This window comes from Callorhinchus milii, unplaced genomic scaffold, assembly GCF_018977255.1.
Source record: "Callorhinchus milii isolate IMCB2004 unplaced genomic scaffold, IMCB_Cmil_1.0 Scaffold1, whole genome shotgun sequence".
Taxonomy (NCBI): Eukaryota; Metazoa; Chordata; class Chondrichthyes; order Chimaeriformes; family Callorhinchidae; genus Callorhinchus; species Callorhinchus milii.
This window is the reverse complement of record NW_024704742.1, coordinates 12,818,424-12,962,602: the sequence shown is the minus strand read 5'-3', so window position 1 is coordinate 12,962,602 and position 144,179 is coordinate 12,818,424. Positions and strand designations below refer to the sequence as shown.

Here is a 144,179-nt window from a genome sequence, read left to right as displayed (position 1 = left end):
ATGCTTAAGTTTTGTTTGGATACTCTTTAGCACTTGGCATCACTTCAGATGGCAAGTGCAAAAAGGTCCTAGACTTCTTCATTTTCAAAATAGACAACATCCATCTGGATGCCTCCTCCACCGCCATCCCCCCATGCCTCCTTCACCACCATGTCAACGTCTTTCTCCTGCGGTATGAACTCCTCAACCTCCCCTGGCTCTCCTTCAGACTCACTGAACCCATGTGCAACTTAGGCATTAGGTTAGATCCCCAGCTTTCCTTTCTACCCCACATGCATTCTCTGACAAGAACCGCTTTTTTCCACCTTCGTCACATTGTTCACTTCCGCCCGTACCTACTAACAAAAGCAGCCAAAACCCTCATCCACGCTTTCACAATTTTTCGGCTGGACTATTCCAATGCCCTCCTCACTGGTCTCCCCAACTCTACCGTACACAAAATACAACAAATTCAGAACTCTGCAGCCCAGATTCTCACACAAAACTATGTACGCACATCACACCAGTCCTTGCCAGGCTCCACTGGCTTCCAATTACTGAACGGATTGATTTCAAGATCTTCTCACTCGTTTCTAAATCCCTTCATGCTCTCGCATCTCCCTACCTATCCGATTTGCTTACCACCCGCTCCCCCACCCGCTGCCTCCAGCCTCCTAATCGTCCCTCATCCCCTCCACCATCAGTGACCTCACTTTCAGCCACTATGCCCTGAGACTCTGGAACTTTTCCCCTCAATCCCTCCGCCTTGCCCCTCCCTCCCCACTTTCAAATCCTGCTGAAAGATTTTCTTTTTGAGTGTGCTTACGGCCACTGTTCCACTCCCTCTCCCCCTAGCTCATTGTCAGACTCCGCCCCTGTCAAGTGCTTTGGGACTCCACCCCACTTGAAGGGCGCTATAAAAACGTAAGTTGTTGTTAGGTTTCAACATGTGTCAGACATCTGGTTGACAAAAAAAAGTGTACATCTTACCATCTAGTTACCCAAAATAACTTCTACAATGTGCATATTGGCTCCATCAGTACTTCAAAACCACAGTCGGTGCGCAGAAAGACAAAATAAACACATAGAAATCTACAAGGCAGGGGGCAGCTATTTGGCCTATTGAGTCTGCACTGGTTCACAGAGCAAGGGGATTGCAAAGCACCCGATTCAAGAAATGGGTCCCCTAGACAACGGGAAAGACGTGTGTGGAATCCACACAATGGTATGAATCACCCTCGTTTATTTATTGATTGATTAGTGATCAGTTAAAAGCCTGCTTACCGATTTGATGGCTGAACACATACACCCACATCCTCTGTTCTGGCAAAATGAAGGCAATTAGCTATAAAACTGATTAGGATTTATGGACCCCAAGTACCATGTTTATAAAGGGGCATCATTGCACTTAAGTGTCTGATGCTAAAATTGAGAGGCAAAAGACATCCCACACATCTGATGCAAAATACATGTGCTGGAAAGGAAATTCACTGCAAAGAATAATTCCAGTAACAATTCATAAAAACACTTTTGATTTTGATAAACCTGAAGAATTATTATACTTCAAATTGAATTGCCCTAAGGATAGCCTTATCCACTACTTCCCTTTTAAGAAATCAGTTTACAATTCAGTTTGGGCTATTTATTACTCCAGAAACATCTTGTGAGATCAGTACTATGTATAACATTTTTGTAAAAAAAATCATCCTGATGGCTTTGACTTCAGTTAATAACACATTGAAGGAAGGTTATCAGAGGATAAAACCCAAGTATACCTTTGATTTTAATGGTGATGGACGGTGTCTCTTTTTGACCTCGATCCAAGAATCAGAGTCTAGATCAGGCAAACTTGTCGACAACCCTTTAGACATCGTCTGAAGGTTACTGATTTCAGCATTGTTCTTTGCATCACCAGGACTTCCCATTCTGGGGGAACTAGGTGCAGATTCTGAAAGTTACAAGCGACAATAATGTAAGACACATGCTCATACACATGTAGAGCCACCTCAATGCAATTTGTTTCCTCTTCTTGAAAAGCAATTTTTTTCAGAATTATAATGCATGTGCTAGGTACAGCCAAGTCTAACTGTGAAACTTGTGTTTTTTAACCCTTGCTTATTTGGCACAGGGGAATTCAATCCACAATCAGATCACAACCATTTGGAATGACACATTCTGCATTAAGATACATACATTACTCCACAAGGGCACCTCCCATTAATCTACTGCAGATAAGAGAGCTCTCTCCACAATGGTGTTTTCTTCCTTTTCCTCCCCTACACACCTTCGAACCCGTTTCCCCACCCTCTGTCACCAAACTCATCCTGTCCCTGAAACCCACCACCTGCTCCCTTGACACCATCCCACTCCACTCCTCATCTCTCAGCTCCACCTCCTTGCCCCACTTCTCACAGACACCATTAACCTGTCCCTCTCCTCTGGCTCTGTTCCCATTCCCCTAAAAACTGCCATCATCACTCCCACTTTGAAAAAACCCTCCCTTGATGCGTCGCAGCTATCAAGCTACCTGCCCATCTCCAACCTCCCCTTCCTGTCCAAAGTCCTTGAAAGAGTTGTCGCCTCCCAGCTGCGCTCTTTCCTCTCCACCCATGCATTATTCAAACTCCATCAGTCGGGTTTCATTGCTGCCCATAGCACAGAAACCGCCCTGGTCAAGGTCACCAATGACATCCTGACCATCTGCGACCAGGGCTCCCTCTGCCTCCTCGACCTCTTGGCAGCATTCGATATGGTCGACCACGCTATCCTCCTCCACCGCTTGTCCTCCCACCTCAACCCTCAAGGCCCTGTCCTTGAGTGGTTTAGGTCGTACCTCTCCCACCATCTTCATTTTGTTTCCACAAACGGCTTTTCCTCCAGCCCCCGCACTGTCTCGTGCGGTGTTCTCAGGGCTCTGTCCTCAGTCCCCTCCTCTTCACCCTCTATATGCTCCCCCTTGGTGTCATTATCCACAGACATGGGGTTAACTTCCACATGCAGATGACACCCAACTCTACCTTTCCTCCTCTACCCTCAACTCCACGACTACCGATGTCCTGACAGCCTGCCTGTCCGACGTCGAGTCCTGGACGAGAGACAACTTTCTTCAGCTCAACGTGCGTAAAATTGAGGTCCTCCTGATTGGCTCACGTCAGCGCCTCCGCACCTCAGGCGCTGACACCATCAGCATCCAAGGCTGCACTCTCCACCTCTCAAAGCCAGTCAGGAACCTCGGTGTTCTGTTCGACCCTGAGCTGTCCTTTCTCTCTCATATCCGCACCACAACTGGCACTGCCTTCCATCACCTCCGAAATGTCGCTAGACTACGGCACTACCTCACCCCTCACGCTGCTGAAACTCTGGTCCACGCCTTTATCACCTCAAGGCTGGACTATGGGAACTCTCTCATCACCGGCCTTCCCGGCACCTCCCTCCACAAGCTGCAGGTCATTCAGAACTCTACAGCTCGTGTACTGTTCCGCACCAGGCTTCGCGACCACATCACTCCCACCCTCGCTCGCCTCCACTGGCTCCCCATCCCCCAGAGGATCGAATTCAAGATCCTCGTCCTCACCTACACCTTCACGCCCTGGCTCCCTCCTATCTCTCCGACCTACTATCCCCCTACCTCCCTGTCCGTACCCTCTGGCTCTGGTCTGCTCCACATCCCCCGCCCCAACCGCCCTACCATCGGTGGTCGGGCCTTCAGCCTCTCAGCCCTTAGGCTCTGGAACTCTATCCCCCAGTGCCTTCGCCGCCTCCTCCCTTTCCTCTTTCAAGGCCGGTCTCAAGACCTTTCTCTTTGACCGAGCCTTCAGCTCCCCTCTCGACTCTCTACCCCCTCCTCGCTCCCTCCCTTCCCTCCCCTCACCCTGACCATTTCCCCCTTGCTCGGGTTCGGACCCAACTGTACAGCGTCTTGGGACGTCCTCCCGACGTGAAAGGCGCTCTATAAATAGAATCTTGTTGTTGTAAAAAGTTACATACATACCCAATTGGACTTCCCAATATCAAGCATTTTTTAAAATGTATCAAATATTACTACAAATATTACTAAAATAGGCTGCTCAGTATCACTGGTGTTGATTAACTTTTACCCATTAACCTTTAAATTGATGCCAATATGGTAATTTCACAGATGCTCAAGGCGCACTAATTCTTCAGTTTATAACAATCTGGTTAATGGTCCACATCTGTGTGTAGATGAGAAGAAAATGGTGACAACCAAAATTAGGTATCTCATTTACATATAAAAGTACTTTCTCATTTGCTTCTAAACATATTTTTTTTTAAAAAAGAGGGCAGCCTATTCTAAATTCAACATGGATTTGTTAATTTGTGCATTTGATATGCATGGACTGAACAAATATGAGCAAATATTGTATGAACTGTTTTATCTATAAGGCACTTTAACAACTGCCATTCAGTGGTTAAAGCTAAAACTATTTATGTATCATTAGGCCTGGTATCAGACATAAATCAGTAAATGATTTCACAACACAGGCTGTTCATCTAAAGCAGCTTGAGTTTCAAGAAATTAATCCTTAAAAGGAAAACATATCACTGGAAATGCAGGTAAAACATTGGAGACGAACTAAGAAAACACTGGTATTACTGTAAACATTTGTTTTCTAATCTAATGATACCTGTTTTACTGGCAAGACAAATTTCTTAATAAATGACATATTACTGCTGGCTAGTGTTACAAAGGATGTCAGTTAAGAAAAAGTGGTCTTAGTTCTCCAAACCACTGGAGTTGATGTCACAGCAAAAATGCACAGTGCAGTCTGAAACCACAATGTACCAGCCTACTATAGAATATAAAAAAGGAATCAAATTGAAATATAAAATACAAAAAAAGTTAAATAAGGTGTCATATGACAAAAAAAGTGACTTCTCGTTATAGGTGTTTAAAGCTGACGCACCCTTTAAACACCCTACAGATCTTAGCAGCACAATAAACGTTTAACTACATTCAAAACGCATGCATAAAGCATAAGTAGCAAAAACAAATGATCAGGTGGCACTTTCAAATACATCTGAAGTAGTATTAATCCTAAAACAAGGGAGTAATAAGTTTAAACATTTATAAAATATTAGAAACAAAGTAACATACTACATATAGGTAAGATATTTTAGTCTTATTCAGTAAAAGCTGAAAAGAGAACAGCGAGAAATATTTTCATCACTGGAATGAGCTGTAAAACAAATGACAATCCTATTGTACTTTCAATGAGGTATTTTCACCAGTACCAGCCCTTTGTGTGCAGTGACGAGTCTCACTTTTGGCCACTATGTCAACTGAGAAGTTTGGTGTTCAGACCATTGTATTCTCCCAGCTGAATAAAGCACAAACCAGTGGAGGTAAAGTTTAGTGGGGAGGATATAGTTTAGAAAATATGAACCTGTCAAGCTTGACACTGATCTTTTGTAAGGATTGTGATGTTGAATACAAAGATCAAAGTACTAGAATATCTGTTAACCAAACTTAACAGAACCGAAAGAATGTTCAAATTTTAACTTTATTTTCTTTATTTGCCTTTGTCACCATGGTCACTTGTCTCCATGTGTTCCCTTTCAGATGTTAGGGTAGGCAATTTCCAAGGCCACTGCCTCTCCTTGCTTAGACTATAGCAAGCGTACATCAGTTTACCCTAAGGTGAACCACATCATATTGTCTGAGCATCAGCAATCTTGCGGTGTAATGAGGAATTATGGCTGCAAATTGAAGCTGCATTCCAATGTAGGAGCTCGAACTTGGGACTATTGAAAGCACCTTTATCTGTTTGTACTGAGGCTGAATGTTTCCCTTTGTAATACTCATATCCCATGTAATTTATCATACAATATTTTTCTACAAAAATTAAATTGTATTTACCAGTTTGTGATCCATAAACCTGTCCAGGTACAAATTCTGGGCAGTTGATTAAACGAGCAAAATCAGTTCTTGGAGCATCAGAAACAGGTGGGCCTGGAATTGGCCATTTTTCAGGACTTTCTTTTTTCCTCATTTTCTGGTCGACAATCTGTACCTCAGTACTACCTTTCAAAGCCTTGATGTTAGTTAAAAAAAATCATTATTATATAACAAGTTACATTTATATAATGCCTTTCAAGTCAGGAGAACATCCTAAGGCAGTCAGAGATTTTGAACCCAGCAGGGGTTTGGGGTCTGGGGTAGGAGGGTGGCCGAATGCGCAGTTGAAGAGGAAGGTCTTGAGATGTGTTTTAAAGGAAGCAAGGGAGGGAACAAAACAAAGGGACTGTGGGATGGATATCCAAAGGGTGGGGAAAGAGAAGCTGAAGGCCCGACCGCCGATGGTGGGCCGAGCCCAGACAGGGAATGTGGACCAGGGCGGAGCATGCTGAGCGGAGGACAGCATATAGAGAATTATAAAGAAATTTGCTCCTCAGCTGAATGTCAGTCTGTGGAAACCAACAATCAGCGATAGACAAAAAACCCTGTTCATCCATCTTTCATCTTGGAAAAAAGTCCCTTTCAAGATTTTCTGTTTTGAAGTAATATTCTCTTATTTTAAAAAAATTCTGGTGTTAAAGTTCTATTGATAGGGGAGTACGTAACTAGGGGACATAGTTTTAAGAACAAGAAGAGCGAAATGAGAACTTTGGAACAAAGTTTTCACCCAGAGAGTGTCAAGTGGTACAGCTTTTAAGAGGGAAGCAGACAGATAGGCTTATGAAAGAGAAGGGCTTAAAAGGATATGGGGATAGGGTGGGGTGGTGAGATTGAAGTGATATCCTTGACTTGTGAGCCGGTCGCTGTAGGCTTGATGGGCTCCTTCTGCACTGTAGATTTCTAGGTTTCTATGTTTCTCAAATGAAATTTGACTTTCATATTATATTTTTAAACTAAAGCCATATAATTCAATACAGAGAATCCTCAATTATGGCAAGAACATAAAATTTTACTCAGAATAATTCTAAAGATTAAAGCTACACACATGTATTCACTAGATAAAACAAAAATATAACCATTAAATTATTTATTTATAGATGCAATGAAATTTAGCTTAAGTTTTTCTACATCTCAAATGAAAATAAATGTAAAAATATAATTACCTCAAATATTAGATTTACATCTGTGGTTAGAGCCTGCACTCTGTGAAAACTGGCAATCAGGGATATAGGCAGAAAACCCTGATCATCCATCTTTCGTCTCAGAAAAAAATCTCTTTCTAGGTTTTCTGTGCTGAAGTAATATTCTCTAAATTAAAAAAANCAGTTGGCGTTAAACACTTCCCAGCAATTCCTATGCGCAAGATAATTTGTTATAATATATAGGGGCACAAAAAAGCTCACTTACATTTGTCGCTTTATGTACTCCTTCAGCAGGGTTTCATCCACTGTGTACATCTGCGCTCCACTTCCATCATCATAATAGTACATCATGTTACTGTTGTACTCGGCTATGTACGGATCAGAGGAATCGTATGAATGCTTGTATCCGTATGAATAATCATAATTCACTAAAATAAAATAGTCAAATATAATATAATTTGTTTATAAAATTTATTGTTGGAAGCCATATTGTAATAGTTTATCCAAAACTATTGATCAGAAATGCAAGTTAACTAAACTAACTGGGTCTGGGTTGCCTGGTTGTAATTTCTGTGCTGAAATGGGTAGCTGTTACATTTGAGCACAACTTGAACACCTTGCATTTACACAACTAACTAATTAGTTTATTAATTATTTGAATTAGTTTAGTTATTTGAGTTATTCATTTTCCAAACATAAAACAAAAGTGGTTCCCTAAACAAGGTCCTTTTCCTAGCTACTCAGATACCAACACTGGCTGGACATTCATCCATTGCCAGAATTGCAGCAACCATATAATAACAATGTAACTTGATTGCTCAGAAAGTTTTCTTTAAAAAAATAGGAGCCCAATATATTTACTGGAACCACATTTTGCACTGAATGCACTGAAGTGGGCCATTTTGGCCAATTGTACCACTGTTACATTTTTTTCTAAATTGGCCCTTATTAATATTTTTACAGTATTTCTATTTTCTCGCTTTCCATTTATTTCCATTAAGGTCTTAATCCTCCAGTATTTATATAGTTAAATGTTTGAGTGATTCCATAATCCTGCCTCAATAACCTCATTTGTGGTATTGAAATGCAAATTGTAACAACCTTCTGAACAAAGAGAATCCTAACCTCTCCCTTAACATTTCCACTAGTCACCAATTACCCAACCAAAGGAAATTCCCAGCTACCGTCTGTCATGCCTCCTTCAATATTTTAAGATTATTCTCATATCTCCACTCAATCTTCTGTATTTCAATGGGTAAAAGGCCCAAAACCAAGAAACTGATTAAGAGTGAGAAAATGGAATATGAGGGTAAAATAGCTAGGAACATAAAAACAGATTGTAAGAGTTTTTATAAGTACATAAAGAGGAAGAGACTATCAAAATGTGGGTCCATTGCAGGCAGAGACAGGAGAAATTATAATGGGAATAAAGAAATGGCAGTCATTAAACAAATATTTTGCTTGTCGTCATGTTAAGAGGATACTGAAAACTTATCGAAAATAGAGGGGAACCTGGAGGCTAACGTTAGTGATGAACTTAAAGAAATGAACATCAGTAAAGCAACAGTACGAGAGAAATTGATAGGATTAAAAACCGATAAATCCCCTGGACCTGATGCTCTGCATCCTAGGGTTTTAAGAGTTGGCTGCAGAGTTAGTGGATGCTTTGTTTTTGATCTTCCCAAATTCCCTGGATTCTGGAATGGTTCCATTGATTGGAAGATCGCAAACGTAACGCTGATAATTAAGAAGGGTGGAGTATAAAATGTTTACACTTATACTCCATTTTAATTAATCCTAAAACAAGGGAGTAATAACTGGGGAAGTGTGAAGTTATTCACCTAGGTAGTAAAAATAGAAAAGCGGATTATTTTTTAGAGGGGGAGAGACTAGGTAGTGTTAGTGTTCAGAGGGATTTGGGTGTCCTTGTACACCAGTCACAAAAAGTTAGTATGCAGGTACAGCAAGCAACTAGGAAGGCTAATGGCATGTTGGGCTCATTGCAAAAGGGTTAGAGTACAAGAGTAGGGAAGTCTTCCTGGAGTTGTATAAGGCCTTGGTGAGACTGCACCTAGAATAGTGTGTGCAGTTTTGGTCTCCTTCTTTAAGAAAGGACGTACTCGCCTTAGAAGGGGTGCAGAGTAGATTCACGAGGTTGGTTCCTGGGATGAGGGGGTTGACCTATGAGGAAAGGTTGAGTAAACTAGGCCGATATTCTGGAGAATATAGAAGAATTAGAGGTGATCTTATAGAAACCTATAAGATTCTTATGGGTCTTGACAGGGTAGATGCCATGAGACTGTTTCCACTGGTTGGAGAATCTAAAACTAGGGGTGATATTCTCAGGATTAAGGGTCAGCTTTTTTGAACTGAGTTGAGGAAACATCTCTTCACTCAGAGCATAGTGAATTTGTGGAATTCTCTACCCCAGAAGGCTGTGGATGCTCAGTCCTTGAACACATTCAAGACTGAGGTTGACTGGAGTCCTGTAGCTCAGTGGTTAGAGCACTCACTTTGTAAGCGAGAGACCTGAGTTCAATTCCAGGCAGAGGGCGAAACCTTGGGCAAGTTTCCTTACTCTACACAGAGCCTAATAATAATCCCTCCAAAAAAAANCGATAATAAATTGGTCATTTTCAATCTACGACTGTTTGTGGGACATTGCTGTGTGCAATTGGCTGCCGCGTTCGCCCACAAATATACAGTCAATTCACTTTACAGTGTGTTCTGTGAAGCGCTTTGGGACGTCCTCCCGACGTGAAAAGCGCTATATCAAATGCAAGGATTATTATTATTATTATAGATTTCTAAAGATTAAGAGGGATTAAGGGATACAGGGCGGGTAAATGGAATTAGGTTAAGAGGATCAGCTATGATCTTATTAAATGGCGGGGCAGGCTCAAGGGGCCGAATGGCCTACTCCTGCTCCTATGTCTTATGGTCTTAAATGTAACTATCCTCTCTTCATAGTGTCTTATACCAGTTATCACCTAAGAAAATCTGCATTACAAGCAGAGCAAAGAGTACTTTCAACCCCTTACCCTGTTCTACACTCTTTCAAGAGTTTAACCAGCTAAAACTGCCAAGCTTGCCACTGAAGCATTGTATGGCAAGCATCCTACTGCTTATCCAGCTAGGATCATCCTACCCATTAGGGGTTTGGCTTGCAGGATTAACAGGACCCAAGTTAAAGAATCCCTACTAACAGTGACTCTTCTGTTCCTTCAAGTCCTGCCAAGGAACCAGGCTGGCTGGCCTCACAGCACCAATGTCTTGAAGTGCTGCGGACCCACAACTGGATAACAAAACTGCCTAAGTGTGTGGACTTGATACTGAAATTCCATTGCCAAGCATGCCACCTTGGAACCAGGTCAGCTCCAAATGTAAGGATTATTATTATTAGGAATAAATACATTGAATAAGGTTATAGTGGACACTCCTTGCTGGGTGGCCCTTGTTCACTGTGAGCCTTGGAAGCGATTGCTGGTAGGACACTTGACTGTAGAGAGCACTACAACCAAGCTTGACCTCTTCCTACTCAGCTGCTGTACAGCCATATGACCAGCAGAGAGTGATGTTGAGGAACCAGAAGCAGGAATCCTGGCTGGTTTTCCCTTTCCTTGCTCTGGGAAAACCACTGGTGAATTTAGACTCCCTATCCAGCCCTGACTGAGACCAGCAAAATACCAGTTCATAAGATGCAATTATAGCCATACCAACAAGGTTGCCACACTATGGTTTTCAATCTAACCTGTAGCACTAATTTTTAAATACAGACAAGCTTTAGTTTTTAAATACTGTATTTTTAAGAGCGATTTAATTTACTTATTAACTCAAGTTCAAAAGTGAGTTGAAATAAGAGACAATCCTAGTGACACCTCCTTTTAAGTGGCAAGGTCTACTAGCATAAAAAAAGTCTTAAATATCAGTGTCAAATCATGTACTCTCACTGGTTACCGTTGCACTTATTTTAACTCTCAAATGACCACCATCGCTGAGATTGATTGCACAAAACAAAATTGAATACAGGACAGAAAGACAAAAAATATATTAAATTCTTACTGCGGGGGTTTCCTCTGCCACGTCCTCTTCCTCGACCCCTGCCTCTTCCTCTGCCTCTAAACCCTCCTCGTACACCACCACCTTCACTCCTAACACTTCCAACTTCATCAGCATCATCTCTTCTATCTCGGTCACGTTTGTCATCTCTGCGCCAACCTTTTTAAAAAAATAGCATTTTTACAGCATGATCTACATGCACACTTAAAGGGAACATGTTTTTTTTTAAATCATGCTGTGATGGACAATAGTTTAAGTCAAGACATAAGAACTTGCTCGGAGAAGGAAGACCAAGGTCCAACTAGCTCGCCTTCCATCCTGGCAGTAGCTTGACATGTTGTGTCCCAAACTATATATGGTATCTCAAGATATTATAAGAACATCACTGATTTTTTTTTGTTTCATTTTGGTAAAGTCCAATGAGTTCAGAAATTGGTTAAAGAAAATAACACCAGTTTGCTTATCACCAGTATTTTACACCGTTTCTAACGCACAATAAAATAGCTTTGGGAAGCCAAGAGATAAAGCTCAACTATCAAATGAATCTCCCCAGCAAGAAAATTCATCTGAGAATATAAGTTTGCACTGGGATCTAAAAATCAACAACAGCTGGACTGGTACATCAGGCGATTCAACTGAGCCAGAGCAAGGCATGACAGCCCTATGGTCATTGGAAAATTGTTCACATCAGTAGTGAATACAGAACAACCTTCACATATGAGTAATATTTGCTACCATACACAATTTGGGAGGGATGGGGGAGACAGTAGAACAAAGGGAAGGGTGCATCTGAAATGTATAGTAATTGAATAAGGAGCAACTAGCCCTTGCTGCTGCAAGCTTTGTTTGAAAAATCTACACACGCACATACAATGGCCTGAATGCTTTTCGATTTTAAAATAGTCGTGCTTAGTTTAGGGACAATGAAACCAAATGATGCAGCTGACTCAGCTAAGACCAGAGACGGTTAAGTGACTGCTGATTTTGCTAAAGTCTCAAAAATGCAAAGTGAGCTTCATTTCCTTGTTTGCCTCCAATCATTACACAGTACTATAGCATGAAAATACAACATGACTCACTACTAAACAAAACAGAACTAATTCCTAGTGATCAATTCCAGTGATGTTTTGGGCCAGCTAGAAAATCTACCCTGCTTGTTACATGTGAGCAATGACTCTATAAAAATGCACGCTCTCTTTAAAGTAATGTAATTGGTAATATAATTATGTACAGTTAAACTCACATAAGTCATGACAGCAAGCTTCACTGCGACTTGCCCCTCTATTAGTCTGTTCTCATGTTAATAGATGGCCAACTTCCATCAGGTTGTAATCAACATCACTTTGCAGGAAGGGTCGTTGGTGGCGAATATAATTATAACTTTTTTTAAAATACTGCCAAATTCATTTATAGAATATAAAACAAGATAGCATTTTTAAAACAAATTGCTGTGTGATTCATTAGGCAGTACCTATTCTTCAAATAGATTCTCTACACATATATATGAATAGGAATAAAACTAAATATGCATAGCTTTAATCTTAATAATAATAAAAAAAAGCTGTTGAAAAATAGGCAAATATCAAACTACAACACAAGTACCTTTTTGCCTGTCCTGGCAGTTCCACTGTATTCATGTTTAAAATCAAATATTCAGACTACTTACTTCTTGAATAATCATTCCTTTTATTATTTTGCAATGACCGTGTTACATCTGACTGTAATCGTGAATTGTTACGTGAACTGGGCCTTTCCTGTCCATCTTGTTTCACTTCCTCCAGATGTAATGGAACCCATTTATGTTTGGTACCTAAATGCAACAATAAAAATTAAAATCAATGTGCATTTTTATTTAAATTTGACTAGACTTGAAGACAATTCAATTAAGCACAACTTAAAACACTATTTACTCTCATTATGAAAGTGCGCAATGTCCAAACAGTCTGCTTTATATTTAGTATTACAGCTCCCGGTGAGAACATGGTTATATTAAAGACCCAGGTCCTGTGAACATTATCAAAATGAACTATTCAAATAAAATGGTGGATGAACAGGCAGAAAGCAGACCAACTTATACTAGAGAACCATCATGCGTATCTAGGAAATTAAAAAAAGATTAGAGATAGAATACGTCAATTTACAGAAAGCTTTTCTTCACAAGATTAGGAAAATTCACAATGAGCTGGAAATATATTTTCGTTACTTTTCATGTAGTTATTGAAATTTAAGCTTTAACTCACATAATAGCAATAGTTCTAGGTCAGATCAACAGTTAAGACAACAGGAGAAATTGGCAGCCTTTGTAATAATACATTAGTTATTTTCTGGCTGTACAATGTGAACTTATAAACTTTAAATTAACATTTGGTCTGAAATGGATTACGTGGAAAAGAATCAAACAGATTAATATATACAGTAGATCCACACTAATAGTTGACCAATAAAATAGGTGATGCATAATAAATAAAGCAATAAACTCCATCATATGTAAATGATCTTCGGCAGAAGTATATAACAAGGCTGCTTTCAATTGTGAAAACACATCTGAATTAAATTTCATTTTTATTACCGAAATGGATTACAGTAAAATAGGTTTTTGTTTTGTTGCATGAATTAGATAAATTGCAAAGATCTCTACTACACTGACACAAAACAGACCATATTGTTCATGCTACCCTGTGTGAAGGGTGTTATACAAAAGAAAATCGTTGTTTAATAAACCCTCATCCCTCTCTAGTTGCCACCAGACAGAAATAATTTAATTCACCCACTATGGCTATAATAAGCAATAGTTTAAAGTGTGTATGACAAACAATATTAATTGACTAAAAACATTTAGTCCATTTGGGAGGAAATCCTCAATTCACCCATATCTGTGGATGAATTCTATAACAGCAACAACAAAAGTACATTTGTAAATGTCTTTCAAGTCGAGACGACGCCTCAAGGCGCTGGACGGACAGAGTTACGGGCCCGAGTTGGGGGTCAGGGAGGGTGGAGGGCAAGAGGGGAAGCAGGGAGATTGAAAGCACGGTCGAAGAGGGTCTTGAGATGGGTCTTGAAGGTAGCAAGGGAGGGGTGAGGTGGAGGGACTGCGGGATGGAGTTCCAGTGGTTGGGGACGGAGTGGCAGAAGGCCCGCCCACCAATAGTGGGGCGAGCGAGTCGGGGGAGGTGAAGCAGGTGGGAGCCTGCTTAGCAGATGGAGCGACTAGGATGGTAGGGGGTTAAGAAGTCTTAAAGGTAGGGGGGAGAAAGAACGTGGAGGGCTTTGAAGGTGAGAAACAGGATCGTGAACGGTATCCGCTGTGTGATGGGAAGCCAGTAGAGTTGGGCAAAGATGAGGGTGACAGGGCTGTGGAGCCTAGTGTGGGAGAGGACACGGGTTGCAGAGTCTGGATGATCTGCAGCCTATGGAGAGAATTTGGGGAGGCCGACAAGCAATGAGTTTGCATAGTCGAGCCTCGATGTGATGAAAGCATGTATGAGGGTTTCGGGGGCCTGCGGTGTGAGGCCGCCGAAACCCTCATACATAGTGATTCTACAATCACTATTGACCAGTATTTTATCATGCCTCATTGGATGCCAGACCCAATTTATTAAAATTACAATTTGATCATTAACATTGGGGTTGTTATTGCGTCAGATTAATATTTGGAAAAATAAATGATTCATGGTAAAATTACCCCCACATTTGGGGGTAATTCGCACATTAAATCGCAGTAAAATAAACATTTTATATTCCTACATTTTTATTCCAAAACAACTGTAGTCTATGAATCGTCACCAAAAGAAACTATAGTATTGCTTTGACAAGATTCTCAAACTCAAAAGCATATAAAAACAAGAAAGACATTTCCAACCAGCACACACTTTATTTATTGCTCCATTCGTTGCAGAATACCTTTAGTTTTTGAAAATATTCCACATGGCAGACATTAGCGATGTTTAGTATGCATCTGGCAGTCAGTCAGTCAATGAGGATAAAACAAACCAACCAATTAAAAGACAAAAATACTAAAAAGTGGTAAACCATGAAACTGAATAGCAATAAAATACTGTATGTAACTGAATAATTGGGTGATCACTGAATAAGATTAACCACTGAATAAAACTATCAAATAGATGAGAGAACTCCCATCCATTTTCAAAGCACCATTGTTTGAACCTAATGGGTTCAGAATATGTTGCTTTTGGCAAACAAGTCCTTATACCTGGGATTTTGTTTCTCTTTTCCCCTTTCTTCTCTCCCCCAACCCTTCCCCAATTCCTTTTTGTAGATATTCTTTTCCTCCCTCCCCACAAATATCTGCTTGCTTAGCTTTTCCTTCCTGCCTGACTTGTTTGATTCCACTTACACAGCATATCCTTTGACTGGAAGAGGAGCCTACACACCTAGACACATAATTAAAGAGGATACAATCCAGGAGTCTCTCCAAATGTGTATGGCTTATCAAGCATACTTGCTGATGTTTGTGCAAAGTAGATCCAAATTGACTTGATTGCTTCACAACATCCTGCTGTGTCCAGGAGTCTGGTATGGCTAGGCACTCCAAGAATGAAGACCCTACTAGGCTGATGGCAGCAATCTTGAGGATTATTGACCAGGACACTAAGAGAAACTACCTTCTCTTTTTTGAAATGGTCTCACTGCTTTTACCTCCAGCTGGTGAATAACCTTTGGCAACCAGCAGAATGTGGCTCTGGAAACTTTACAAATACTTTGTTGATGCTACTTGGGCAGAGTGTCCAAATGATCTCCCTGTTGGAATGAAGGAGGATTGTATTGAATTGAGAAGGGATAGCAGAATGTCAGAAAGGAAAAGGCCTCAGCCTTGCCTCTTCTTCTGCCACGAATTGCAGTGGATACTTTGCTCAGACGAGCAAAATTCATTAGTTTACTCTCATAACTTCAACCCATTTGGTTCAAACAATAGTGCTTTGACAATGGATGGGAGTACTCCATAGACTTGGCTTAGAGATGCCCAAAAAGGAGAAGTGCAACATGGCCTTGTGCCTAGCAAAAGTGAACATGCAAAATGCATTCTAATCATCTACTAATTGACTGTTTGTTTCCATGGATGCTATCCCGAGTGAAGGGTGCCATAAATGTAAGTAGTTGTTGTTGTAACATGGCAGCACTTTAGACAGTAAGTCACAAATAATTCTGTTATATTTGAAAGTTTTAGTGGATTAAACGTAATTCAACAAAACTACAATGAAATGGCAGTATCTGTGCAACTGACTGTAAAAGGACATAATGAAAACAGGACTGTACTTTTGGAGAAACTTGAGATGGGTCAAGACAGATCCCGATGACTGCATGCACACCATAAAAGGTAACACTGTTCAACGCTCAAAATGTCCAGACTCAACAAGCTGTACCCAATGCCAACAGCTAAGTAGTTAAAATGGGCTGGCTTTTGAAAAAATATCTGTTCCAGAATCTGAGATTTGAGGTACTTCCTACGACAGTTAATATCTGACCAACAAAAACTCCAAGATCTCAGAGATGTATTTGTTTGTAAGCCAATGTGAGATAACCAGAATCAGTTTTCTGTTTCTCATTGGCCCCGAGAAATATAGAAACAAAGGGGAAATCCTGAGAAACAACAGTTTCCATACAAAAAAAATCTGTCTAGCCTGAAGGATGAGAAGTTTGGCGATTGTGTAATGAAGAAAATAAATAAAATAAAAATGTTATCCATGTCTTGAAATATGGAGAGTGGATCTTCCACTTTTGACAAACAATAGTTGCATCTGTGTTGCTCACCCTGCCAAAAAGTTGAGCAGGGTGCCACCCTGTAGTTCAGATACCAAATTCTGACCAGAACTACAACTTGGCACAGAGATCAGGAGTGATCTCTGTGAGACCCCCCACTTTTTGTATGTCAGTCAACTTTGGTACCAACATTTCCCAGGAATGTGCAAAAGAGACCAAAATATGCATAAGTCCCATTAAGATTTCTGGTGAAAAGAATAAAATCACATTTTGGAACACAAAGGACAAACAGAAATGTAGCTGGAACATCTATTCAACGCAAAGGTCTTCTGAGCCCAATCAGCTAATTACAGACAGAAGCACTCACCGCTGTCCAAAATCAGTAGTAGCTATGAACATCTGGGGAAGGAGCCAAGATAGGTCAAAGGGATCCACATCAATCTACCATGTATTAAGATTTAAAAATGGCAAAAATCAAATCATGCTGCTCAAAAGGTTTGAGAATCTAAAATGGACTTTGCTTTTGTCCAATTGTGTCCAAGTTTTGTCTAAGTTTCTTACCATAATATGGGATTCCCAGCTAGGAAGCATTTATGACAGGGTAAATGAGGAGAATACATTGGATCTAGGATTAGGCCTCATCAATTTCCATTAACTGTTTTAATCTATATGGAGACCACGGATTGGTTAAACTGGAAATACTAGCAACTTTCATTTACATAGCACCTTTCATGTTGGATGTCTCAGAGCAATTTACAATGACTAGGTTGAAGGTTGAGTAAAAGAAAAAGGAGGCAACAATAGGCAGGGTTGAAGAGGCGGGTTTTAAGGCAGGATTTAAAGACAAAGGGTGCGAGGTAGAATGAGGGTTTACTCTGGTTCCAGAGTTTAGATGTGTAGTAGCTCAGGGCTTTGCCACCGACAGTGATATGGAAGGGGCAAAGCCAAACAATGTTGGCTAAGTGGAGGATGTGAACTGAGAAGTTGGGAAGGAAAACAGTTGGTACTGTTCTTGCCCTTAGTTAGAAAGTTGTGGGTCAAGGCCCACGCCAGGAAGTGAACTCACATAGTTTAGGCTGACACTCCAGTGCAGTGCTAGGGGTGTGTATCATCGTTGGAAGTGCCAAGCTTCATTTAAAATGTTAAACTAATGTCCTGGCTGCTTTTCAGGTGGATGCAAAATATCCCTGGCTCTACTCAAAAAAGTAAATGGAGTTTCTCCCAAAGTCCTGGCTAACAATCAATTTATGGCTGTTTGTGGGACATCGATGTGTGCAATTAGGCCTGTGCGTTTCCCCACAAATATACAAACACTCCACTTCACAGCAAATTCTGTGAAGTGCTTCAAGACATCCTCATATCATGAAAGATGCTACATCAAATTCCAGGAATATATAAACTACTGTAATATGTCACAACAATTTCTGGATTAAGTAACTTTAAACAAGAATCAGTTAACAAAATCTTGTTTATGTTGTTTTTCAAGTTCCTACTTTGTCTCAAGTGAAAGACAGTAACAACAAATTACATTTGTATGGCTCCTTTCACGTTGAGAGGACGTCCCACGGTGATGGACAGTCAGGGATTTGGACCCGAGCTGCGGATTCAGACCACAAGGGGTGGAGGGCAGGGATTCACCCTAATTGAATAAATAAAACTAATGGATGAGAACAACACAAGAGTTTGTATGCTTTATTGCAAATCTGTCTCTTGGATAAATATTTGATCCAACGCATTATAACAGCATTTTTTCTTGTGGAGTTTAATCTAATTTAAGCGTTCTGAGATGCTGCCCCATGTGAAGGGCACTATATAAATGCAAGTTGTTGTTGTACATGTTATAATCTAAAGTCAAATAAAAATACAAATACTAGACCAAAATGTTTTTCAGAAGCTAAAAGACAAAATTAGATCAATGGTTCTTCAATAAGAAATACTTCCAAGTCTCTACCTTTACCCTAGTTTCAAAAAAAAGTGCAAATTTCCCTCATTTTTTTTCAGGGACAATGAATACATTAATTGCTTAGGATCAGAATATTTAAAGGCTTTCATAAGCAAGATCTCTTCAGGGCTGAAGAGCCCTATCTTATCCAGTTTTTCTCATAGAGAGGAGTCCTGCAGCTCAGTGGTTAAGAGTATTCGCCTTGCAAGCAAGACACCTGGGTTCAATTCCAGACAGGGCAAAACCTTGGACAAGTTTCCTTACTCCACACGCCTAATAATAATCCCTCCAAAACAAAATAAATTGGTCATTTTCAATCTACGACTGTTTGTGGGACACTGCTGTGCGCAATTGACTGCCGCGTTTCACCCACAAATATACAGTCAATTCAGTTTACAGTCTATTCTATGTAGCGCTTTGAGACGTCGAGAAGACGTGATAATATCAAATATTAAATGCAAGGATTATTATATTACTCATCCCTCAAGGTGGTTCATTTTGTTAAGAGTCTAACACAAGGAATCATCCTCACTGTTCTCCTTTGAACTGCCTTGGTAACTCCCCAACATTGTGGCAAATTCAGAAATACAGTAAAGAAAACAGTAATGGGATAGCTCATTAAACCTAAGTTTAGGCTGACCAGAGCACCCTGCAGCTTGAACATGACTTCCTGTTATCTAAATTCAACTGATATGGCAATCTAGCCCAGTATCCTGTGTCACTTGATTATTACAGCCCCACACTGTTTTAACATGGTGTAATAAATCAACCTTATGCTTCTTTCAACTTCCCCCATGGCAGGTTCTATTCTCTCATGTAGAGACCAAGATCATTGACATGCAAGATAATATCATTGGTGGTAAGAAAGCACCAGTATAAAAATGATGGGACAAATGGCCTCCTTGTGGCAAACAATGTATGACTGAATTTCTTATGTCTGAAGGAAAAAACGCTTTACATGGCAGAAAAAAAATCTATAAGCTGAAAACAAGTAAACAGGTTTTTGACAATGGCCTTTCTTGCGAGAATGAATTTAAGAGAAACCACTAACTTTGATGAAGAATAAACACTTCTCGCTTAAGACTTTCCTGCATTTTATCCCATTTTATTCTGCATTTAACGAATGCCTAAATTGTTAAGCGATTCAAAATGAGGAGCCTGTTTTTCATAGAGTAAATATGGTTAACCTTAAAAAACATTTAATTTTATTCGCCAAATATTGCATAGATTCGCAATATTAATAATGCATTATGCACTTGACAAAGGGAAATCTTATGATAAGACGGCTGGCTAGGTCCAATATCCCAGGACCTGTGTGCTTCCTGTCCACAGTAAACCTACACTACAGGGTACTGTGTCAGAGATTCCCTGTATTAAGATATAAAATGTTCTTTTGAAAGTCCATAGCAGTGTCTGAAAGATACAAAATCAGGGACCAAGAGTTCAAACTACAATGTTCTCTTAAAGCAGGGAAAGTGCGCTGAAGATTTAGATTAGCAAGTTTATTCATAACCTAGACATGCTAAAACTTACCCTTTTTTCCTTTCTGCGAAGATCCCTGGGAATCATCATCGATCCCTGACTTTTCATCATCCTCTTCATCGTCCTGCGTTTCACGGTTCTCTTTACTTTCACTGTTATCTCTCTTTTCGGGTCGGTCTTTTTTCTTATTTTTATTTAGAGGCTTTTTGTTTTGTTGATTCATAATGTTGTTATGCTAAGAGTCATTAATAGAGATGAAACAGTCAGAAGTACATGTTTTAAAACAGTAGAATTTCTTAAATCAGTCAAATTAACAGGTGCACCTATCTCGAACAGTTTACAGTGTTTGCATCATTGTCAATTTAGTAGCTGACAAAGCTATACATAAAATGCATTATAAAATTGATTATATATTATTAATAAATTTACATTTATTATAAATTTATTATAAAATCATTTTGCATAATTTGAGGAAAGCTTTATTTAAAATAAAAGCTTGGGCTAAACTGGATATTAATCTCTGATAATGGTTAAAATAATATTCAAAACAAGTAAACTGATGAGTTCAAAGTGTGTCATAGCTTTGCAGATTCGAAATTCAGTTCCACTCTCAACCGCACCATATTTCCATTAGTTCTCCTGTTTATAAAATGCATGGTCCTAAAACATCGATTATTTTTTGGACTGTTTTATTAAAAATACTTAAGTGTTTAAATAAAAAAGGGTGTAGTACACGTAAAAGTATTCAAACAGTACTCAAAATCGCAGAATAGGGTACATGAAACAGTAAGTTGATGGTTGAGAAGGATTAATGGCTGTAGTTTTCAAACTGGAAAATAGCAGTGAGCATCATTCAAGATCAGTGTGATGAAAAGTTGTGTGATGAAAAGTTGCTGAAAAAGGAGGGCAGGAGATTTGGTGGGGGAGGAGGGGACAGAAGAAAATGAGGCCAAGATGATAAGCAAAGACTTGAAAGCTAAAGTATTCAAATTAATCCTGAATCGAAGCTCAGAAGACCTTTAAATTCAGGGGGAAGATTTTTAAACTTTTACTAAAGACAACTGGAACTAAAAAGTAAACTAAAATTTCTGGAGCAAATTACCTCATTTCATCACAGCAATGTCCTATTTGTTAGAACAAATAGCACCTGGAAGAAAAATAGGTTAACCAACCCCAGGTGGCAGAATGGGTAAAAGCACTGCCTTCACTGCAGCACTGGGCCAGGTTGTAAATTTAGATTTTATTCTATGTAACAGTTGGGGGAAGGGGAATATCCTTCAGGGTTCTGATCGCTGTCAAGAGATCATGATGTGTGAATTTCAAATCTGCAGAGGTACAAAATTAGGCTTTGCTGTAATGGCCACTATGGTTAAACAATTCATTCGCACAAGTATTGAATACTCTCATGTTTCAGCTCAAACTGAAAAAATGTAGCCTCTAAATGTCACAGTGAACATTAACATACCTCTTTATAAGCGATTTCCCCTGGTGTGGGCCAATTTGTAATGTCACTGAAGTCACTTGCCTGCAATGGGGGAGGGAGGATGAAAAATTAGACTGTTCAAAATAAGATTCAGTACATGTAACATTAGAATATTTAATCAGATTAACAAAGTTTACTAACTAGAAAAGTAATAATCCTTGCATTTGATACGGTGACTTTCATAACAAGACAATGTCTCAAAAGTATTTCACAGAATTCACTGTAAAGTGTAATGACTATTTTTGAATAGCAGATAATGGGCTACCCAGCTTGTTGGCGTGAAATACAAATGGGAACCAGCATACTGCTTTTCCTTGTATTATGCTCTGAGGGCACTTGACCTGCACAGGAGGCAAGATCTCCCAAAAGACAAGGATCAAGGACGTTTGATCAAGCTCAAATTATTTGGTATTGGGAGGAGCATTGTCAACAATTATCAGTTATCGTGGAATCTTCAGGCTCCTGTGAAATGTCTGTAATCTCATGTTCAGGACCACAGCCATACTGTCTAAAGTATTAACGACAGCACTGTACAACTACCCAGAGATGGCTTTAATGTACAGTTGTCTAAATCAATGTGTCCAACAGACAGCACGTGGGCCGCCAGCGGCCAAGTGAGAATTTTATGTGGCCTGCGACCATTTCCACCATTACAACTTCCACTCTATCCCTCCCTCCCCGGTGAACATCCTCCCATGGCAACGGAAGGAGCCAGCGATAGTGAGTTCGAGTGGGGGGAGGGGGGGCAGAGGACGGGTGGGGGGGCGGGAGAGGACGGGTGGGGGGGGGGGGGGGGGGGGGGGGGGGGGGGGGGGGGCGGGAGAGGACGGGTGGGGGGGCGGGAGAGGACGGGTGGGGGGCGGGAGAGGACGGGTGGGGGGCGGGAGAGGACGGGTGGGGGGCGGGAGAGGACGGGTGGGGGGCGGGAGAGGACGGGTGGGGGCGGGAGAGGACGGGTGGGGGGCGGGAGAGGACGGGTGGGGGGCGGGAGAGGACGGGTGGGGGGCGGGAGAGGACGGGTGGGGGGGGCGGGAGAGGAGGGTGGGGGGGGGGCGGGAGAGGATGGGTGGGGGGGGGGCGGGAGAGGATGGAGTGGGGGGTGGGGGTGGGAGAGGATGGAGTGGGGGGTGGGGGCGGGAGTGGAAAGGGGTAGGGGAGAAGAGTGATTGAGAGTGGGAAGGTGGAGCGTGAGAGGGAAGAGAGAGCGAGGGGGAGTGAGAAAGAGTAATTGAGAGTGTGCGTGAGAGGAGAGTGCCTGAGAGGGAGGAGAGAAAATGTCTTTCCCCCTCCCCAGGTTTGTCTTTCCAAAATGGTGCAGAGAACTATAAGCTTTACAATAGGCAAGATCTAGGGTCAACAGTAAGAAATTAACGGTGCTAAATTTGTTTTCGTTGTCATTCTCTGGTCTAACAGCTGAATCTACTCCTAGTGACATCAAGTATATTGGAACAATATTATAATGTGTTGGCTACATTATAATAATGTGTAGGACCTAAACACTGGAATACTTTTGTAATTAGCATTTATCTTCCATATAAAAAGTTTCCAATAAGAAGGGGTTGATAAGACTGCATAAAACCAATTATCCAAGACAATTTCAGTATGCATATTTAATCCTTTAAAAGACATACCTTTCCAGGTTTCTTTATCTTCGGCTTGCTTGCCTTGATTACTTTGGTTGAACTTTGTTGGTCTGAAAAGAAAAAAATTAAAAGGGTCAAAATGCAATAATACTGGGCCAGGCAGAAGAGGGAGGTGAACATAAGTGTGGTCACAGAGGCAGGTCTTAAAGTGGGATTTAAAGATAACGAAGGGTGCAGCAGAGAGTGAGATAGGGAGTTCCAGAGATGAAGGCGGTAGTGGTGCAGAGGCTTTGGGGGGCATGCAAATGTAGTATGAGTAGGTCAGAGAGATACGGAGTTGATGTGGCATGAAGGAGATGTACGTGAGCATGAGGATCTTGAAGTCTATCCTTTCGGCAGGCGAGGTCTCGGTGATGGGTGTGCGGAGTTTGGTACAGGTTACGGGTGGCGGAGGTTTGGATAAGATGGATGGCGAACTAGGGAAAGTTCAAGAAGGATAACATACACATTAAGAAACAGTCAGCAGCATTAAATATTGGATACTATTCTAACCCGTTCAAAGAATAAAAATTCACCCGAAATAATGAATAGATTCAAACATAACGTGCACTATCCAGTATTTGGACTGCACCGTCAATGTATCGTTTTCTACAATTAAACTATTTTTCCTCGCATTCATAGTCCTTTCTCTCATCTTATGCACTGCAGTCGAGGCTTGCTCCAATGTCTCTGCATTTCTATAATCTACACTGAAAGATTCACAAGACCTGTCCAGTCACTGACCCTTTACCGTCAGCAACTACCTGGACCCTCCTGACAGACAGGAAAGAAGGATCCTGGGAGTCATACTATATGGTTCAATAACAAATTACACTACCACATTCACACTACTTTTCTATCTACACATTCAGATTTGGTAAAACAATTCTCAAATAACATTTATGCATACACAATAAATGGTTATTTCACTTTTCAGGTAGTGAAAAGCACTTTGCAGAATATAATTCAAAGTGATTTGCCTGTATTTTGTTAGTTTTTTAAAAAATGTTTAAAAAGGGATGGCTACCCTTTGCGCATAGCAATGTTTTACAAACAAACATGAAGTGAATGGCGTATCTTATTTGGGGGATTGTTGTGCACCTATTAGATGCTTCCTTCTATTTTTGAATAGTGACACAAAATCTTTAACATCCATATGAACAGGCTTTGATTTAACTTTTCATCTGAAGGACGTCACCTCCAATAATGTGACAAACGTTGAAGTGTCAGTGTTCCCAAGTCCCGACATGGGGCTGAATCCTTCTGACTCCCAAGGCGAGAGAGATACCAACTGAGCCAGGCTGACACCAATTCAGTCCTGGCCTTCACTGAGATCTGTTGGGAGCCTTTATTGCAGCCCACATTCCCAGATTAGAATCAGACACATGAACATCAGGCTGAGCTCAGGGAAAACCTTTTTATTTAAAGTTTTCAAACATAGTTCAGAATCGCGATTCGAAAGGAGAAAGAATCAACAGATAAGTGGAAGATATTAGAGACGCAGAGCATAAGTGCACGAGGCAGAGCCACCTATTGAAAGTGACACACCAACACACACACACACACACAGATCCATTACCCACATTGTTATATCTGCCCTCTTGTTAGCCTGCAGGTGAAATGCTAGATACAGTTCTTGCCGATGCAACATTTTCATGGATGAGCTATGAAGTACAATTAAATAAGCTAGGCCACTTCATAATTGAAAATATCCATTTCAGTGGGCACTCAGATATACAAGATACAAAGTGAGATTGAGAAAATAAAGCTGATCATTGGGATAACAAGGCATCAGGACAAGATACAAGTGGTGAAGAGCAATTTCAGGATTGACACAATGTAGTATTTCTGTACATAGAGCACAATTAATGCCTGGAAAAAGTTAATAGGAGGGATTGTTGAGACCATGTTTCTGGACTCATTCAAGAACCAGCTGGATCCTGCAAACATATTCCAGAAGGATGAGATCAAATGAGCTAAAGGGTCTTTATCCAAACCTCTGGTGATCAAAATGTATGCGAACATTAGAGATGATTGGACCAAATAGGTGAACTTAATTTTTTTATGGCAAATATTCCCAATCATTTATGACCTGCAACACTATTGTGAGGTCACAGCTACAAAATAATAGTCCCACAATTAAGAAAAAAACACCTAAGAGGCAAATGAAGTTTTAAATATTCATAGTTACTTTACTGTTAACTCACCACCATTGAAGTCTACAATTTAAAATATCCCCTTTGCAATAATAATTATTAACAACAAGGACCTACTCTCATCTTAGAGGGGTCATCAATGATAACGATAAATAATTTATATAGTGCCTTTCATATCAAGAGTGCATCTCAAAACACTTAACACTGTAAAGTATAGATACTGTATATTTTGTATGGAGAAACACCAGCTAATTTGTACCCAGCAATGTTCCACAAAGAGCCATGAAGTGAGTAACTAATCTTAGTTGGGGATTCTTGGCCAGGGTGCTGGGAGAAGCTATTCCAAAAAGTACTTCCAAAGAAACTCCCAGAATTGTCATGAGCAGCCAAGAGCAGGAAATATCAGTAACAAGAAATACATAGTGATTCCACCCAGGATTCGTATCAGGATTTGACACTACGTACTTGCGATATATGCTCCATTGTCAGAAATGCCACCTTTCAATCAAGGAATTAATTCAGTCTCATTACTCTGATTCCATGCCACAATTCAAAAAGAAAAAGGAGCTTCTCACACTGTTAAAGCTAACAATTCTTCAGATTAATTGTTTATTTACCTCATGTCTCTTTGTGGGGTCCTACAGGTGCAAATAGCTGCCGTGTTTGCCAACAAAAATAGTAATTCCACAGTAATTACTTGAAGCACTTAAGACATTCTGATCTAAAAAAGCATGATAAAAATGCAAGTTCGAGTACATTATCTTTACCACATCTTTGCTTTGTTTTCTAAAAGTTCATCCAGAAATGCATACAAGTACTCACTGATCACCTAACCAACATCTTGCAGAAATATACTGGTCTATATTACGAGAAATCTGATGCAACTTTTTACCTTTGAAAATCCTTAACGAGATTGCTCTGTCCCTTAGGGAATACCCTCTCAAAACATTGTACTTCTATTTCACATTAAACCGTATCGGCCATTTATCTAACTATTTTCACTCCTTGATGTTTCCTACATTCTCCACATAGTTGCCATTCATCTTAATTTATTATAAGCAGTAAACTCACAAAAATATGCAGCCTGCTACAGAAAAGATTATATGGAGCCTGTGGTATTACTGCAAAATGCACCAACTTGCATCAAAAAAATGCAAAATAGCTGTTATAAAAACATTCAGAAACTATTGGTACATTCAAGTACAAGTGACAACAAACAAGTCCTTTTTTTAAAAAAAACATTTTGAAGCTCATGGATTAATTTATGTGTGTCTTTCATGCTAGAGCCAAGTGCAAAACATTTCTATCCTAGTACAAACACAAAGTTCCCACTGGTTTAATTTTTAATCTGATACAATTTTCAAGTAACACAGAAAAGTGATTCCAGTTAACCAAAAATCTAATTATGATCACTTGAAGAGTTTGCAGTGTGCATAAATATAAGAGCGTAACTTAACATGTTACAGGGATAAACAGGGGAAGCATCAGTATTAAAAACATGCACTGTTTACATATAGTGTATACATATGGAGTCCTGCAGCTCAGTGGTTAGAGCACTCGCCTCGCAAGTGAGAGACCTAGATTTGATTCCCAGCAGGGAGAAACCTTGGGCAAGTTTGCTTACTCCATACGCCTAATAATAATCCCTCAAGAAAAAAAAGTATAATAAATTGGTCACTTCAATCCACTACTGTTGTGGGACACTGCTGCGCGCAATTGGCTGCCGCCTTGCGCCCACAAAATATATAGTCAATTCATTTTACAGTATATTCTGTGAAGCGTTTTGAGACATCTAGAAGTTATGAAAAGTGCTATATCAAATGCAAGGATTATTATTTTTATAAAACTGTGAGCCTTTCACCTGAGTAGAGCCAGTCACAAAATAAAACATTCTACATTACTGTTTTAACAAGAGTAAAATATATACAAAAATATTTTAGTACATTTAATATCTTCACACACACATAGTATGATGGGCATGATGTTGGCAGTCATAGCATTGCTGACATTAAACATCTTATATCTGTAGTAGCAGTCACTGGATTCCTGTGTGCATCAACTCCAAGTACTCTGCATAACACTATTATTCTGTGACAATATTACAGTATCTCACTATCTAACAGTGGATAACCTTTACAACCCAATAAGACAGTAAGATCAATTATTTATTAATTACATAACTGTACAATTTGTGTCTTCTAATTTATCTATAGTACTTACAATCATCACAGTATTTGTAATACTGACTTTTGAAGCTGGAGTTTTAATTAGTATCTCAACTGTGAATTACACTGGGCTAGTTCCAATAAAGACACAAAGCAACCACCCTGAAGATTACAATAGGATAAACTACATTTATGTATTTCCATGCCATATTCAATTACATCTCTCGTAAATAAGAAAGAAAGTCAGATCAACTAAAAAGTATCAATTCAACTCCAGTACAGGCAGTACAGGCAGTGCAGGGCAGGGCAGGGCAGGCCAGGCCAGGGCAGGCCAGGCCAGGGCATCTTGATGATGTTATAATGGGGGCTGTGAGGTCATATTCAATTCAGCCACAGGTAGACAACTGGAGGAAATATGATTGTATAAGCATCACAGTGATGAAGTTTGCAACAGCTGGTCCCAAGACATATGAAGGCAAGACCTTATTTCATGGGAAGCATGGTAACAGCAAACAAGGTTCTAATTCGCTAAACACATTCAAATCCCACGTAGGACTAATTTAAGTAACAAAGAAGCATACTTGGCTGGCTCGATAAACCACCGTAGAACACTAAATATTGAAGAAAATATTTGTTAGGATAGCTATAACTGATCCTGCACCTATTTTCTGCTACTCAACTGCCAGAAATAAACAGTCACTAAAATGATCCATTAAGATTACATAATCTGGGACTCTCTAGTTGATTCAGTAAGTATGCAACCAGGCCAAAGAGACCAGGAAGATATGAAATTAATTCTTAGTCTGCAAAGTTATAATTTGGCTTGACATCAAATTACAGGAGAGTGGATCAAAAAGAAAAATTGTTACTCTTGATCATTCTCCAGAAGACCTCTCTCTGCTGGAAAGAACCTCCTATGTGAAAACAAAATTGAATGCAATTTATATCTGTGAGCTTCATGACACATGGATCTTTTATCATTGTAAAATATCTGTTGCATCTCATGCTGCCCAATACCGTACAACACATAAAACAAGGTAGGCAACAAGGAATCTTTACAAGCACTTAAGTAAAAATAATGCAAAACATGTTTACAGTACTGGAAAACATCTTAAGGACATGCATTGACCTCTCTCAATTGCATTAAAATGAGGGGCAATTATACCATAAAACTAAGGAGCAATTATAGTTCAAAATAATTTTAAAAGATTGGACACAAACAGGTTATTTGAGGTTGCACTATATTTACTTGGCCAATGGGAGTGCTTTAACAGTGAGATGTTTTGACAATATAGGCACAATAGCAAATTCACGAATATTTGCCATTACAAGATCACTCATTATCATAATATCCTTAGGATCCGTCATGTGATTAACTCTAGAATTCTAGGACTAACAAGTTATTTTTCTGCTCAATTTAGTATAACTACAAATCAAAGTCTGCAATAAAAGTCGCTCACACCAAAACAATGCACCCATGAAAAATTATCACATTCCAGAAAAGAAAATAGGGCTTGACTATGGAATCAAACCATTTAAATTAAAACTGAGGCTTTAAAATGGCTTCCATGACTCAGCATGCATAAAGTACAAGCATCAAGTAGACATCATCAAATTAACTTGTGCACAACTGGAATTGAAACTGGTAGTTTCTGAAAATATTTGGCTGCTAAAATTAACTATCGTTCCAGTAACTGAGCTCTTTCCATTAATCTCCACCCAATCACACCATCACAAATGCAATTCACACCATCAAAAAATCCAATTCCACACAGTTAAAGTTAACTCCAACTCACAGAATCATAGAATTATACAGCACTGAAGGAGGCCATTCGGTCCATTATGTCTTTGCCGGTTCTTTGAAAAGAGCTACCCAATTCAATTCCACCCCCCCCCCCCCCCCCTCCCCATAGCCTTGCAAACTTGTCCTCCCAAATAATTATCTACTTCTCTCTCAAAAGTCTCAAAATCGGTTCCCTTGGGTTACCGACCCACCCACCAGTGGAAATAGTTTTTCTTGTTCACCCTACCGAATCCCCTCATAATCTTGAAAACTTCTATTAAGTCTCCTCTTAACCTTCTCTGCTCCAAGGAGAATAATCCTCGCTTCTCAAGCCTCTCCTGATAACTGAAGTCCCTCATTCCTGGTACCATCCTGGTAAATCTCCTTTGCATCCTCTGCAATGTCTTGACATCCTTCCTAAAGTGTGGAACACAGTACTCTTAAAAATTCTTCCATTAGGTTTTATTTTGTTGGCCCTTCTACACCTCTCTCCTCAAGCATTTCTCCCTTTGAATATCTAATTATATGTCTCTATGACTTTCTCTCTCGAATTCTACTGTGCAAAAGTTAGAATTAAGATAAACCAGTAAAAAAAATCCAAATATACACTTGGTTTTCTGCACGTGCACACATTTCTATTTACCATGTATTTAGTGTCTATACATTTGTAGATACTGAAAAGGCTTTTTTTTAAAACAAATTGACTACCACCAATAGGTATTTCAGTGAAAAGCAACTTGCATGGTCCTTACCAATTTCTTTGTTAATACCCCCATATTATCTGATTGTACCAACCAATCAAATAATTTGCACATATTCATCATCCTCTTCTCCCTTCCATACTAAAACACATATTCATCCACCCAAGGGGCGGTAGCTGGAGAGGAGGGACGGATCCAGGGAAGGTTTTTTCAAGATGGGAGTGATGACGGCTGCTTTTAGGGGGGTGGGAACTGAACCGATGGACAAGGAGAGGTTGATGACGCCAGACAGGAGAGGGGCCAGAAGGTGGACCTGGGAGTTGAGGAGAGAGGTGGGGATGGGATCGAGGGAGCAGGTGGTGGGTTTGAGTTTGTGGACAGTCGTGGTGAGGGAGGAGGGAGAGATAGGGTCGAAGGAGTATGGGGTGGGGGGGGGGGGTGGGGTGGGTGATGAGGGAAAGGTGATGTGGGGGTGGCTGAACGTATCCCCGCGATTTTAGATTTGAGGAAGTCCAGCTTCTCCTCACAGGTAGAGTTTGAGGAGAGGTATGGGAAGGTGGACGGAGGAGACGGTTTGTGGTGGAAACGAGAAGCCTCCAAGATAACCTTGGAGTAGATATACTTGAATATATTATAAAAATATTAGTGATGCAGATAGACTTCTCCCAATAACACAGTGTCATGCAGCGTCCTGGATAGACATTGCATTAGTAGACGATTTATACAAATAGCCTCTTGAAATTCCCTCCAGAGTCCAAAAAGCACCCAACCATTTATCTGAAGAAATACTTGGGACCCTAAAAAGATAAAACCCAAACTAGATGCCCCAAGTAACTTTGGCAAGCACAAATTCAAAAAGATGCAATTCTAAACCAGTAACCACCATTAAATGGGTCACTTCAACGTTTCAATCGCCAAACAGTGTGCTTAAAATAGATGGAAAACCATCTAAGTTGGCATCCTTAAACAGATGCACTGAATCAAGTTACATGTGTACAATTTCCTGGCATTCAAGACATTGCTAATGTCTCATTTCCAAACCAGACCAAACAATAATTTCCTTATTCTGCACATGAACTATTCAAGTAACACATAGTAACTGGAATAGATCTTTTTACTGTGAATTATCGATGAATCAAGCAGCACTGTTGTTTTTAAAAATGTTTCCAACGTTTCTGCGCTTTCCTCTTCCTCTCCTGAAACAATCACTGGCTGGGTACTGGGTACAAGTTCAGGAAACAAGTCCTTCAATATCTCACCCATGTAGCCACTTTCAAGTGCACAACTAGTCAATTTGTGTCAATACACAATTTGTAAAGGAGAGAAAGATAGGACAGAAATTATTTCCATAGATCAGTGCACAATGATCAGAAGAGAGCCTTGTCTGAATGTTCTCCTCTCCAGCCAAGGATATAATACTCCTCTCAACTTGAGATAGTCTCAAAACACCTCACAGGATTTACAACAACAAACAATAAATTATATTTATATAGAGCATTGTGAGGACGTCCCAAGGTGATGGACAGCCAAGGGTTATCATCCAAGTTGGGGGTTGTAATCAAGAGGGGAGGAGTGCAAGTGGGGTAGGGGTGGAAGTTTGAAAGAAGGCACAGTCAAAGAAGGTCTTGAGACAAGCCTTGAAGGAGGTGGATGAGGAGAAAGTTTTCTGGGATGGAGTGGCAGAAGAGAAAAGAGTGAAACTGGGAAGCAATGACTCATTCCAGGACCATGGAAAAGAAGGTTGGAGATGGGATGGTAGTTAGAGAACGTAGATGGGTCACAGACAGATTTTTTGAGGTTCGGGGTGATAACCGCTGTTTTTAGGGGGTGGGAATGGTGTCAGTGGACAGAGAGAGGTTCACAATGTCTGTTAGTAGGGGTAGCAACAGACCAGGAGAGGGGTCAAGGGAGCAAGTGGTGGGCCGCTTTTGAGAAATGACGGAATTGAGAGAAGAGGGGGAGACAGGGTCAAAAGTATGAAGGATAGGTGGAAGCCGAAGTGGAAGATGGGGGTGAGTGGCAATAGGAAGAGCAGAGGCAACAGAGTGGATCCCCTCAATTTGGGACAAGGAAGGATCATCACTTCACATTTGAACTTTGGAGGAGAGGATGGGCGAGGCTTGGAGTAGTTGGTTTGCAGAGGAGAAGAGGAGTCTGGGGTTGTCCTTGGCCTCGAGGATGATCTTGGAGTAGGACGATTTAGCTGAGGGCAGAGCAGAAGATGTTGACGTGGTCCAGCCAAATCTGGCGATAGACTATTAGACTGGATCTGTGCTAGTTGGTTCAGCTTTACACACCTGTGACTTGAGAGATTGGTGGTCTACTAGTGGACGCTGGAGTAGATGTCGAAGATAACAGAGGGTTGTGGAGGAGAGCGACTGAGGAGCTAAGCTCATTTCAGGAGGAAGCCCAGTGGGGCAGGAGTTCAGAGCTCGGGCAACCAAGATCGAGTGAAGGGTGATTTTTTTTCCCCAGGGGCGGTAGGAGATAGAATTGGGTTGGGTTTTAGGGAGTGGGATGGAGGAATTAAGGGAGATGAAATATGGTCCAAGAAGGTAAGGTAATCACCAGGTCAAGGGGGCGACCATAGATGTGAGTGGCAGAGTTAATGTGGAGGGAGAGGTTGTGAGAGGAGTGGGGAGAAGTCAGCAGAGATAAAGCAAGAAGGGGTGAAGTGGAGATAAGGTGTTCAGAACCAATGCAGAGGAAAAATAGAAGGGTGGATATCAGAGCATTACAAAGTGCAATGATTGCATTTTGTGGGTGAACACGGCAGCCAATTTGTACACAGCAACATCTCATAAACAGCCTTGAAGCGAACAACTAATTTTATTTGGGATTGCTTGGCCAACATTGCTTACTCCACACGCCTGATAATAATCCCTCAAGAAAAAAACAATAATAATTTGGTCACTCAATCCACGACTGTTTGTGGGTCACTGCTGTGCGCAATTGGCTGCCGCGTTTCGTCCACAAATAAACAGTCAATTCACTTTACAGTATATTCTCTGAAGCTCTTTGAGACGTCCCAAAGACATGAAAAGTGCTATATCAAATACAAGGATTATTATTTACATAGAAGAAATGGACATATACAGAAATTTATCTTCAGAAAAGCCCAAGAATCCCAACAATATGTAGGAGTTCTGGTGGACACCTAAAGTATCAACTTTTGCTCGATATTATCGCTCAGGAATGCACTAAGGATTGTAAAGGGCACTATTGTATTTATCGCCTCTCTTCAATGACAGCCAAGCTACAATGCAGATTAAGACAGTGGTGTACGTGTCCAAACAATACCTTGTGCTTCCTGGGCATGCAGCGGAGGGATTTCCTTTGGCCCATTTGGAAAGTCCAGGTCCAAGCAGCGAGTTAGATTTATAGTTAAAAAACACAAAACAGATGCTGGACCAGAGAGAGCCCTCTGCCCTACTCAGACCTGACAGTCATCACCCTGTAGCAGAGTTGGCTTCATAGCAAGCACATCTATTTGCCAAAGCCACTCATACAAGGGTCTGGATTAAACAGTAGGCATTGAGTAAACCTGGTGTTTGGAACACTGGACTTGGACCTCTAGGACATCAAGCTTGCTGGCATGTCACAAGTTATCCTATATAGTTCCTTCCACACATGCTAGAAGTTGCCTCCAGTTTTGTGGACACATATCTAGGGCTTGGAGGAAGGGTGGTGACAATGTTCACGCATTTTATGCTAAAGTTGTGTTGCTAACACAACAGCTACTAACACAACAGCTGCTAACACTGTAAGCAGCTCTTCGAGAGTCGCTGGCGGTACTTGTTATCCAGCCAGTGAGGGTACTTGTCTGGAGTGGCCACTTTCAAGGCCATCCATGGCCTTGCCCCCTCCTACCGCTCTGACCTGCCGACTCTCTACCAACCTGCCCACTCCCTCTGTTCAGCGGGTTCCGGTCTGTTCCAGGTCTCCCGCCCTACCATCGGTGGCAAGGCTTTCAGCCTCTCTGCCCCCAGACTCTGGAACTCCATCTCACAGTCCCTTTGCCTAACTTCCTCCCTAGCCTCCTTCAAGGCTAGTTCTCAAGACCCTTCTTTTTGACCGTGCCTTCGGTCGCCCTCCCACCTCTCTGCCTTCCCTCACCCCTACCCCACCCTTCCCCCATACTCAGGTCCCAACCCCTGACTGTCCAGCACTTTGGGACGTCCTCCCAACGTGACAGGCGCTCTATAAACGTAATTTTGTTGTTGTTATTGGAGTGCCCAAACCTTGGCTCTTGCTAACTTACACCTAATACTTTCTGAAACTGGGGAAGCAAGGTATGTCCCTTCAGGGAGAGTGCACACTCCATTCCAGATGCAGGAAAAATTCTATGTGTAGGTGGCATGCATGGGGAAATCATGACTGATTTGGAACACTCCTAAAAATGGGTTTCCATATGTCATTCAGCTAACCAATTTTTTTTAAATTGCTACTGAATAATAAACCATTATACAATGAACAGTGATAGTTTCATGAAGAATTATCTGGGAATCAAATGTTCAACCTTCAGACTAAATTTTTCTGCCAAATGTGAGAATGAAACTAAAAAGTTTAAAAAGTTATATTTGAAACTGACTTTTTAAAACCAATATATTCCAGCATATTAGGTCTACATTCTTGACAATGAAACAAAGTGGACTATTGATATTCTTTTAAATTATTTTTTTTGAAATCCTGCCATCTAATGACTAGTTGTGTACTATTACACAATGGTTCATTAATCATCATTTATTGGTACATGATTAAAAGCTTTAGCAAACAGTGGTCAATAAAGCAACATTTATTGAAATAAGATTAAAAGCTTTATCAAATTGCCACAGTGAGAGAATATTTCACAGTCATAGGGCTTCAGCCAAAAATACTCTCAAACAACAGAATGAATAAAATATAAGATTATTTATTTTCTAGGGACATCTACATTCTCTCAAACTGCCGCCCCATCTCCAACTTCCCTTTCCTCTCCAAGGTCCTGGAATGAGTTGTTGCTTCTCAGCTTCACTCCTTTCTCTCCCATTCCCTTCTCGAACCCCTCCAATCGGGTTTCCGTGCTGCCCACAGCACAGAAACAGCCCTGGTCAAAGTGACAAATGACATTCTGTCCATCTACAACCATGGTTCCCTCTGCCTCCTCGTCTTCCTTGACCTCTCTGCTGTCTTCGACACCGTCGATCACTCTATCCTCATCCATCGCCTCTCATCTAACCTCAACCTTACGGCTCTGTCGCTTTACCTTCATGCTTCAGATCGTACCTCACACCGCTGCCACGTCATCTCCACAAACGGCTTCTCCTGTAGCCCCCAGACCGTCTCGTGCAGCGTTCCTCAGGACTGTCCTTGGTCCCTTCCTTTTCAATATCTATTTGCTCCCTCTTGGTGACATCATCCGCAGACACGGGGTCAACTTCCACATGTATGCAGATGACACCCAACTCTACCTCTCTGCCTCCACCCTTGATTCTACAACCACTGCTGTGCTGACAGAATGTCTGTCAGACATCAAGTCCTGGATGAGAGCTAACTTTCTTCAGTTGAACGTCAACAAGACCGAGGCTCTCCTGTTTAGCTCCCGTCAGCACCTCCTCACCTCAGGCGCTGACAGCATCACCATCCATGGTTGCACACTGCACCTTGCTAAGCCAGTCCAGAACCTTGGGGTTTTGTTTGTCCCTCAACTATCCTTTCTACCCCAAATCTGCACCATGACCCGCTCTGCCTTCCCCCACCTTTGCAACATCACCCGGCTCCAACACTGTCTCACACCACAGGCCGCCGAAACCCTCATACACACTTTCATTACACTGAGGCTCGACTATGCAAACTCACTGCTTGTTGGCCTCCCCAACTTCTCCCTCCATAGGCTGAAGATCATCTAGTACTTTGCAGCCCACATCCTCTCCCGCACCAGCCTCCATGACCCCATCACCCTCATTCTCACCCAACTCCACTGGCTTCCCATCACACAGAGGATACAGTTCAAGATCCTGGTCTTCATCTTCAAAGCCCTCCATGGTCTTGCTCCCCACTCCCTCTGAGACTTCCTAACCCCCTACCATCCTACTTGCTCCTTCCACTCAGCGGGCTCTTGCCTGCTTCACGTCCCTCGCCTTGCATGCTCCACTATTGGCGGGTGGGCCTCCTGTCCCCTCCCTCTGGAACTCCATCCCGCAATCCCTCCTCCCCCCCCCACCCTTACCTCCTTCAAGACCCATTTCAAGACCCCCACTCTTTGACCTGCTCTCGATCACGCTGCTTCCCCCCCACCCTCCGTCCTCCACCCTCCTGACAAAGCCGACATCTAATAGCACCAACCCTGCTCAGCGATATTGCCTAAGAATAGGTTCAAGTTCATTTCAGCGACTTTGAGCACTCAATTTAGGCTGACACTCCAGTGCAGTGCTACATTGTCAGTTGCCGTCCTTCAGATGAAACGTAAAACCAAGGTGGATGTACAAGGTTCCGAGCCACTATTGATTTTTATCAAAAAAAAGCAAACTTCTCCTGTCCTGGCCAACAATCAAGCTAAAATTGGTCATTCACTTCATGGTTGCTTGAAGATCGTTACTGTGCACATAAATGGCTGCAGTATTCACCTATAAATATAGTTGCTACACTTTGCAGTAAATCCTGTTAAGCATTTTGAGATATCCACCCAACGTGAAAGATGCTATATCAGATGTAAGGATTACTATCATTTTGTACCATAAAGTCAAAAAATTTTGGACTTCAAAACATTCCATTTTTCAGATCTCATTACCTACCATTTTGATAAATCTCCATTACTATAATCAGAGGAATCTACCATTAATGCTTCCATACTATTAAGGTTTCTTTATTAAAAAACAAACCTCCATTTTGCACTCCAGATATTCCAATGGGCAATAATTGCATTACTGCAATGGGCCCAAAGTTGTGAGCCTACCTGCTAAATATAGAATAGCTGGCTGGGATTGGTTAACCTCATTAAGAGGCAAGAGGGAGCTTGAGCAGTTTATTCAGCAACATCCAATCAAAAAAGTTTGAAGAATACAAGAGGTCAAAGGTAAAGAAATGTCATGAATAAAGGAATTAATTTGAAGCCAGCTAGCGATGCTGAGTTAGTCCAAGCCCAAAACTGTTATTTGTAACATACCAAACTGATTGAAGAAGCACTTTTTCTTTGAGCTGTACATTTTCAGTACACTTAAAAGAATTTAAGTGGAGCTACCAAAAATCAGTCTAAACATGTATTAAAACTTCTCCCCTTAAATTAACCTTGAAAGTCAAGCAGATTTTCAAACCTGTCCTCAAAGTCCAAACACACCATTTTCCATGATTGAATAGATTGCAATCAGGAGCCTTGGTAGTTTCTCACCCCTCCTCCCCCCCCCACCAAAAATAATAAGTTGTTGAGACCAATTATAGTACTTCTGGTCACCATTCCAGCTAAGGTCTGATAACTACAGGTGAAATACACCCAAAAATCTTCAGCTACATTGTTCATTTATACTGAGCTACTACAGCAGCTTTTTAAAAAAAAAATCAAATATGAACACATTATTTTGTTGGCCAATCTTTTATAATTAAAAAACCTAGGTGAAAAGAGCCAAGGTGTAAAAATGCAGGAAGCTAATAAATAAGAAATATGTACAAATCAAGGCTTGTCAAGTAGTGGTTATCAAATACTAGCTGTAGCCATTGCAGCTTTGTCTTTATCTATACTCAGCTGGGAGGACTCCTTTAATATATTTTTTTCTCCCAGACTCCCTCTTTCAGTCTCACTCTCTCTCCCACAAAACACAGTCACTACAATTTATAATATATTCTCTCTCTCTGCCTCTGTCAGTCTGTCCCATATGGGAGGACCCTAGCTCCCACGACAACCAAAAAACCGTGCCTTACATTTGTTTCAGAATATAGATGTATCTCTCTGAATGGTGTGTGCTTTCCTCTGTCATAGTTGCAGAATACAATGCGCACCTCATATTTTGGGGCTTAATTAAAGCATTCTTTTTAATACAACTCATAAACGATACGAAATTCCCCAAAAGACATGTGCACGACACTGCCAGATGCAAGACCTTTCCGATGAGATATAAGTTATGCTTCTACATCAATAGGTTAGTGCGCGAGTGTCAGATACAGACAGACAGTCACTTTATCTTTATATAAAAAAGAGTATTCACTTTTATAGTTTGTAGATATTTAGGATTGGAAAACACAGGGGAGGAAAATCTACAATCATGGAAAAGAATACGAGCAGCCTGATCTTTAACTAGTTTTTATTTTATATGAACAGAATATGTTTTCAGTGTAGCACATCCTCAAATTTGGGCCATGCTATCCATGATTACACTTGCAGCCTGCGGGCTGTGTAAATTAGTCACATGGGCATGCGTAAAATAGTTGGCCATCTCTGATCTAAGGCAACTGGGGGAGTAAAAGAAAATGCAACTTCTGCTCCCAGAACTGACCTGCTTCCAAAATATCAAACCTAATGACAAGCAATACTTAACTTATTAAAAAAAAATTTAAAAATCATCTTTATTGGAAGGGTTGGTCGTTTCCAAATGAGGTGTAGAACAGATTGGCTCAGCTATCTCCACCTCCCTCCACTTACCCCAAATCTCCTCTCCTCTCATGAAACTCACTCCTTCTCCCTTGATCCCCTTCCCAATGCTGCTCCTGGTTAGCCAGCTTTGCCTCTTCACTCCCCTGCTAACCAACATCTCAAATTCTCCCTCCCACTAGCATAGTGCACCCCTTTTCAAAACCACCATCATTCCCCACTCTTTGTTGTCTGACAGGCAAAAAGATAGAACATCACTGGACCTGGAATCAAGAGTAGAATTGGAAAAGTAGATTTTGAGCGTCATCTGCATGTGGAAGTTAAGCCCGTGTATGTGGATGATGTCACCGAGAGAGATCATGTGGACAAAGAAGAGGAAGGGGTTGTTGATGGAGTCCTTGGTACACTCAGGTGACCACAGGGACAAGAGGAGAAACCATTAGTGAAGAGGAAATAGATGTGGTGGGAACTGAACCAGGAGAGAGATGTCGTCGAGGGAGGAGAGACAATCGAGGAGGACAGTGGTGAACAGTATTAAAATCAGAAAGAATAAGGCAAAGGGATCCCCAGTCGCAGAAAGATTATGTCATTGATGATTTTGACAGACTGTCTCGGTGCTGTGGGCAGGATGGAAGCTGGACTGGAGGGACTCAAGTAGGGAGTATACAGAAAGGTGGGAGCGGAGAAGAACGTCAACAACCGGTACAGGACTAGATAGGAAAGGTAGGCTGGAGAAATAATAGCAATGTCACAATTTGAGTTAAATAAAAAAGCAACGTCTGGCTCAGTTGGTAGCACCCGCATCCGAGGCAAAAGTTAGTGGGTACAAGTCTCACATCGGGCTTTGAGTTCATAGTCTAGGCTGCCACTTCAATACCATGCTGGAGGAGCATAATTGGTTTTGCTGACAGAAAAGAAGTTAAATCAAGGTCCTGCCTGCTTGTTTAGTTGGACGTTAAAGATCCCATGCACTAGTAGAAAAGAGTTTATCCTGGTGTCCTGAAAACAATCCTCTCAATTAAAATTGGGCATTCATTCCATTGCTATGAACAAATTGGCTGTTGTGTGTATGTCCATAAATAGTTAGTCACTACACTTCACAGTAAATATCCTGTGAAAACACTGACAATTCAATGACATAAGGTACAACGTGAAATGTAAGGATTATTAAAAACTGAAAAATGTCTGAATACAACTTTTGTTTGAAATTCAACTTCTTGAAATGTCTCATTTCCCTCTTAAGTAAATATTTGAGAGAAGCAAGACAAATTTCTAACCGTATTATGGCATTAATTCACAGATATACTTAAACGCATATGAAATGCTTACATGTATGTAAAGAATCACAAAGATGATTCTACTTACAACAAAGTATTCTACCTGGAGCAAAGAACATGTTTAAATAACTAATGCTTTAACTAATGACAATGAACACCTTCCACCACAAGCGAGAACATTATAACAGCTGTAGAATAGTTATGCCAATCTGAGTTTTTTTCAACACAAATTGCATTGCGTGGAGCACAAAAGTGTAAAACACACAGAGGAATGAAGGAAATAGAAAAACAGAAGGAAATCATTCTCAGGTCACTGTCACAAACCTCCATGTACTCAATTCAGAACATCAAGCAAAAGGATGGGAACAACTCAAAATACGGAAAAGGGTTGATTTTCTGACTTGCAATTCGCATGAAACTGAGGACGAAAAATTGGATAAAATAAGAGACAAAAGTTGCTCTTCTGTCCTCCAAAAAGGGCAAACTAATACCTCATCATCCATTAGAATAAAGCTTCAATTGTGCTTTATTTGCAAATTCATTCTACTTTGCTGAGGGAAAGAATACAACAGTTGGAGTCAGGAAAAATGTTTTGTTTTAATGGAGAATTGTTTTGTTATTCCCTTCCTTTTCATTCATCTGCATTTGAAGGTTTTTTTTGGAATAATCATTCTCTCTTCAACTCAAACGAAAATATTGATTAACTTTTTTTGAAAATTCATGGCTGTGCATGTGTTTAGGGGGTGCGCTGCTGCACCTGCACTGATTTGTTTTGGTCCTTTTATCATTCTGAGACTTTGCTCCCACTCACCCTCAAGTAAAAGTAAACAACTGTCTTATCTACTAGAGAAGCCCCCACTCCTTCCCCTTGTTCTCAGGCGCTGACAGCATCACCATCCAAGGATGAGCACTCCACCTCACTGATCCATTCCAAAACCATAGCATCTTGTTTGACCCTCAACTAGCCTTTATACCCCACATCCATGACCCGCTCTGCCTTCTCCCATCTCTGCAACATCGCCCGGCTCCGCCATTGTCTCAGACCGCAGGCCGCCAAAACCCTCACACACGCAATCATGACACCCAGGCTTGACTATATAAACTCCCTTCTTGTCAGCCTCCCCAACTCCTCCCTTCATAGGCTGAAGATCATCCAGAACTCTGCAGCCCATGTCCTCTCCCGCACCAGGCTCAGTGACCCTATCACCCCCATCCTCACCCGATTCCACTGGCTTCCCATCACATAGAGGATACAGTTCAAGATCCTGGTCCTCACACCTTCTTCGCCCTCCATGGCCTTGCTCCCCCCTACCTCTAAGACCTCTTCACGTTCCCCGACTCACTCGCCCCACTATTGGCGGGCGGGCCTTCTGTCACTCTGCCCCCAACCTCTGGAACTCCACCCCGCAGTCCTTCCATCTTGCCCTTTTCCTTGCCTCCTCCAAGACCCTCCTCTTCGGCCATGCCTTCGATCACCCTCCTTTGCCCCATGCCCTCCACCCTCCCCGATCCCAACCTCAGATCTGAAACATTTTAATTATCCAGCGCCTGCCTTAGGACGTCCTCCCTACGTGAAAGGCGCTATACAAATGTAATTTTGTTGTTGTTGTTTTTCTGTCCCTGCTGCCAGAACCAGTCTCTTGTTAAAGCAGCTTTATATATCTGAGATGGGTTCAACCCATTGGAATAGCTTGAAATGGGATGAGCCTATCCCATGGGTTCATGTAGCTCCTAGTTGATCAATGATCACAGAAAACCACAATGCACTGGTGTTGTGATACTCAAATCCATCAAAATTTATGCTTCTTTTAAAAAAAAGCTTTCAATGTCTTTTCTGAAAAAAAATTATCGTTTCTCAACTGCCGATGGGAAAATTCATGCACCAATGATACAAGACAGTGGGAATTGTACCCAATTTTATTGGTCTACAATATAATAATAAATATAACAGATTAAATGTAAATGATGAGGAAATTGTCGCCAAACGTAGACAACCAGCTCCAAAGACAAAATCTTGTTACACCCAATGACAAATCAAATTCCAGTCCAGAGAGATTAATTCAAATAGGTTGGTTTGTAGTGGAGCAAGCTCTAAAGGAACACTCAAAAGGAAATAGGAAGTATAAAAAGATAAACTGCACCCTAAAAATACCCATCTGTCACACAAAGAAACCTGTCAGAGAAGCATACAGTGACCAACAGTGGGAAGTTTCAATTGTTTTACTCCCAGAATATGCTTTAATTATTTATGCTCCTAGAATATGTTCCCTAATTATTCCCTTACCCTTCATTTACCAAAATCAGAAACTCATACTGGGGTACAGTTCCACAGGTACTGGAATCTTTCTTTCTCTCTCCCCTTTACATATTCCAAAAGCCTAATATCCATGGAGGCCATTATAGATGAACTTTATTCTGTTCCGCTTGACCCCCACCCTGACCCCCAGCTCGGGTCCGAAACACTGTCCAGAACCTTGGAACGTCCTCCCAACATGAAAGGCACTATACAAATATAGTTTTGTTGTTGCTCTCATCCAGCATATTAGGGTCAAATGACTAATCGGGAATTCTGTACTATTCCCCCCAAACCACGGGTTGAAAAGAATTGTAGCACAATATCAGATGAGACCAATTTAAAAGATACCAGGTATCAAAACTGTAACAATGTGGTCTACAATGACTCACATTTAACACATTTGCATTTAATTCATGACATTATCAGGGGACATCAAAGATTAATTCAATTTTTAGAACAGACTAAAATGTAAACCACTCAACATATGATCTGAATGTATTGAATGATATTGAATCTTCCTGATTAAATATATTCCCACAATGCAAAGTTTTGAGTGGGCCATACAACTGAACTGAATGTCAGGCTACAAAGGAATTAAATAGAAAGTTTACTACTTTAATGGTAACATGCTTTGTCATATTTTTTAATTAAAAGCTATTTCAAACATTCTCTTCTATCCAAAACCAAACAATAATAAATTGGTCATTTTCAATCCACGACTGTTTAAGGGACACTGCTGTGCACAATTGGCTGCCGCGTTTCGCCCACAAATATACGGTCAATTCGCTTTACAGCATATTCTGTGAAGCACTTTGAGACGTGAAAAGTGTTATATCAAATGCAAGGATTATTATTATTATGAACAACTACAAACTGTATAATAACTTGGCAACATTCACAAATAATTCAATACACAGTGACCCATCTTTTATTACTAACAATTTCCTTTGTGACATCCAAGTGAAAGACACTTAATGATGTCAAAGTTACTGTGATGTAGTTAGTTTAAAATAATCCAGTTAACTAACATTTACTTTTGTCATATTTATTCAATTTACCAGTTCCTGGAAGCTGATTCAGATCATAAGGAATTCTGTCAATACAAGAACATTTAAAAGAACGATACTGTAATTTTATGTGCAAGCTTTCACTCCTGCAATGAATGCGCAAATGCTTGAATTTGTGACTCTGGCTATATATCGCAAAATTACCTAAATCCAGTTTTACTATCCATCAGATGCAACTGCAAGACAATATATCATTGGGTCCAAAACCTTAGGTTATCTTACAAGCAAAAAAGAAAAATTAGCAAACTTCTGGATTATTAAGATTATTGCAATTTCCTGTGTGTTGCGCACATGCAGAGGAAGCACCACAAAATACCATTACCTACACCTAAATCAGTGACACTTCTTGAGCATAGCACACAGAAAGTAACATTAGAGGTGACCAACAATCCTGATAGCAGCAATTTTTTAAGGCAGCTACTCAGCACCAGAACAGTCTAACATCTGGTTAGCATAACCGTAATTCCCGAGCACTGTAAGCATAGCCATTGCTATGTGGAATCATCTTAATGGGATGTCCTAACCTAGATTGCTTTGTCAATCACCTTATTTATATATTAATCTAGCAACTTCAACCTGAGTAGATTCAGTGTTCTTTCCCCAGTTAGTTTCCCCAATAATGTAAAGTATTCAAACAGCACCAAAATTCATGAAGTCAATTAACTGTGAAAACTTTCACATTGTGAAATGTACCCATTTTACTCCAAAAAATGTGTGTAGCCACTGGTGTAAACCTGGCTCAGCTGGTAGCACTAACTGGGTAAGAAGGTTGTGGGTTCAAGCCCACGTTGGCACTTTGAGCTCATCGTGGAGTCCTGTAGCTCAGTGGTTAGAGCACTCGCTTTGCAAGCGAGAGACCTGAGTTCAATTTCAGGACGAAACCTTGGGCAAGTTTCCTTACTCCACACGCCTAATAATAATAATCCCTCCAAAAAAAAACAATAATAAATTGATCATTTTCAATCCACGACTGTTTGTGGGACATTGCTGTGCGCAATTGGTTGCCGCGTTTGCCCACAAATATACAGTCAATTCCACTTTACAGTGTGTTCTGTGAAGTGCTTTGGGATGTCCTCCCGACGTGAAAAGCGCTATATCAAATGCAAGGATTATTATTATAAAACTGAAAATCCAAATGCAGTGCAGGGAGAAGACTGCAGTCTCTTTCAGGTGAGATGGTAAACCAAGGCCCAGTCTGCCTATTCAACAACAAGATTACATTTGTATAGCGTCTTTCACGTTGGGAGGATGTCCCAAGGGCTGGACACAGCATTTCAGATGGATGTTAAAGATCCCATGGTGAATTGTTGTATGAAAATTGGCTGCAGTGTTTGCCTACAAATACCAAAACATTACTTATTCATTACAGAAATCTTGTGCTTGACATTATAGGCTCATATTAAATTCAAGAATTATTAATTTTAGGTCTATTAACACGTAAATAAATGTTGCTGAAGGTTCAAACATGAAAAATACTTATGCAATGCAAGTTTCTAAAGTACTGTCAGTCTGTCTCCAATTAAAAAAACATCTTTCTGCTATACTACAGACATATTCAAACTGATTGCAGTGATCGACCTTACACGTGCTACCATGAAATTCGATCAGAGATTGGGGGATGGTAAGCACTGAAACTCGCCAAGTCCTGCAGTGTTTCCTGGATGTGCACCGATCAGCAAGCTGCCCTAAAATAAGTCATTCAGCAGCCTGGCGTTGCTCGAATTGAGATCTTCTGTGCACTGTAAGAGTTAACGCTCACTAACTTGCACACACTCGCTAACAGGACCACGTTTTCTGCCGGCGGGATTGTGGGTAAACCCAGTTGGATGTGTGCGGCCTCGATTAAAAGAACCGAGTCACCCCCCAAATCACTTGACGCTGCCTCAACGGAACAAAAAGCACAAAACTGTGGACGTTTGAATCTAAAACCAGGAGCGATTTTCTCCGAGACATAAACGTGCAATGATCTGGATTAGATCGAGATCTGGGCCGATGACAAAATACACAGTTACTGTCGAGCTAAAAATAATTTTGTTTTAATCCCCACAAATACATTTGCAGCTTCCCAAATCAGCTTCCTTCTCTTACCAGCTTTTCTATAGGAACAACACTAAAGCAATCATAATGCAGCGTTTCTGTCGTCTACCTCCATTAATTTAATTACGGCTAGATTAAGCTCTGGTCTGGGAGTGTAAACAGACCACACCTCTTACTGATTTGCTTTTTCTGATGCCCATTTATGTAAATAAAATGGATGAATGACATGGACCAATATGGCAACACATTTGGTCGAAGACAAATTGACTGATCGTAATATTTTCTGAACAGCATAAATTTAGAAGTGTTCGAACTATAAATTGATCAAAGCAGCTATTATGACCAGGCCCCACCCCCAACCCCTTTCCAAGGAGAATCGCAACTAATTTGAGACGATCTTAAATTGACATCGATACACAGCTTCTCCCTAAAACCATTGTTTTAAATACGATTGCGTAAAATGCTCCATCGTGCAAGTTCTTTAAATACAATACTCGCTCATTTTTAAAGATATTGTTCAATATTTCCATGGGACATTCATGAAACAGGAAAAAAANCTAGACACACAAAAACTTAATGTTGAAGAGTCTGAACATCTTAAAGCCATTTATGCTTTCGTCTATTTGCAGCTCCAAAATAACACCTCACACACAGAAGTGACTGACACACGAGATTTGCTTCACAAACCTGGCTCTGGACTGCTGACCCTCACGCTGTTCACGGTGACCATGTTCTTCTTGGTCCAGGGGTTGATTTTAGGAGGAGGCGCTTCAGTGAATTTGTTCTGTTGCTTCTCCTCCGATTCCCCCGGGCTCTGGTCGTTTTCTTTATCCTCTTTCCTCGGATCGGTTGACATGTCCAACTCCACTTGGCTCGGGAGTGGCGGTGACTCGGATTCCTCTTGGCCTACAAGCCCCACGTCTCTCCTCTCCGACAGGCCTCCTCCCTGCGAGTCCTCGTCTCCTCCCGAAGCGGACGAGGACGATGAGCGGTCGCGGGTGACGACGGGCTCGTCCTGCGAGCAACCGGGCGGCTGACCAGAGGCTTCGTGATCCGAGGGCTGGACCATGCGAGACTCGACCTCGGTGGCCATTCCCTTTCTATGCTAAGTGTGTCTGGGCCGAGTGGGCTCACACTCGCTTTAATTCAGCTTTTTTTAAAAAAAAAGTCCCACTTCACTCACTATCGAATTAAAATATTATATTTCAAAAAAGGCGAACCAGTGAGTATTTCTTTTCAAAAAAGATTTAAAAATTTTAAAAAGCCTCCTTTTGCGGTCTTTTTTTGTCCTCTTTCGGTCACCGGGGTGATGAGTATATTTTAAGAAATTGGATTTGTAGAAACAGATCCACACCAAACCTCGGCTTGAGATTTTCTCTTATCTATGATAAATAAATATTAAAAAAATGAAAAGGATCTGGTCAGACAGAAGGTCGTCAGGCTGAAAAAAGCAAACAGCTGCTCCAATCTCACTTTAAAAACACAGCGCCCTGCGGATGCGGGTCAGTGGTGGTGGGTAAAAAAAGGTTAAATATATAACTGATGTACAAAAATACGCGTCTCTCTCGTCCTTCTCCACTCTCTCAAAGTCGGGCTTGGAGAAGCAAAAAAACAACCACGCGTCCTCCTGCTGCTGCCGCCGCTCGCAGCACACCACCACCACCACCACCCACCTCCTTTTTTTCTTAATAGAAGAGGAGAAGGTGGGTGGAGAAAGAGAGGAAGTTGAGTGTTCGATTAGCCAAAGGAGAGCGCTGTTGCCCGGCTCTCCGGGACCATGTGCTGCTCCTACTGCTGTGCGTGTGGTGCTGTGCGCGCTGCCCATTGACGTGTCCCCATGGCGCAGCCGCCGCTCTGCGCAGCCCGTCATACTCTCTCCCCCCCCCCCCACCAACGTGAGGAGGGGTGACGCGCTTGTCACTCACACTCTCTCCCCCCCACCCCACGCCGCCGCTTCACGCCATTGTTACAACACACAGTGGTTGCTCTGGAAACGGGATCTGTTTATGCGCCTCGGCCTCGAGAGCGCACCAGCCAGGCAGCCCGCGCGGCGAGGTGTGCGCGTGACACGCGGCGCTCTCCCCCCCCTCCGGGGGCGGTGTGGATTTAAACGTTGAACGTTCTCTCTCCTCGTGTTCCATTAACGTCCATATCTCGAGCCCAGCCCAGAGCGCACGCGGGAGCAGCCCATCTCTCTCCTCGCGCACACTCTATTCAGGGTGCAGCGCCTTTAAAAGCAGAGTCATCCCAGACACTTTTTTTGCCCTGCAAACGAAATAATTTCCTCGAACTGCTTGACTGCCCCACTCCTCCCATCAACTCACCACCTTTACCGTCGCCATGAGCATACTCCAGATGCAAACCACCCCCTCGCCTCTTCTTTCAGTGTGTGTTTACAGGGGACGAATCTCTCGCCGTGGACAAGGGAGAGGGGAATAAAGCAAAGCTGGGAAAACGCATGGCAGCTTCCCGCACCATATGGAAAGATCGACCGAAACCGAGAACCCTCATCTCCTCCCCAGAACCGAGCCAAGCACACAACTGCAACAAATTGTTTCCACACCAGTCTCACCCCACTCCAACACCGGCAGGTGTATGTCCGATCGTCCGTCTCTTTTTCTCCTCTCCAGGAGTAACACTCCTAACCGACCTGTCTGGATTTTTTTTAACCCTTCTCTTGGTTTTTTTTGGGTAGTGGTGAGGGGGGACAGGTGTGAGTTTTCACTCACTGACTTCCTGGCTTTCTGCCCTGCACATTTCCATTCGCTCAAATCGACACATGCTTCCACCCTGCTGCCGCCATGTTAAATCGAGAACTCGACAGACGACATCGCGCCTACGCAATGGCTGACGTGGCCCCTCCTCTCAGATCCCCGACCTTGTTCGGAGGCTCCGCGCCTGCGCACTGACTGACATGGCCACTCAGCTTCCCGACCTTGTGAGGAGCGGCTCCGCGCCTGCGTACCAATTGACGTGACCCCTCCTCTTAGCTACTCGACCTTGTCCGGGGGCGGGGGGGGGAAGCTCTACGCCTGCGCACTCAACGCACCTTTCAGGGCTCTCGCCGCCTTTCAAAACACGCCGCCGGAAGTACACGTCTCTCTCGCGCGGTGATTGACGTCACGCACTGGATGAGTTGTCAATCAGTTCCCGGGGCGGTGTCCACTGAGCTGCACAGCAGCCAGAGAGGGCCAGTGAGAGAGAGAGAGAGAAAAAGGTGGTGAAGTGCTGACGCCACATTAAAAGTGCCTTTTCCCCACCACATACCCACTTACCCCTGAGCGCCCATTTAGCAACAGTAATAATAATAATCCTTGCATTTGATACAGCTCCTTATCATGTCGTTAAAGAATTCTTTTATTTGTCTTTTTATTAAGTCCTGCAAAGCTCTGTATACATTTATTTGTTGTTGTCGTTGTTTATGTTGCTTTAGTTCCCATGTATTACCCATTGTTTGACACAGATATTAAATACTAAAAATGCAGGGGTTAAATACTAAACATGCAATAAATTATTAAATTGTACATTAATAATTAAAGTATGTTAATTCATTACTACCTTATTGTGCAAACAGGTAACAAATGAGCACAACTGGATCAACCACTCGACCAAATACACCAGTTTGCCTTTAAAATTACTGTATCTGCAGATCATATGATACATATGTAAGTGTTTGGGAATCAACACAATACGCTGAAATGCCAACTGCCCCTTCCATTTCTCATAAAAAAATTCACCATGAAAGTAATTTATCATTAACACTTTTGCATAATGATTATCACTAAATGGTACATTGGCTATTTTCCCTATTTTTGGTTAATGCTTTTAAGTTTCGCTCACAAAATATAATCAATTCACATTACAGTGAAGCGCTTTGAGATGTCTCAAAGACATGATAAAGCACTATATCAAATGCAAGGATTATTATTAGCATTATAATTAGAATTCCTTACTAAAAGTACCCAAAGATATTTTATGCAGGTAAATTGAATTCATTTTTGATCATTTTTAGTTTTTAATGAGAGAACCTGTTTTACTCTTCTCTGTATAGATTTCAATTGTACTTCTAGGATATATATTGAACATCGGGAACTTAGATATTTTGGAGTTACCTTAAGGATGGTACATTTTGAAAATCTGTACACACAGTATAATGTCATTAGAGTATTGCAAAGTTGAAATTTCATTGCAAGTTTATGGACCACAAAGGAACTGTTTATTGATAATGGTGAGTCTTTATCTGTTGCTCTGGCCATGAACCAGGTGGAATGTCAACTCATAACATGTTTCGCCCACAAATATACAGTCAATTCACTTTACAGTATATTCTGTGAAGCTCTTTGAGATGTCTAGAAGACGTGAAAAGCACTATATCAAATGCAAGGATTATTATTATACTTGTACAGCTCATCTTGCCTGGTACAACAATAGCATTGCCTCAATAATAGACCCATTGCTGTGAGTTGATTTGGTGTATGTGTGTGTGTGTGTGAGTTTGGGAAAGGGGAGGGGGGTTTGGGGGGAGGAGAATGAATAGTTGTGGATCTGAGGAGCACAAATATAGATTACAAAATAAAAGTGAACTGCTTTCTTTGTGTTACTTGAGTATTAAGATAACTGAATACTGTTGGTTGCAGGTGGAGGAACAAGCAGACTGTAAGATCATGAATGGACACTTCATATCACCAATGGATCATTACTTGCCAGGCATCATGCCATCTGAAACTGTCACAGCTAGGTAAGAAATTACCAGCATAACAGGATTGTGGCATAATTTTCACGATATTAAGAATGTAAAAGTAAAGGATTCAAGAAGAAGTAACTTCCTGTTGGATCTTTCTGGATGGAAGTCTGATAGATATGCCAGTTGTGCAAAGTTTTGGAAAGTTCGTAAATAGATTTTAGTAATATAGTTTGCCATCTCACATTATATAACTGAGTTTCCATTCACAAGGTACCATGATTGCGAGAATATAAATGTGTACAAACTGAATCAAATCCTTTTACAGCACTCGAATTCTGCTTAATTTTTTTCCTTGCTTTTTTTCCCTTACACTCCTTACAATTGAGCTATCCAATTAGTCCCACTTCCCCACTCTTACCCCATACCCTTGACATTTTTTTTAATGTGGAATTCTTCTGTGAACGTTCTACTTTTTTGCTTAATTTCACTCTTTTGCTTTTATTATCTTTGTAAAATGTATTTTGACATTTTAATGTAAGCACAATTGTGTGCTGCACAGTGTGTGAACTGTAATTTCATACAAGAAACGTATGTTAATTTTGTTGCAGTAGACTTCAAAGCGGGCTCTGTAACATAAGCTGGCATATGGATCTTATTATTTAAAGACGTCACGGTAAAGAGAAACTTGGCAAAAGTGGGAGAACTGCTTTATGATAGGAAAATTACATGAATTAAAGCTTCTGTAGTGTGGTTAGAGCACTCACCTCACAAGGAGAGGACCCGGGTTTGAGTCCCGATAGTGCAAAATCTTAGGCAAATTTCCTAACTCCATATGCCTCTGTGGCGTGTAAGGATGTGTAGTCTAATGAATGGCCACATAATGCTTTAACCTTTATGCGTGGCATCAAGACATTGGGACATTTATTGATTACATCTCAGTCAGTTTTGGATAAGGAGCACAAATAGATCAGCAAGCATATTCTGCCGCGATTCTGTTCTTTGATCCTCTCCTCTTAACCATCTATACACTCTCACTTGGTGACATCATCCACAGACTTCCACATTTACGCAGATGATACCCAACTTTATCTCTCTGCCACTATACAATACACAATTTACATTTATATGGCGCCTTTCACATTGGGAGGACGCCTCTAAGCTGAGTAAGCACCCAAGTTGGAGGTGGGATCCAAGGGAGTGGCACCACAGTCATAAAGTGGTATGTCTTGAGATGACAACAATAATAAATTACATTTGTATAGGCCTTTCACGCCGTTGAACAAGGTGACAGACCTTGAACTAGGTGTAGGAGAGAGCCAATTGGGAGAATTCTGAAATGGAGTTCCAGAGAGCAGGGGTAGAATAGCAGAAAGTCTAGTTGCTGATTGTGGCGTAGGAGACATGAAGCCGTTTGGTGCCAGTTTAGTGATGGGAGCAGCAGGTCGGCAGGGTTGAAAGAGGTCACAGAGGTAGGATGGAGCGAGACCGTGTTGGAATTTGAAGGTGAGAATAAGGATCTTGAAATCGATTTCCTGGGGGATGAGGAGCCAATGGAGCTGAGCAAAGATGGGATGATAGGCTCATCGTGCAGGGAGGACACAAGGTGCAGGGTGCTGGATGGTCTGTAGCTTGTATAGTGAAGAGCTGGGAATTCAGTGAGCAGCGTGAAGCTTGGATGTATAAAAGCGTAATTGCGGTCTTTGTGACCTAAAAAGATAGTGGCAGAGTTGAGCAATGTGACGAAAAGCTGAGTGGGTAGGGATTTAAAAGGTATTCTCAATTTCAAACCCTTCACTGATTGCCCTCCGTACCTGTGCATCCTCCTTCGACTCTGCCAATCCTTCACTCAGAAAATACTGACCTACTTCATCCGTTCCGTCATCAGCAGACATCAGTCATCAGTCATTCTGACTCTGCTGCCTGGAACTTTATACTGGAATCCCCGACTTGCTCCCTGCCTGCCTCCGATTGTTCAAGGCTTGACTCAATATGTACCTCTTTGACTAAGCTGTCGGTCATCTTTCCTCTCCCCGCCTCCTTCGGCTTTCATTCCCAGCTCGGGTGTCCAGCTCGCAGTGTCGAAAGCTTAGAAACACTGTTCCGGTTAAAAACACTGCATAAATGTAAATGTTATAATTTGACATTAATTCAATTACTGTATTTTTTGTAAAAAAGTGGACCAAAAAAGGATTTACTAATATAGTTTCCGAAGCAATGTTATTATGCTGTTCCTGTCTGTAATGAATGACCTTTGTAATGAAATATAGGTGGGATGCATGTTGGTTCGGATACTCTTAAACATAATGATTAAACAATTGGCTGCTGCATTTCGTCCACAAATATACGGTCAATTCACTTTACAGTCTATTCTGTGAAGCACTTTGAGACGTCGAGAAGACGTGAAAAGCGCTATATCAAATTCAAGGATTATTATTATTATGATGGGTTTCCACATGTCAGACATCCGCTGACCCAAAATAAGTTTCTATTCCCGCCCCGGCGTACCAGACTCCATAGACGGACCACACACGTTGACTCCATCAGCCCACTCTCCTGGTGCGGACCTCAGCCTCACCCTGTCTTCAATGGCCAGAGGATAGTAAGCTGTTTAGATCACTGGTAAGAGGTCTTTCCATATTTATTCCCAATTGGTGGTCAGGATAAGTATTCTCTTAACTTTGACATTTAAAAGACATAAGTGGGAATACATGTTGATTATGTACAGTGTAAGCCCAGATGGTGGACTAATGGAGAAGCGAAATTCTGGTGAGCCAGAATTTCCTGCAAAGTGTAATTATAATGCTGGTATATGCATTTACTGGCGTTTTTCACACCAAAAAAGCCAGTGCCGAAAATGTTCCCTGCATACTCCACCAAACATATCTAAATATTCAGGCAATGGAATGTCAGAATCGAACCAGTGGCGGTCTCTATAGTCCATTTCCTAAACCAGTTATTCCAAGGTAATCGTGATGATAAAGCAGCCAACCTGACTCACTGACAAGACTTGGAGGAGCAAACAAGTCATTGAGAGCAGTGTTCATCCTACTCAGCTCCTGTTAACACTGCAAGCCAAAGCTCCAATGAGTAGGGTGATCCTAGTTGGACAAGCAGAGTGATGCTTGCCAGACAGTGCTCTCAATCTCTTAAACTCCAGCAGTACCCCCAACGGACACACCAGGCTCATCAACTCATGGCTCTTTCCAACTTTCCTAAGACTCTTTGAAGTTAGGTAAGCAGAGTGCGGCTCTCCAAGTAGAGAGTGCACACTCCCGTTTTAGATACAAGAAAATCTCCATGGCATTTATATGTGCAACTTTAAGCTGGATACTCTTAAGCATGGTGATGGGATTCTGTGTATATCAGACACCCATATGTCAAAAAAATCACATTTTAGAATAACCTATTTCAACTCAAAGGCCATCTGTTGAAACTTGTGCCTAATCATCTTGTATATTAGTCTCATATTTGCCTGGTCAGAAAGCTTGGTATCAGCAGTGCACATTATAGGCCAAAAGTTGATCTTCTATCATTTTTATTATTGAAAAAAAGTACATGTTTAAATTAATTATAAAATGATCAGTTATTTCTTCATCAAACTGCATTAAAAATAAAAAATCAAGGCATTCATGCATGCACTGCATCCAAAAATTAGTAGTTCAAAATGTAAAACAACAATAAAAACAACAAATTGCATTTAAAAAAGCACCTTTCATGTCAGAAGGATTGATTTACTCTAAATTCCGTGAAACAAGAAAACTGAGCAGAATACCAAATTATTATCTTGCTGGATTGGGACCTTGGTTTATAAATTTTGTTGGCATGATGTAGTATCAAGTAGTACCAGATTTCTCCTTTTTGTAGAGGATTGTGGGGGTTTTTAATACAATAGTACAAATATTCAATTTTCCAAATAGTATTTACGGTTGTAAAAGAAATTTAGATTTCCATCCATTTTTCTTGACCATTGGTACCCAAGTTCACAAAACAAAATGAAGGCACACACTTAACAAATCTGATTTAGGTTAATTAATCCACCCTATTGGTTTCTAATTGGTGTTTTTTAGCTCAATTCTGGGACACAGGAACATTTCATATTCCAAACTTTGGAGCAAGAAAGACTGCATTGGCACATGCACACAATTCACTCTGCATTAGTCACAAAGACAAGTTAGAGAAGGGAAAGGGAAGAAATGTTACAAGATGGGACAATCAAGATGTTATAATAAATTTGGTAAAAAAGGTACAATAAAATTCACATTTTGCATCACCCTGATATGCCGAGCAAGGAAATATATGCAGAGCAGAGAAATTAAACATGAGAAAAGAACAAGTAATGATGGAGAGTAGAGAGAGAGTAATGAGTGACAGGAGAGAGAATAACTACAAACTAATTCCAGATCAAATCAGTCAGAAAGAATCAGAAACAGTATGCTAATTAATGGGAATGTGAACTGGTTTATAGTATAGTTTGTTAGGAAGAAGACAAATTAAATATGGTGATGAGCTGATGGATTTTGAAATGGCGGATAATGGTTCCACTCAGGACACAAATCATTTTAATCGAATCGCGCATCTTAGTTGTTTTGGATGAAGTCCGTCATGATGATGGGAAAAAGTAATGAACTTTGTTTAAATGTAATTAGGAATGTTTGATCGATGTGCAACTGTCAATATAGTTGTGAATATTATTAAATAAGCCTTGATATGGAAAACATAACAGCAATTGCCAGTGTCAACACATACTGAAATCTCAGGGCAAGAAGATTTTGTCTTGAGATATGGTACACAAAGCATGTTTCAGTGTTACAATAATACTGAGGCTCCAAACCAACACTTAATGATTGACAATCACCCCTTGAATATAAGATTGTCCGCACAATTAATTTTCTTGTAGTAGTAATTTGGAGTCGTTGCAGTGCAGTAAATGAAACCTGTAACGTCCTGAAGATGTGAGACTGGCAACAGCTTGGCATCCATGGCTCAATATTAGATGGTATACTTCTGAAGAAAGCGGTCAAATGCATCATAAATAGCTTGCCTGCAAACAGAAATTACACAATGCTTAATTAGTTGGCAAATTGAAAAGAAAACTGGAGTGGGTATACTACCAACACCAAATAAAATGTATCAAGGACATTTCAGACCTATTATACAAAATGATCCAAAAGATAAAGAAAAGAGAGAGTAAGCTGGTTGGCAAGAAGGCAAGATAAAGTAGGGAAATTATCCCACTGTCAAGATAGCATTTGTAGTAGATTACTCAACACAACCAACTGAAATTTAAGGGGTGTCCTTTGATAACATAGGAATCAAAGTGAAATGATTTTGAGCCCGTTTCCAAAATATCTTGCACATTCTGACTGCAGGAGCTAAACCCCATCTTCTCTCAATTTCTCCTCAGCTGCCCGGGTTCTAATGTACCCTTTTGATGCAGCATCATCAAGTAATAGACATACACGACAGCCTCAGAAACCAGCCCTACATGAAGTGCACAGCATCTCCAAAATGGGGATAATAGATAGGATCAAACTGCTGTAGAAACTTAAAACTGCCTTGAACCCTCAAACATAAGTCTTACATAAGTCTTATAAGCAAGACAATTGTCTTACGACTTTGAGTCATAATGTAGAATGTTGATTAAAGAATACAGAAATAATATAAATTTTCTAGTTTAGAAACCAAATTACTGCCGGGGTTCGTTACCCGGCAGGGCGAAATGTTGGGCAACTTTCCTTACTCCACTCGCCTCTGTTTACCTAGCAGTAATAGGAACCTGGATGTTAGTCGATTGCCCGATCACTTTTCCGGGGATAATAATTCTTTAAAAAAAAAAATAATTTGGTCACTCAATCCACGACTGTGGGACACTGCTGTGCACAATTGGTTGCCGTGTTTCGCCCACAACTATACAGTTAATTCACTTTACAGTATATTCTGTGAAGCGCTTTGAGACATCTAGAAAACGTTAAAAGTGCTATATCAAATGCAAGGATTATTATTATATTACTGATTTTAAATGTTGTACACAATCGCAGTTTTGTACAGTATAGCTAACAATTATTCCTCCTCGCTTTTTGAATATAGTTTGAATATCTAGTGGCTTTTCTTTCTTCTGTAACCTTAAATCTACTGGTATATCTCTCATAATTTTTAATTTGCATATCTTTTCTTTAATAAATATAATAATAATCCTTGCATTCGATATAGTGCCTTATCACATCTTCAAGACGTCTCAAAGCGCTTCACAGATTATATGTAAAGTGAATTGACTATATATTTTGTGAGCAAAACAGATCATAATTGCAGAAGAAGGTTTCCTTCTTTTAATGGTAACATTGTGCAATAATGTAAAAATGGAACCAGGAGATATTCTGGAACCCATTCATTAGTACATGTGAACAGTCATGAAACAGTTTACCGACAGTAAATTATGCTCACTTAATAGTTAGTCGTTTGTAGGAGAATTTAGCAATTCATCTCCCCCCATCCCTCCAACACCAAAATAGAACCCCCCACCCCCTCACCCCCACCGCAACACCAAAATAGAAACCCTCAAAGACAACCTTCTGTCAATCTGAAAGTCAGGAATTCACACATTCACACGTATATATATATATACACATTTAATATAGCGCTTATAATGTTAATGTCTCAAAGCTTAGCTGTTAGGTGAAGTGACCGTGCATTTGTAATAATAATAATCCTTGCATTTGATATAGCGCTTTTTACGTCTTCTCGACGTCTCAAAGTGTTTTACAGAATAGACTGTAGGTAAATGCAGATAGGTAAATGCAGCAGCCAATTTGTGCACAATATTATGTCTGATAAATATTAATGAAATGAAGGATCAATTTTTGTCTGAAACATTGCTGGCCAAGATATTGAAAGAATCCCCCTACTTGATTTGAATAGTTTCATGAATCTGAAGCGCCAGATAGGATGTTAGTTTCTCATCTCATCCAAAGGACAGCAATGCAGCACTCTTTCAGGCTGCACTGGAGTGTCAGCCTAGACCAGGGTGGTCCAACTGATGGCCCACGGGCCGCATACAGCCTGTGGGCCAATTTCACCAGGCTCCCCATCTCCCTCCATTTCATCTGGTGTACCTGCTCTCTCCATAACCCGTGAATGTCATGTTATGTTTCCAGATGGGAAACACAAAAATATAGCTTACGGGGTCCTCAGACGTTTCTCAAATAGGGCATCCAGCCCTCAGTAGCCAAAAGGTAGACTATGAGTTCAATGTCCTGATATATGACTTGAACTCACAACCTGAGCCAGGGGCAAAAGTTCTTTCGAACGGGCGAAGCTGACACAGTAAATAGATGAGCCAGAATTCTATGCTACTGTGAACTCTATGCTTGTCAGGAATATTGAAAGCGACAATTATACAAACACATACATATTGGCTATCTTAGGCAGGAGTTGTTCACCTGTAGAGATTAAACTCAATACCATAGTTTGTGTTTAAAACGGCCATTTCCATGCCAGCGCTGCATACCAAATGCCTCTCACTCCATTGATGTTTGTGGGACAAATGTTATGCACAAATTGACTGCAGCATTTGCCCACAAAATACACACAGTAATACTTTACAGTATATCCCATGAGGTGCTTTGAGATGTCTTGATTCCGTAATAAGGCATCAAATGAAAGGATTATTATTTCCTTGTGGGTCTGTTCTAATCCACACCAATTTGTTAAGTACACAGGGTTGAACAATTATCATGCAGCTCTTCACATAGAGAAATGCCAAACAAAAGAAAATTTACTTGTGCATACTACTAAGCAGCCAGTTAATGAATGTCACTGACATAGCAAATCCAGAGAAGGCATCATTCTGCCTCTAAGTCCGGATTGGGCATCATAGGGAGAAAAATTCAACAAACCCTCAGCCATTCTCTTAAAAAGTCACTAGAGTATTTCAGCTATTTTTCATTGCTTTACCTGAATAGTCCTTGTTTGAAAAGGTAGGCACTAATGTGACCCCCTTCCAAGTATCGAATTTCGCAGCCAGGCCAGATTTCGTTCAGGCTGCGGACTCCTACTCTGGGGATGTAGGCGTCTTCTTTAGCTTGCACCACTATAATTAGGCTTGGGTCTACTGGCACTGTAATTGAAGTCAAAGAAAATGAAAGAAAACATCAAATCATATATTTCAACAGCAGTTGGACAACACAATTTTCTTAGTAGTGAAAGGACTAATTGTATACTATGTATAATGTAAATATGGCTTCACAAGTATTCCACTGGAAACATTTATGTATTGTTTTTACATTGTGGTTTTAGAAGCTCAAAAAGTAGCATTACAACCCTCCGTTATGTAAATCGCCTCTACAACCTATGAAGTAAACTAGCAACAAAAATGCCATTTTTCTCAGATACCACCTCATTGCAGGAGCTGCACCTGAATTTCAGGCCACTTTGTTCTTGTCCTTTTTCATGGTTCTGCTACTGTAATTTGGGAAGTGAAAAAAAACTAGTGGTATTGCGCATGCACAAGGGTGTAAATATTATTGCACTACTGTCTGTTTTACATTATGAGTTGCCTCCAAAAGAGGGCTGGCCTCTGAAGGCAAACCTGTCAAGTTAAAAACAACATTCTTCAACAGGATGAAGATAGTTTCATTTAGTGCTCTGGAGTATTCTGTATTCATTTGGTATAAAAAGAGAACCACTATCTTGTTCAATTTATACTTAAATGGTTCACAGAAATAACCAGTTCCCAGGAAGGCTTAAAGTTACCAGAATGTGGAACAGAAAGGACTAAATGCTGATTTAATTATCAGTGCAAACAGAGTAGATGGCTTTCCATTTCTGTGTTGCAGTTACTGCTGGAGTTGGCTTTGTATGTACATACATGTGATATTTAAATAAGTACAATAGATTATGATACAAGCGACACCACAGCAAAGAGGTGGGATTTAGTTCCAGGCTCCCCAAATACAATGCAGAACGTAAAATGCTCCAGTGTCTGATTAAAAAACTAGGCTTCCACATAGCAAACTCTAATTCAAGCAGCGGTGTGAGTGTTCAAGAAGAACAATAACTGTTTTATTTCAAAATTATTGAAAATTATAGAGATCAATATCAAATGGATAATCAATGTTAGGTCCTCTACTGTTCAGCATATACATAAATGATTTGGATTCAGTTATAGGAGGTGTGGTGTCAAAACTTGCAGATGAAACCAAACTGGGGGTCGAGCTACAATGAAGGAGATTACAGGAGAATGCAGGAAGACATAAACCGACTATAGCAGAATGGGCAGACAGATGGCAAATTAAGTTTAATGTAGGATAATGCAAAATAATTAACTTCAGCAGGAAAAATAAAGAAATGTAGATGGTAGAAACCTGAGAGGAGTTAGATCCACAAATCTCTAAATGTAGCTACATAAGGCTATAAGGCCAATAGGGTCTTGGGCTTTAAATCCAGAGGAATATAAAAGTGAGGAAGTGATGTTGAATTGATATAAAACCTTGTTTAGACTACATTTGAGTATTATGTCCAATTCTGGTCTCCACATTACAGGGAAGGTATAGCAGCGATAGAAAAGAGTACAGGATAGGTTTATGGAGATGATACCAGGGCTGGCCGATTACTGCCATCAGGATAGATTGGATAGGTTAAGCCTGTTTTTCGCTAGACAAGACACATTCTGTGTAAAATTTGTACAATTTTATTTTTTATGGTTTTATGTTTCCAATCCTAATATTGAAATTTACGTTGTAAATATGAATTTACCACCTCCCCCCAAAAAGTAACCAGAAGGGTTCATTTATATGCTGTAACATACGTTACCAAGAGAAACATCAATGGGGACATTTTTACAGAAAGCAGCTGTCCTCAATAGTACTTTACCCATGGATTTCAGCACAAATGATGCAATACTGCAAACCTGACCTGAGTGACACGTTATTCCAAGCACCAAACAAACAGCCTAAAATGTCTTGCTAACATAATCAGGAAATGAGATTTGCTTTCCATATTTCTTTTTAAAAAAATCTTTTTCCCATCTTTTTTGGGGGTGAGAACTGGTGGCCAACAATCCTATACATAATTTCCTCCAAGTACTATCTACAATCAGACATCAAAAGGCTGATAACAAAACACTTGTCAACACCTTGTACCAAGCAGTAAATCGGCAACCAGTAAAGTGAATACACTAGTTTTCTGATTAAGAAAAAAAACTGTGCTATGATTTAGAATGGTAAAGCCAAACTAAATTCAGATCAAACATTAAATGGCACACACTCCACCAGGCTATGATGACAGCTGGGAGAACTGGTCATCTATGTAGGCTGATTGTGAATGTAAAATTAGAGTGATCATCTTCAATTCACGGTTCAAAAAAAATAGAAAAAATAGGGGATACTAATAATAATCCTTGCATTTGATATAGCCCTTATCACGTTTTTGATACATCACAAAGCCTTCACAGAATATACTGTAGAGTGAATTGACTGTATATTTTGTGGGCAAAACGCAGCAGCCAATGTGTCCCACAAACAGTCGTGGATTGAGTGACCAATTTATTATTATTATTTTTGTGAAGGTTTTTATCATCCCCGGAAAAGCGATCCGCCAATCAACTGACAACCAGGTCCCTACTTACTACTAGGTAAACAGAGGCACGGAGTAAGGAAACTTGCCCAACATTTCACTCTGCCAGGATCGAACCCAGGTCTCTACAAGGTGAGTGCTATAACCACTGAACTACAGGACAAATCAGGCCAGACTGTGGGATTTCTTCTATCCTCCCTCTCCCCACTTCCTCATCTGACACAAATGTCGCAATTTCCTCTCCCTAAATCATTTCCCACATATAATTCCCCCTTCCCTTCACAAGCAAACCCTGATTTTGTTCATCAATCAATATCAGTACATGTGGTATACATCACTCCCACCCTCGCTCGCCTCCACTGGCTCCCCATCCCCCAGAGGATTGATTTCAAGATCCTCATCCTCACCTACAAGGCCATTCACGGCCTTGCTCCCTCCTACCTCTCCAACCTACTATCCCCCTACCTACCTGCCCGTACCCTCCGTTCCTCTGGCTCCGGTCTGCTCCACGTCCCCCGCCCCAACCGCCCTACCATCGGTGGTCGGGCCTTCAGCCTCTCAGCCCCGAGGCTCTGGAACTCTATCCCCCAGTGCCTTCGCCGCCTCCTCCCTTTCCTCCTTCAAGGCCGGTCTCAAAACCTTTCTCTTTGACCGTGCCTTCAGCTCCCCTCTCGACTCTCTTCCCCCTCCTCGCTCCCTCCCTTCACTCCCCTCACCCTGACCATTTCCCCCCTCCTTGCTCCCTCCCTTCCCTCCCCTCACCCTGACCATTTCCCCCCTGCTCGGGTCATGACCCAACTGTGCAGCGCCTTGGGACGTCCTCCTGACGTGAAAGGCGCTTTATAAATGTAATCTTGTTGTTGTTGTTGTTGTTGTTGTGGGGGGGTCAAAGACACTGATCTCCTCAAAAGACATTGGGTGTCCTGTAGTTTAGTTCGGAGTACTGTAGTTTAGTTTGGAGTACTGTAGTTTAGTGCAGAGTCCTGTGGTTTAGTGCAGAGTCCTGTAGTTTAGTGTGGAGTCCTGTAGTTTAGTGTTGAGTCCTGCGGTTTAGTGTGGAGTCCTGTAGTTTAGTGTGGAGTCCTGTAGTTGTCTCCTCATGTTTTCTTTCATGCCCTAACACCACACCCACCACCTCCATCTCACTGATCTCCTACCCCTCTCCTCTGCTCATTTCCTCTGCTTGGCTAACTCAGAGTTTCCACTCACTCCACACCATATTTGGTGGCCCAGCCTTCAGATTTCATGCCAATGGCTGCTGTGTTTCACCGACAAAATGCATCTATTTTACAGTATATCCTTTGAGAGGTCATGATGACATCAAATGCAAGGATTAAAATTATTATTATCACATTGCCAAAATGTCCCAAAGCTTCAAAGATATACTTTGTCAGATTTCCTGTCTTGAAGACAAAAGCAGTATTTGAAGTATGTTTCCTGTTTTGCTTTTGATAGCATTGTTTAGAATGGTGTAAAAAGGCCTGATGATTGTTCCGCCTCAGTTTAGAGGATATTTCAAAAGAAAGTGTTACGACGCCTGATTTGGGAGCTTTCCAAAGAGAGGCAAGAAAAGAACTAAAGAAGAGTCATATCTTGTGCTGTCTGGCACATTTTTTCAGCGAGCGATTTCAGAGTGGTTATCATCAAACAGACTTGCCCACTCTCTTAGCAATGGTTCGCAGCCAAAGAAAACAAACTAAAAGAGCTATTCACCTCCTGATGCTTCGATTAGTAAAGCCACTAACAATTGTGAAAGTCACAGTGACCAGAAAGGTACAAGCTTCACTCCGGATCTGTCCTGAGGAAGCTGATCCCATCTCATAATACATTGTGAGATTGCAACCTTACAATCGCTCCTAGAGATTTTTTTTATCTACCATACCAATGCTTGCCAATACACTGGCAAACATCAGCCAGTGTATTGTGCAGAGGTTAATGCTGAAGGATTAACTGTGAGAATCAGTAAACATTTATAGAGTGATAAACAATATTTGATTACTGTGAAAGATTGTGGTCCATATAGATTTAGGATTTTTGATTGCCTGACTTAAGTGGTGTCCTTCTCTCTCCTTCATTCCATGCACCATTTTGTGACTAAGAAGATAGACAGCACCTACTTACTCCCAGATCTCTGGCTATATACATTTCAAGCTAGGTGCTTCACATGAACATGCTGAGACAATTCACCTGTGATTTCTTTTTCTTCTCTGCACCCACACACCTAACCGAGGAAAACAGTTGGTCTCTGTTCAGCACTTGACTCTGGCTACACATCAAACTTACTGTTGTACCAAGAAAAGATAATTTATGTGCTAGTACAATACAATGAGCACTTACAGTACCAACAAACATTATTCAGAATCTTGGTGAGTTTGGTTACACATTTCCCAATGTTTCCAAACTCAACTCTCAAATATTCTGCCTCTACTCATACTAGGCTATTGAATCCAACTGACATAGGAACATTGGAACATAAGAATATACAACAACAACAACAACAAGATTCCATTTATTGAGCGCCTTTCACGTCGGGAGGACATAGGAACAGGAGTAGGCCATTCAGCCCCTCAAGCCTGTACCACCATTCTATTAGATCATGCCTGATCTGTATTTCAACTTCAATTATCCTGAAAATTCTTACTAATGAGTCCAAACGTATTGACAGATTATTTCACCACAATGACCATTACAGTCAATTTCGGTCACAACTGATATCAAAGCCAATCCCCCATTTCGCCCCTTCCCCAGTGATGGGAATTTATGCAAATTACCCAACCTCATTGAGATTTCTAATCCAGCACACAGGAGGGACTAAACCTCAGCTCAGACCATCCTGGTTTGCAAGGCCTATTTTTTTTGGTACGCATGTATGTATATTCATGAGGAAAAGGGAGAAGGGAACAGAAGGGTATAGGAGGAAGTAAGGAGTGGGTGAGTGGAGACTCTTTTGAAGTATGAACACCAGCATGGACACGTTGGGCTGAGTGGCCTGTTTCCATACTTTAAATTATATGTAAATCTATGTAAATTAGCACAGCAGGTGTTTTCATCCATCCAGGCCAATCAAGAGAAAAGCATATGAATTCAGAATTTTAAAATATTGGACACAACAGTTCAGAAACAATTCCCATGCTGCATCTCCTTCAACGTTAATTCCAAGTCAAATTTGAATTTCATAGAAAGATCTTGAGGTACCTGAGAAATTTCCCACATGGGTACATTCATCCATGACCCCTTTCATGAAAAGCATAGATTCTCGTTCTAGAGAGGTCCTCCTCTTCCCCCTCTTTAGTAGCTCATTGTTCTCGTAGAGTAAATACTTGTTGGTGATCACTGAATTAATTCCGTAACTGGAGCAGTTGGTCTTTGAAGCATCTTGAAACAGTACTTCTGCTGCAGAGGCACCAATGGTGGCCTTCTCCCTGTGAAGCTGAGTAACTGCTCCAGTCCTTATGCCTGGCCTTTTGACATTTAAATCCTGTATGTCAGCATCAAGGTCAATGTGTTGCAGGTTGTCCAAACTGGATGGGGAATTCTTCACAAATTCTTGCCCCATGTTAAAGGAATCAGTCTAAACATTAAAATACAAGATGTGTTGACAGTCAATTACACAGGATTTAGGCCGAACATGCAAGAGAGCCACAAACCACCTAAGAATGGTCTTATTTTTCCAACCAGTGTTTTTTAGAGGGCGCACTATACACTCAATCACTGGGGAGAATGGGAAAAGATTTGTTTTGGTTGTCCAGGTGATTGAGACATGGAAAACCATCACCATGCTTAAGAGTATCCAAACCAAACATCCCACTTACACATGGAATATTCCAGAGATGGTTATTGGAATTAAATGTGCACTCTCTCCCTGGAGGGACACCATTATATGTATTATTATTAGCCTATAAAAACTCTCTTTGGAGATGGACAGAATTCGCCCCGCCCATTCTCTTTTCCTGAAACAACAAGCAACATTGAGGCCAATCTCCACAGGAAGGACTCCTTGACTAACTGGTCATTTTTTGTATTCAGGGATAGACAAAATATCTGAGTAATCTATATCACACAATCAGAAAAGGAGAAAGCTATAGAAGTAGGAATAAATTTTCTGACAAATTAAATGGTTTAAAGTTGCACCTGAATAAAACAACAACAACTTGCATTTATATAGTACCCGTCACAGCGGGCAGCGTCTCGGAATGCTTAGCAGTGGCACAGCCTGAAACTGAGCCGGGGGGAAGGGACAAGGTGACCATAAGCACGGTTGAAGAGGAAGGTCTTCAGGCGTGATCTGAAAAATGGGAAGGAGGGGGCAAGGCGGAGAGATTGAGGGAGAGAATTCCAAAGTTTCAGAAATGGTTTCACATGTGTATTGATCAAATTAGTACAGGAAGAAACTCCTGAAAGTGCCTCCACTATCCTGCAAAATAGAACACCAGCAAAGCAGTACGTTTCCAGCTTTGTTTCATGACAAAGTGCTCCTAAACTACTCCTAATAGGTAAAAGAGTAAATCCATGTAACAAATGATACAGTGAAAGTGCACGTTTTGCGTATGTATTGGCGGTGGGATCAGTGTTCCCGCAGCTGACCTACATGTCTTTTATGAAAGTGCTAACTGTAGCAGTAGGAGAAATACTTGGTTAATATGTCACTTCTTGTGTTATGTAACTTAATTTCAGTGGCGTTTTTAAAAATTATAGCAATTAAAGATAGAGAGTGGGGAAGGATAATGATAAAACACACTTGTTCGCTATCACACTTTAGATTCATCATTAAACTAAAACTCTGCCATGAGGCTGCAAATGCATATTTACTTTTAAAAACACCTCATACACTAAACAAATAAAGTGGTTACATAACATTAACTAGAGCTGGTCCAGAAGACACGTGGACTGGACTCTGGGAAACAGCCTGTGAGAACTAAAGATGCAGTGGTCTTCAGGTCAGAACAGATATATTTCTGCACTGGATTCAATCTCAAATGTCTAGAAGTTACAGAGAGCATCACACACTAAGATCTAAGTACTCAACTCATATTCCATTCACAGAAAATCTCAAGTCAAATTATGAACAATTTGGAATTGGGTTACGGTACAAAGGCAATGTTTACTCTAGCAGTGACATGCCATGCGCTTTGTAAACTAAACCAGACTTACCCCACAATATTCCAGCATTCTGACGATTTCTTCTTCATAAACCGCTTCTGTGGCATACTGTTTTTCCAGTTCCCTCCAGTTCACAGCTCTGCTTAAAACACCCTGCAAAACAACAATAAAACACACATGTACATGATATACTCGCAACATGAACGCTCAGTTAATATTTTAGAGGGCTGCAGCTGCATTTCATCAGTACATCCAAAGCACACCTCAGAATTTTCCACCAGTTTCAGACCATAATAAGGAGAGAGCTTTCACATGCTTCAACACCATGGTGATATTTACTTGACAAAGAAGGCACTCATTCCTCAAGTAGGAGAAAATATATACATTAGAATATACAGCACGGAAACAGGCCATTTGGTCCAACTGGTTTATTCTCCACATGAGCCTTTAATATAAGGATTAAAATCAAAATATTTAAAAAGAAAATATAAATTGCTGTGTTGTATTTTGTCCATTTGTTTTCACTCAACCTGTATCTGTCCTTCACCAAAAGAGCTGGCAAAAACATTTGTTTCTTTTTTTTAGTCAGCCAAGCATCTGACATATGCGGAAACCCGTCACCATGCTTAAGAAGATCCAAACTAAGCTGAGAATTCTAGGCATCCCATCTACACATGGAAATTATAGAGATAAATTGTTGAAATGCGCACTCTTTCCTTGGAGGGACGCATCCAGTTTACCTAATTCCTGAAAGTATTAGGCACAGGTTAGCAAGAGCCAAGGCTTGGGGACCCCATAGTATGCGTTGGGAGTACTGCTACAACAACAACAACAAAATTACGTTTGTAAAGCGACTTTCAGGTCGGAAGGACATCCCAAGGCCTGAAAGAGTCTAACCAGCTAAAACTGTATAGCTTGTCATTGATATCGCTGTCTGGAAAGCATTCCTGCTGCTTGACCAGCTAGGACCACCCTATCCCTTTGGGCTTTGGCTTACAGGTTTAACAGAGCTGAATGGGATGATTCCCTTTCCCCAATTGGCAAATAACATACTCCCATGTTTCTACCAATGCAATTCTCAGAGATGTGCAAGACTATCACTTGTCTATAAAGCCTTTTGATTTTCTTCTTCCCTCAATGTGGAAACCAGGGAATGTGTGAAGGAAATTACACTTTTGGGTACAAGATTTGTGACAGTATTTCTGAAGGCAATTAACATATTTACTGTGCAATAGTACACTTTTAATTAGAAATCCCTGGTATGAAAATTGATGTTTAAATAACACAAATTATTTCTGTTGTCCCAATTATCCAGATACTCAATCAGACTCAAATGTAATTTTGTTTAAAAAACTGTTTAATGGTTTACCAATTTGACTGTTACATAAACTGGGTGTTTCTCATCAACTGATCTGCGATAACCTCATGGTTGGTCTATAGCAGTGACCATTTTTGTTCAGTGATCAGACAGAAAATGGTCTGCCATGTTTAATAAGAAACTGAGTTGCTCTCGTGTATCAAAAAGATTGAGAAACATTGTTGGAGGCCAGTACTGCCAGTACTGATCCAGCAGATTAAAACTAAGGCTCAATAGATTGTTTTAATTACTAAATTAAATAAGTTGTTCAATTATAATGGTTATTATTGTTATTACTTCACACAATGAGGCCTTATTCTTTTGATGAACTTTTGATAAGGTTGATGAACTGCAATATATTTCACTGCCATAAAACTAAACCAGATTCCACATAAGATCTTGTAGTTCATAATCAAGTCTGACATTCCAGTGCAGTTTTGGGGAGAGCTGAATGTTTAAAGTGCTAACCTTTAGATGAGCCTTTAAACTAACGTTCCATCTAAACTAAGATTTTCTCTCCATTCGGGTGGATGGCAACAATGCACAACACCATTTTCAAGAAGAAAGCTGGGTTTTCAAGGTATTTTGGCCTATATTCCCCTTTCATCCAATGTTGACCGAAACACAGTGATGGGCTACTCACCTCGTTACTGATTGTGGGATAGTTGTTGGCACATCTTAACTTTTGCCCAGATGACAGTCACTACACTTCAAAGCAAATCAATACTTTGAGACATTTCAACATAAGCCGTGTTATTAAATGTAGGTTTTTGTATACAAGCTAAGTCTAAGTAACATTTTTAGCAAACAGTGTAGTTTAAGTATTTACGGCCGCAGTTATCCAGTCATCCATCCATGTCAGTAGTATCAATGGTTCTCAATCATATACTCAGTGGGAAGGGGGAAGGAGTGATTGCAGGTATTATAAAAAGGCTAAAATATTTTAGAGCACATTCAAAATATTCTTTCCAAGATTGTAAACTAGACTAACCCAAACCTTTCAATTTATCCCATGCCCCAAAATGCCAGTCAGCAACCCTAAAGAATACAATGTCCCCATTGAATCGCTCACTTTTTCCACCCCATCGCCTTCAAACAACCTGAGGGGTTTAAGAAAACAAACATTTTGGGGGCTATAATATGCACTATCTTTGTAAATGTGCTGTTTATTTATCAATGGCATCTGCACACTGCTGCCTATTCCCACACTTTCTTGAACTGCATGCTATAAAGTGCATGAGTATAAATGGAACTTTCAAACTTCCATCTCTCTGCACCATGCACCGTAGCACAGATATTGTTAAATCACACCGCGCTGTGGCCCTATGTACTGCTGCTCCAAACACCTGCAAAACCACCATGCCAAGTTTTTTAAAAAGTGGATTCAAGAAGTGAATCAAGACATTCTGTTCTTTAAGGAAAATTAATTGAAACATGTAAGTTTTAGTTTTTAAATTCAGCAGCTGGCAACCCCTTCTGAAAACCTTTGGTTCCTACCACAGAAACACTAAATTAAAATATGTTTTTTTAAAACAAGATTCAATCAAAATACTTATTTCAGTAGTTCCGCTGTATTAATGAGGAAGTACTTTGCAACTCTGAGCTATTTGACTTGCTCAAGGTAAAAATAGAATTCCAACCCGTAGAGTACAAGGTCGCAGTCTGGGCTCAGTTAACTATTTTCAGCCAGGGCAGCACAATTTGCCTCATTTTGTTCCTAAACCCCTACCCCAAGTCAAGCAGGACTCCCAACTGGTAGTCAATAACAACAACAATGAATTACCTTTGATAGCACATCCCCCTCCTTTCTAACCTCACATAGTTGAAAACTGCAGATACTGTCTAGGCAACAGACTCATAGAAACAATACGATCCCTTGCAAGACAGGTTCTTCATTGAGAAGAGGAAATCTATCCAAGGATTATCTTCTGTACCTCTATATGACCTATGAATAGTGACTAGAATAACGGGGCCCAATTTTATTGGAACAGAGAAGGTTGAGGATCAATCTAAAAGAGGTCTTTAAAATGTTGAGGAGTTTTGATAGAGTAGATAGGGAGAAATTATGAGTGTCAATTCAATTTAAGAAAGTTAGCAGAGGGAGACATTAAGAAGAATACTTTTTTACACAGGTAATAGGATGTGGAATGCTGTTGGTTATGGTGGTCGATATTAGCATTCAAGAGGGAACTATATATACAAATAAGTAAACAAACAATTTGCAGGGGCAAAGGGAAAATAGTTAAATGGCACTAAATGAAAACAAGATTACATTTTAGTACGTATTCTGCTGAATTTTCAATCTTTCAAGCGATAAAGGAGTCAAATTCATGAGCAAGATTATTGATTAGACCGGCATGTATGAGTTGGAAACCCACTGCAATAAAAAAATTCAGTTATTATCATTATTATTGTTAAATTTCCTAAACAGCAGCAAATGACCCTCAGAATACTTAGAGAGTTCCTGGGTGAAGGCGTGGTACTTACACAGAAAACAATCAACGACAACAACTTGCATTTGTATAGTGTCCTTCACATGGGGGTAGCATCCCAGAGCACTTTCTTTCATATAATTTTTTTAATAAAAATAACACACAACGGCCACTACCTCACCCCTCAGGCCACTGAAACTCTTGTTCATGCCTTCATCACCTCCAGGCTCGACTATGCAAACTCCCTACTTGTCGGCCTTCCCAACTCCTCCCTCCACAGGCTGCAGATAATCCAGAACTCTGCAGCCCGTGTCCTCTCCCGCACCAAACTCTGTGACCCCATTTCCCCCATTCTCTCCCAACTCCATTGGCTCCCTATCCTTCAGAGGATCCAGTTCAAGATCCTAGTCCTCACCTACAAAGCTCTCCATGGCCTCGCCCCACCCTACCTATGCGACCTCCTAACCCCCTACCAACCTGCCCATTCCCTCCGCTCAGCCAGCTCCGGCCTCCTCCACGTCCCCCGACCCACCCGCCCCCCCCATTGGGGGGAGAGCCTTCAGCCGCTCTGCCCCAAACCTCTGGAATTCCATCCCCCAGTCACTCCGCCTCGACCCCTCCTTAGCCTCCTTCAAGTCCCTCCTCAAGACCCTCCTCTTTAACCATGCCATCGGTCACCCCCCTTCCCCTCCCCTCCCTGACCCCAGCTCAGGTCTGGAATGCTGTATTCTGTCCAGTGCCTTGGGACGTCCTCCCGACATGAAAGGAGCTATACAACTGTAATCTTGTTGTTGTTGTTGTATAAAACTGGGAGATTTTAACAGACAGGAAAGAGAAGAGAGATTTTTTGATCTCTCCTTTCTCTGTCTCCCCTGATTCCCTCTCGTTCACTTCCTCTCTCTCTCCCCCTCCCCCCTCAGCGGGGAAGCATGCCAGACAGCGCTCCCAATGGCCGTTTTAGCTAACAACACTGATAATAATCATCCTTGAGATGTCTCAAAGCACTTCACAGAATACACTGTAAAGTGGAGTGACTGTGGGCGAAATTTTGTGGGCGAAACACAGCAGCCAATTGCGCACAGCAGCGTCCCACAAACAGTCGTGGATTGAATGACTACATTACTATTATTATTTTGAAGGATTGGAGTGGATCGACCTGTCTCCCAGTAATGAATTTCTGAGCAGATGCCATCAAGAAGCTATCTGGCCTAGGGATAGTGATGGAAAGTGCAAAGCTCAGGGAATCTCCCTCAATACTGAGACTTGCTGAAGCAAATCTGGGACTTGTTCGGGCTCAAGGAGTCTTGCTCAGCCTCAAAGAGACTCTTGTAATGTTACGCCTCACTCAGGGAGTCTTTCTCAAAGCTTAGACTTCAAGGTCTGGAGTCTCAATTTTGGGACTCCCTCAGGTCTATCTCCTCTCTCTCTCTTTCTGATTCCTTGTTTTCAAGTGCACTCCTTGAATGATTATATTTGTTTGATATCCTCCAGTTGAAACTATGAAAAGGAGAACATCTTTCTGCAAGTGGACCAATATTTAAAAAATCTGTAAGACAAAGAGGATGAACTGTGACTCAGTGGAGGAAAGCTACTGACCACAAAAATCACACTTTAATCTAAGTGCTATTAACTGGACAGTCATATTCTCCAAAATATGTCCCATAGTTTAGACTTTTTCAGCCTAGCGCTAAAGGCACTGGCCAAGATCGTCCTAAGCTATATAGATCATAGGTCAATGAGCTGGATGATCGCAGCCAGGAAAGCAATATCTTTCTGCATCTCCTAATTCACATTGAACTTGTGGACTAAATTCTGGGAGAAAGAACAGGCATCATGCACCTTCAGGAGGGGAAAGAGATAGGTGGGAAGAGAGAAAATGTAGATAATTAAACAAAATTAACTCGATGTTAAGGTTAAGATATGGTTAATTAATGATTCAACGATTTACAATTTCACTAGAGATTACAGCGATCAGCGATCCATCCCACATACGAAATAACCTCCATTCTCATTCTCAAGGACACACTGTGTGATAAACAAAAATGAAAAATGAAAAATGAAAAATAATCAATCTTTCTGAGCAGAGAGCAGATTTTGGAAAAGTTTATAAAATCTTGCACCTTGTCTCTTCATCGAGTATAAACCTTATGTCATGACATACTAGAACGTTAAAAAGCAACAATGGTTACTCACTGTAGTGAAAACTCCTGAGGCTGTGGACCAGGACAGACAAGGAACCAATGGTATAGGCTTGGACCAGTTAGTTACAGCTAATGATGCCATCTGCAAATAGAAGAACATTATTGAGGGTCTAAAGCAAAAGGTCTTCAGAGTCTCACCCACACACCCAACACAAAAAGGAATGGGTTCCGTTTTAGATGATTAACATTTTGACAGTCCGATATTGAGATGGGCCCATGTGTATTTATACATGCCTGGGCTCTCTCGTGGTCCCTAGTCTCTTGTAATACACAAAAAACTTGCATTTGATATATTGCCTTATCAAGTCATTGAAACATCTCCAAGCACTTCACAGGATTTACTGTGGTGTAGTGACCATATATTTGTAGGCAAACCCGACAGCCAATTTGCACACAACAATGTTCCATAAACAGTCTCATTTTATCTGGAGGATTGTTTGTCAAGGCATGAAGAGGAACTCCCTTTTCGTTTTGAATACTACCATAGTTCCTTTAAGGTCCATCTGAATAAGCAGACACGACTGTGGTTTCACATCTCACCTGAAGGGTGGCATCTCCAACAATGCAGCATACCCCCGACACTGTTTAGATTGTCAGCCTAAACTATAAGTTCAAAGTCTCAATGTGGTGTTTGAATCCTACAATCGTTTGATTCTTTTGAGGTGAGAGTGCAACTGAGTCTTTTACAATTTTTATTCCCATCGTATGTAACTTCTCTAAACGATTGCTAAGATGGATGGGACGAAGCCCAGTCCAGGGGAAGGGCCTCTTAATTTGAAGAATGGATCATACCAGCTAGATAATCTTGTAACATAGGATACGAGCAAAGTAACATGAAGAAGTAAAGAGTCACTCATGTCAGGGAAGCTGACATCCCAATTCCCAAAACTGACCCATCAAACTCCAACAGTTGCTAAATCTACACAATAGTGCTTTGTGAAAATACGAGTGTTGCTGTGAATAGCAACAGGGCACATGGTGTCAACTGCTATTTATTTCAGTGCTGCTAAGGACATAGAATGAGGGGATTGTCCTGTTGTTGAATCAAGATGGTACGCTTCCTGTTAATTGATTAAAAATAGAATATGAATTCCAACAGTTATTTTATCAAGATTTGGAGGTGATGCTACCCATCATAAAAATAATTCTTGCATTTGATATAGTAGCTCATCACAAAACATTTTACAGGATTTTTACTGTGAAGCTTAGTGATTGTGTACACTGTGTGGGCAAACACAGCTAATTTGTGCATAGCAGTGGCCCACAAACAGCCTTGAAGTAAATGACCCATTATATATATGGAAGACTGTTCGCCACAACAATAGTGTAAGATTGTAAAAGTCTTCTGCCCTACCTAAGAATATAAGAAATGCTAGACGAAAAAAGACCAAGGTCCATCTAGTTCGCCTTCCACCTTCCTGGTGGTCGCATGCACATATGTCCCGATATGTACTATATCCCATTATGTTATTTCCTAAAAGAAAACAATCTAATCTGCGTTTGAAAGAATCAACACTTCCTGCCTCAACAATCTCCCTCGGGAGCCTGTTCCACAGGTTCACTATTTGCTCACTAAAATAGTGTTTGCGTAGATTTGTTCTGAATTTACCCGCATTCAATCGCAGGCTGTGACCTCTGATTTTAGTATTCTGGACAAGTTGAAATAGCCAATCATGATCTATATTGACTCGCCCCTTTAGAATCTTAAAGATAGCAATCATGTCACATCTCGATCTTCTCTTTTCCAGCGTGAACAAGCCCAATTTACTTAGTCGCTCCTCATAGTCCAGTCCTTCCATTCCCTCAATCATTCTGGTTGCCCTCCTCTGTTTCTTCTCAATTTCTCCAATATCCTTTTTGTATTGCGGGGACCAGAACTGTACACAGTACACTCTTTCCTATTGTATTCTATGCAAAGGATAAACTGAAGGAATAACAATTTCCCAACCCTCATGGAAATGTGAAATTACCCAGGCTGCAATTTAGCATGGACTGACTACCCAATGCTTGTACCTGATGAGGGAAAACTGATCAGTTCTCATAACCTGGATCTCTCTGACCCTAAAGTCGAACCACAATCATCAACTTCAAGGACTAACTTCAGGGTTTCTACTCTGGATCACTAAGAACTAACACCTGATGGACTCTCAGCCCTCAGTATGTAAGGATTTGGGGTGAATTTACAGCCATAAACCTCTCAACCTTGTGACACACCCAATATGAAAAAGTAGAACCATACTCCAGAAGAGAGTAAGGAGGTGAGAAATGGAGAAAACGATGTGACGAAGATGCTGAAAATGAAAAATGAAGTTTAACAGTCACAACTTGGCAGCAGATTTTTCCCACTAATTAAAAAGAACTCCATCTCGTGAAAAACGGTCGTATATACCCAGAAGATCCGTCTCTACCAAACTCGCTGGTGGGCAGCGATAAGGATACTACACGTGGTCTGAGCTAGACTGGTAAGAAAGTACGAAAAAACAGAGCATCTGCTCTCAAATACAATCTCGAAGATGTGATAAGGCTCTATATCAAACGCAAGGATTACTATTATTATTATATTAGTGACACCTGCTAGAAAATGACTGCACTTGATCGTCAGGTCAAGACAGTTTTGAATTTGGCCTTGATGCACCCACCATAATACAATCCTTGCATTTGATATAGCGCTTTATTACGTCTAGACGTCTCAAAGTCCTTCACAGTATATACTGTAATGTGAATGCTCTGTGGGCGAAACGCGGCAGCCAATTGCGCACAGCAGTGTCCCACAAACAGTCGTGGATTAAGTGACCAAATTATTACTTACATTTTTGTTTTATTTTTTGAAGGGCTTATTACCCCCAGAAACGCGATCCGCCAATCGACTAACAACCGGTTTCTACTTAATGCGAGGTAAACAGAGGCCTGTGGAGTAAGAAAACTGGCCCAACATTTCGCCCTGCCCAGGAATCGAACCCAGGTCCTTTTGCTTGCGAGGCGGGTGCTCCAACCACTACGCTTCAGTACTTCACATTAAATAGCTGTCAATACTCATGGTCTAGGCAGACACAGAAACAAGACCAGCAGATGTATTATGCCCACAAAACATACCCGAGCATGAGCAGTACCTTCAGAAAAGGAAGAAAGAAATTCAGGGGTGGGGCAATACGTAAGACTGTTCTAAACCAATAAACGTTTTGTTGGGAGCTTGATTTCATAAACAGACTATTCTTTCCACTACAAAGTATGACTTGCCAAGGTTCCATTTAAAGATGCAATGTTCTCGCTATTGATTTCCCCCGAGGCTGTGACGAAGATCAACCAGAACAAAATAAATTGAACTGTTTCCATCTGCTCCCTCAGCTATATTAGGAAATTCTGAAAAGAAAAGGGACTAAAAAGTGAGAGATTGTTTGAACAGCTTCTAGTTAGTTTCTGCCTAGCTATTGAAGGTAAAAGGTTTTTGAAGGTTTCACCCACAAAATATATAGTCAGTCCCTCTACTGTATATTCTGTGAAGTGCTTTGAGACGTCTCAACAATGTATTAAGGTGCTATATCAAATGCAAGGATGATTATTAATAAGAGTGATGGCGAGTCTTGATTTTAGAGAGAATGTCTGCATATTTCCTACAAGCTGAGTTGCATTTGTATTTCACAAGGACAGGGCTCCTAAAGAGGACAAAATATCCAAAAAACATTAAGGGAGTAAAATAAATCTGAACCATAGATGAAGGAAAATGGTCTTCTACAATTAAAATTTAAAACAACTTTAAAGGGAATGGTTTACAAGATTTTATTTTTCTTAAATCATTTGAAATATGAGCCATATGAAACGGTTCAACAGTTGTATCAATGCATAAACTTACGTGGCCTCCCATGGATATTCCAGTCATTGCTAGAGGACCATAACCCTCGTTCTCCAGCCAATGTAGAAGAGCAGCGGACTCTAAGACCAGAGCTCCTCCCATCACAAAAAGATCAGACACATTCCTTAAACTTGATCTCCTAGCCACAAAAAGCAAGATGAAATAAGTTAGATGGAAATGTGCAACATTTGATAACAAAGTCTCTTTTCCCCTTCACATCTATTTTTAAAATGCATTAACTGTAAAATACAGGAGAAAGTGTTTAGTCCAATTATTAGAATATTTAAAAATATATTTTTTCTTCTAATAAAAGTAATCTGTAGGATGGATGCTAATCCAATCAATCTGTGACCAATTAAAAATATTAATCACACCATTGATCAGGATGATGCACTGGTAGGTTTTACAGTCCTAGTAGCTGCCTGCTAGAACTCCCTAACCATTAGGGCTTTAAATGGCAGAGATGAAGAAACACTGACACCTTCACATCTCATTAATGAGCCAGACAGATGGATTAATCATTGACAATAGCTGTGCCAAATCCTTGCGTTTAGATCTATTGCAATACCAAGGACCCAAACCACCTCCCCTTCCCAAGAAGATATTTTTAGAGGCGGTGTTCAATTGAATTGCCCTTGAAAGAGGTGAAGTGAAACCTTCTGGTTCTAGGATTCACTGAGCTATAATTGCAGAGAAATTTGTTCAATAACCAAATGAAGATGTGAATACTTGCGGGCAGTTGCAGTTTGAAGACTCCATGTTTTGGCTAATGTAATCACCTAAATCCACTGAAAACAACAGCTTGCACTTTGTCTTTATCGTTAGATTTTGGTTCCTTATTTATGCAAAAGGGTCAATTAATTACAACACAGCCAACTTGCACTTATGCAGGTCCCTTCACATAAGATAGCATCTCGGGAGCACTCTCTGTAGCCTAAGCAAAACATAGTAATATGCTAGTTACACACACTCTGAAATGAAAGTGTTAATGTCTTACTGTGTCTCTTCATCCTAAATTCCACACAGAATGAATTAGCCCATTTTGTTTACAATGTGGGAAAAGTAATTTCAATTTGGGCATTTAAAAACTTCCAAAACTATGTAACACATGGATTTATATAACGCCGTTCATGTAGGCTAACACCTCAGAGTGCTTCAAAGGGTCAGGCTTGAATACTGAGCAGGGAGGGGATGACACAGCAATGCAACATTGTGTCTGTCTTACAATGGTAAAACGTAGGATATCACAATTGAAGAGTACTTGTACAATAATTTGTGTGTCAACCTCGCTCAGGCTCTCTAATATCCTTGCTTATAGGACAAGACTCTTGGTTCTGAGTCAGAAGGTTGTGGGTTCAAGCTGCACATCAGGACATGGAATTTATATAGTCTCATTTCACACTCCAATAGAATGCTTTGGGGTGTGCTCCAATGTTGGAGAGGCTGTCCTTCGAATGAGACGCTAAACAGGTCTCATCTGCCTGCCCAGATGAGTGTCAAAGATCCCATGGCACTATTCAAAAAAGAAAGGAGTTTATCCCAGTGGCCTTGCCAACAATCTCCCAAATAAAATTGGTCACTTATTCCATGGCTGTTTGTGGGACACTGCTGTGCATAAATTGGCTGCCATGTTCACCCACAAAATACATATTTAGTATATATCATGTGAAGAGCTTTGAGACGTTCAACAAAGGGACCATATCAAATGCAGGGATTATTATTATCATAACTTATTGAATCTGTACATCTTCCACAAATAAAAATTCCACACAGCCTTGACCATTTCTAAAAGGTACACAAGTTCACACATAAATCACTTATGCATACACCTTTCCGATAATTAATAATCTGTGACACACTATGGGAATTTAAAACCTGCTAATCCATCAGTAAAACAAAATAACATATTGCTTTCAACTAAAGTTAAGTTTGCATATGACGTGGTTCAGAAAGGAATGCCTTTCCATTGTGTGGGATTTAAAAACAGTTAATTCGTTTTTAGAATAATTGCTAAAGGATATCAATTAAACAGAATACAAACAAAACAATTCTGTAATCTGATCATTTGTACTATTATAATCCAATGTTTACTCTCTTAATGGTCCAAGGAATCCCATCTAAAAGTTCTAACAGTTTAATTCGATAGGTTCTCATTAGGGCAACTTGCCTAATAACTCAATTGATTTAATAGTGATTAAGTGCCAAGTGTAAAACTGAGCCATACAGACAAAGACGTTTCTGGGCTTAGCTGTTTTTAGGTAACGTACTACAAATAATAATCCTTGTATTTGATATAGCGCCTTATCACGCCTTTGAGACATCTCTAAGTGTTTTACAGAATATACAGTAAAGTATAGTGACTGTATATTTTATGGGCAAAACTTGAATTTATTGTTAGTGGCTCTGATATGTACGAGAGAAAAACAGCCAAGGTTCACTATTCTGCTGTAAGAAGCAGAGTGAGAGATGTATTAACAGTATTAACATAACCAGTCATTATTTGTGTTATTGGTAAACAATTTAAATCATTCCCAAATACAGTATAGCATTTGAGATGCGTGCTAACTATTGATTTGGGCATGTTGAATATTTTATCTCTGAAGATTACAAACCTAAGGCCATTTCTCGCCTACTATTTAATGTATCCCCGCACACACACACCCTCCAATGTAATGCAAGGTTGGCCTTGGCTCCAAAAATGTGGTTGCTGAAAGTACTACTATTAAATTCAGTGCCACCATTTGCAGACACCAACACACAATAATAACAGACCAGTGTTAAATTGGAAGTTTCGGGTCCAATCAAACCCCATAAGGTAGACCCAGCTCTTAACGTTTTTGAGGTTGATAAAATTAGTGAAATTCCTAAAAAAACAAAAATCCAGTCCAAACCCATCATCAACAACAACTTACATTTATACAGTGCTCTTTATTCAGTGTGGTGTCTCAGCTTAAACTGTAAAGGCTTCAAGACATTATGCTCCATGAAAGATAATATATAAATGCAAGCTGTTGTTGTTTACCCCAAGCTTGAGAAACCAAACCAAGCTCAGAATAGCCTTATTTAACATGTTTTTTGCACCAGTAGTGCAAATCATTGTAAAATTATACTAACAACAACTTGAATTTATATAGTGCCCCTCACACGGTTAGTGTCTGAGTAACTATGATACTATTGTGTATAAACAGAGCCAGACTGCAATGAGATCGAAATGTAGTTACTGAGCCTATCCCATAATATCTGAAAAAGCACACTTTGGCATTCAATAAAAACAGTTTTAAACTAAAAAATATAATATGCAAATTTATAGTAAATTGTCAGATTGTCAATTAGATACTTTTTCCGCTGGCAAAGATCATGGAAATTTCTATGTAAGTCGAGTTTGCATAGTGTCAGAGTCCCAAACATTCACCCGCTGTTCCTTTCAGGATACTCGCACAGAATTATTTTTCTATACCTATAAGCTTGGTACTAATACTAAACCTCTATTGCGATTGCAGATTTCAAAATACATAATTGAAGAAACTTTTAATTAAGATTGGAACATTTCGATCCAGGTATATTTAGACAATTTTCAGTGACAGTTGATTTAGTCCACTGAGAGAGGGCAGTGTTACTTTAAAGCCAATGTTGAATTCCTCAGATGGATTTAGATTTAGCAGTAGAGGTTATGACAAATGCCCCCTTTATATACACAGTGTGGATTTATTTTAATTAAGGTTTTGATTTGGAGTTCCAATCGAAACATTTCAAATTACGTAATTTGTTACATAAAATTGTGAACTACATTAAACAAAACACATTTTTTACTGATATTGAGAAAGGAATTAAATATGGAACAAGCTTGGTTATAAAATACTTACTTTTGATCTTTAGGTTTCCTGCAGCCATGTGATGGTGTTATTAAGGGAAACAGTGTGGTAAATAATGTACTTTTGTGTACAACTGATATCCTATTAGTAAATTACAACACGTTAAATAAGAGCTTATACCATCAGTATTTTTAAGTCATTGTGTTATTACAAAGAAATAAACTTATGCTGCTGATCTAGACCACAAATATGGAATACTGGCAAGCCTCAAAGTTGGAAATTCTCTTCTGATCAAACAACTATAATGGCTCCCATCCTATTCCAAAGAAAGACCTCAATAATAGTTAGAATATTAAAATTGAACCACACTTAGAATATTGAATCCAGTTTTGGTCTCCCCATTTTAGAAAAGACATCAAGGTGACACATGGGGTGCAGAGGATATTTACTAGGATGACACCGAGAAGGAGTGGTTTGCGCTATGAACAGAGACTGGAGGAAATGGAGCTTTTTCTGTTGGAACAAAGGTTAAGGGTTAAATACAAAGGGTTTGATAGTCAATGGGAAGAAATTATTTCCACTGGTCAGTGAGGCAGTGACCAGAGGACACCAATTTAAGATAGATAGCAAACAAGCACAAAGTAGTTAGGATATTGAATGCCCTGCTGGGAAGCGGTTGTTGAGGCAAAATCCATATCAGCTTTCAAAAGGGAACTAGACAAGTATCTAAGAAGTAAACTACAGAGATATGAGGAAAGGGTAGATAAATGGGAGTGAAAGATTTGCTCTTAAAAGAGCTACCACTGACTCAATGGGCTGAATGGCCTTCTTCTGTGCTGAAATCTGTTTGGTTTCTATGGTTCTCTAAGATTGTAATGTAGAGGTTTCTTTTTCACAGTGTTACTGAGGAAGTTTCGTCTCTGCGGACATTTTACTCAAGATACCTTGCATGCTCAGATAATAAAATGCGAAATGTCCAGAGGTACTCAGTGATGCTGCTCGCAACACAACCAACAGGCTTCCCCATTTTGCCAAGTTGCTGATCTCTGCCACACTCCCTGAAATGAGGGCCAGAGCAGAGGAGAGCCTGGAGCAAAGGAGAGACTTCACCCTTCCTGGTGGCTGCCTAAAATCATAAGCAGTGGTTTTGAAAGAGGAAGCAAACCATCTATTCAACTTCTGCGCCAGAGGCACGTAGTCAGGGGAACTCACGAGGATAGAAAACTAAGTGAAGAAGATAAACACTCTCTAGACACTCTCTAGGGACTCCCAGCGCCTGACCAACAATCTCCCAAATAAAATTGGTCATTCACTCCATGACTGTGGGACAATGCTGTCTGTAAATTGGCTGCCGCATTCTCCCACAAAACATACAGTCACCCAAATTTACAGTACATCCCACAAAAGGCTTTGGGACGTTGTCCTGATGTAAAAAGTGCTCTACCAAATGCGTTTTATTATTATAAAACTATTATAAAAATACGTTCACAACAATACAAACTATTCCTGGCCTATTGGAATGAGCAGAATTGAGAAACCTTTGCTCTAATTTGCCTTATCTGCTGAATTTCTTGAATATTACAATGTCAGCTGTGTCACTGGCATCAAAGAATCAACAACAACAAAATTATATTTATAGAGCACCTTTCACATTGGGAAGACGTCCCAAGGCTTTGTGGTCAAGTCTGAGAACTAATCTGAGAACGTAAAGATTTATTCACACAATGATAAACTTGAGGTGCTTACAGAAGAGTTTGTTAATTCCGCTCATTCTACAATAGTGAGCTAGAAGAGGTTCCTTGCAATAAAAGTTTCCATTACGATGACCAGCATTTACCATTGGAACAATTATTTATTTCAGGGATGGATGTTAATGTTGGGAAGTAGTAGTGCTTGGACATCAAACCCTTTCTAGTTAGAGCCACCAGGTCAGGCAATTACTTGATGTGGAGTGAAATCATAATGCAATAATAATCCTTGCATTTAATATAGAGCTTTATCCTAATAAAACCTTTAGCTGTAAATTATCCTTGAAATTTTAATGGCACTGTTCTGTGTAGTTTGCGGATGTCAAGCCCTACCATCGGTCCCAAGGCTTTCAGCCTCTGTGCTCCCACACTCTGGAACTCCATCCCACAGTCCCTTCACCTCACTTCCTCCCTTGCCTCCTTCAAGGACCCATCTTCGATCATGCTTTCAGTCGCCTCCCACCTCTCTGCCTTCCCTCACCCCTACCCCACCCCTCCCCCATGCTCGGGTCCTGATCCCTGACTGTCCAGCTCCTTGGGACGTCCTCCCGACGTGAAAGGTGCTCTATAAATGTACGTTTGTTGTTGTTGTTGTTGAAACCCATTTTACATCCAGACATTGCCTCACCTTTTCTTTTTAAAAGAGAAGTTTGAAAATCAAAGTCCTTGACCCTTCCATCAATACTGTCAGAAACAATCATCACAACTGCAAACAGCTGAGCCATCTTATGTCCTGATAATCATTCTTGTATTTGATATAGCACCTTATCGTGTCATTGATACGCCTAAAAGTGCCTCACTGGAAATACTGTAAAGTGTGCATTTTGTGGGTGAGCCCGGCAGCTGATTTGCACCCAGTAATGTCCCACAAACAGCCATGGAGTGAGTGACCAATTTTATTTGAGGGATTGTTGGCCAGGACACCGGGAGAAACTCCCTTCTCTGTTCAAATAGTGTCATGGGATCTTAAAGTCCACATAGATAGGCAGACGAGACCTCGGGTTAATGACTCATCTGAAGGACGATGCCTCCAACAATGCAGCACACCCCCAGCACTGCATTGATGTGCAGCTTCAACCTACAACCTTCTGACTTGGAGGAGCATGCTAATGACAAAGCTAGGCTGATGCATTCAGTGTAGATTCATCTTTGCTAAAATCAAATCCTGTTCCTGGAAAAGAAAGTAATCACTCAAGCAATTCCATAAGGTCTATCTATACATAGCTCCTCTACGCCGTCTCTTAACTTAGCAGGATTCAGCTTTAATGAATACAAAGTGCAGCGCTCTGTACAGATTGAACTAAACATTCAAAGGATATAGTAAGGATTTTCCAGCAGAAGGGATCCAATGCCGGCTTCTTTTATCATTGGACGGGCCATCAATGTGCGCCTTCGCCAGTAAAACTAAGAATAATTTGGGGGACAAAACATGTTTTAAATGCTTGTGGGAAATGTGGGAATCTTTGAACAATTTTAATTTGACACAGCAAAAATTTTGAAACTCAGAAACTGCAAGTCTTTTTCAGGTTATTTTTGTACATATTCAAATACAAGCAAGATTACTTTTTGTACATAAATTTTTCTTATTTCGTAACAACTGAACTAATTTTAGCTTCCCTTTCTTGCCACCCACTGAAATACAGCTGATGATAAATGCAGCAATGAACATAATTTAATCTCCTTCTTCCAGAAAACCCACCCTACCATCTTCCCATTACTCCATCAAGTGCAAATCAACTAGCCTTCCTGGTAACTCATTCTGTTAATTAATGTCAGTGTAAAGAAATAATTCCTAAATTGCCTTTGATAACTTTAAGCCTGTGCCTTCTTGTCAAATTCAATTGGCATATTTCAAAAGACTATTCTGTAATTGTGTTCTCCACTCCATTTAGCAACTTTTTTAAATAAGGAGACCAAAACTGCACACAATACTCTAGGTGCGGTCTCACCAAGGCCCTATACAGTTGCAGCAAGACTTCCCTATTCTTGTACTCTAAACTTTTTGCAATGAACGCTAACATGCCGTTCGCCTTCTTAGTTGCTTGTTGCACCTGCAAACTAAATTTTTGAGACTGGTGTACAAGGACACCCAAATCCCTCTGCACACTAACACTATCTAATCTCTCCCCCTCTAGAAAATAATCTGCTTTTCTGTTTTTTCTACCTAGGTGAATAACTTCACACTTCCCCACATTAAATTCCATCTGCCGCCTACTTGCCCACTCCCCGAGCCTATTTATATCCCATTGCAATCTTTTTGCATCATCCTCAGAGCTTGCTCTCCCACCTAGTTTAGTGTCATCTGCAAATTTAGATACGTTACATTCAATGTCCTCGTCTAGATCATTGATGTAAATTGTAAATAGCTGAGGCCCAAGCACTGATCCTTGTGGCACTCCACTAGTCACATCCTGCCAATTTGGGAATGACCTGTTTATCCCTACTCTCTGTTTTCTACCCGTTAGCCACTCTTCAATCCATGCTCATATGTTCCCATTAATCCCGTGGGCCTTAACCTTGTGCAATAGCCTTTTGTGTGGCACTTTGTCAAATGCCTTTTTAAAATCTAAATATACTACATCTACTGGTTCCCCCCTATCTCACCTGCTAGATACATCTTCAAAAAACTCTAAAAGATTAGTTAAGCATGACTTCCCTTTTGTAAAGCCATATTGACTCTGCCTAATCTTGTTATGGTCTTCCAGGAATCCCATAATGACATCTTTAATTAAGGACTCAAGAATTCAGCTGCTGCTGAGGCTATGCACCTTCAAGTAGCGGATATGACTCAAAGAGTAGAAGGATCTGTGTCTGCGCTGTGAGCAGGAGTATTGTTATGCTGTATTGTTATCACATATGTTATGCTGCTCACCATATGGCTTGCATCCATCCTTAAGAGCTCAAAACTGCTTGTCAGATGTGTAATGATGAACTAGTGACTATCTGCTGGGTGGGGGGAGTGAGGGTTGGAGGAAGTAAACAGGTTCTCTTTGGGATGAGTTGGATCAAAGATGACACTACTGGTAACGGAATAGCAGAAATTTAGTGAACCTTATTTGGTAGTCCAGTTCCTGAGCCAGGAAGGTTCATAGAATCATAGAATCGTACAGCACAAAAAGAGGCCATTCGGTCCATCGAGTCTGTGCCGGCTCTTTGAAAAGAGCAATGTAACGTCAATCCCACTCCCCAGCCCTTTCCCCATAACCCACAGACCAGTCCTCCTCAAATACCTGTCCACCGCATTTTTAAAAGTTGTTATCAAATCGGCCTCGACCACCCTTTCAGGCAATGCATCCCAGATTCAAACAACTTGCTGGTTGAAGAAATTTCTTCTCACCTCCCCTCTGCTTCTTTTAGATACTATTTTAAATCTGTGACCTCGAGTCACCGACACACAGTGGAAACAGTTTTTCCCTTTCTAACGTATCAAATCCCCTCATGATTTTGAAGACCTCTTTATTAGGTCTCCTCGTAACCTTCTCTGCTGCAATGAGAATAATCCTAGCCTCACTAGCCTTTCCTCATCTCATTCCTGATACCATCCTCATAAATCTCCTCTGCACCCTTTCCAATGCCTTAGCATCCTTCCTATAGTGTGGTGCCCAGAACTGGGTGCAGTATTCTAACTGAGGCCTAACCAGTTTTATATAGGTTGTCTGGTCAGACAGCGCCTTGGGACATCCTCCTGACATGAAAGGTGCTACATAAATATGAATTTGTATTGTGTATTGCAGTACTCCAGAAGACTGTTGATGGTCAGCCAGGTTAGCAGAATTTGAAGGAACAGATCAATCACGAGGAGGTTGCAATTCTTCCCACTCAGCTTCTGCTAACCCTGCAACCCAAAGTCCATTTGGATAGGGTGGTCCTGGCTGGACAAGCAGCAGAATGTTTGCCCAGTTTTAACTAGTTCAACTCCAAAAGAAGTACAAAGCACACACTCTTAAATTCCAGATTGCACCTAAAATCTATGGGATTAGGTAGGCCAGAGGGAGAAGGGGGAGAAAGAGAATTCATACTCTATACTAGGCAAACAGAAACCAAACATATGTGGAGCCCAGTTGTTCAGTTTGGAAATTCCTAAGCACGGTTTCTGCGCATTCCAGATACCCTGGCTTTGTTGTTTTTCTATTCACTGCTTCCAATGCCATCTGCCACCATTTGGCATGACAATCATAATGGTTTGCAGGACTCCTGGTGTGGGCTAACTAACTAGTGCTTATCATGACTCCTTGGGGACTCAACTGATTGGGCAATGTAGTTCAGTTCCTGTTTATTGTTGCCACAATGAACACTCCTAGATGGAACTTGTTTTGAATGGCCATTCAGTCAAAATGCAAAAACCTTCACAACCTCCATCATCAGCCATAAAACTATTGTGTGTTTGGTACCTAACTGCTGAATCCATGAAGGAAATTAATACTTGAGGGTCAAACATCTCTAAAGAGGGGAACCTACTGTCCATGACAATGAACAGGATTGAAACATGCCAAATCATGATTGAAAGACACATATATTGCATTACAATTTGCAGTAGAAATGGAATACTCCACGGATAGCCACAAAGCAGAATCTATTCCATTTATCTACTCTTGTTATCAGATCTCATGGGTTGAGTGTTACATTCCAGTTACCTGTTGGAATAAGCCTGATTAAATAGTACTTTTCATTCATATCTCTCAATTAAAAGTTACAATAGGGTCAGTTTGGCGGTGCTTTCAATATTTATCACATCAATTGAACCTGGGTGTGTGAGTTGAGCCCCTCCTCCCCAAGATGCTGTTCTCAATGGCGAAGTTGGTGAAGATAAGCCCACCGTACTGGATCAAGATGCCCTTTAACTCCTGCTCAGTCAGATTTCTTTTTTGTTTACAAAAGTGTTGGACTCCTGCTAACCAGATGTTGAGGCCTGCCATCCAGAGATCCACAGCTGCAAGCCCTATTCACAAATTTCACCCCCACTTTAGTCTGTGAAAATTAGGACTGAGTGGAAGATCTGAGACTCTCACAAGCATGCGTATTTAATATACTAGATATCAAATGAACCACTATATTTGGCCATATTAGCTTAGTATTGCTCACTCTGATAACACACAATCAAATCCCACGTTATATACAGAAATACTCATAATCAGCAAGAATTGTAAATACAAACTCAAAATCAGCCACTCACATTCTCGAGATGTAAATGATTAATTTATTAACAAATTACGCACTTTTATCTTCACAGAGATAGAATCCCCTTCACATCAATAATTAACTTTAAAGAGATATCTGTGGATTGAGAAATTATACATCACGCTAATTTATATGGATTACTCACAGAGGATTTACACCAATCACCATACCATTACTCTCTCGGCACTTACATGGTCTCCAGTTCCAGCCAGATGAACACATACAGGTCTGTATTTGCTCTTCCATTCTTTGGGAATTATAAACTGAAACCTACAGCAATGGCAGTGTGAATAACTTGACATGGGTAATTGTACAAAGATGCGATAACCACAAATCCCAAACTGAAAGATATATCTGACATATAATTAACATCTCAAAAAACTACCATACTATTTACAACAACAACAAATTACACTTGTGCGCCCTTCATGTCGGAAAGATGACCCAGGGCAATGGACAGTCAGGGTTTTTTGGACCCGATCTGGGATTTGGGCTCAGGACGGATGGAGTGCAAGGGGGTGGGAGTGGGAAGGTGCCCGAAGGCACGGTTGTAGAGAAAGATCTTTGTTCGGGACTTGAAGGAGGCAAGAGAAGGGGTGAGGCAAAGGGATTGCAGGATAGAGTTCCAATGTGGGGGCAGAGATGCTGAATGCCCGACCGCCAATAGTGGGGTGGGAAGTGCAGGGGACCTGAAGCAAGCTGGTGTCCGCCAAACCGAGGGAGCGGACAGACTGATACGGGATTATGAGGTCGGAGAAGTAAGGGGGAACAAGACAGTGTACAGCCTTGAAGGTAAGAACGAGGGTTATGTACTTGATTCTCTGAGAAATGGGGAGCCAGTGAAGCCGGGCAAGAATGAGGTTCCCAGAGCCTGGTGTGGGAGAGGACACGAGCTGCAAAGTTCTGCATAATCTGCAGCTTGTGGAGAGAAGCGTTGGGAAATCCAGAAAGCAGGTAATTGACATCATCAGACCAAGATGTAATTAAAGCACAGATCAGGGTCTCGGCGGCCTGCGGTGAGAGGCAGTCGAAGAGGCGAGCAATATTGCCTAGGTGTGGAAAGGCAGAAAGGGTCACAGCATGAATGTGGGGTTTGAAGGATAGCTGAGTCGAAAAGGACACCGAGGTTTCGGATTGGCTCAGTGAGGTGAAGAGTGCAGCCATGAATAGTGATAATGTCAGCGGCTGCACAAGAATCTGTTCACAGGGTAAATAAACACAATGGATAATTCTACTGCAAATAGATTATTGACTGAAAGCAAGGTCGTATGTCTTCAGAACGCTGGTCAATAACCCTAAGCACACTGCAATATTCAATATTGAATGGAATTTAAAATCTATATATTATTTCATTTTAAAATTATAGTAATTACTAAATTTCATATTACAATTAATTTTAAATAGTTTTACTCAACTGAGTTTTCCATACAATATGAAATATTAAACCCGATTTGGCTAAATCAGACCTCAGAATTTCTAAAATGGCTTATCCTACATCTCTGAGATAATTTAATTTTATTTTTCCTCTGACGCCCATCCCCTTCACGTACAGGGTCACTAACACACAATTGTTTATCTATAAAAATATACATGTATACAAATTCTGAGTAATGAATGTTTTTTTTCTTTGGCGAGTGCCATCGTGTTATCATCTTGGAATCGACAGATTGTGCAGAGCTTGGAAAGGGTTAGTCCACAAGGGAGCACTTTCACAGAAATGCTGCATTTTGAGTTACTGAACAATAGTCTCTCATTTACCCATTATCTATGATCCAAATTAGTAAAAAAAAGGTTGCAAGTTGTTGCTACCTTCTGATAGCTTAATACATTTGTTTGCATGAAATTACAGTTCACGCACTGCAGCACACAGTTGTGCTTGCATTATAGTGTCAAAATACATTTTACAAAAATAATAAAAGCAAAAAAGTAAAACGTTCACAGAAGAATTCCACATAAAAAAAATGTCAAGGCTATGGGGTAAGAGTGGGGAAGTGGGACTAATTGGATAGCTCTTTCAAAGAGCTGGCACAGGCATGATGGCCTCCTTCTGAGCTGTATGATTCTATGATTAAAATTGTTACAGTATTAATAATAATAATCCTTGCATTTGATATAGCGCCTTTCACGTCTTCTAGACGTCTCAAAGAGCTTCACAGAATATGCCATTAAGTGTAGTGACGGTATATTTGTGGTCAATTGCGCACAGCAGTGTCCCACAAACAGTTGTGGATTGAAAATGACCAACTTATTATATTTTTCGGGGGAGGGATTATTATCAGGCGCGTGGAGTAAGGAAACTTGCCCAAGGTTTCGCCCTGCCTGGAATTGAACCCAGGTCTTATTGATATAAGAGACAAGAGAATCTGTGAGAATGTGAGACCTTGAGTGTGAGAGTGTGTAAGTGTGTGAGTTAGAGAATGTGTGAGAGAGAGGGTGAGTGAGTGAGTGAGTGAGTGAGAGAGTTAGAGAGTGAGTGAGTGAGTGTGAAAGAGTGAGTGTGAGTGAGAGAGAGAGACCGTGATTAGATATCAAGGAGAAGATAATGCTCAAGGCATTATCATTGGAATGGCGTGAATATGGCGGCTGGAAATTGATAAAACCATCTCATGCCCTTGACCCATGATTTGATGAGGTGTGTAAAAACAATTTTGCGTGGGAATTCCTATGAATTTCCACCTCACTACTTATTGATCGAGGCTGGTCATGAGACCACATGCAAATTTAAAGCTACAAATGAAGGTTTACAGAAGCTAAAAACTGGAAGTTTGGTCATACTGTATTCTTTTAAAGTGAAAACAATAATTCCTAAAGAAAAGCTTATCAGGACTTAGCTTCAACATTAGATTGTTTTGCAGGTATTTGCTCCAAGACGATAATTGACTCGCAAGCACTAAACAAGGCACAATCTAAATGACTGGTGCCTGGTGCTATTGTCTAGGAACAATTGACTGGATTTATGCGCTGCTGGAGAGAAGAGAATGTTGTATGTGGACGGTGGGTTTCAATAGCAGAGACAGAATATTATGGAGTATATTAAGTCTCTTGATGGAGTTTTCCTCTGGGATAACAATGGCAGCTAACTGTTTGGATTTCCTTTTCATTAAGCATTTAGGACTTTGAGTAAAGGTAATAAAGGTGCACAGTATATTAACGAGCCACATTCTCCATAAAGATCTTGGTTAGAAGTTAGAAGTGACCTAAAAAGGTCACGAGAAGTGGCACAACACATTGGTGGCACCAAGAAGAGCAGCTTTGTTGTAATTCCTGTTCCAGCTCAGAGTGTAAGGAGAAAAAAAAGCAAAGAAAAAAATTAAGCAGAATTCGGGTGTTGTAAAAGGATTTGACTCAGTTTGTACACATTTATATTCTCGCAATCATGGTACCTTGTGAATGGAAACTCAGTTATATAATGTGAGATGGCAAACTATATTACTAAAATCTATTTACGAACTTTCCAAAACTTTGCACAACTGGCATATCTATCAGACTTCCATCCAGAAAGATCCAACAGGAAGTTACTTCTTCTTGAATCCTTTACTTTTACATTCTTAATATCGTGAAAATTATGCCACAATCCTGTTATGCTGGTAATTTCTTACCTAGCTGTGACAGTTTCAGATGGCATGATGCCTGGCAAGTAATGATCCATTGGTGATATGAAGTGTCCATTCATGATCTTACAGTCTGCTTGTTCCTCCACCTGCAACCAACAGTATTCAGTTATCTTAATACTCAAGTAACACAAAGAAAGCAGTTCACTTTTATTTTGTAACCTATATTTGTGCTCCTCAGATCCACAAATATTCATTCTCCTCCCCCCAAACCCCCCTCCCCTTTCCCAAACTCACACACACACACACACACCAAATCAACTCACAAGCAATGGGTCTATTATTGAGGCAATGCTATTGTTGTACCAGGTAAGATGAGCTGTACAAGTATAATAATAATCCTTGCGTTTGATATAGCGCTTTTCATGTCTTCTAGACATCTCAAAGAGCTTCACAGAATATACTGTAAAGTGAATTGACTGTATATTTGTGGGCGAAACATGTTATGAGTTGACATTCCACCTGGTTCATGGCCAGAGCAACAGATAAAGACTCACCATTATCAATAAACAGTTCCTTTGTGGTCCATAAACTTGCAATGAAATTTCAACTTTGCAATACTCTAATGACATTATACTGTGTGTACAGATTTTCAAAATGTACCATCCTTAAGGTAACTCCAAAATATCTAAGTTCCCGATGTTCAATATATATCCTAGAAGTACAATTGAAATCTATACAGAGAAGAGTAAAACAGGTTCTCTCATTAAAAACTAAAAATGATCAAAAATGAATTCAATTTACCTGCATAAAATATCTTTGGGTACTTTTAGTAAGGAATTCTAATTATAATGCTAATAATAATCCTTGCATTTGATATAGATTGAGATGTCTTTGAGACATCTCAAAGCGCTTCACAGAATATACTGTAAAGGGAAATTACTGTATATTTTGTGAGCGAAACGCGGCAGCCAATTGCGCACTCAGCTGATGGAGAACGGCAATGTTCAAAGAAGGAATCAAAGGGGTTTGGACATCAACACTGCACAATCATAGATAAGTGGTTTTCAAGAACCACAGAGAAATGTCATGTTCACATTATAAGTTTCCATTTTATAAAAGTGATATGAAACAAAAGATTTTAAAATATTGCATTTTTCAGAGAAGGATTTCACTTCAATTTAGGGAGAATGTTTATAAGAAGTTAAAAATACATCTTTTACAAACTTCTGTTGCCACACTCACTTCAATCATTTTATTGAAATGTTCAGCGCCTTGGGACGTCCTCCCGACGTTAAAAGCACTTTACAAATGTAATTTTGTTGTTGATGTTGTTTATTCTCAGCGTGCCTGTCTCCTGAAATCTCTTCGAATGGAAATGGAATTGGCAATAAAAGGTGGGAAGAAATATCCTGTCACTTGATTCAGTATGGTTTTTGCCTTGGTACACCAGGATCCAAGAGTAATATTTAGTTATACATATCCATATTTAGTTTAACTTCTTCAACAAGGGCATCTTGCAATATATGAAACACAAAGGAATAAAACAAATGCAGGGCAGTGCACCGAAAGGCTGGAAAGGCTAATAAATAGGGCTTTGCACAAAGAGCCCAAGAGGAAAACAGAAAATAAATGTCCCAAAAGTAAATATAAAACAGCAGGCATTTGTTAAATGGAATGCAACAGTTTTAATGATGATCAAGAGTAGTTTGGTTTAAGTGGATACATTTAAGGCAAACACTTTTGAATAATTTCAATGTAAATGGATTTGTATGTATAGCAGTCTTTAATTATTGTAACTAGCTGTACCCATTTAACATGTCAAAACACTGTGTCTATACCTAAAGCAAAACTGCCATATAGGTGTGATGAGCTTTTAGGTCATAGCTCATCAACGATCAGAGATCCCCACCAAAAAAAAATGCCAATGACACTCCCCAATGCAAGACCTTTCCGATGAGATATAAATCATGTCTCTACTTCAATCAGGTTTGCGTTATTGGCTGACATACAGACGGACGGACAGACCGACGGACATTTCGTCTCATTAGTACAGATAATTATGTCATTCTAGCTCAGCCATCTTTGCTGTGTCCTAGTGTTTGACGTGGGTTCAATCATATATGGTGGATCAAAACAAATGGATTAACTTTTTTTTAAATGTGGTTGGGGATCTCGTGATCAGACTGTTCAGAGAAGTATTAGTACTGCAGAAATCAGTGCAATTTTTCATCTGGATCAATGAGTAATTAGTTAAGATAAATAAGTTTATGTATGGGGGGGTTATTGTACATGTCAAACCTATGGTTGTTTTTGTTTTCATACAATCATAGAATCATACAGCACAGAAAGAGGCCATTCGGCCCATCGTGTCTGCACCAGCTCCAAAAAGAGCAATCCAACTCAATCCCACTGGCCCACTTTCTCTCCATAGCCCTGCAATCCTGTCCTCCCCAAATACCCATCTACTTCTCTCTTAAAAGTTGTTATTGAATCGGCTTCCACTACACTTTCAGGTAATGCATTCCAGATCCGAACAATTCGCTGGGTGAAAAACTTTTTCCTAACCTTCCCTGTTTCTTTTAACGACTAACTTAAATCGGTGTCCTCAGGTTTCTGACCCACGTGCCAGTGGAAACAGGTTTTCCTGGTTCAACCTATCAAACCTCTCATGATCTTGAAAACCTGTATTAAATCCCTTCTTAATCTTCTGTGTTCCAGGGAGAATAATCCTAGTTTCGCTAACCTCTCCTCATAACTAAGGTCCTTCATGCCTGGTACCATCCTGGTAAACCTCCTTTGCACCCTTTCCAATGCCCTAACATCTTTCCTAAAGTGCGATGCCCAGAACTAAATGCAGTACTCCAACTGAGGCCATACCAGCATTTTATAAATATTCAACATAACCTCCTGACTTTTGAATTCTATGCCCCTATTTATAAAACCTAGTATCCCGTAGGCTTTTTTAACAGCTTTATCTACCTGTCCTGCCACCTTCAGAGATTTGCTTATGTGGACCCTCAAGTCTCTCTCTTCATTTGCCCCCTTTGAGATTGTACTGTCTAGCTCAGAGGTGGGCAATCATTTTGGCTGGCAGGCCACTTCACGAGTTTTAGTAAGCTTCACAGACAACACACTTAATCTTGATGCAAATGCTTAATAATAGCTCAAAATCAAGTCTTACACTCGTACATGTATAAAGTAGTCTATATAATTGACATTCATTAAAATTAGGTTAAATAAAGACAACTCATCAGCAGACATTTATTCGATATTTATTCATTTATTCACATATTGATGAGAATGTGAGAAGCTCAATCAATGGGAAGAATGAAAGCGCTGATGTGCGTTAACTAGACAATTGAAGTCAGGTATCGTCTCTGTTGTTGCAATGCGGAGTACTGCTGCAAGGTGGTCATCAGTCATCACAGATCTATGTTTTGATTTATTACATTTCATCACAGAAAATGTCTCCTCGCATATGTATGTTGATCCAAACAGCACAAGCATCCTCTGGACACAAGCCTTTATTTTTAGAAAGGTATATTCATTCAGAGAGGCGTAAAAACTGGGAAGCGGCACTGATTTGAATTGCTCCGCAAGCAATGGATCACATTGCAGGTCAGTAAGCACAAATTGGAGGTGAAATGGGGCTTTCTCAACATCAAACGAGAAAGATGAAGACCAAAGACAGGTCATTTTCGATCAAATTGAAATCCTGGAATCGGCGAGAAAATTCGGCATGTAAGTCAAGTAGTGACGAAGTATACTTTTTAAGGCTTTGATCGCAAAAGTAATCTGCTGGAAAGTGGTCAAACAGCCTGTTTCCTATCTGACGCGATAAAATTATTTCAATATAAATTACTTGACACTGCAATACAAATCGTGCACAAAGGCTCCCTCCTGTTGCAGTTTTGAATTCAGTTCATTCATGTGGCCCATGATATCAATGGCAAATACGAAATCAGAGCCAATTCACATCATTCAGCTATGGGAAATCCGAATCTTTTTGTTTCATGTCCAAAAATCAATCAATCTCTGTTCTCAGTTTCCACACTCTTTTCAAGACCTTTCCTAAACTAAGCCGTCTTACATGTGTGTGATATGATACAGAACATCCGTGTGCTCGGATTCCAATTCCTTAAACAGAGTTACAATTGCCTGTGGTTTAATCCTCTTTGCTCGAATGTGGTTGACCACCTCATAACTGTGTCCAAGACATTGCTTAGTTTTAGAACACTCTGTTTACAGAGGACCTCTTGGTGAATAATGCAGTGTAGAAAAACAATATTCTGTTCTGGGTTTGTTTCTTTGACTTGATCTTGAATTCTTTTCAGTAACCCAACATTTTTGCCTGTTAGATTTGGGCTTCCATCGGTGGTCATATTTACCAATTTTTTCCACTTCACTCTTAATTTTAAGATACACTTATTTATTGCCTCCAAAAAGTCTTCTCCAGTTGTCATATCTTTCATTGACTGCAATGCTGCCAATTCTTCTGTGAGCTCAAAATGTTTGGTGATACCTCGAATAAAAATTATCAACTGGGCTGTGTCTTTGACATCACAACTCTCATCGAGTGCCAGTGAAAAACATGCAAAATTGCTTACGTTATTTTGTAACTGCACATTACTTTTATTTTATTTATTTTTTAATTTATTTTTAGTTTATTTATTTTATTTTCCACAGGTAAAAAAATATTTAGACGTCCATTCTTTGTTGAATATTCGGCCTTCAGCATCCACTTTCCTCTTCTTTGATAAACTCATTTCGAATTAACATCCGCTTCAGTGTTTGTGTTTGAAAATTTGCCGATCCGTACATTTCTGATGTCAGCCTGATTCAACAGGCTGCGAGATATGGCCCGCAGGCCGTCTTTTGCCCACCCTGATATAGCTTACACTGCCTCTCCTCATTCTTCCTACCGAAACGCAACACTTCAAGTTTCTCCTCATCTGCCATGTTTCTGCCCGTTTTACCAATCTGTCTAAGTCCTCTTGGAGTCTAGTCCTATCCTCCTCACCATTAACTACTTTTCCTAGCTTAGTATCGTCTGCAAATTTGGAAATTGTGCTCCCTATATCCAGGTTCAAATCATTAATATAGATCAGAAAGAGCAGTGGTCCCAATACCAACCCCTGAGGGTCACAACTACACACCTCCCTCCAGTCAGAAAAGCAACCGTTTACTACCACTCTCTGCTTTCTGTCTCCTAGCCAGTTCTGGATCCATGTTGCCACAGTCCCTTTAACACCGTGGGCTTCTATTTTGGTTATAAGTCTTTTATGTGGCACTTTATCAAATGCCTTTTGAAAATCTAGATAAACTATGTCTACTGCAGTACCTTCATCCACCCGCTCAGTCACTTCATCAAACAATTCTATTAGGTTTGTCAGACACGATCTGCCTTTAACAAATTCGTGTTGACTGTCCTTTATTAAACCATATTTTTCTAAGTGAGAATTTATATTGTCCCGGATTATAGTCTCCAGAAGTTTCCCTGCTACTGATTGGCCTGCAGTTCTCAGGTTGAGGGGATACATTCAGCCACCTCTGCCCCGTCCACAGCCACCCCCACATCACTTCTCCCTCATGACCCAAGCCCCACCCATTCTCCCTATACTCCTTTGACCCTATTTCGCCTTCCTCCCTCACCACGACTGTCCGCAAACTCAAACCCACCACCTGCTCCCTCGATCCCATCCCCATCTCTTTCCTTGTCTCCCAGGTCCACCTTCTGGCCCCTCTCCTGTCCGACATCATCAACCTCTCCTTGTCCACCAGTTCAGTTCCCACCCTCCTAAAAACAGCCATCATCACCCCCATCTTGAAAAAACCTTCCCTGGACCCATCCCTTCACTCCAGCTACTGCCCCATCTGTAACCTCCCATTCCTCTCCAAGGTCCTGGAACGAGTCATCGTGTCCCAGCTCCGCTCCTTTCTTTCTCGCCATTCCCTCTTTGAACCCCTCCAATCCAGCTTCCGCGCTGCCCACAGCACGGAAACAGCCCTGGTCAAAGTCAATAATGACATTCTGAACATCTGTGATCAGGGCTCCCTCTGCCTCCTTGTCCTCCTCGACCTCTCTGCCGCCTTCGACACTGTCGACCACTCCATCCTCATACACTTTACTCAATCTTCGCGGACCTGCCCTTGCCTGGTTCGATTCCTATCTCTCTCACCATCTCCACTTTGTTACCTCCAACAGTTTCTCCTCCAGTCCCTGCACTGTCACGTCTGGCGACCCCAGGGCTCTGTCCTTGGCCCTCTCCTCTTTAATATCTACATGCTCCCCCTTGGTGACATCATCCGCAGACATGGGGTCAGCTTCCCTATGTATGCGGATGACACCCAACTTTATCTTTCTGTCTCCACCCTCAACTCCAGGACCACTGCTGTCCTGACAGACTGCCTGTCGGACATCAAGTCCTGGATGAGGGCAAATTTCCTACAGTTGAATGTGAACAAGACTGAGGCCCTCCTGATTGGCTCACGCCAGCGCCTCAAGCACCTCAGGCTCTGGCAGCATCAACCTCCATGGTTGCACACTTCAACTCACCAAGCCAGTCAGGAACCTCGGTGTCTTGTTCGACCCTCAACTGTCTTTTCTTCCCCACATCCAAACCATGACCCGCTCTGCCTTTCCTCACCTCCGTAACATCACCCGATTCTGCCACTACCTCACCCCTCAGGCGGCTGAAACTCTTGTTCATGCCTTCATCACCTCCAGGCTCGACTATGCAAACGCCCTGCTTGTCGGCCTTCCCAACTCCTCCCTCCACAGGCTGCAGATAATCCAGAACTCTGCAGTCCGTGTCCTCTCCTACACCAAACTCCGTGACCCCATCTCCCCCATTCTCGCCCAACTCCATTGGCTCCCTATCCTTCAGAGGATCCAGTTCAAGATCCTGGTCCTCACCTACAAAGCCCTCCATGGCCTCACCCCACCCTACCTCTGAGAACTCCTAAACCCCTACCAACCCGCCCATTCCCTCTGCTCAGCCGGCTCCGGCCTCCTCCACGTCCCCCGACCCACCCGCCCCCCCATTGGTGGGAGAGCCATCAAGCTCTGGAATTCCATCCCCCAATCACTTTGCTTCGCCTCCTTTGCTAAGGAGCCTCCTTCAAGTCCCGCCTCAAGACCTTCCTCTTCGACCATGCCATTGGTCACCCCCCTTCCCCTCCCCTCCAACCCCAGCTCAGGTCTGAAATGCTGTACACAGTCCAGAACCTTGGGACGTCCTCCCGACGTGAAAGGCGCGATACAAATGTAATCTTGTTGTTGTTGTTCTGCCTCTTTTTGTACAGGAGAGTAACATTTGCAACCTTCCAGTCCTCTGGCACCACTCCAGTGTCCAAAGAGGACTGAAAGATTGTGGCCAGAGCTTCCGCTATTTCCACCTTTGCTTCCCTCAGTAGCCTAGGACCTCCTCTCTCTTGATTTTTATCATATCCAATTTCTGTTCACACACCTGAGATATTGTGGCATTGGTTGCATCATCTTCTTTTGTGAAGACAGTTGCAAAGCACTTATTTAGTACATCAGCAATGCCCTCTGCCTCAACAAGAAGATTTCTACTAGGGTCTCTAATTGGACAAACCCTACCTTTGACTAACCTTTTACTTTTGATATGCTTAAAAATACCTTAGGGTTCCCTTTTATGTTTCCAACTAATAAAACAGAAAATTCTCGTACAATCTCTTCGCCACTCATATTTCCCTTTTCACTTCTGCTCTGTACTTCCTGTATTCTATTTGATTATCCTGTGTGTTTTGGACCTAACATTTGTCATAAACCTCCTTTTTCTGTTTTATTGTAAACCCAATTTCCTTAGTCATCCAGGGAGGTTTGACTGTCCTACCATTCCCTTTTGTGGGAATGTATTTGCTCTGTACCCAAACTATCTCCTCCTTGAAGGCTTCCCATTGTTTGTTTACTGTCTTACCTGTCAATCTTTCTTTCCAATCTATCTTGGCCAGGTCCCTTTTTAGCTCACTGAAATCAGCCTACTTCGGGATAGGGTCTTTACCTTTGATTGATTGTTGTCCTTTTCCATAACTGTTCTAAACCTAATGATATTGTGATCACTGTTATCCAGATGCTCTCCTACTGAAACCTGCTCCACTTGCCCCACTTCATTTCCCAGAACTAAATCCAGCACTGCTTCCTTCCTTGTTGAACTGGAAACATGCTGATACGGAAAGTTCCCCTGCACGCATTTCAGGAATTCCTCCCCTTCCTTGCCCTTTACACTGTGTGTTTCCCAGTCCATGTTAGGATAATTGAAGTCCCCCATTATCACTACTTTATTGATTTTGCAAAATGTTTTGATTGTATCAGATAACCATCAATGTTAAATGATTCACAGTAGCTTCCCTACATGACGCATCCTATGCCAATGAGTTTTACTGAACTCAGAAGAGAGATCATCCAAGTGTGTACGTAATAACTCTGCCACCTTCCAGGCAGTTAATTAGACATGACAGAATATGAGACCCAAAGTATCCCCATAACTTCCATGGTTGGGTTATATTGAATTGATAATCAAACTCAGCCAAGAAACCTTCAAAGCAGATGTACACAATTAACTCCCCCCACCCCACCTCAGTTGAAATTGATTCTTTTCTATGTATAAATAAGATACTGGTCAATCACAAAAGGTGCAACATCAGCAGATTATATTGTTTTCACATGTCAACCAAAACATTCTCTAGAGATTAAAAAAAACAAGCAAGACACACAGATCAAGACATTGGAATGATGAGAACCAGCTACTTTTTCCTGTCTCATATCCCAAACCTAGTACCTACAACAAAAACAAACAACAATCTTGGAGGCTAAGGACAACCCCAGGCTCCTCTTCTTCATCACGAACTGGCTCCTCCGCCCATCCTCTCAACTCCCTAACTACTGCCCCATCTCCAACCTCCCCTTCCTCCCCAAGGTCCTGGAACAAGTTATTGCTTCTCAGCTTCGCTCCTTCCTCTCCCACCATTCCCTTCTCAAACCCCTCCAATCAGACTTCTGTGCCGCCCACAGCACAGAAGCAGCCCTGGTCAAAGTGACAAATGACATTCTGTCCATCTGTGACCAGGGCTCCCTCTGCCTCCTCGTCCTCCTTGACCTCTCTGCTGCTTTTGACACCGTTGACCACTCTATCCTCATCCACCGCCTCTCCTCTCCCCGGCGCTGTCCTTGATTGGTTCAGATAGTACCTCTCATACCGCCTGCACTTCATCTCCTCAAACTGCTTCTCCTCTAGCCCTTGTGCGACGTTCCTCAGGGCTGTCCTTGGTCCCCTCCTCTTCAATATCTATATGCTCCCTCTTGATGACATCATCCGCAGACATGGGGTCAACTTCCACATGTATGCGGATGACATCCAACTCTACCTCTCTGCCTCCAACCTTGACTCCAGGACCACTGCTGTGCTGACAGAATATCTGTCAGACATCAAGTCCCAGATGAGAGCTAACTTTCTTCAGTTGAATGTGAACAAGACTGAGGCGCTGACAGCATCACCATCCATGGTTGCACACTGCATCTTGCTAAGCCAGTCTGGAACCTTGGCGTCTTATTTGACCCTCAACTATCCTTTCTACTGCATATCTGCGCCATGGCCTTCCCCCACCTCCGCAATATCACCCAGCTCTGACACTGTCTCACACTGCAGGCTGCCGAAGCCCTCATGCACGCTTTCATTACATCGAGGTTCGACTATGCAAACTCATTGCTTGTCGGCCTTCCCAAATCCTCCCCCCATAGGCTGCAGATCATCCAGAACTCTGCAGCCCGTGTCCTCTCCCGCACTAGGCTCCGCGACCCTATCACCCTCATCCTCATCCAACTCCACTGGCTTCCCATCACAGAGGTTATAGTTCCAGATCCTGGTCCTCACCTTCAAAGCCCTCCATGGTCTTGCTCCCCCCTACCTCTCTGGCCTCCTAACCCCCTACCATCCTGCTTGCTCCCTCCGCTCAGCAGGCTCTGGCCTGCTTCACGTCCCCCACCTTGCTCATCCCACTATCGGCGGGCGGGCCTTCCGCCACTCTGCCCCCACCCTTTGGAACTCTATCCCGCAGTCCCTCCATCCCACCCCCTCCCTCGCCACCTTCAAGACCCACCTCAAGGCCCTCCTCTTTGGTCGTGCTTTCGATCTCCCTGCTTCCCCCCCTGCCCTCCACCCTCTCCCACCCTGACCCTTAGCTCGAGTCCGTAACGCTGTCTGTCCAGCGCCTTGGGACGTCCTCCCAACAGAAAGGGCACTATACAAATGTAATTTTGTTGTTGTTGTAGTACCTAGTATATATTTCACTACTTAATGATGCAATTTAAAATAATTTTTACCTTGTCGATTAATATAGGGTAGTCTTTTGGAACCATACGTTGACAGCTTTCCCGGTTTCCTATCGTTTTCCTAAATTCAAATATTCTGCGATTTAAAAAAAAAATTGGGATAGTATTCTTCATTTTCATCAATGTTTTTACTAAACTATTAACATTGCTATTGTGAACTTTGCCTCCACCTTCACTCAAGGTCCAAACACAATGTCCCATTGACTCTCTTCATCTGTCACAAGCATGCACACAATAGTTGACTTAAAAGAGTCTAAATCATTTTTAAAAATAATTTTCACCTCAATTTACAGCTCCACAATTGGAACGGAACTGGCTCAGGAACATTGCAAAGAGCAGTGAAGACAGATAGGCTGGCAACCTCCATACTTTTTAGCCAATAAATTTTCTCTCCCAGATAAAGAAAAACCCTGCTCTTTTACTTCAAGAGGTGATCCTGGAATAATAATTGGCCAGAGAGAGATAGAGAGAGGCAATATTGCTTATTGAGACGTAGTTTGCAATGGTTGGTTAGGCTGGTTGTACCAGGTTGTGTGCCTATGGACCCAAAACCATGGAGATGACTGACGTACTGGGAGGGGGAAGAGGGTAGAAGTAAATTGGGGAGGTACTGACAGTCCATAATATGGTGGAGATCGAATCAACGCAATTTGAGTGGGTCAAATAATGCTCCGACATTTGGATGGATTGCAGGCCGTTACAGAAGGAGCTTTGATTTAAGAGGGCAATGGTGAGAGAGGTGATGAGGGACTTTACTCCAAGGGCAGAAAGTGAATGCAGAAAAAGTTTGAGACAAGCAAGGCGATATGAATGAAGTAGATAAAAGTGATTGGAAATTACCTTGGTCATAATTGTGGCATTGTTAATAAATTGGTCACTCAATCCACTACTGTTTGTGGGACACTACTGTGCGCAACTGACTGCCGCGTTTTGCTCACAAAATATACGGTCAATTCACTTTACAGTATATTCTGTGAAGTGCTTTGAGACGTCTCAAAGACGTGATAAGGCGCAATATCAAATGCAAGGATTATTATTATTATTATAATTAGAGGTGGCAGAATACAAAGATGAGGAGCCACAGAATAGGAATTATAGCATATGGGAGACATTGACCATATCTCGCTCAACCACAATCCTCCGGAGTTATTGAATCCATTGTGGGATGTAAAATGTATCCCATATCCTGCACATATCCTTTATTTATAATGCAATTTAATGTTCTTATTCTCTTCCTTTCTCTCTATGTCCATATCCATTACTGTACTATTCCTCAGCTCGGAGGGCAATCTATCCAAGAAGCAGATATCTCTACAACCACAATAAATGGCAGCACATGGAGAGACTGTGGGCTTTTACGTGGCAGGATTGGACTCAGCCTTTCAGCATGAAGTTGCCAAACATAGAATTAAAGTCTGAATGACCTAATAAGCCTTCTTAAATTTACAAAGGTGTACATAGCAACAGATTACAGTATTTACACTGGTTGGCAAGTCAGTAACAATGGTTTAAAAATCACAAAAAAAATTAAAGGGGAGGTTATGAAAAAAATTACACTGAAATTCCCTGCCATAAGTAAACAACATAGATTATTTTAAAAGGGAACTTAGATGGATGCTTGGAGGAAGAATATTAATTGGAGAGAGCAGGAGAGTGCACCGAGGTTCACATAGAGAAAAACCTCCAAAAACACCTGGACATTGTGACTTGTTTCCATGTTGTAAGGTTCAGCAATTGGATGAACAAGGAAATCCGAGTCTAAATAAAGCCTTCTGAATGAGCGCCATTGTGATGAGAGCTACCATGCTTTTGGTGTCACACTTAAAAGAAAACATTCAAATTATGCAAGTAGGATGTTGGTATCAGTCAGGACCTTCTCAAGTCATCTGGTTTTCCCCATCCCTGAATGAAGAGCTTTGTGAGGAGGAGTCGCCTGTAGAGAACATCGAGCTTACTCACACCCATCCGTAGTAGTAGTTATGCTAACATGATATCTGTAATCAAAGGAAAAAAGCATCATATTTTCAAACAAAAATATTTGCAGTCATCTTTTCTCCTCCCTCCCTAACCTTCTCAGTTCCCTCCTCCAGCTCTGGTGCCAAGGGCCTTGGGACCTCCTCTAAACATGAAAGGCAACATAAAATGTAATTGTAAATGTATATAAATGTATATTTGTATTGTAACATTATCTTACAATTGAATTGAGCTTGCATTAAGGATAGTACACCAAGTGGTTACTCTGACCAAAGAATAAAAGTTAAAAGAAGTGAAACATAGAATGAGATAATTTAACTCAATAGAGCCTACTCTTCTCTTTCTCATAGATCTAACCTATCTTTGATTCTACATCAGAGCTATTTAATCTCCTGAGGATAAATTTAGCACAAGAGCTCTGAACTTCAATGTTAGTTCAGAAAATTTATCCATTCCCATTTTGCCACCTTCCAATCCTCCACAGGTGACACACTCTCTCCAGCCCAAGTACAAGCACAACCTGATTCATGGAATATTTTACATTGTGGAATGTTTGGTCATCTCATCTACACTTAAAATGCAAAATACTGCTGGAAATCTGAAACAAAAACAGAAGTCACAAGGTTCTCACAAAGGGTCGTGGACCCGAAACGTTGACTCACTTTCCTTTCTCCAAAGATACTGCCTGACCTGCTGAGTGTTCCCAGCGACTTCTTTTACACTCACCGTCTTTTTTTCCTGAAAGTCTGATCTAACACTGTGAGTTAAAATGTAATTTATGCCTCGCAACATTTTAAAAAGTATAGAAATGTGCCTCCTAGAGTTTATAACCAAGAAGTGAGTGTTGTGGCCTTTTCATAACTTAGCACACACCAAACCCAAGGAACATATTTTTGACTCTTTTCAAACCAAAATAAGCAAATTTACATCTTTGTGGATAGACATTTGATCAGACTAAAAGTCTTCCACAACTCAAAATGAATATATAATATATCAATGGCAAAGAGGAAATCTTTATCACATCAATGTTCTGTTGAAGGAAAGGAACCCAATTCTAATGGGAGCTCACCGTTTATTTATCCACGTTAACAGCTTACTTTGATTCAATCTAAGTGGATTGCCTGCATGATAGCAGCAGTTTTTTTTTACAGAAATTTTGTAACATTAAGACAATCATAATTCACAGCATTACATCACACAGAAATCTCTGTCACTTTATAACTTGCAATTGGTCAAGTGCTTGCTTTGTCATGATCACACCTTCAGAAGGTTTAAACCAGCCAGAGTCCTAAAGTACGATGCATAATACTGTAATCACAATAGCTTTATATCAAGGCATAGTAATATAAGAGAAAAATATTACCATACTTGACAAATAAATATCTCTTAAACATGTGCAGAGGACTTTTTTTTACATTTTGGAAAACTGGCCCTGCTCTGACAAGCCACACAAACCTATAGAATCAGAAGGATAAAACTGCTTAAGAATCTTTTCGAAGATTTTGGTCATCAACTGCAGAAGCTAATAAGCTAATGTACATTCCATTGATAGACATTTGATCAAACTAAAAGTTATCCACACCTCAAAACAAAGGACTATATTGTGTATAAATGGAAACAAGAACACATCAAATTCAAGGATTAGTAATTATTTTTATTATTACCACCTATTCGTAAATAACATTATCAGAACCAGCAACAAGACCAGGAACAAAATATCTTGATACTACTTGTATCCTGTAATGCCTGAAAGGGTGTTGGAAGCATATTCAACAATAACTTTCAAAAGGGAACTTGAAAAGAAAAAAATTGTAGGGCTATAGGGAAAGAGCTGCGGAGTGCAACTACTTGGATAGCTCTTTCAAAGAGTTGGTACGATGGACCGAATGGCCTCCTTCCGTCCTATAGGATTCTATGATTCCACTATTATTAGGTAGCAGGCAACCAGAGTAAAAATAGCCTCAAGCTTGAAAGCTTGCATTGTATTTTTTCTCTGCAGGGAAATGCTTTGCGTCCAATGAACAGTGTAACAGTCTAAAAATGTGTCACCTGGGGAAATCACAAACATCTATCAAACCACTACAGCATCTCGAATACATTACTGTCACACAGTGAAGTAACTAGGTGCATGTGTCAGGCAAAAAAAAAGCTTTGCTGCACCATGGGAAGGTTATACTAAGGTCTGACTATTCTGACTGAACCTCTTTCATACCACTAGTCTGTCTCTGGAGTCAAGCCTATTTCCAGAACAAGGGATGATTTCCTGGCTCCAGATGTGCTCAGATCCAGCCCTGAGTTAGATCTATCATTGCCTCCAAGATTGGGCAATGATGATAATAATCCTTGCATTTGATACAGCACCTTATCATGTCTTCGAGATGTCTCAAAGTACTTCACAGCACAGACTGAAAGTGTAGCGACTGTGTGTTTTGTGGGCGAAATGGAAAAATGATAATGAAAAGTCCAAGATCTGAAGCTAGTTGGCTTAGTTCTGTGTCTGTGCAAAAATCTTGATGTCACTGCGTTAGGTAATAACATGATGATGTAGGAATCATCAATAAAATATAAGGAGTAAAGCGGTTTTGATTTTCAAGCACAGCTCCCAGCCTCTGGTACTATTCTTTGGCCAACAGAGAAATCAATCTAGTGGTTTGCTGATGGCAAATATTGTCTCGGCCATCATCTTGATATTTACTCTATGACGCCAAGACATCCACTCACATGCAGAGCATGCTGTGCAGGCACTGTCCAGAGGGCATATTGCAGTTTTCAGAATTCCACCACCACTGGGAAACACAACATAAAAGTGATATTAAATAGACCTGCTCAAGTCAGCTCATTTTTACCCACCTAAATATCTGTTAGTTTATCGAGCTTTTTAAAACATTTCCCAGTAATTTATGATTTTTACTTTAAAAAATGCAAATATTTTTCTGGGCAAATATCAGGTGGGGAAATTTGGTAATAAAATTATTTGGGCCAAAAACATCTCCACACTTATCCATTTAGCCATTAGGTCTTACTAGTTTCATAGCTGCCTTTTTTTAAAAAAGTGCTGTATTAAATAAAACAGTCAAGTAAATGAATAGTTTAAAACAAATTTTTCACAATTACTTTCTCGATACTGCTTTGATACTGCTCACTGGGGAAAAAAAGTGAGCGAACGAAAGAATAAAACAGAGTGCACAAAAGAACAATTCCATGCTTACAGAGCTAAACCACAAAAGGCACACAATTTACAATGGCTTGGAAAGAGCACAAATTGGAAAATTGATATTGTTTATGGGGGAAGAGCTCTAAAAAATGAAAACAAAAAAAAACACCTATCAGGTTTCTATTTTTGTACTTGTCTGCTGAGCTCATTGTAAGCAATCCAACCCATGGGATTTGGTTTTACTGACAAGCCTATCCACAGTGAAGTCAACTGGCTCTCACAAATAGGAATAGTGGCATACAGAGCAAATCTAAATGCACATTACATACCGTATAGTACCGTTGTACTATACAACGGTTCCTGACACAGGCAATCTGATTACAAATACAATAGTTGTTTAATTGAAAGTTTAGTTACCCTTCAAGAGACTTAGATTATAATAATAATAATCCTTGCATTTGATATAGCGTTTTTCACGTCGGAAGGACGTCCCAAAGCGCTTCACAGAACACACTGTAAAGTGAATTGACTGTAAATTTGTGGGCGAACGCGGCAGCCAATTGCGCACAGCAATGTCCCACAAACAGTCATAGATTGAAAATGCCAATTTTATTATTGTTTTTGGTTTTGGAGGGATTATTATTAGGTGTGTGGAGTAAGGAAACTTGCCCAAGGTTTCGCCCTCTGCCTGGAATTGAACTCAGGTCTCTCACTTGCAAAGCGAGTGCTCTAACCACTGAGCTACAGGACTCCAAATGATTCTATTATGATTCTATTATAATTATTATATTATAATTAAATATTTTGCTACTGTTTCACATATGCTTAATGTCAAACTACTGCAAAACATAATACTCTCTGACTATTGGAAGAGGGGAGAAAGAGGAAGATTGCTAAACAGTCAATACAACCAATTAGAATATGCAAGCGTGCATGACTACATGACTACTGTTCTGTATGTCTCCAGGGCACTTCTAATTGAACACAATCTCTACCTCCTGGGTGCATTTGCAGGCTTTCAACCAGCAAGTATTCTGCTTGAGTGGAGAAGCAGTTTAAAAATAACTGAGTAATCCCAGGAAAACAAAACTGGTCAGGGCTCTCATTCAACTGCAGTCAACCATGCTGTGTGCAGCAATCAAATAATGGCATGGCAGTGCTTTTGCTATCTCTCCAAACCTCTCTCACACTCATCCCTTCCAAATCACCAAGATAGGTGCATGGCTTCTGCTCAGGAATCAAGTTTAAAAACTAACCAGCATTCAAATACACCCCATTATACTCTGCGACATTTATCCTAAGCTTTAAAATAATTCCTGCACAGAAGACTCTTTCCTGAAAATTATTAAATCAGAACCACAGATCTGTTTGTTTAGTGATCATTATCCTTAACCTATTAGGAACAGTGCCATTAAATCAATCTCGTCAAAGCAATGAGTTAATATTCAACAACTCTTCCTGGCCAAACTACATGAAGTATTACCGGCTTGGCATGTTTATAAACAAGTTCTATACTACTGTTTTCGAAATTGTTCTGTGATTGGAAGTCCTGTGATCAGAAATATGTTTTATTCATTTCACCTTCCTTTGACTTTTAATGAACAAGCACCTGATATTCCACAGTGTAAACAAAATGATTTATAAATCTGTGTTCTCCCTGGCCAATTTTTTTTCACCTGAAGGCACAAAATTCATTTCATTCCACCAGAGCCAATCATCCTCCAACCTCACCCATTTTCATTTATGAGCCTCCACAGTGACTACTGTTAAGAGTTTTTGACCACAGAGGGCAACATAGACACCGACCAGCACAGGCAAGGCACAACACAGGCCAGCAACGGCAGGGCACAGGCAAAGGCAGGGAATATGGACAGGCAGGGCACAGGCAGCGAGACAGGTAGGGCACATGGACAGGCAGGGCACAGGCAGAGGGACAGGCAGGGCAGGGGGACAGGCAGGGCACAGGCAGAGGGACAGGCAGGGCAGAGGGACAGGCAGGGCACAGGGACAGGCAGGGCAGAGGGACAGGCAGGGCACAGGCAGAGGGACAGGCAGGGCAGAGGATCAGGCAGGGCAGAGGGTCAGGCAGGGCAGAGGGTCAGGCAGGGCAGAGGGTCAGGCAGGGCAGAGGGTCAGGCAGGGCAGAGGGTCAGACAGGGCAGAGGGACAGGCAGGGCAGAGGGACAGGCAGGGCAGAGGGACAGGCAGGGCAGAGGGACAGGCAGGGCAGAGGGTCAGGCAGGGCAGAGGGTCAGACAGGGCAGAGGGACAGGCAGGGCAGAGGGACAGGCAGGGCAGAGGGACAGGCAGGGCAGAGGGACAGGCAGGGCAGAGGGACAGGCAGGGCAGAGGGACAGGCAGGGCACAGGGACAGGCAGGGCACAGGGACAGGCAGGGCAGAGGGACAGGCAGGGCAGAGGATCAGACAGGGCAGAGGATCAGACAGGGCAGAGGGACAGGCAGGGCAGAGGGACAGACAGGGCAGAGGGACAGACAGGGCAGAGGGACAGGCAGGGCAGAGGGACAGGCAGGGCAGAGGGACAGGCAGGGCAGAGGGACAGGCAGGGCAGAGGGACAGGCAGGGCAGAGGGACAGGCAGGGCAGAGGGACAGGCAGGGCAGAGGGACAGGCAGGGCAGAGGGACAGGCAGGGCACAGGCAGAGGGACAGGCAGGGCAGAGGGACAGGCAGGGCAGAGGGACAGGCAGGGCAGAGGGACAGGCAGGGCACAGGGACAGGCAGGGCACAGGGAGAGGGACAGGCAGGGCAGAGGATCAGACAGAGCAGAGGGACAGGCAGGGCAGAGGGACAGGCAGGGCAGAGGGACAGGCAGGGCAGAGGGACAGGCAGGGCAGAGGGACAGGCAGGGCAGAGGGACGGGCAGGGCAGAGGGACAGGCAGGGCAGAGGGACGGACAGGGCAGAGGGACGGACAGGGCAGAGGGACAGGCAGGGCAGAGGGACAGGCAGGGCAGAGGGACAGACAGGGCAGAGGGACAGACAGGGCAGAGGGACAGACAGGGCAGAGGGACAGACAGGGCAGAGGGACGGACAGGGCAGAGGGACGGACAGGGCAGAGGGACGGACAGGGCAGAGGGACGGACAGGGCAGAGGGACGGACAGGGCAGAGGGACGGACAGGGCAGAGGGACGGACAGGGCAGAGGGACGGACAGGGCAGAGGGACGGACAGGGCAGAGGGACGGACAGGGCAGAGGGACGGACAGGGCAGAGGGACGGACAGGGCAGAGGGACGGACAGGGCAGAGGGACGGACAGGGCAGAGGGACGGACAGGGCAGAGGGACGGACAGGGCAGAGGGACGGACAGGGCGGAGGGTCAGGCAGGGCAGAGGGACAGGCAGGGCAGAGGGACAGGCAGGGCAGAGGGACAGACAGGGCAGAGGGACAGACAGGGCAGAGGGACGGACAGGGCAGAGGGACAGGCAGGGCAGAGGGACAGGCAGGGCAGAGGGACAGGCAGGGCAGAGGGACAGGCAGGGCAGAGGGACAGGCAGGGCAGAGGGACGGACAGGGCAGAGGGTCAGGCAGGGCACAGGCAGAGGGACAGGCAGGGCAGAGGGACAGGCAGGGCAGAGGGACAGACAGGGCAGAGGGACGGACAGGGCAGAGGGACGGACAGGGCAGAGGGACAGACAGGGCAGAGGGACAGACAGGGCAGAGGGACGGACAGGGCAGAGGGACAGGCAGGGCAGAGGACGGACAGGGCAGAGGGACAGGCAGAGCAGAGGACAGACAGGGCAGAGGGACAGGCAGGGCAGAGGGACAGGCAGGGCAGAGGACAGACAGGGCAGAGGGACAGACAGGGCAGAGGGACAGGCAGGGCAGAGGGACAGGCAGGGCAGAGGGACAGACAGGGCAGAGGGACAGGCAGGGCAGAGGGACAGACAGGGCAGAGGACAGACAGGGCAGAGGACAGACAGGGCAGAGGACAGACAGGGCAGAGGACGGACAGGGCAGAGGGACAGGCAGGGCAGAGGGACAGACAGGGCAGAGGGACAGGCAGGGCAGAGGGACAGGCAGGGCACAGGCAGAGGGACAGGCAGGGCAGAGGGACAGACAGGGCAGAGGGACAGACAGGGCAGAGGGACAGGCAGGGCAGAGGGACAGGCAGGGCAGAGGGACGGACAGGGCAGAGGGACGGACAGGGCAGAGGGACAGGCAGGGCAGAGGGACGGACAGGGCAGAGGACAGACAGGGCAGAGGGACGGACAGGGCAGAGGGACGGAGCGCCAGTGTGGCCGAGGTTCTGGGCAGCAGTGTGACCCGCGGCTCCTCAGCCTCAGGCCGGCGACACCCCCACAGCACACACTGACACGGGAGGTCACGGCGAGGCCCGAGGCCTCAGTGAGTGAGTGAGAGGAGACAGTTAGTCAGTTACAGACCGAGTCACTCAGTGCGCGACGCCGCCATCTTACCCCGTCACCGCCAAACAACGCGAGACTTCAACTGCTCCGCCCACACCATTGCGTCACTGAAACACCCCAACAACCGCACACCCCGACACCCCAACAACCGCACACCCCAACACCCGCACACCCCGACACCCCCAACAACCGCACACCCCAACACCCCAACAACCGCACACCCCACACCCCAACAACCGCACACCCCGACACCCAACAACCGCACACCCCGACACCCCAACAACCGCACACCCGACCCCCACCCACACCCAACACCCGCACACCCCGACACCCCAACAACCGCACACCCCAACACCCCAACAACCGCACACCCCGACACCCCAACAACCGCACACCCCGACACCCCAACAACCGCACACCCCAACACCCGCACACCCCGACACCCCCAACAACCGCACACCCCAACACCCCAACACCGCACACCCCGACACCCCAACAACCGCACACCCCAACACCCGCACACCCCGACACCCCCAACAACCCCACCCCAACACCCGCACACCCCGACACCCCAACAACCGCGCACCCCAAACACCCCAACAACCGCACACCCCGACACCCCAACAACCGCACACCCCAACACCCGCACACCCCGACCCCCCAACAACCGCGCACCCCAACACCCGCACACCCCGACACCCCCAACAACCGCGCACCCCAACACCCCAACAACCGCACACCCCGACACCCCAACAACCGCACACCCCAACACCCGCACACCCCGACACCCCCAACAACCGCGCACCCCAACACCCCAACAACCGCACACCCCGACACCCCAACAACCGCACACCCCACACCCGCACACCCCGACACCCCCAACAACCGCACACCCCAACACCCCAACAACCGCACACCCCGACACCCCCAACAACCGCACACCCAACACCCGCACACCCCGACACCCCCAACAACCGCACACCCCGACACCCCAACAACCGCACACCCAACACCCGCACACCCGACACCCCCACCGACACCCCGACACCCAACAACCGCACACCCCAACACCCGCACACCCCGACACCCCCACAACCGCACACCCCAACACCCCAACAACTGCACACCCCGACACCCCCACCAACAACCCCAGCCACCGCACACCCCAACAACCCAAAACACTGCACACCCCAACACCAGCAGCAACACCCCCAAAAACCGCACACCCCAACACCCCCAACAACCGCACACCCCAACAACCGCACACCCCAACAACCGCACACCCCAGCCACCGCACACCTCAACAACCCCAGCAACTGCACACCCCAACACCCCCACCAACACCACCAGCAACACCCCCAGCAACAGCCCCAGCCACCGCACAACCCAACACGCTCAGCAACACCCCCACCCACCGCACACCCCAACACCCCCAGCAACACCCCCAGCCACCGCACACCCCAACACCAGCAGCAACACCCCCAGCCACCGCACACCCCAACACCCCCAGCAACACCCCCAGCCACCGCACACCCAACACCCCCAGCAACACCCCCAGCCACCGCACACCCAACACCAGCAGCAACACCCCAGCCACCGAACACCCACACAGCCACCGCACACCCCAACACCCCCAGCCACCGCACACCCCAACACCCCCAGCCACCGCACACCACAACACCCCCAGCAACACCCCCAGCGACCGGACAACCCAACACCCCCAGCAACACCCCAGCCACCGCACACCCCAACACCCCCAGCAACACCCCCAGCAACACCCCCAGCCACCGCACACCACACACCCCAGCAACACCCCCAGCCACCGCACACCCCAACACCCCAGCAACACCCCCAGCCACCACACACCCCAACACCAGCAGCAACACCCCCAGCCACCGCACACCCCAACACCCCCAGCCACCGCACACCCCAACACCAGCAGCAACACCCCCAGCCACTGCACACCCCAACACCCCCAGCCACCGCACACCCCAACACCCCCAGCCACCGCACACCCCAACACCAGCAGCAACACTCCCAGCCACCGCACACCACAACACCCCCAGCAACACCCCCAGCCACCGCACACCCCAACACCCCCAGCAACACCTCCAGCCACCGCACACCCCAACACCCCCAGCAACCGCACACCCCAACACCCCCAGCAACACCTCCAGCCACCGCACACCCCAACACCAGCAGCAACACCCCCAGCCACCGCACACCCCAACAACCCCAGCCACCGCACATCCCAACACCTCCAGCAACTGCACACCCCAACACCTCAAGCAACACCCCCAGCCACCGCACACCCCAACAACCCCAGCCACCGCACATCCCAACACCTCCAGCAACACCCTCAGCCACAGCACACCCCAACAACCCCAGCCACCGCACAGTCCAACACCCCCAGCAACACCCCCAGCAACCACACACCACAAAACCCCCAGCAACACCCCCAGCCACCGCACACCCCAACACCAGCAGCAACACCCCCAGCCACCACACACCCCAACACCCCCAGCAACCGCACACCCCAACACCCCCAGCAACACCTCCACTCACCGCACACCCCAACACCAGCAGCAACACCCCCAGCCACCGCACACCCCAACACCCCCAGCCACCGCACACCTCAACACCCCCAGCAACTGCACACCCCAACACCTCAAGCAACACCCCCAGCCACCGCACACCCCAGCAAACCCAGCTACCGCACACCCCAACACCCCCAGCAACACCCTCAGCCACAGCACACCCCAACAACCCCAGCCACCGCACACCCCAACACTTCCAGCATCACCCCCAGTCACCGCACACCCCAACAACGCCAGTCACCGCACACTCCAACACCTCAAGCAACACACCCAGCCACCGCACACCCCAACACTCCCAGCATCACCCCCAGTCACCGCACACCCCAACAACGCCAGTCACCGCACACGCCAACACCCCAGCAACATCCCCAGCAAACGTCCAATCGAACACCCCCAGCACCACGCCAGCAACCGCACAACCCAACACCCCCAGCAACATCCGCAGCAACCGCACACCCCAACACACCCAGCAACACCCCCAAGCCACAGCACACCCCAACATCCCCAGCCACCGCACACTCCAACACCCCAAGCAACACCCCCAGCATCACTCTCAGTCACCGCAAACCCCAAGAACGCCAGACACCGCACATCCCACAGCCCCAGGAACACCCCCAGCAAACGTCCACTCCAACACCCCCATCTAACGCACACCCCAACACCCCCAGGAACCGCCCATCCCAACACCCCCAGCAAGCGCACACCCCAAAACCCAGTCACTGTACACTGTAATACACCGAACCAGCGCACACCGTAACACATGCAGCCACTGTACACCACAACAAACCCAGCCACTGTAGACCTCAACACACCCAACCAGTGCATAACGTAACACACCCAGCCACTGTACAGCGCAACACACCGAACCACTGCACACCGCAACACATCCAGCCACTGTACACCGTAACACAAACAGCCACTGTACAGCGCAACACACCGAACCACTGCACACCGCAACACACCCAGCCACTGTACACCGTAACACAAACAGCCACTGTACACCGCAACACACCGAACCACTGCACACCGCAACACACCCAGCCACAGTACACTGTGACACATCCAACCACTGCACACCGCAACACACACAACCAGCGCACAGCGTAATACACCCAACCACTGTACACCGTAACACAACCAGCCACTGTACACTGCAACACACCCATCAACTGTACACCGCAACACACTCAGCCATTGTACACACCTACACACCGAACCAGCGCACACCGTAACACACCCAACCATTGTACACTGTAACACACCCAGCCACTGTACACTTCAACACACCCAAACAATGCACACCGTAATACACCCAGCCACTGTACACCGCAACACACCCAGCCACTGTACACTGCAACACACCCAACCAGCGCACACTGCAACACACCCAACCACTGTACACCGCAACACACCCAACCACTGTACACCGCAACACACCTAATTAGCATACAGGGCAACATACCCAGCCACGGTACACTATAACACACCCAACAACTGTACACCGCAACACACACAGCCACTGTACACTGCAACACACCCAACCAGCGCACACCGCAACACACCCAACCACTGTACACCGCAACACACCCAACCACTGTACACCGCAACACACCTAATTAGCATACAGGGCAACATACCCAGCCACGGTACACCATAACACACCCAACAACTGTACACCGCAACACACACAGCCACGGTACACTGCAACACACCCAACCAGCGCACACCGCAACACACCCAACCACTGTACACCGCAACACACCCAACCACTGTACACCGTAACACACCGGGCCACTGTACACTTCAACCCACTCAGCCACTATACACTGCAACACACCCAGTCACTGTACACCACAACACACCCAGCCACTGTACACCACAACACACTCAGCCCTGTACACTGCAACACACCCAGTCACTGCACAGCGCAACACACCCAACCAGCGCACAGGGCAACACACCCAGCCACTGTACACCATAACACACCCAGCCACTGTACACCATAACACACCCAGCCACTGTACACCGTAACACACCCAGCCACTGTACACCGTAACACACCCAGCCACTGTACACCGTAACACACCCAGCCACTGTACACCGTAACACACCCAGCCACTGTACACCACAACACACTCAGCCCTGTACACTGCAACACACCCAGCCACTGTACACCACAACACACCCAGCCACTGTACACCACAACACACTCAGCCCTGTACACTGCAACACACCCAGTCACTGCACAGCGCAACACACCCAACCAGCGCACAGGGCAACACACCCAGCCACTGTACACCATAACACACCCAGCCACTGTACACCATAACACACCCAGCCACTGTACACCGTAACACACCCAGCCACTGTACACCGTAACACACCCAACCAGCGCACAGGGCAACACACCCAGCCACTGTACACCGTAACACACCCAACCAGCGCACAGGGCAACATACTCAGCCCTGTACACTGCAACACACCCAGTCACTGCACAGCGCAACACACCCAACCAGCGCACAGGGCAACACACCCAGCCACTGTACACTGCAACACACCCAACCAGCGCACAGGACAACACACCCAACTACTGTACACTGCAACACACCAAACCAGCGCACAGGGTAACACACCCAACTACTGTACACCGTAACACACTCAGCAACTGTACACTGCAACACACCCAGCAACTGTACAGCGCAACACACCCAACCACTGTACACCACAACACACCCAACCCCTGTACACCACAACACACCTAATCAGCGCACAGGGCAACACACCCAGCCACAGTACACCATAACACACCCAGCCACTGTACACTGCAACGCACCCAACCAGCGCACAGGGCAACACACCCAACTACTGTACACCGTAACACACCCAGCCACTGTAAACCGCAACGCACCCAGCCACTGTACACCGTAACACACCCAGCCATTGTACACCGTAACACACCCAGCCATTGTACACCGCAAAACACCCAGCCACTGTAAACCGCAACACACCCAGCCACTGTACACCGCAACACACCCAGCCACTGTACACTGCAACACACCCAGCAACTGTACACCGCAACACACCCAACCGCTATACACCGTAACACACCGAACCAGCACACACCGTAGCACACCCAGCCACTGTACTCTACAACACACCCAACCAGCGCACAGGGCAACACACCCAGCCACTGTACTCCACAACACACCCAACCAGCGCACAGAGCAACACACCCAGCCACTGTACTCCACAACACACCCAACCAGCGCACAGGGCAACATACCCAGCCACTGTACACCATAACACACCCAGCCACTGTACACTGCAACACACCCAACCAGCACACAGGACAACACACCCAACTACTGTACACTGCAACACACCCAACCAGCGCACAGGGTAACACACCCAACTACTGTACACGGTAACACACTCAGCAACTGTACAGCGCAACACACCCAACCACTGTACACCACAACACACCCAACCCCTGTACACCACAACACACCTAATCAGCGCACAGGGCAACACACCCAGCCACTGTACAACCTAACACAACAACAACACAACAACAACAACAAGATTCCATTTATTGAGCGCCTTTCACGTCGGGAGGACGTCCCAAGGCGCTGTACAGTTGGGTCAGGACCCGAGCAGGGGGGAAATGGTCAGGGTGAGGGGAGAGAAGGGAGGGAGCGAGGAGGGGGTAGAGAGTCGAGAGGGGAGCTGAAGGCACGGTCAAAGAGAAAGGTCTTGAGACCGGCCTTGAAGGAGGAAAGGGAGGAGGCGGCGAAGGCACTGGGGGATAGAGTTCCAGAGCCGAGGGGCTGAGAGGCTGAAGGCCCGGCCACCGATGGTAGGGCGATTGGGGCGGGGGATGTGGAGCAGACCGGAGCCAGAGGAATGGAGGGTACGGGTGGGTAGGGGGATAGTAGGTCGGAGAGGTAGGAGGGAGCGAGGCCATGAATGGCCTTGTAGGTGAGGATGAGGATCTTGAATTCGATCCTCTGGGGGATGGGGAGCCAGTGGAGGCGAGCGAGGGTGGGAGTGATGTGGTCCCGAAGCCTGGTGCGGGACAGTACACGAGCTGCAGAGTTCTGAATGACCTGCAGCTTGTGGAGGGAGGTGCCGGGAAGGCCGGCGAGGAGAGAGTTCCCGTAGTCCAACACACGCAACCACTGTACACCGTAACACACCAAACCACTGTACACCCTAACACACCCAGCCACTGTACACCACAACACAACGAGCCACTGTACACCACAACACAACCAGCCACTGTACACCGCAACACAACCAGCTACTGTACACCGCAACACACTCAACTACTGTACACCATAACACACCGAACCAGCGCACACCATAACAGACCTAGCCACTGTACACCACAACACAACCAGCCACTGTACACCACAACACACCAAACCACTGTACACCGTAACACACCGAATCAGCACACACCATAACACACCCAACCACTGTACACCACAACACACCTAGTCACTGTAATATACGCTGTCACTGTACAGTGTAATATACCCAGTCACTGTAATACCCAGTCACTGTACACTGTAACACACCCAGTCACCGTAACACACCCAGTCACTGTACAATGTAATATATTCAGTCACTGTAATATATCCAGTCACTTTACACTGAAATATACCCAGTCAATGTACAGTGTAATATACCCAGTCACTGTGCACTGTAACACCCAGTCACTATACAGTGTTAGATACCCAGTCACTGTACACTGTAACATTCCCAGTCACTGTATACTGTAATATACCCAGTCACTGTAACACCCAGTCACTGTACACTGTAACACACCCAGTCACTGTAACACACCCAGTCACTGTAAACTGTAACACACCCAGTCACTGTACACTGTAATATATCCAGTCCCTGTACACTGTAATATATTCAGTAACAACCCAGTCAATGCACCCAGTACCAATTCTATCAATACATCTAGTAACATAACACTGCTCTCAATTATTGCACCCAACAACACTGTTCATAGTATTATAACTCAGTAGAATTGGTTTAACGTACTAAAACGTTGTACAATAAATGAAAATTATTACTCTCCAGTAAAATAGTTTGAAATTTTTTTTTGTCCAACAACTATTTAGATTAATTGGTCCTGTATCCCAGTTCCTGCCCGAGCCTGTCTATTGTGTAAAGGTTGCCTTTCTAGGGGAGATTTTGTTTGGAGTGTTCAAGCCCAGAAAACAAATTAGTAGTTGTAACTAGCAATTCAAAATAACTACTGTATTATTACAAATTATCTATTGCATAAACAGCAATGGGAATGAGCTGGAAGAAGGCAAATCCACTTACCTGGAAACGGTTGCTCCACCTACTGGTAGCTTTCAAACATTTCTTAGGTTACACAATAATGATATGATACGAATACTTGCATTTGATATAGAGGCATATCACATTGTTGTGATGTCTAAAAGGGGTCCACAGGATTTTCTTATGAAGTGTAGTGACTGTTTATTTGTAGGTAAAAGCAGCAGCCAATTGGTGGACAGCAATGTTTCACAAACAACAACAACAACAACAAGATTGCATTTGTAGAGCACGAGGGCGGGAGTGATGTGGTCGCGAAGCCTGGTGCGGGATAGTACACGAGCTGCAGAGTTCTGAATGACCTGCAGCTTGTGGAGGGAGGTGCCGGGAAGTGGAGCTTGAACCACAACCCTCTGAGTCATAAGAACATAAGAAATGCTAGATGAAAAAAGACTAAGGTCCATCTAGTTTGCCTTCCACCTTCCTGGTGGTCACATGCACATATGTCCCAAACTACCTGTATCCCATAATAAGAGTACTACCAACTGAACCAACCTGACACGCTTAAACAAGCAAAACTGAAGTGCAAACTAAAAAATCATCTTGGCAATAGATAGTACAGCAGGCATAATATGTAAGACTATTTCAAGCTGTGTGTGCAGCACTGACTACTAGATATCCACAAAGATCAGTAGCAGAACTTCTGCTATATTTATTTATTAATGACCTTTATGAGCTTACACTAAAAAGACTGTCTTCATTTTTGCTGATTGGACTATGTTGTATGATAAAACAAGATGTGGCATGAAGAGAGATACAATACAAAAGGATTTATGGAGAGTTTGTATCTGGGTAGATAAATGGCAAATGGTTTAAACACCTGCCGACTGCATTGCAAGTGGAAAGACCTGTTCTCCCCTTCTACCCAGGCTCAGCCTGTAATCCCGTGATTTTCTTCAATGAATCCTGGATTTTCAGTTGTTAGTTTTTATGTTAGTACAACAACAACTTGGATTTATATAGTGCTCTCCACGCCGGACGGAGTCTCAGAGAGCTTCACAGTAACGGATCCCGGGGTCAAGCTAGGGGGAAGGGGTGGAAGGTGACCAAAGGCGCGGTCGAGAAGAAAGGTCTTCAGTCAAAACCAGAAAATAGAAAGAGAGGGAGCGAGACGAAGGGAGTGAGGAAGGGATTTCCGGAGCCTCGGGGTATAGTGGCGGAAGGCACGGTCGCCGATGGTGGAGCGGAGGACTCGGGGGACAAGGAGGAGGCCAGACCTGGTGGAGCGAAGACAACGGGCACTGTTGTGAGGAGAGAGGAGGTCAGAGAGGTAGGGGGGTGCAGAGGAGTGGAGGGACATACATAAAAAGTAATAATCCTTACATTTGATATAGCGCCTTTTAAGTCGGAAGGCTGTCTCATAGCGCTTTGCGCTACCATCAAGCTAATGAGGGCTCAAACCCACACTCGCTGGATGCCTTATCCTGTTAACCCTGCAAGCCAATGCCCTAACGGGTATAGTGGTCCTAGCTGGACAAGCAACAGGAACGCTTGTCAGGCAGAAATATCAATGGCAAGCTATGTGATTTTAGCTGGTTAGACTCTATACTCTGGGTCCACAAGCCTTGGCTCTTGCCAACCTATACCCAATACTCTCAGGAATTAGGTAAACAGGATGGTCCCTCCAGGGAGAGAGAGAATTCCATTCCAACAACCTATCTCTGGGATTTCCATGTGTAGGTGGGACACATGGAAATCTCAGGTTGGTTTGGATACTCTTAAGCGCAGTGATGGGTTTCCGCATGTGTCAGACACCCGGCTGACCAAAAAAAAGTAGCTCTTAGTAGGATTTTACTACTTTAGGTACCAGGGGATGTAATCCTGATGCTCTTTCGGATTCCCGGGTTTCGGGTTCTTAATGCCCCTTAATGCAGGAGAGTGACTTGGTGTCTGAAAATCCATCTTACACAGCCCAGGGAACAAGTGTTTCACATCATTGGTGTTGTTCAGAACACTGACACACACTGGGGGGGGAGGGGCTGTGCACACTGACACACACTGGGGGGGGAGGGGCTGTGCACACTGACACACACTGGGGGGGAGGGGCTGTGCACACTGACACACACTGGGGGGAGGGGCTGTGCACACTGACACACACTGGGGGGAGGGGCTGTGCACACTGACACACACTGCGGGGGAGGGGCTGTGCACAGTGACACACACTGGGGGGGAGGGGCTGTGCACACTGACACACACTGGGGGGGAGGGGCTGTGCACACTGACACACACTGGGGGGGAGGGGCTGTGCACACTGACACACACTGGGGGGGAGGGGCTGTGCACACTGACACACACTGGGGGGGAGGGGCTGTGCACACTGACACACACTGGGGGGGGAGGGGCTGTGCACACTGACACACACTGGGGGGGAGGGGCTGTGCACACTGACACACACTGGGGGGAGGGGCTGTGCACACTGACACACACTGGGGGGGAGGGGCTGTGCACACTGACACACACTGGGGGGAGGGGCTGTGCACACTGACACACACTGGGGGGAGGGGCTGTGCACACTGACACACACTGGGGGGGAGGGGCTGTGCACACTGACACACACTGGGGGGGAGGGGCTGTGCACACTGACACACACTGGGGGGGAGGGGCTGTGCACACTGACACACACTGGGGGGGAGGGCTGTGCACACTGACACACACTGGGGGGGAGGGGCTGTGCACACTGACACACACTGGGGGGAGGGGCTGTGCACACTGACACACACTGGGGGGAGGGGCTGTGCACACTGACACACACTGGGGGGGAGGGGCTGTGCACACTGACACACACTGGGGGGGAGGGGCTGTGCACACTGACACACACTGGGGGGAGGGGCTGTGCACACTGACACACACTGGGGGGAGGGGCTGTGCACACTGACACACACTGGGGGGGGAGGGGCTGTGCACACTGACACACACTGGGGGGGAGGGGCTGTGCACACTGACACACACTGGGGGGGGAGGGGCTGTGCACACTGACACACACTGGGGGGGAACCATCCACTCGGGTTCGGGCTCTCCGCGGACTGTTTGCGTGACACCAGCAGCGGCTGTTGTGTGTGCGGCTGATGGTGGTCCCCGGGCAGTCAGTGTGACCGGCGGCTGCTGACTCTAATTAAAGCGCCGGCGCAATGGCGGAGCCCGAGGCTGATGAGAGGAGCTGCCTCATCCCCGCGGCCCGGCAGCCCAGGTCAGTGCCCAACCCCGGCCACACCCGTGTGTGACATACACCCAGTGTGTGTGACATACACCCAGTGTGTGTGACATACACCCAGTGTGTGTGACATACACCCAGTGTGTGTGACATACACCCAGTGTGTGTGACATACACCCAGTGTGTGTGACATATACCCTGTGTGTGTGACATATACCCTGTGTGTGTGACATATACCCTGTGTGTGTGATATACACCCAGTGTGTGTGACATATACCCTGTGTGTGTGATATACACCCAGTGTGTGTGATATACACCCAGTGTGTGTGACATATACCCTGTGTGTGTGATATACACCCAGTGTGTGTGATATACACCCAGTGTGTGTGATATACACCCAGTGTGGTGTGTGTGACATACACCCAGTGTGTGTGACATACACCCAGTGTGTGTGACATACACCCAGTGTGTGTGACATACACCCAGTGTGTGTGACATACACCCAGTGTGTGTGACATACACCCTGTGTGTGTGACATATACCCTGTGTGTGTGACATATACCCTGTGTGTGTGATATACACCCAGTGTGTGTGACATATACCCTGTGTGTGTGATATACACCCAGTGTGTGTGATATACACCCAGTGTGTGTGACATATACCCTGTGTGTGTGATATACACCCAGTGTGTGTGATATACACCAGTGTGTGTGATATACACCCAGTGTGTGTGACATATACCCTGTGTGTGTGACATATACCCTGTGTGTGTGACATATACCCTGTGTGTGTGATATACACCCAGTGTGTGTGATATACACCCAGTGTGTGTGATATACACCCAGTGTGTGTGACATATACCCTGTGTGTGTGACATACACCCTGTGTGTGTGACATACACCCAGTGTGTGTGACATACACCCTGTGTGTGTGATATACACCCAGTGTGTGTGATATACACCCAGTGTGTGTGATATACACCCAGTGTGTGTGACATATACCCTGTGTGTGTGACATATACCCTGTGTGTGTGACATATACCCTGTGTGTGTGATATATACCCAGTGTGTGTGATATATACCCTGTGTGTGTGACATATACCCTGTGTGTGTGACATATACCCTGTGTGTGTGATATATACCCAGTGTGTGTGATATATACCCAGTGTGTGTGATATATACCCTGTGTGTGTGATATATACCCTGTGTGTGTGACATATACCCTGTGTGTGTGACATATACCCTGTGTGTGTGATATATACCCAGTGTGTGTGACATACACCCAGTGTGTGTGACATATACCCAGTGTGTGTGACATATACCCTGTGTGTGTGTGATATATACCCTGTGTGTGTGACATATACCCTGTGTGTGACATTTTTGCTGTGTGTGTGACATATGCACTGTGCATGTGACATATATGCTGTGCGTGTGAGATGTACACTGCGTGTGATGTGTACACTCTGTGTATTACATTTACATTGTGCTAGTGATATATTCCCTGTGTGTGTGACATATACCCTGTGGGTTTTATATACACACTGTTCGTGTAACATACACTGTGTATGACATGAACGCTGTTCGTGTGACATATATCCTGTGCGTGTGACATATTCCCTGTGTGTGTGACATATACTCTGTGCATGTGAGATATGCCTTGTACTTTTGACATACCTTGTGAGTGTGACACTGTGTGACATATACCCTGTGTGTGACATACACCCTGTGCATGTGACATTCTTCCTGTTCGTGTAACATACACCCTGTGTGTGTGACATACACCCTGTGTGTGTGACATACACCCTGTGTGTGTGACATACACCCTGTGTGTGTGACATACTCTCTCTGCGTGTGAGATATCCCCTATGCATGTGACATATACCCTGTGTGTGACATATACCCTGTGTGTGACATATACCCTGTGTGTGACATATACCCTGTGCATGTGACATATACCCTGTGCATGTGACATATACCCTGTGCATGTGACATATATGCTGTGCGTGTGACATATAAACTGTGTGTGGCATATACACTGTGTGTGTGACATATATCTTGTGTGTGTGCCATATGTATACTGTGCGAGGGACATGTACACGGTGCATTGACATGTACACTCTTTGTGTGACATATATATACCATGCGAGAGACATGTACACTGTGCATTGACATGTACACTCTGTGTGTGACATATACCCTATGCGTGTGACATATACCCTGTGCGTGTGATGCATGGCCTGTGCGGGTGACACATTCCCTGTGTGTGTGATGCATGGCCTGTGCGAGTGACATATGTCCTGTGCATGTGACGCATGCTCTGTGCGTGTGACGCATGCTGTGTACGCCTGCGTGTGACATATACACACCGTACGAGTGACGTGTACACCCCATACGGGTGACAAGTACACACCATGTGAGTGACATGGACGTACAGGACGTGGAGTCCTGTAGCTCAGTGGTTAGAGCACTCGCTTTGCAAGTGAGAGTCCTGAGTTCAATTCCAGGCAGAGGGCGAAACCCTGGGCAAGTTTCCTTACACTGAGCCTAATAATAATCCCTCCCAAACCAAAAACAATAATAAAATTGGTCATTTTCAATCTACGACTGTTTGTGGGACATTGCTGTGCGCAATTGGCTGCTGCATTTGCCCACAAATATACAGTCAATTCACTTTACAGTATATTCTGTGAAGCGCTTTGGGATGTCTAGAAGACGCGAAAAGCGCTATATCAAATGCAAGGATTATTATTATTATTATTACTATGTACACCCTGTACGGGTGACGTGTACACACCGTGCGAGTGACGTGTGTACCCCTTACAGGTGACATGTACACATCGTGCATTTCTGCAAATGGCTTTTCTTCTCGCTTCCACCCTGTCACCTGCGTGGTACCCCAAGGATCCATCCTTGGCCCCCTTCTCTTTCCCATCTATATGCTCCATCTGGGTGATGTCATGCACAGACACGGGATTAACTTCCACAGATGACACTCAACTCTACTTTTCCACCTCCAGCTGTAACCCCCAACCCCTGTTCTGTCAGCTTGTCTGTTGGACATCAAGAGCTGGATGAGTGCAAATTTCCTGCAGTTAAACGTCAACAAGACGGAACCCATACTCTGGATCCCACCGATGCCTTCGGTCACACGGTTTTGACCTCCTCAACCACCCGACCTATCCGTAAAACTCTCCGAACCCGTGCGCAACTTTGGCGTCAGGTTTGATCCCCAGTTATCCTTCCTGCCCCACATCTGGTCCCTGTCCAGCACCGCTTTCTTCCACCTCCGCCACATTGCCCATCTCCAACAATACCTCATCACAAAAGCTGCCAAAGCCCTTGTCCATGCCTTTGTCACCTCTCGGCTGGACTACTCTAACGCCCTCCTCGCCGGTCTCCTCTCCTGCACTATTCACAAAATCCAACTCATTCAAAACTCCTCTGCCCGCATTCTCACCTGCACAAAACTTCGCCGATGTTGGGGCAGTCTGTAGCCTGTTGAGTGGAGGGATCGGACAGTTTGATATGCGTTTAGCAGGTCACAGAGGTAGGAAGGAGCAAGGCCATGGACAGCTTTAAGGGTGAGGACAAGGATTTTGAACTGTATCCTCTGGGGTGGTGGGGGTGATAGGGTCACGGAGCCTCATGCACAAGAGGACACAAGTTGCAGAGTTCTGGATGATCTGCAACTTGTGGAGGGAAGAGTTGGGAAGGCAGATAAGCAGGGAGTAGTCGAGCTTAGATGTAACAAATGCATGGATAAGGGTTTCGACGGTCTGAGGGGTGAGGTAGTGGCGGAGCTGGACAATTTTGCGGAGGTGGGGAAAGGCATAGCAGATCATGATTCAAATGTGGGGTAGAAAGGATAGTTGAGGGTCAAACATGACGCCAAGGTTCCAGACTGGCTCAGTGAGGTGGAGCGTGCATCCCTGGATGGTGATGCTGCCAGTGCCTTCACATGCCCTGCCATCTCCATACCTCTCCAACCCGCTTACTCCCCACTCCACCACCATTGCTACGCAGTTGTATGCTGAAGAGAAGTATGAATGTACACTTGAAGGACTAGAGACACGGAAGTTAATTATTGGAGGTTTATGAGCCAGTTTGTAAATGTATATGGAGCGACTTGCTTCATTAGTTGTGAAGCCATGTGACAGCAGGTTGTCACACTGCGGGGAGAAGCAGTCAAAATTGGCCTTGTCCTCACCCGTACTCTGCCAACACTGGACAGCAGTCAGGAGAGAAAAGCACTGGTGATTTGTATTTCTTTAATCCAGGCCGCTGAGGTCATTAGTACAGCCCCAAGATCAGTTAACTCAGCACAGACTGAGAACATGGAAGCTTCTGTTCTGTGAGACTTCATGCTACGTTAGTCCTCTCCACTGGACCATCAGGGGAAGGGGAGCTCACTTTCCATTTTTATACAGTGGACGTTCCTCGTTTTGATATCACTGGCATTGATAGATAGTTTTTCCTCTTGTTTGGTGGTCTAATGGCTTCTGGTCAACTCCTTTTCCCAATAAATTATAAGATGCTATTTCAAATGCAAGGATTATTATTATTTTATTATAAATTAGATGTAATTCACCACCCATGTAACAGTATCACAGTAACCACGCAGACCTACCACTGAAAAGTTCAAACATTTTCTTTGGATCCTACATTTTAACAAACGACAATATTTAGAGTTGCACTGTGCTTGGTTGCGAAGTCCACTTTAAGTTTACTTTGTTGTTTAGAAAAAGAGATTCAGATCCATGTCACGTGCCCAGTCAGACAATCGACATCCCATAATAATGTGCTCTGCTTGAATTGAAAGTGTTACCCAGCACAGCCAATGTGCACTGTACCACAGTCAATGCAGTGTTTTTTTGTTTTTAGACAATTTTTTTTCTTAAACTGTAATAGAATTTTGTTTATTTTGCACATTCTGTGTGTGACTGCATTTTTCTTTCAACATGCTTATGAATGACAACAATGGCTTTCTAAACAAGCCCGATCAACTAAGCCAGTTAAAGATCTGTCCAGATTACATGACACAAATGTTGGACAAAAAGGCTTGAACATTGAGCTAAAGTTGTCATTCACGTTTGCACATCCAGCAAATTCAGGATGTCTGTGCTTCATAGAAAATGGCAGCAAAAAGCTAAACTATTAATTGAACCCTCTACCCTATTGATATCTCTTCCAGCTAATCATAACATCAGTAATGACATTGCTCTATACATTGAATCAATAAGGATTGCTGTTACACGAGAAGCTGTCAGAAATTGTGAGACGAGAAACAATCTTGAACGGGCATTATAGAGGTCAGAAATCTGACAGCAGTGTGGATCATCAGCTAGCAGCAGTGTGGTGTCGATCGGAATGCCTTTTGATCAAAAATCACAAACCACTTAAAACAATAATACCAGTTTACAGAAATCCTCATGTGTTGTATATCCATTTGGCTCAGTACCTGTGCTGTATACAGTAAAACTCACATAAATCGTATCAATCAGGACCGTAACATTTAACATGACTTACGTGAAGTCTGAGTTGCAGGCTGTAGGGTGTTATAACCGAGACGCATGAATAATTCCAATGTAGACATGAAAGGGTCACAATCAATTCCAAATTATTGATCACATGCCAAATAATAGAAGAACTATGGTTAATATCTAATATTTACTATATAAAGCAGCAACCACGTCAGACAAATCAAGCATTGATTGGTGGTGAACCTTTTTCTGGGAGAGTTTGACAGTCCTTCCAGCTAACATTTAAAAAGACCCTCGCTGTCTACCTCGTGTCCACAGTTCAACCAGCCCTCAACGGGTTTCCAGATTGGGTTCTTTCCAGAGGACAGTCCATGTCTTGCAGTTCTGGTGTGGACATTTCAATCAACCATAAGTGCTCAGGCATTCTCATGGACCGTTCAGTCACAACCTCATGTGGGGCAAACCCAGTAGGTTTAGAGGTGGAAGCTCTTATACACAGAAGAATCACAGGTATGAGGCTATCCCAGAGTTTGCCATTTTCAAGCACAAATTTCTTATTTGGATACCCGTCCAGGGTTCTTTATCCACTGGCGTGTATGTTTCAACCTTGCGTGTTTTTGCATGTACATCAATCCTTAAGGTGGGGAAGCAGATGGATAAACAGTAGTTCCTTAGTAAGAGTTTTTCTGTAAAGTGACTATGCGCACAACAATTTGCCACAACCATGAAGTGAACGATCAATTTTTTTTTATCTGATGAAACTCACTTCTCTTTTAAATGATGCCAGGGGATCGTTAACATTTATGTGAAAAAGCAGCCTGGACACCAGTTTCAGATCTCATCTGAAGGACGGCATCTCTGGCAATGCAGTTGTCGCCCAGCACTACATTGTGGTGTCGGTCTAGACTTTGAACTTGTGTGTGTTGTGTGCAAATGAATGGGCTGATTTATCTGACTTGATTCCCATCCCAAGTAGAATGAGGCAAGATGAAGTATACAGAGATGAGTGATGATTTTAAAGACAGGTTTATTTTGCAGTGAACAGGTGTTGGTTGAAACGGTGAAGGATCATCACAGCCGTTGGAGGTCAATCCGGGTCATGTACATCACGATGTTCCTCAGTAGTATAGGTGGGTATTGCAGTCAGGGGAAAACACTCCCATTTAAAGTGATATTCCCTCCTTTTGGCGACTTGTTTGACCTTCAACTATCCTTTCTACCCCACATCTGTGCCATGACCTGCTCTACCTTCCCCCACCTCCGCAACGTCACCCGGCTCCGACACTGTCTCACACCGCAGGCCACTGAAACCCTCATACACGCTTTCATTTCATTGAGGCTCGACTATGCAAACTCCCTGCTTGTCGGCCTCCCCAACTCCTCCCTCCACAGGCTGCAGATCACCCAGAACATTGCAGCCCGTGTCCTCTCCCGCACTAGGCTCCACGACCCTATCACCCCCATCCTTGCCCGAATCCAATCGCTTCCCGTCGCAATGAGGATACAGTTCAAGATCCTGGTCCTCACTTTCAAAGTCCTCCATGTCTTGCTCCTCCCTACCTCTGCGACCTCCTAACCCCCTACCATCCTGCTCGCTCTTTGCACTCAGCGGACTCCGGCCTGCTTCACATCGCCCACCTTCCAAGCCCCACCATTGGCGGGTGGGCCTTCTGCCACTCTGCCCCCACCCTCTGGAACTCCATCCCACAGTTCCTCCACCTTGCCCCTTCCCTTGCTTCCTTCAAGAACCATCTCAAGACCCTCGTCTTCGATCATCCTGCATCCCCCCTGCCCTCCAAACCCGACCTCCAGCTCGGATCCGAAACTCTGACTGTCCAGCACTTTGGGACGTCCTCCCGATGTGAAAGGCATCTTGTTGTTGTTGTTGTTGTAATAAAGCTCAGTTGTACAGAAACTAGCCCACAAGTGATTGTGCTGAAACACTATCGTTGGAATGTTTTGAGATCTCGAATTGCATTTAAATCCTGCAAAGTGTATTCAATAAAAATGTTCACGTTTGATCCCACTTCAGCTCTGCAGTGTTAGGATTTGTGAAGAGGAAGTTGCTTTTCTCTAAACCATGTGGGTGACACTTTTCATTCAATATTTGTAGATGTTTCTTTGCTCTTCTTTCCCTGTCACATTTTTGTTTACTTATTTTGCCTTATTCCCCCCACCACTACGTACACACACACACACACACTTCTCAATACAATATTTCTGGTCTGAAAGGATGAGCAGATAATATTCCTCAAGTATTCCCGAGTACCAATGCTTGTGGTGATTCCGATTTGGCTTTAAGAGAAACAAAGTTCACATCTATTAATTTATTTTCCCATCTCTGTGGAGACGGAACATCTGAGTTTGAGAACTCGTTCTGTAAGGAATTGTGGATAAGAGAGAGCTCGAGTCCTTAAACCGTGCTTAACTTCACCATATTGTGACATTCTAAAAGTACTGTTTATTTTCACATGTGATAAACATGCAGTTTTGTTTTTGCCTCTTTCCTCCCTCCCTTCCTCTCCTGAAAGTGCTGAGTTGCTGTGCTGAATTGTTTCACATGTGCCAGCTTCCCTTTGGAACCGTTTTCATGTTTGAGTTTAGACAGTCAGTGTTGGCATCTGAATTGCACCTTGGACTGTATCCTCTCACCTGACACCCACACCCACTCTTCTGTGCTCAGGAGCAAGGAATCTTGGCTCATTCATTTGTCTCATCTTAACCCTAGGAGGACAAATATAGCACTTTTAACCTCTGCTTTATCTGAGATCGGCCAACTCAATACATACCAAGAATCTATTAATCTGTATCCTGAAGGGAGGCATGTTGAAGCTCTATATGGAGGTGCTTTAATACACTCTGCACTGCAAAGGAGATAGGTACTTGTGGAAGTTGTGTGTCATCCTGCAGGGGAAGGGGGGAAAATGAAAAGGCAAGTTATCAGTGGGCCAATCTTGTGCCTCTGTCACTATGTGCTTCAAGAGGAGCATGTGTGGAAACTAGGTTATAGGATGCTCACCCATCCACAAGGCATGAAGGCAAACTAGTCCAGAAAGCGGAAAGAGAAGGAAATATATGTATATATATATATCTACATATATCTTACTTTTAGAAACAACTGCAGTAAATGGTCTTTGCCACATGAAGTACAGGGAACAGAAGGGTCTGGGAGGGAGTAAGGAATGGGTGGAGACTCGTGTGGAGTATAAACACAGGTACAGACCTGATGGGCCGAATAGCTTGTCTCCATGCTGTACAGTCTGTGTAAATATTTGTATACCCTGTTTGACACATGTGGTAAATAGTTTCTTTCTCTGCAGGTTTCTCGATTGTAATTTCCTCAATATGGCCATTTCTTCTAAAGGTTTGTGATTTTCATTTTTTTTTCTCTCAGGATTCTAATTAGTGTCCGAAACTTCAATCACTATGGCCCGACCGTCTGGGACTCTCTCCTTGAATACCTTTGCTTTGCCCTCTCTCCTGTCTTTAAAAGTATCATTAAAACCTTTCTCTGTGACTGTGCCAAATAGTCACCTCCCTTCTCCTCCCTCCTATATGAATGCTAATATAATGCATATGTTATATGAATGCAAGTTGTACAATTGTTTGTGTGACTCTTTATTTACACTAGTTACTTTTTGAATTGTATGATGCTTGTCACTGGTGACGAACTTCTGAGAAAAATGTTCATTGATCTCTGAGCACCAACAATGAGTGTTGTGAGGCTTCAAAAACCTAGCAGTCTAATTGCTATTATAATGATAAAAAACTAATAAAGTCTTGCATTTAATAAAGTACCTTTTCAAATTGTCATTGGGACATCACACAGCACTTCACAGGATTTACAGTCAAGTGTAATCTATAGGCAAAGGCATCAACCAATCTGCACGCAATAAATGTCCCACAAACAACTGACATGAATTTCCAATTTTATTCTGGGGATTGTTGGCCCAGGAGACCAGGAGAAACTCCCTTCTCTTTTTGATTAATGTTATGGGATCTTGCATGACATCCATTTGAACAGGCAGACCTCTGTTTAATGTCTCATCTCAACACTCCCTCCCTCTTTCAAGACTAATCTCAAAACAAACCTCTTTGACCATGCTATCAGTCATCTTTCCCACCCTTTAAGCTCCCAGCCCATTGTATTGTATTTTGAAGGTGAGGACCTTGAAATTGAATTTAAATCAAAACCAATGTTTAGTTTTAATTTGGAAACAATTTTCTCCAATTCTTGATACTGCGAAATTTCTAGTTGAATTGGAGAAAATGGACTTAAACCTAAGAACATGAGGAATTTAGGAAATATACCTTTGAATGACAAATAACTTGGGTAAAGATGACCAGCTGCTGTTTTGCAGTAACAGTGAAAGGTTAAAATTTGATACAGTAGCACATGTTTTGAGCTTCCTACAGAAAATCCTGTAATCTGACACATGTTCCTTTTGTACAGGTAGATACAACTGCAGATTCCAGCTTTCTGGGATGGGTTATTGCTGCGTACAGCCTGGGGCAAATGGTTGCTTCACCATTGTTTGGTCTATGGTCCAATTACAGACAAAGAAGAGAACCGCTTATTATCTCAATTTTGATCAACGTAATGGCAAACTTGCTGTATGCCTATGTAAGCGCTATTCCATCTCACAAAAAGTACTTCATGCTGATGGCTCGAGCGTTTGTTGGATTTGGAGCAGGTAAGACCGCAGCGTCTTGGGACGTCCTCCTGATGTGAACTGCTCTATACAAATGTCATTTTGTTGTTGTTTAACCAAATGCTATAACAGAATTGCCTTTGTGCAGAATGGAGGAGATTCAAGAGTAGAAGAGTCCCAGCCCCCAGTGACTGGTCTGCCCTTCCAGGTCCTGCCGGTGAGCCAGGCTGGGCTGTGCTGTCATCAGCAGTGCCTTGGAGTACTGAGGACCCGCTTAGCTCAGGAACCGAACTGGAGACCACCACAGAGGGTTGGCTCAATTCTGACATTGCATTGCCAACCATGTCACCTTGGAGCCAGTTTAGCTCCAAGGAGACCTCTCTTTAAGAATAAAAGTGAAATTTAATGAATCTAATGTGAATGTTAAAAATATTGATGTGCATGGAACGAAAGAGCTACAAAATGAGTCAGTTTTTATCTTGGCCCTCCCTGAGTATTTCAGTTTCATTTGTATCATAAACAATATTTTACTGCTTAAAAATACAATAAAATTCATATTTTTAAAGCACGTTTTATGTCTGGAAGAGGTCTAAAAGTGCTTGACACTGCTGGCTGGGCACCTGAGCTGGGATCCGAGGGGTGGTGGTGGGGGGGATAAAAACGTTCTGTAAAGTGCTGCTTCCCATTTTCTTTGTGTTTTGTTTCAGGAAATGTGGCTGTGGTCCGATCATATGTTTCAGGTGCGACCTCACTTCAGGAAAGGACCAGTGCGATGGCAAATATGAGCGCCTGCCAGGCGTTGGGTTTTATACTAGGACCAGGTAAGGATGTCAAACATGTATTTGATCATTACAGCAGTTAGCAAACACTTTCTTGTAAAGTTCATAAGTCAAGAGTATTCGTCCTCCTCCAGTTAAAATATACAGTCAATTCACTTAATCAAATAAACATTTTAAATGGAACTGAGTGCACAATATAGAGAAACTCAGTTATAACATGGCATCACAAGGTATCAGTCCAGAATCTCAGGCTAAGTGTTAAACAAAACTCAAGTAAAAGTATGTCTTCCAAGTTGTTGAGCACTCATGATAAACCTATTGTCACAACTACACTTTGTAGTTTATCTTATTATTGGCTGCCATATTTCTCCCACAAAATATACAGTCAATTCACTTTACAGTATATTCTGTGAAGCGTTTTGAGATGTCTCAAAGACGTGATAAGGGACTATATCAAATGCAAGGATTATTATTATTATCCTGATTAAAGTTCTTGTTTACAAACTAACATTACCAGCTTCACTCCCCTTCTCACCCGTACTCTGGCCCCTTTTCTGATTATATCGCGTGTCTCCCCTCCTTGCTGATCCCCTCCGTAGCAGCTTGTTCCTCTTGGGAATGCACAGTACCTGAGAATATGCAACCACCTTCTCCCATTCAGTGACATCCCGGGATTCCAGCATAGCATCCAAGGGATTCCTGAAATTTGAGAGTTTCTTTCTAAATGTGTAAAGTTCCCCATTCTCTCTGCCCCACTATCGGCAGGCAAGTTTTCAGCCATTCAGCCCTGCTTTCTGGAACTTCCTCGTGGAGTCCCTCCAACTCCCCTCCTCCCTTCCGACTTCCAAGATTACCTCTTTAATTGCATTTTTGGTCAACTTTCCCCTTCATCCCTCATCCTTCATCCCCTTCATCGCTTGGGTGATCAGCCAACAGCGTGAAGCACTTTGAGACGTCCTCTCAACGTGAAAGGTGCTATAGAAATGTAAATTGTAAAATTGCCTTGTTTATTAATAAATCTTAAGTATTTCAGAAAAGTACCACACGCAAATCTTCCACCTGGGTCCAGTAATACAGTGAAATCTGCATATGTGGAATGAACAAAGGACTAACCACTCTATCTCACTCTATTCAGTTCTATTCAAGAAAGTCCGCTTATGGATCACATTAGCTTCAAAGTGACCTCCTATTTGGAGTAGTATAAAGCTGTTACTCAACATTAATCTATAACTTCAGTCACCTCGCTGTTCACCACTCTGTGTTAAAGTGCTTTGAGATTTTCTTTCATACAAATTGCACTACATTAATGCAAGTTATTATATCCATTCAGTATGACACATGGCTTACTGGGAGAGACACTCAAGCTCATGATGTGCATGTTGAAAGAGAAAAAGAACTTGCATTTTTATATCCTGTCAAAACAGCTCAAAAGCATCATAGGTAATTAATATCACGTGTACTCTCTGCAGGCAAGCATGACAGTAACTTGTGTCAGCAAGGTGCCACAAACAGATATCTAATAATAATAATAATCCTTGCATTTGAAATAGCACCTTATCACGTCATTGAGACGTCTCAAAGCGTTTCATAGAATATACTGCAATATACTATATCAAATGCAAGGATTATTATTATTGTTATAAAGTGGATTGACTGTTTATCTAATTATTTTATATCCACAAATGGTCACTTCAAAAGTTAGGTATTGGGTATTCTTCTGTATAAGGTTTATTTGTAACCCTATACACCGTATTGTCTAACTGTAATAATTTAATCTAATATATAATAACTAGGAAGATTCTTAAATAGAAACTATGCCTCCTATATTTTTCTCTTTAATTGGGCATTTTCTCAATTGTTACCAAGGCTACAAAGATCAAGATGGGTGGCAAATATACTGCTATTAATATTTATAAAAAACTGTTGTTTCAGTTATGTTTAGTGAACCCTTGCAGCCTTACCCCCGTGCCTCACGTTTATTTTTACAGTAACGCAGTCTTCAACATTCAATCTTCACATAAAATATTTTTGGTTGAGGCTTAATAACAGAATACAGTTGCTGTACTATAAGTGTTAATGGACATAAGGATACTTAGTTGCTTATTTTATTTACTGGAGTCCTGTAGCTCAGTGATTAGAACAATTGCCTAGCAAATGAGAGACCTCCCGACAGGGCAAGTTTCCTTTACTCCACTCGCCTCTGTTTACCTAGCAGTAAGTAGGATCCCGGTTGTTAGTTGATTGGCCGATCGCTTTCCGGGGGAAATAATTCCTTCAATTTTTTTTTTAAAAATTGGTCACATCGATCCACAACTGTTTGTGGGACATTGCTGTGTACAACTGGCTGCCATGTTTCGCCCACAAAATATAGTCAATTCACTTTACAGTATACTCTGTGAAGTGCTTTGAGACGTCTCAAAGACGTGATAAGGTGCTATATCAAGGATTATTAAGGATTATTTTATGTTTTGTTTTTTACTGTTGTTTCAGCTCTTCAGACGGCGCTGACAGGCATTGGTCAGACGGGAGTGTCCTGGAAGGCGATTGACCTTGAGTTGAACATGTACACTGCCCCAGCTTTTCTCGGAGCTTTCCTAGGAATTGTAAACATTGTGCTTATCGTTGCATTATTCAGGTAAATATGGAAGGTTGGTCCATTCTACTGACGTTGCATGACAGTCACAGACGTAAACTTCGCTAATAAATATATCTTGCTGTCAGTTCCACATTAAATTTTATTAGCTATTTAAAATGCCAGGTTTGGGCTTCTCTAACCTGTTCTTTCAGGTATTTTCTTTCTTGTATTGAGCCTATCATTCCCACATACTCACTCACACCAGTGACACGCTGACAATTCTACTTTACAATCAGCCGGTAGGTGGGGAATTTATCCTTCCCTCTCTTAGACGATTTGGGAATTCCAACACTCCCAATAGTGATTCATACTGTGCTAACAAGCAACTCCAGTGCTTGTTCATGCATTAAATGGACATGACAACAACACCAACAACAAATTACACTTATATAGTGCCCTTCATGTCGGAAAGACGTCCCAGGGCACTGGACAGTCAGGGATTTTTAGACATTGTAGTGACACAGAAGAGGGGTGCTCCATTGTGCTGTACCACAAGGTGGGAGGATGTGGATATCCATCAAAATAAGATGATTTGCTCATCTCATCTGGAAGCTGTTGGCAAGTGGAGTAAGTTTCCCAGCCCAAACTCCCCTATTTCCTGGTTATTGGCTCACGAGCTGCAATGGCTTGGGATTGGGTGGTCTTGGCAACTGGATAGTTTGGTAGCACTAAAAAATAATAGAACATTTTAAGTACCCCCTACCACTCCAACAATATCGATTAGCTCAGATTTTGCAGGGGGAATAGTTAGTGGAATAGTGTTAGTACATTGTCTTTTTAGCTCTGGGACCTGCGTTTGAGGGAAGTGTGCGGGCAATGTGGACAGCTCCAGCCCATTGTCCATTGGATGCTTTCTGCTAGAAAATAATATCTCAGGATACAGTGTATAGTTTGGGGCACGACATGTCAAGCGACTGCCAACAACAACAACAACTTGGGTTTATATAGTGCCCTCTACGCCGGGCGGCGTCTCAAAGCGCTTCACAGTAACGGAACCCGGGGCCGAGCCAGAGGGAAGGGGGACGGAAGGTGACCAAAGGCGCGGTTGAAAAGAAAGGTCTTCAGCAGAGACCTGAAAATGGGAAGGGAGGGAGCGAGACGAAGAGAGTGAGGAAGGCAGTTCCAGAGCCTCGGGGCATAGTGGCTGAAGGCACAGCCACCGAGGGTGGAGCGGAGGACTCGGGGGACAAGAAGGATGCCAGACCCGGAGGAACAAAGGCAACGGGCACTGTTTTCAGGAGAGAGGAGGTCAGAGAGGTAGGGGGGTGCAGAGGAGGGGAGGGATTTGAAAATAAGAGTGAGGATCTTGAAGTCGATCCTCTGGAACAGACAGCGAGTGCAGTCTGGCAAGGACTGGGGTGATCGGGGAGCGGAGTTTTGTGCGGGTGAGAATGTGGGTGGCAGAGTTTTGAATGATTTAGATTTTAGTGGAGTGGAGGGGAGACCGGCGAGGAGGTCGTTGGAGTAGTCCAGCTGAGAGATGACAAAGGCATGGACCAGGGTTTCAGCGGCTTTTGGGGAGAGGTATTGGCGGAGACGGGCGATGCGTCGGAGGTGGAAGAAAGCGGTGCTGGTGAGGGACTCGATGTGGGGGAGGAAGGATAATTGGGGGTTGAACCTGACGCCCAGGATGGTGGAAGTTGAACTAGATGGACCGTGGTCTTCTTTCGCCTAGCAAATTTTTATGTTCTTATGCTTGGCAGGACGGCTGAGTAGCCATAACAAAGTAGAACAACTATGCTCGTGTGAGCTCTCGGGTGTTACATTGAAGGGTCCATTGACTTTTAAGACTAATTTCAGGCCCGATACGGAGGAATGGTTATAAGCCATGTGATCTTTGGTTGTTTGTGATGTAAATTTGAAATTCTTGCCAAGATCGCTGTGACTTCCAGGCATCCAGTAACTCTTAATGTAATTGTTAATCAGTTGGAATTGCTGCTATAGATTTTGCTGGTAATTCTAAAACAGCACTGATGTTTCATGACAGAACACAAATCTTGCGCTGTGTTCTATAGCTATAGAGTCACTGCTCCCTCTGGTCAAGAAAACTTTTCCAGGCTTTACGATGTAGCGGTTTAGTCTTTATTAGCACTTTGTGCTTTTAAATTTTAAAAAATTACATCCTGCTCTTTCAATATTGTTAAATGTATAAATCAAGTTATTTTTAATTAATTATTTTCTAACAGTAGTGGTAAACCTCTTCATGGCCAATTGCTTAGAAACAATTGCTTTTCCTTATTTTTTTTTGGTCAGCCGGGTGCCTGGCACATGCAGAAACCCATCATGGCTGGTGCTTGTGGATCAGGATCCCAGTCTAAGTGAAAAAGTCAAATATCTTCAAGGGAGGAGAAGAAAATTAGCAAGAGAAAATAAAATGTGTCTTTCATTTAAACATAAACATGATGATGCTTTTCCTTTGCAGAGAACATAATATTGACGATTTGGGGAGAAGCATAAATATTAGTACTGAAGGTAACTGTTTCAGTAGCCATCATTCAGATTTTCCTAACTTTCAAATTATTACAGTATTGTAATTATTAAAGTATGGATGTGATGTTGTGTATAGTAAATTGCTGTGATTTGGGGCAGAAAATCCTGAGCTGCTTGAAGAATGTCTGGGCGACATTGATGGGATTGCTGTAGTGATATCCAATATCCTATTTTTCATCATCCTTTTCGTGTTTGCTGTGTTTGAAACGTAAGTACTCTTATTACTTAAGTAAAGTCATTGTCTTTGCTTTGCTCAATTTAGCTCTATTGTGCCTGCATGACCCCTGCGTTTTTAATATTTATTATTTGTGTGAAGCTATTTTGCAATACTTAGGGACCAAGCAACAGGGTCGGACAAAAGCATTGCATTCCATAATAAAAATAAAAGTAAAGAAAAATGAAGTACCCTGCACAACTCAAACACAGGATTCAGGGTGATGTCTTGCAGGTCCCAACATCTTATTGTCCAGATGGACATCTGCCCGTCCAGTTGGACATTAAAGACCTCATGGCGCTATTAGAAAAGAGAAGGGAGTTTCTATCGGTATCCATTTATCCCCAGATTTTAAAAAATGGTTGTTCACTTCATGGCTGTTTGTGCGATATTTCTATATACAAATTTGATGCCAGATTCACGTACACATAATCACCACATTTACAGAAAACTGAGAAGTACTTTCAGATGATTCTATGTGATATGTTTCTGTAGGGATTATAAAAAAGATTCATATTGTGTGTAATCTTTAGTAAGGCCATACAGTATATATTTTCGTACAGTTAGCACAATCTACAAATTTTCACAGGAATTGTTAAGCTAAGTCACCAGGTTGTACTTACTATGTCAAATACATATTCCCTTAAATAATAATGAAAATGATTACAGGAAACCATGGGATCCTTTTCATGTATACAGTATGACATCTCTGCAAAGTCTGTATTTTCGTCCACAAAATACACAGTCAATCCACTTTACAATATATTCTGTGAAGCGCTTTGAATTGTCTCAACAATGTGATAAGGCACTGTATCAAATGCAAGGATTATTATTATATTAACTTGTCAACCTAACCTGCAAATCAGAAGTGATTTAGTATAAAATTAAATCCATGTTTTAAAAACAAACTTGTTTATCCTCAAATTACTTTAGTTATTGATATAGAAATAGATTGCGTTTGGATCAGCTGATAAGGAAAATAATTTTCTTTTTGAATCCTTTGCAGGATATCAGCTCCATTAACCATGGACATGTATGCCTGGACCGGGAAACAGGCAGTGCTGTACAATGGGATTCTCCTGGCTGGGATTGGTATAGAATCCATGGTTGTTTTCATGGCATCAAAAATTATATCAAAGAGGTATGATACATCATTAAAAGAGAATTTACTTTTTTTTTCTGTTTTTTAAAAAAAATTAGTATGATCTAATTTTCTCCCCATTGGCAAATGCCTCTCACCTGTTGCTCTGACCCCTCTTGCTAGGTTGGGATGTGGTTCCACAGGCACTGGTTGCCCATTGGCTGAGCTACTGTTTGTACGTGAGCCTTGGTAGCCCACTCAACTGTGGCACATTCGTAGTAAAGGGTGATGAACAGGGCAAAATGCAGGAACCCAGTCTGGTTTTACCTCCTTCACCCAGGGATGGCCTGGGCTGATTTAACCCCCACTTCCTCCCTTTGCTGACATCAGCAAATGCAACATGAACCGGGATTCAAATTAACCTGGTCTGTAAACTGCAGCTCTGTCCACCACATCATTGTTCTGTCTCAAATTTACATTTCTTTGTCCTGTGTTTGGATTGAACACACGTTTAGTACAATGCCCTTTGTCTTTCCTTTATAACAGGATTGGGGAACGATTGATGCTTCTTGGAGGATTTATGATTAATTTTCTTGCCTTTTTTATTTTGTTGCCATGGGGGAACCAATACCCCAAGATCCAGTGGGCAGGTAAAGTCTCTTCCTTTCAGACAATTAATTTGTAAACATATACAATGTACTCATTGCTGTCGAACTTCTTTTTATTAGAAATTTACTGAATGGTTTGGGGAGTTTTGGGTGGGATTAATGTGGCTCTCTCAGCTGCACAAAGTAGTAAAATGGTGAAATTGGTAAAAGTTTTCTCAGATGTCCAAAGAGGAAATTATTTCTGTATTATTTGAGGTAAATATCCTCATTGCCTTCAGAAGATTGCTTTGTGAGTCCGTTCAGCAGAGTGGTTACAAAAAGGTGGTGACCTACTTCTGAAAATGTCTAACTATCATAAAAGGAGCTTAACACAGCTATTTCCTTTGATTGGGGAATCGGTGGCAAAGGTCAAATAGTCAAAAGATTGTTAGCAGAAGAATTGGGATAGAAGTAACAAGGCATTTGTTCACTCAGAGGGTTTGCAATTCATTATCATCAGTGGCTAGTGAGGCTGAATCAATAGAATCATAATTTTGAATAATAAATAATAATCCTTGCATTTGATATAGCGCTTTTCACGTCTTCTAGACTTCCCAAAGTGCTTCACAGAATATACTGTAAAGTGAATTGACTATATATTTGTGGGCGAACGCGGCAGCCAATGGATTGAAAATGACCAATTTATTATTGTTTTGTTTTTTTGGAGGGATTATTATTAGGCGTGTGAAATAAGGAAACTTGCCCAAGGTTTCGCCCTGCCTGGAATTGAACTCAGGACTCTCACTTGCAAAGCGAGTACTCTAACCACTGACTAACACTACTCTAACAGGACTCCACAATAATAATTCAAAAGGCATCCTTGAAAAGTAAAATAATAAAGGACATGGGGGAAAGTAGGATTCATGAAAAGAACAACTTTAAAAAGCAGAAGTATCATTGGTGCAGACATGATTTGCTGATGCCTCTGGTGCTGGAAATTTGCATGCAATTAAAAACTCAGTAAGAATAACTTCATGGTTGATTTATTTTGATATCTTGCTAGCAGTAATTGTGACCATCGTTTCATTTTATGTGAAAGAACCAGTGTTGTCACGTTTATTTAAACATACTTTTTCACAAAATGAAAAGAATGCCTGGCAGTCACTGTTTCTGATGTCTGTTTATGGCGGTCTGTTTATGTAACTTGCAGAATCCTGAAACTGCCCATTCAATCCTAACTCACACACTTTATTGTAAATGGATAATACTTACTCAAAATGGTAAGCTACATGGTTTTAACAGGTTAAACTCCAGCAGATCTTTTACTGCAGAACAGGCAGAGAGGATCTCAATATAACATCTCATAAAAAGCAACTCCAGCAATGTAGCAACCCTTCAGTACTGCATATAAACAATAATTGGCCCAGAAGTATGGGTTCTACCAGTTGAGCCAAACTACACAATAATATCACAAACATCATTAAAATGAAAGAATAGACATCCTGGCCTCGCTTACTTGCAACCAACAATGGTGAGATCTAAAATAAAAATAATCAGCACTACAAGCTGGAAGTGACATCAGTGGTGACCTGACAATGCAGGAACACAGACCAATGAAGGGATTGATAGGACACAAGCCACCGAGGGGAGCAATATTATAATGTTGTTAGTTTATCATCCAGAACTAGAGTGTCAAGTTGAGATTTGACGTTTGATAGTTCTGTAGAAAGGGCAAAGTGAGCTTGCTAAGTATACATTCGCTATTTGCAGAACTGATTGTCAATACACTAACCTTTGGGGTAACGCACCCTGGATTTTGTGATTAGTTTAGTTCAATCTCCAGTTCTTTATTACTGCAGTTTTGAGCTTTGAGCAGCAACCTCTTTAGTGTTTGTTTCACAAATAGTTCTGAAAGTTTCAGCATTTTCTGTTTTATAGGCCACCCAGGTTGTAGCATGTTTGAGATTTTTAACTTGTCGCATATCCTTGACCTTAAAGTCCTTAAAGTCCTTTCCAAAGTTACCCTTTTTATTGCAAGGAAGCTTATTTTAAGACTAACCACAGACATTGCAAAATGTCCAATTCTAGCTTCCAATATATCAAAATGTTTAGGCTTAGAAGAAATAATAGAAAGATATAGAAGTAAAAATAAAGTAGTAAAAATAATAGAAAATTATGGATATGCCAGTAAATTATATAGTAAACACATTTTTGAACAGATGCTATGGTATTTTGAATGGACCATCTGCATTACATTCTATTGCTAACTTTAAGTGAGTTTGTCCTGGTTTCCTGACAAACATTCCCCCAAATAAAAGTGGTTATTCACCTCATGTTTGTTTGTGGGACATTGATGTCTGCAAATTGGATGTTGTGTTTGCCTAGAAAATACACACTCTATGTTAATACTCTATATTAAATCCTACTTTCAGACTTTTCAACAACAGAATATCAAATGCAATTATAATTATAATTTTATGCAATTCAGATTGCGCCTTTCACATTGGGAGGACGTGTTTGACAATGCTGGATGGACCACTTGCTTGGAGTCAAGAGAGGGTAGGGAGGGGAAAGGGAACTGAAAGCACAGTTATTATTAACTCACGGGCAACCTGTATAACATGCAGTAAATCTCCTAAATCACCTGCTTAACTGCTGTTGTTTTGTTGTCATTGACAGAGATGAAAAATAGTTCAGCTGAATTATTGTTGAGTGAATCATCCACCACGATGGAGAATGTGGCATTGAGGTCCACAGTCAACTCCCCATCCGAGTCAGTCGGCTGCCCCATCCAGCAGCTCTGGTGTCAGTATATTCCCGTCATCCATTTGGCTCAGTATATCCTCTCTGCAATCCTGGTTGGCATGGGGTACCCAGTCTGTCACGTTATGGCCTACACATTGTATTCAAAAATTCTAGGATCAAAGCCTCAGGTGAGACAGGATGGGCTATTTACATATCCAAATGTGCTGATATATTGCTATAAATGCAGTAAATAAAAGCATTGTTTTTACCAAACTGAATATCTAATGTGGAGATGAAACCGCTTACAACTAGTAACTATGTTAGTGCATTTTAACAGTTCTAAATTCAGCTTTTACCACAACTTTGTTTGTTCTTATTCTACTTTAAGCGATTATGTTCTGTGGTCACAGTTAGTCATTTGTACTGTCTCAGAATTGATATTTCACACCTGTATGAAAAATGATGCAGCCATCAAACCAGCATGGTAGAGTGATGCAATACGTGATGCACCAGGCTGCTGTGCCACAGAACACCAGAATATATGAGAGCCAACTCCATGTAGTGAGGTTCTGAACTCAGACAGGTTCTTGTCTTAGGTTGAGGGATGTGTTCAGACATTGACGTTTAGGCAAGTTACATATCGCCACTAAAGCATCAAATTCATCAGCAGAAACACTTGTGTCATCTCATGCAGCTATTTTCTATTTCCACCAGTGAGCCCAATAGCCATTTTTGGCATTAAATTGGCTGAATACTACCCATAAACGTTAAAGGAATGACATCCTGCCAAGTAGCAGTGCCAACAGTCCTTGTGTTGCATGGTTGCAGTCCAGACCCCAATAAGGATGTGACTCATTCCTTTTCCTGAAGAGGGGATTCATAATATGTGGGATAATCCATTCCATGTCTCTGTGACAACCATTCACAGACACTTTACCCTCAAGTTAAACACCCTAAATACAAGCTGTAGGAAAACAAATTGCCATAAGAAAACCCATGAATAGAAATCTTAAATTAAGATGAGAAAAAAGTTTGGAATCCTTTTTCAGGTCAATTCAATATCGTGTTTTGTTTTGTGGAAATGAATTAAATGTATGTTTCTGTTTTGTGACATTTTAACTTTAGGGTGTTTACATGGGCATTCTGACAGCTGCTGGGAGTGCAGCACGCACACTTGGACCAGTGTTTGTTAGTCAAGTTTATACCCATTATGGACCTCGATGGACATTTGGCATCATTTGTGGGCTAGTGTTTTTAGCCACTGTGCTACTTGGTGCGACATATAAAAAAATCGTCGGAATGTCAGCCAGATATGGGAGAAGTGAGGAATGATGGACTTTTAAGAGGAAAAACTAAACACACATACACTTTGAGAAACTGAACGTTTCATTTACACTGTATTATCTTACTATTTGTAATGCTATTTTATTTTGTATTTGCTCTAACCACTGAATTCTAATTTGCACCATCTGTTTGTATAACTTTTTTAATGCTGATTTATTTGAAAATGATCTAACCGTTGATATTTTGGTACGAGGGAAAGACAATGTCTGTAGTTAAGGTTTTTTATATGAATTTTATACTGATATAAAGTCACACCCAGTCTATTCAATTGGAATGTTCAGCCTCAGCTACACCATGCACTGTGAGAATAATTAAGTTAATAGCCATTTCATTCTAAAGGTATGCAGGCATTTTGTGACCTAAAATGCTGTGATTTTATTTTGAGAAATTGGCATCAGCTGATGGAATTGACGGTTTTGTTATTCTAAGTATTATAAGGTTTCATGTGCTGAAATATTTGCACTAAAGTTAAATGGTTGGCTTGCCAGAAGCTGAACTTCAGAAGTTTTGTCAATCAGAGAAAAAACATCCTTAGCTCCCAGACTCGATAACATTCCCTGGCCACACACAACAGAGAATCTGGTGAGCATGGGCAGCCCCATTCCAGAGACCTCTGCAGCATCAAATGCCCAGTTACTACCTACTACCTACAGGCAGTATTGGCCATGCTTGTATTTCTGTTCAATGGAAAGAACATCTTTATAATAACATATCAAGCTAAAATATTTTGAAAACACTTCACAGGTAATTGCTGCCAAGTGTAGTGACTAGTTTTGTAGGGAAACATGAGAGCATGGTCTACCAACAGCTATGTGGTGAATGACCAATTAATCGAGGTAGATGGTAAAGTAGAGAGATTATTTTTATCTCTCATCCAAAGGTCATTGTCTACCTCGGTACTGCATATTTCTAGTGCATTCCTGGGGGATGGAGGAAATGCAAATTAATGTACGTATACTTAAATCCATGAGGCTCTGCTCATCGAATAACTTTACCCTGGCTGCAGATAAAATATTGAATAAACATCTGGAACCAATCACCTGGAAGATTTGTTTGAAGTCAACACTCGTTTTAGAAACAGCTTGATGGTGTAATGGTGGAGTGGAAGAATGAACGGGCTAAAGGGCATATTCAGCAAAACTTATTTTGTGATTTGGTGAATGGTGTTGAGATAATCTGCTCAAAGGTTTGACGCTGGGATTGGAGTTGTGAGTGGGAGGAGGGATTTTTGCAAAGTGGGTTGACAAAGAGACCTTTTTGTATCATCACTGCTCTTCACACATCAGCATGTCACTGCTACCTTGTATTATTATTAATAATAATGATATT

At 42.7% G+C, this 144,179-nt stretch overlaps 3 protein-coding genes across 11 annotated transcripts in view; 1 reads left to right on the top strand and 2 right to left on the bottom strand.

Annotated features, from left to right (window-relative positions):
* The window catches only part of LOC103190390 (La ribonucleoprotein 1B), a 67,854-nt gene extending 19,596 nt beyond the window's left edge, over positions 1–48,258 (bottom strand). For 2 of the 4 annotated variants that reach the window (XM_007911145.2, XM_007911147.2), the window contains exons 1-11: positions 47,962–48,020; positions 46,077–46,771; positions 23,357–23,418; positions 21,708–21,767; positions 20,294–20,477; positions 12,764–12,907; positions 11,101–11,256; positions 7,304–7,466; positions 7,060–7,204; positions 5,858–6,032; positions 1,755–1,927 (exon numbers count right to left, since the gene is read on the bottom strand). In XM_007911145.2, coding sequence (XP_007909336.2) covers positions 1,755–1,927; positions 5,858–6,032; positions 7,060–7,204; positions 7,304–7,466; positions 11,101–11,256; positions 12,764–12,907; positions 20,294–20,477; positions 21,708–21,767; positions 23,357–23,418; positions 46,077–46,482 — 1,668 coding nt within the window. In that variant the 5' untranslated portion in view covers positions 46,483–46,771; positions 47,962–48,020. Of the gene's footprint in view, positions 1–1,754; positions 1,928–5,857; positions 6,033–7,059; positions 7,205–7,303; positions 7,467–11,100; positions 11,257–12,763; positions 12,908–20,293; positions 20,478–21,707; positions 21,768–23,356; positions 23,419–46,076; positions 46,772–47,952 lie in introns of all 4 variants that reach the window. The other 2 variants (XM_007911146.2, XM_007911148.2) reach the window with 2 other exon arrangements.
* A 6,022-nt stretch (positions 48,259–54,280) lies between these two features.
* abhd18 (abhydrolase domain containing 18) lies at positions 54,281–109,857 on the bottom strand. Of its 5 annotated transcripts, none has more exons than XM_042337085.1 (13): positions 109,790–109,857; positions 102,102–102,222; positions 100,220–100,304; positions 89,920–90,020; positions 86,512–86,590; positions 82,462–82,546; positions 79,446–79,473; positions 75,583–75,721; positions 71,725–71,814; positions 65,794–65,895; positions 63,838–64,213; positions 58,024–58,186; positions 54,281–55,114 (listed from the first exon to the last, which is right to left on the bottom strand). In XM_042337085.1, exons 2-13 carry the CDS (start codon positions 102,191–102,193, stop codon positions 55,063–55,065), a joined length of 1,392 nt encoding a protein of 463 aa, XP_042193019.1. In that variant the 5' UTR covers positions 102,194–102,222; positions 109,790–109,857; the 3' UTR covers positions 54,281–55,062. The 5 variants fall into 5 exon arrangements, with proteins under 5 accessions (XP_042193019.1, XP_042193023.1, XP_007909334.1 ...); XM_042337089.1 differs by having other exon boundaries at positions 109,757–109,803; XM_042337094.1 differs by lacking the exon at positions 54,281–55,114 and having other exon boundaries at positions 58,020–58,186; positions 109,790–109,856.
* A 10,894-nt stretch (positions 109,858–120,751) lies between these two features.
* mfsd8 (major facilitator superfamily domain containing 8) lies at positions 120,752–143,886 on the top strand. 2 transcript variants are annotated; one of them, XM_007910688.2, is made up of 13 exons: positions 120,752–120,880; positions 127,362–127,453; positions 129,644–129,687; positions 130,777–131,017; positions 131,124–131,285; positions 131,683–131,796; positions 134,245–134,389; positions 136,812–136,861; positions 136,979–137,087; positions 138,100–138,234; positions 138,721–138,824; positions 141,441–141,694; positions 142,632–143,886. In XM_007910688.2, exons 1-13 carry the CDS (start codon positions 120,822–120,824, stop codon positions 142,836–142,838), a joined length of 1,716 nt encoding a protein of 571 aa, XP_007908879.1. In that variant the 5' UTR covers positions 120,752–120,821; the 3' UTR covers positions 142,839–143,886. The 2 variants fall into 2 exon arrangements, with proteins under 2 accessions (XP_007908879.1, XP_007908880.1); XM_007910689.2 differs by lacking the exon at positions 131,124–131,285.
* Positions 143,887–144,179: the final 293 nt, after the last annotated feature.

Excerpts from the sequence above, each read along its gene's own strand:
- mfsd8 (XM_007910688.2), top strand. The coding sequence starts at position 120,822 with ATGGCGGAGCCCGAGGCTGATGAGAGGAGCTGCCTCATCCCCGCGGCC. Across the intron at positions 131,797-134,244 it reads GGGTTTTATACTAGGACCAG|CTCTTCAGACGGCGCTGACA; the intron begins GTAAGGATGTCA and ends CTGTTGTTTCAG. Across the intron at positions 138,825-141,440 it reads CCCCAAGATCCAGTGGGCAG|AGATGAAAAATAGTTCAGCT; the intron begins GTAAAGTCTCTT and ends TGTCATTGACAG.
- abhd18 (XM_042337085.1), bottom strand. The coding sequence starts at position 102,193 with ATGGGTGTGAGTAAGCTCGATGTTCTCTACAGGCGACTCCTCCTCACA. Across the intron at positions 90,021-100,219 it reads ACCCTATATTAATCGACAAG|GTGGAGGAACAAGCAGACTG; the intron begins GTAAAAATTATT and ends TGTTGGTTGCAG. Across the intron at positions 55,115-58,023 it reads TTCAAACAAGGACTATTCAG|GCAAGCTATTTATGATGCAT; the intron begins GTAAAGCAATGA and ends TTCTGTTTGCAG.